The 144,179-nt window shown below is 48.0% G+C and overlaps 2 protein-coding genes across 2 annotated transcripts; one reads left to right on the top strand and one right to left on the bottom strand.

The window, feature by feature from the left end:
* Window positions 1–73,302: 73,302 nt before the first annotated feature.
* On the bottom strand, window positions 73,303–96,293 carry LOC309565298 (cocaine esterase-like). Its single transcript, XM_082270200.1, has 13 exons — window positions 96,170–96,293; window positions 91,964–92,168; window positions 91,694–91,832; window positions 90,386–90,519; window positions 87,639–87,792; window positions 86,991–87,104; window positions 84,984–85,079; window positions 82,258–82,398; window positions 79,019–79,096; window positions 78,790–78,937; window positions 75,491–75,640; window positions 75,195–75,267; window positions 73,303–73,542 (listed from the first exon to the last, which is right to left on the bottom strand). The coding sequence occupies exons 1-10, from the start codon at window positions 96,228–96,230 to the stop codon at window positions 78,869–78,871; spliced, it is 1,191 nt and encodes a 396-aa protein (XP_082126326.1). The 5' UTR covers window positions 96,231–96,293; the 3' UTR covers window positions 73,303–73,542; window positions 75,195–75,267; window positions 75,491–75,640; window positions 78,790–78,868.
* Window positions 96,294–100,860: 4,567 nt separating this feature from the next.
* On the top strand, window positions 100,861–123,065 carry UBA2 (ubiquitin like modifier activating enzyme 2). Its single transcript, XM_082270261.1, has 17 exons — window positions 100,861–101,063; window positions 104,510–104,593; window positions 105,654–105,724; window positions 106,560–106,624; window positions 109,074–109,174; window positions 109,260–109,381; window positions 109,468–109,535; window positions 109,781–109,902; window positions 112,902–113,001; window positions 113,293–113,453; window positions 114,663–114,756; window positions 114,841–114,953; window positions 115,309–115,464; window positions 116,264–116,360; window positions 119,346–119,451; window positions 121,065–121,201; window positions 122,324–123,065. Exons 1-17 carry the CDS (start codon window positions 100,920–100,922, stop codon window positions 122,512–122,514), a joined length of 1,932 nt encoding a protein of 643 aa, XP_082126387.1. The 5' UTR covers window positions 100,861–100,919; the 3' UTR covers window positions 122,515–123,065.
* Window positions 123,066–144,179: the final 21,114 nt, after the last annotated feature.

Genomic DNA, 144,179 nt, shown 5'->3' with positions numbered 1-144,179 from the left:
TTTGCTCTTAACATTTCATTACCAAATAAAGACCACATGCGCTGTTAGAAATTCATCCATTTGAGAAACAAAATCTCCATCCCGCTCCTTCGAGTTTTCTTGTCACTGCAGTCCGAATTGAACGTCGATTGACCCCACGAATGATCAGAGAATTGAACGAACATTCCTAAAAATTTTGAACAAAATGTAAATAGTTAATGGCCAGTTTTAGTCTCCTGGGGATTATTAGGACAGTGGAAAATCCCGACAGTCTCCCCTCCCCGAAATATCAACTATCTGCACATACAAAACTAATCACGATGGAGTCCGGTCAGTTGTAAGATTTGATATACTGTTGGTATATCCCCCGAGCCAATGGGCCACAAAAAAAAAAAAAAAACCTGGACTATATAATAAAGAAATAACTGTGGTATGAAACTGCTATAGTGGAAGGGTGAATGTGTATAACATCTAATAAGAGGGCGATCTATAGTGCTTGCTGAATAATACTAATATATATATATATATATATATATATATATACTATTATTAATTATATAATAATAAATGATCATGTCACTAATAAATATATATCGGGGCTCAAAATTTCAAGTCATGAGCTACTAGCCAGGCCTTAAGAGTTACTTGCCACTTGTTGCCCCACCCAAACCCTACCCTGTTCCACCCCTAAACACCCCCTTTTAAAATCTCTCATAAAATTACACCCTCATTGCAGAGTGACCACAGCGTGCCCCCTTAAATGCAGAGTGACCACAGCGTGCCCTCTTTCAATGCAGAGTGCCCACAGTGTGCCCCCTTAAATGCAGAGTGCCCAGTGTGCCCCCTTAAATGCAGAGTGCCCACAGCGTGCCCCCTTTCAGTGCAGAGTGACCACAGCATGCCCCCTTTCAGTGCAGAGTGCCCACAGCGTGCCCCCTTAAATGCAGAGTGCCCACAGAGTGCCCCCTTAAATACAGAGTGCCCCCTTAAATGCAGAGTGCCCACAGCATGCCCCCTTAAATGCAGAGTGCCCACAGCGTGCCCCATTAAATGCAGAGTGACCACAGCGTGCCCCCTTAAATGCAGAGTGACCACAGCATGAAGAGAGACCAGCGTGCACTTACCTGATGCAGCGGCGGCTTCTCCTCAATCCTCCGCCTCTTCCGAGTCCTCCTCCTCCTCCTTGGCCAATGGCAATTGTTCGCCTTTCCGCCAATCAGGAAACGGGTCTCGGGCCCACTTCCTGATTGGCCAGGAGGAGGATCCGTGTGACAATAGCGAATATTCATTCGCTATTGTCACACAATGGGTGGGCTCAGGGTGTTCCCCATCATTGGTGTCAGTGGGAGAATTTGTTTCCCATCATGGGTGTCAGTGGGAGCAATAGTGCCCCATCATGGGTGTCAGTGGGAGCAATAGTGCCCCATCATGGGTGTCAGTGGGAGCAATAGTGCCCCATCATGGGTGTCAGTGGGAGCAATAGTGCCCCATCATGGGTGTCAGTGGGAGCAATAGTGCCCCATCATGGGTGTCAGTGGGAGCAATAGTGCCCCATCATGGGTGTCAGTGGGAGCAATAGTGCCCCATCATGGGTGTCAGTGGGAGCAATAGTGCCCCATCATGGGTGTCAGTGGGAGCAATAGTGCCCCATCATGGGTGTCAGTGGGAGCAATAGTGCCCCATCATGGGTGTCAGTGGGAGCAATAGTGCCCCATCATGGGTGTCAGTGGGAGCAATAGTGCCCCATCATGGGTGTCAGTGGGAGCAATAGTGCCCCATCATGGGTGTCAGTGGGAGCAATAGTGCCCCATCATGGGTGTCAGTGGGAGCAATAGTGCCCCATCATGGGTGTCAGTGGGAGCAATAGTGCCCCATCATGGGTGTCAGTGGGAGCAATAGTGCCCCATCATGGGTGTCAGTGGGAGCAATAGTGCCCCATCATGGGTGTCAGTGGGAGCAATAGTGCCCCATCATGGGTGTCAGTGGGAGCAATAGTGCCCCATCATGGGTGTCAGTGGGAGCAATAGTGCCCCATCATGGGTGTCAGTGGGAGCAATAGTGCCCCATCATGGGTGTCAGTGGGAGCAATAGTGCCCCATCATGGGTGTCAGTGGGAGCAATAGTGCCCCATCATGGGTGTCAGTGGGAGCAATAGTGCCCCATCATGGGTGTCAGTGGGAGCAATAGTGCCCCATCATGGGTGTCAGTGGGAGCAATAGTGCCCCATCATGGGTGTCAGTGGGAGCAATAGTGCCCCATCATGGGTGTCAGTGGGAGCAATAGTGCCCCATCATGGGTGTCAGTGGGAGCAATAGTGCCCCATCATGGGTGTCAGTGGGAGCAATAGTGCCCCATCATGGGTGTCAGTGGGAGCAATAGTGCCCCATCATGGGTGTCAGTGGGAGCAATAGTGCCCCATCATGGGTGTCAGTGGGAGCAATAGTGCCCCATCATGGGTGTCAGTGGGAGCAATAGTGCCCCATCATGGGTGTCAGTGGGAGCAATAGTGCCCCATCATGGGTGTCAGTGGGAGCAATAGTGCCCCATCATGGGTGTCAGTGGGAGCAATAGTGCCCCATCATGGGTGTCAGTGGGAGCAATAGTGCCCCATCATGGGTGTCAGTGGGAGCAATAGTGCCCCATCATGGGTGTCAGTGGGAGCAATAGTGCCCCATCATGGGTGTCAGTGGGAGCAATAGTGCCCCATCATGGGTGTCAGTGGGAGCAATAGTGCCCCATCATGGGTGTCAGTGGGAGCAATAGTGCCCCATCATGGGTGTCAGTGGGAGCAATAGTGCCCCATCATGGGTGTCAGTGGGAGCAATAGTGCCCCATCATGGGTGTCAGTGGGAGCAATAGTGCCCCATCATGGGTGTCAGTGGGAGCAATAGTGCCCCATCATGGGTGTCAGTGGGAGCAATAGTGCCCCATCATGGGTGTCAGTGGGAGCAATAGTGCCCCATCATGGGTGTCAGTGGGAGCAATAGTGCCCCATCATGGGTGTCAGTGGGAGCAATAGTGCCCCATCATGGGTGTCAGTGGGAGCAATAGTGCCCCATCATGGGTGTCAGTGGGAGCAATAGTACCCCATCATGGGTGTCAGTGGGAGCAATAGTACCCCATCATGGGTGTCAGTGGGAGCAATAGTACCCCATCATGGGTGTCAGTGGGAGCAATAGTACCCCATCATGGGTGTCAGTGGGAGCAATAGTACCCCATCATGGGTGTCAGTGGGAGCAATAGTACCCCATCATGGGTGTCAGTGGGAGCAATAGTACCCCATCATGGGTGTCAGTGGGAGCAATAGTACCCCATCATGGGTGTCAGTGGGAGCAATAGTACCCCATCATGGGTGTCAGTGGGAGCAATAGTACCCCATCATGGGTGTCAGTGGGAGCAATAGTACCCCATCATGGGTGTCAGTGGGAGCAATAGTACCCCATCATGGGTGTCAGTGGGAGCAATAGTACCCCATCATGGGTGTCAGTGGGAGCAATAGTACCCCATCATGGGTGTCAGTGGGAGCAATAGTACCCCATCATGGGTGTCAGTGGGAGCAATAGTACCCCATCATGGGTGTCAGTGGGAGCAATAGTACCCCATCATGGGTGTCAGTGGGAGCAATAGTACCCCATCATGGGTTTCAGTGGGAGCAATAGTACCCCATCATGGGTGTCAGTGGGAGCAATAGTACCCCATCATGGGTGTCAGTGGGAGCAATAGTGCCCCAAAATTGGTGTCAGTGGGAGGAATAGTACCCCATCATGGGTGTCAGTAGGAGGAATAGTACCTCACCATTGGTGTCAGTAGGAGGAATTGTACCTCACCATTGGTGTCAGTAGGAGGAATTGTACCCCATCATGGGTGTCAGTGGGAGGACCTGTACCCCATCAGGGGTGTCAGTGGGAGGACCTGTACCCCATCAGGGGTGTCAGTGGGAGGACCTGTACCCCATCATGGGTGTCAGTGGGAGGACCTGTACCCCATCATGGGTGTCAGTGGGAGGACCTGTACCCCATCATGGGTGTCAGTGGGAGGACCTGTACCCCATCATGGGTGTCAGTGGGAGGACCTGTACCCCATTATGGGTGTCAGTGGGAGGAATAGTGCTCCATTGTTGGTGTCAGTGGGAGGAATAGTGCCCCATCACGGGTGTCAGTGGGAGGAATAGTGCCCCATCATGGGTGTCAGTGGGAGGAATAGTACCCCATCATGGGTGTCAGTGGGAGGAATAGTACCCCATCATGGGTGTCAGTGGGAGGAATAGTACCCCATCATGGGTGTCAGTGGGAGGAATAGTACCCCATCATGGGTGTCAGTGGGAGGAATAGTACCCCATCTTGGGTGTCAGTGGGAGGAATAGTACCCCATCATGGGTGTCATTGGGAAGGAAAAGTGATCCAAGGCCTGGATAAAGGCAAGCAAAGGGCCACATCCAGCCCAGAGGCCACAGTTTGGAGACCCTGCTGTATAGGAAGCCATTGTTGGCTATCTTTTGAGGTGTCCCCTATTGGTATAATTTATCTTACTGGATTCAATCCTTTTAGAGTTTGATTTTAATTGGATTTATCTGAAAGCTGCGTCCATCTGATGTAAATTCCTATATCTTCTTTGTAGACCCCCACATTGTGATCTCTGATAGGTATTTACTGGCACGGGACTTACCTTTGTTGGAGTCTGTAACGCAGAGATGTACGCTCACCCTTGCAGATTTCCACAGTCCAAGGTGACCAGGTAAGAAAGCCACCTAGGCTGTGAATCTGTGCACGGGGGCTTGGCAGGGAAGGTGCTCCAATAGGCAGGACCGGCAGGAATACAATGGGAAGGAAAGTCCAGGAATAACTGTAGTCACTGGATGACACAAGTCCGGATAAGGATCACAGGAACAACAAGGAGCGAAGGTAAGGATGGAAGCCGGAGTGAGTCTGGAACACACGCTTAGGAAGCAGGAACACAGGAACAAAGTCTGTCAAACAGGAACAAAGATCAGCAATGAACTGACACTGCTCTAACCGAGAGGCAGTGTTTTATAGCTTGCTTAATTGAGCAATTAGCTTCAGGTGGACAATGAGAGACAGGAGTATACTCAGGTGAAGTCCAGCCCCCTAGTGCTGCAGGCAATACCAGATTAACAAGACTGGATCCATATGAGCTGAAGTGTGGCTCAGAGGCAAGATAACAGGACAGAATGTCAAAGTACACAGGTTCAATTCGCATGTCAGGTACTTAACCACTTAAGCCCCGGAAGATTTTACCCCCTTCCTGACCAGGGCCTATTTTGCGATTCGGCACTGCGTGACTTTAACGGACAATTGCGCAGTCGTGCGACGCTGTACCCAAACTAATTTGACGTCCTTTTTGCGAACCGGGACAGATCAGAGGCTAGCCATTGTGGAATGTACTAGCCCAGACTGTCCCGGGGGTATGTTCACTGAAAAAATGTTTCTGTGCCCGGAACTCCGCTTTAAGCTGCTCTCTAATTTGTTCATGTTTTTTTTTTTTTTTTTTTTTTTTTTTTTTATTAGGCTCGGTTCACATTTGTGCGATGCGGGAAGGCTGCGAATAAGCAGCGTGATCCCGCATCGCATCCGCACATCTGGTAGTTCACACTGCCATATGCGATACACAGGGGGTGTCAATTAAATGTTAACGACACCCCCAGTTTGATCGCATATCGCAGTGCGATCTGACAGTTTCGCACAGAATCGGATCGCACAAGTGTGAACCACTGTGCGATCCGATTCTGATGCGGCTCAAAAAAAGCCTCATGTGCGTGTTTGGTGCGGATACAGTGTGAATTCAGCCATACAAATTGTATGGCTGAACTCGCATCCGCACAGGAGATCGCATGTAATGAAGGAGCAGTGCGCTCCGAATTACATGCGATCTCGCAAACCGCACTAGTGTGAACCGGCACTTAAACATTGAAAAGAAACTGGTGCGCTCGGCAAAAATGAACATACCGTACATCACATGTGAATGTTAAATAAAAAATAAAATCTGAAAACACTTATTGACTAGTTACTAGTCAAAAAGGGTTTTCAGATTTTATTTTTTTATTTAACATTCACATGTGATGTAAGGTATGTTCATTTTTTCCAAGCGCACCAGTTTCTTTTCAATATTTAAGTGCCGGTTCACACTAGTGCGGTTTGCGAGATCGCATGTAATTCGGAGCGCACTGCTCCTTCATTACATGCGATCTCCTGTGCGGATGCGAGTTCAGCCATACACTTTGTATGGCTGAATTCGCACTGTATCCACACCAAACGCGCACATGAGGCATTTTTTGAGCCGCATCAGAATCGGATCGCACAGTGGTTCACACTTGTGCGATCCGATTCTGTGCGAACTGTCAGATCGCACTGCTATATGCGATCAAACTGGGGGTGTCGTTAACATTTAATTGACACCCCCTGTGTATCGCATATGGCAGTGTGAACTGCCAGAGGTGCGGATGCGATGCGGGAACAGGCAAAAGAGCAGCTCAAGCAGGGCATGTGAGACATTACAAAATACAACTTGCAAGTTATCTGACATCCGTCTCAGAATTCTCAGGGATTAGGGATGGAAATAATGGCCTACCCTACCTGGTGACTTCTTGGCGCTGGGCAACGATGCAATGCACTTACACTCTGCTCTACTCCGACTACAACCCCAAGGCGCCGCCTCCCATACAAACAGCGAGCATGGCAAGGGGCGGGGTCGGAGCGTCAGTGGAGCTCTAGGCCCCGCCTGCCTGCTTGTAACACAGTGCAGGCTGCTGATGATGCCTGGACAGCTCACTGCCTCGCTCTACCGCGGCCGGCGGCGACCCACTGAAATACGGCTCGCGACCCACAGTTTGGGAAGTCCTGACCTATAGTATAGATATTTACACTACCTAGAGGTAAAAGCAAGAGATGTACAATTATTACCGCTTTAACCTCTTGCCGACTGCCCACCGTAGGATTACTGCGGCAGGACGGCTGGACTGCGCAAAATCACGTAGTACGAGGTCTCGGCAGGGCGCGTGTCGCTGGACACAGCAGGAGGCATGCCGCGGGAGGAGCGGCGGCGACTGCCACCAGCCTCCCACGATCGTCAGAGAATCCGACAGAAGGCCAGCCTGCTTATGTAAACAAAGCAGGCCAGTCTTCTGTCACACAGGCAGGGAGAGATCAGGAGTTACAGGTAAGCTGAAACCCCGATCTCTCTGTGCCTGTCACAGAACCATCCCTCCACACAGTCAGTAATCACATTTAGGCACACATTAACCCCTTTGATCACCCCCAGTGTTAAGCCCTTCCCTGCCAGTGTCATTTATACAGTAACAGAGCATAATATTTAGCACTGATTACTGTAGTAATGTCAATGGTCCCCAAAAAAAGTGTCAAAAATGTCAGTTAGGGGTCCGATCTGTCCGCCGCAATGTCGCAGTCCTGCTAAAAAAAAACAAAAAAAACGCTGATCGCCGCCATTACTAATAAAAACAAAAAAAAAAAAATCCAAAAATCGATCCCGTAGTTTGTAAACGCTAGAACTTTTGCGCAAACCAATTAAAATACGCTTTTTGGGATTTTTTTTTTTTTACCAGAAATATGTAGCAGAATACAAATTGGCCTAAATGATAAAAAAAAAAAATGGATTTTTGTAAGAACTTACCGTAAAATCCTTTTCTCTTAAGCTCATTGACAGACGTAGTCTTCTTGATTCTCAAGAGCTGGGTTATGTTGTCTCCGCAGGAGTAGGACTAGGCAGAATGACAAAACGTTCTGGCTCCACCTTAGGGGCAGTCCCTGAGGGTATATCCTCCCTCTCTCTGCTACAGGGAATCAGTTCTGTTTAAAGCAGTACAGAGAATTTAACCCAACCCAACTCAATGATAGACTACGTCTGTCAATGAGCTTAAGAGAAAAGGATTTTACGGTAAGTTCTTACAAAAATCCATTTTTCTCTATCGCTCATTGACAGACGTAGTCTTCTTGATTCTCAAGAGCTGGGACATCCAGAAGCAGTGCCACAAATGAGGAGTGGGATTGACAAAATCAAATCCAATCTAGAAGGCCCAACCGGTGCCAAACTAGAAGTTTTAAAGGCTCATTATAAACAAAGAATGAGACTAAAGAAAAATTTTCCAACGGAAAAACCCTCGAGGTAGACCACTGGTCTCCTCAAATTGCGGCCTGCAAAACCTTGCGGCCAAACGAGGCATCAGATGATGCCCTTACATCAACTTTATAATGTTTAGTAAAGGTATGCACCGACGACCAGGTAGCCGCCTTGCACACCTGGACCACTGACGCCTGATGGCGAAAGGCCCAAGACGCACTAAGTGCCCGAGTGGAGTGCGCCTTAACAGGGAACGGGGGCTCCCGACCCTTAATAGAATAAGCCTGTACTACCGTCTGTCTGATCCATCTGGAAATGGTCGCGGCAGATGCAGGCAACCCCTTTTTGGGTCCATCTGGGATCACAAAAAGTGAATCCGTCTTGCGAAACGAGTCTGTCATTTTCAAGTATACCCTGATCGCCCGGACCACATCCAAGGAGTGTAACGCAAACTCCCGAGGATGACTGGGCTTAGGACACAGGGAAGGTAATACAATTTCTTCATTCAGATGAAATTCTGAAACCACTTTTGGTAGGAAGGATGGATTCGGACGAAGAACCACCTTATCTCTATGAACCACCAGATATGGTGAACGACAAGATAATGCGGCCAGTTCTGACACCCTGCGTGCAGAAGTGATAGCCACCAAGAAGGCCACCTTCTGGGACAACGTGGGTAGAGGAATCTCCCTAATATCTTCAAAGGGAGGTTTCTGAAGAACCGACAACACTAAATTAAGATCCCAGGGGGGTAACGGCGCGTGCACTGGCGGAGCCAGATGTCGCACCCCCTGGATGAAATTCCGCACCAAGGAATGAGTAGCCAAAGGCTTCTGAAAGAAGATGGCTAATGCTGAGACCTGACCCTTGATAGTACTCAAGGCCAGTTTCTGCTCAACCCCTTGTTGCAGAAAAGCCAATATTCGACTAATCGAATAAGACCGAGGACGGAACCCCAAAGGTTCACACCATGCAATGTAGGACTTCCAAGTGCGATGATAAATCTTTCTGGAAGTCGCTTTCCTTGCTTCAACTAGAGTAGGAATAACTGAAGCTGACAAACCTTTGTCCTTCAGCACCTGGGTCTCAATAGCCAGGCCGTTAAAGCCAGCGATCGTAAAGCAGGATGGAAGATCGGTCCCTGAGACAGTAGATCCTCCCTGAGAGGAAGTCTCCACGGGACGTCCGCCACCAGTCTGACCATGTCGGCGTACCAAGCTCGACGAGGCCAGTCCGGAGCTACCAGGATTACTGGGATTCCTTCCTCCTCTATTCTGCGAAGAAGTCTTGGCAGTAACGCGAGAGGAGGGAAGGCATATATTAGCTGGTATTGCCCCCACGGGGCGATCAGTGCGTCTGCGGTTTCTGCTAGAGGATCGCGGGAGCGAGCCACGAATCTCTGAACTTTCCTGTTGAATCGTGATGCCAACAGAAACACATCCGGGGTGCCCCACCGTAGGCACAACTGGTGGAAAACGTCTGGATGGAGGGACCATTCCCCCTGATCCAGGGTTTGACGGCTGAGATAATCTGCCTGCCAATTCTCCACCCCCGGAATGAACACCGCAGAGATTGCTGGAACAAATCGTTCCGCCCAGCGAAGAATGCAAGCCACTTCTTTGGCCGCTCGGGCACTCTTGGTGCCCCCCTGGTGATTGACATAAGCCACGGCCGTGGCATTGTCCGACTGGATCCGAACCGAGCTGCCCTGGAGCTGCTCGGTCCAGTGAATCAGACAAAGTCTGATCGCTCTCAGTTCCAATACATTTATCGGTAACCTGGATTCTTCCGGGGACCAAAGTCCCTGGACAGATAACTGACCGAGAATTCCTCCCCATCCGGATAGACTGGCATCCGTGGTCACTGTCGTCCAATATATTGGCAGAAATGACTTTCCCTGGCTGAGCATCGGAGACCGAAGCCACCATACCAGAGACTCTCTGGTCTGTTTGCTCAATCGGATCTGATTGTCCAGGGATTCCGGATTCCGATTCCATCTGAGAAGAATCTCTTGCTGAAGAATTCGGGTATGGGACTGGGCAAATGGGACTGCTTCGAACGAAGCCACCATCAACCCCAGAACCCTCATGCAAGTCCGAAGGGAAGACCAGCTGTTGGACAGTAACAACTGGACTGCAGATTGAATCTTTCGGAGTTTCCCTACCGGAAGAAAAACTCTTGTCCTGACTGTGTCTAGAATTAGACCCAGATATTCGAGCCTCTGGGTGGGAACCAGAAATGACTTTTGCTGGTTCACCAGCCACCCGAATTCCTGTAAAGAAATCATAGTAATTTCTATGTTTTGTAGCAAGGTCTGAGGAGACTCTGCATGAAGCAGAAGATCGTCTAGGTAACCTAGAATCGATATACCTCTTTGGCGCAGAAGTGCCAACATTGGGGCCAACACCTTTGTGAAGACCCGCGGAGCCGTGGCGAGACCGAAAGGTAACGCCACAAACTGATAGTGGTTCTCCTCTACGGAAAAGCGTAGAAAACGCTGATGTCCTGCGAAAATGGGAATGTGAAGATAGGCGTCCTTGATGTCTATGGACGCTAGGACATCCCCTGGATGCAGGAAGGCTGCTACCGTGCGAATGGACTCCATTCTGAATCTTCTTATGTTGACGAAAGAATTGAGTGCTCTTAAGTCCAGAATTGGACGCACTTTGCCCTCTTTCCTGGGTATTGTAAACAGGTTTGAATAAAACCCTTGAAACCGTTCTGTCCAAGGAACGTGGACTACCACTCCTTGTTGTAGTAAATCTGTGACTGCTCTCCGCAGATCTTCTAAACGATCTGCGGATAGTCGGATATTGGAAGGGAAGAATCGCGCCGGTGGGAGAGATCGAAACTCGATCTTGTACCCTGACCTTATGACTTCGCAAACCCATTTGTCCGGGATTCTGGAAAGCCATGGATCCGGGAACCGGCGAAGACGTCCCCCCACCCCAGTTATGGGTGGGGGCGCACCTTCAGGCTTTGGATGGTTTATCTTCAGGTCTGGAGGGGGCGGGCTTTTGCTTGCCCGACCAACGACCCCTGACGCCTCCTGCAGGAGCTTTGGAGGACTTAGTTTTTTCACCCGCTGGACGAAAAAACCTCTTGTGAGCAGAAAAAGAAAGCCCTCATCTTTGACGAGTTCCTCTACCTTTAAAATTTTGCGGTAAAAAGGTGCTTTTTCCACCGGTAAGATCCTTAATGATCTCATCTAAGTTGGCTCCAAATAGACGCTCTCCTGAAAAGGGGATATTAGCCAATGCTTTTTTGGAACCTTGGTCGGCTAACCAACCTTTTAGCCACAGTGTACGCCTGAGAACCACTGCTGAGACTGATGCTCGCGCCATTAATGGAGTGGCGTCTAACGCCGCATCACATACAAACTGTAACCCCTGTATCATTTGTTCCAACAAATCTGATACCGCCTGAGGGACTTCTTCTAAGTCCCGGCGTAACCACTTGGTCCATTCAGTTACAGCCTGCGAAACCAGACCAATAGCAATTATTGGTCTGAAAGCTGATCCAATCAAGGAAAACATGGTGCGAGACATAGCTTCTATCTTGCGATCCACTGGATCTTTAAAAGACGGAGCGTCTTCTAAAGGAATAACCGTGGCTTTATTCAATCTAGCAATAGGTGAATCCACCACTGGTGGTTCTGTCCATTTCTTAATAAGGGTTTCCTCAAACGGATAACGCCTGTCAATGCGTTTAGAAATATTAAAAGTGCGTTTTGGCAGACGCCATTCTTCTTCGATTGGATTGCCAAAACATTTGGGCAATGGAAAAACCTTCGCCACTTTGATGCGCTTTTTAGTCCCAAAAGGGATCTCAGTTTCAGCTATTTCTGATGGAATACCCTGTAACCTTAAAGTCTCTTGAACAGATACAATGAGTGCGTTTACCAACGCTTCCTCTCGGGCTATGGCGGATGCCGAAACATCCTCCTCACTGTCTGAAGAGACAGGACCCGAGACACCAATACCAGATGAAGTACCTGCAACTGCAGAAATAGGCTCAGAGTCTGAATCCGAGGTTTCAGATAATAAGGGGTTAGGCGGGGGTCGCTTTCTTGCGCCCTGTCCCTGACAAGCCACTTCCACCCGGGACACAAAAGTTTCCATAATAGCTGACAAAGATTCAATTGTCAATGGGGTGCTGGAGGATCCCGCAGACCCCTCGAGGGGATCCGGAGGAGATACATGAGTGGCAGGGTCCATGTTAATACAGGACACCTTTGCCAGCAAAACAAAAAAACTTTTTCTTTTTTTTTTTTGTGTGTCTCCCCCTAGCGCAATAGCGCCCCTCAGAGTACCTGCTTCTCGATCCCAGAGAGAGAGAGAGGGACCCCCAGGGCTCACCAACCGATGCAGTGCAGTTTCCAACAAACTGCAGTCAGCGTCTGTCTACACAGACTGGAAGGAGCTGTTTGCTTTTTCCCGGGCAGAAGGCGTGGCTCCGCCCCCTGTGTACGCCTTCCGGCGTTCCCAGCCCTCCACGAGGTGGCTGGGCTCACAAAACATGGCCGCCCCCATAGAAGAGACATAAGACTCCAAAAACATGGCGGCCGGCGTGACCTGAGGACATACATGCATTCGGTCTACGGCAAAATGGCGGCGGACCGCCGATATCGTCTTCCCAGCACATCCACCTGCACTCTGCTAAGAGGTGACATATGGATCTACAGAGATACACTGCACATAAGGTAGGATTATACCTCCTATGTCTGCTGTAATGTTACAGTCTGCTGGGTAGAGTGTTAGCTCTTGAACCAAGTCCACTTCCCACAAACACATGCTGTATTACAAGGGGGACTTGTAAGTATCAGATATATACTGACCATATATGGAGGGGCCCACAATACACACTGCCTCATAACGAGGAAAAAAGGGAACGTTTACTCACCATACCGAACCGACAGGCACCCTCTCTTCACAATACCCTCTCCACCGGGGTGGGGGTTTGTGGACGCCTCGACTCTCTGGTACCTGGCGTCCAAGCGAGACTTTTAACTCGCAAAGTCAGTCCCTTTACTGGGACTCCGTCGCGGCCGACCCAGCGCACTGGTCTGCACGCGCTCGTAGGCAGAAACCGGGGTGACCACTGGATCTCAACATCCAGCCCGTCGTCCGGCCCCGCATACTTACTTGAATATGTCGCGGCCGACCAAGCGCAATGCCATGGTCTGCGCGCGCTCGTAGGCCGGCTGGGGTGACCACAAGTGTCGCCCAGTCCGGCATTTTTTGCTTGAAGATCTCACAGGAAAAAAACACTGGAGAAAACTACCTAAAAAATGTCTTTTTCTTAAAGAAAAAAAGTCTTGCCAGGACCAAAAGATCCCAGCAAGGAACTTAGGTCCTTACTCCTGACTAGACAGAAAAAAACTGATTCCCTGTAGCAGAGAGAGGGAGGATATACCCTCAGGGACTGCCCCTAAGGTGGAGCCAGAACGTTTTGTCATTCTGCCTAGTCCTACTCCTGCGGAGACAACATAACCCAGCTCTTGAGAATCAAGAAGACTACGTCTGTCAATGAGCGATAGAGAAATTCGATTTTTTAAATTTTTTTTATTGGGAATGTTTTATAGCAGAAAGTAGAAAATATTGCGTTTTTTCCAAAATTGTCACTCTTTTTTTGTTTATAGCGCAAAATCTAAAAACGGCAGAGGTGATCAAATACCACCAAAAGAAAGCTCTGTTTGTGGGAAAAAATAGGACATTAATTGTATTTGGATACAGCGTCGAAACGACCGCGCAATTTTCTATTAAAGTAGTGCAGTGCCGAATCGCAAAAAATGGCCTGGTCATTAAGGGGGCAAATCCTTCCGGAGCTGAAGTGGTTAAGCTGGCCACTTAGTAGATTTAAGGACGAACGTTCATATGAAAATTCTCAGTACATTTGTTGAATTCATTCAAAAATACATCAAAATTTTGTTTGCTCTTAACATTTCATTACCAAATAAAGACCACATGCGCTGTTAGAAATTCATCCATTTGAGAAACAAAATCTCCATCCCGCTCCTTCGAATGTTCTTGTCACTGCAGTCCGAATTGAACGTCGATTGACCCCACGAATGATCAGAGAATTGAGCGAACATTCCTAAAAATTTTGAACAAAATGTAAATAGTTAATGGCAAGTTTTAGTCTCCTGGGGATTATTAGGACAGTGGAAAATCCCGACAGTCTCCCCTCCCCGAAATATCAACTATCTGCACATACAAAACTAATCACGATGGAGTCCGGTCAGTTGTAAGATTTGATATACTGTTGGTATATCCCCCGAGCCAATGGGCCACAAAAAAAAAAAACCTGGACTATATAATAAAGAAATAACTGTGGTATGAAGCTGCTATAGTGGAAGGGTGAATGTGTATAACCTCTAATAAGAGGGCGATCTATATTGCTTTCTGGATAATACTAATATATATATATATATATATATATATAATATATATATATATATATATATATATATACACTATTATTAATTATATAATAATAAATGATCATGTCACTAATAAATATATATCAGGGCTCAAAATTTCAAGTCATGAGCTACTAGCCAGGCCTTAAGAGTTACTTGTCACTTGTTGCCCCACCCAAACCCTACCCTGTTCCACCCTAAACACCCCCTTGTAAAATATCTCATAAAATTACACCCTCATTGCAGAGTGACCACAGCGTGCCCCCTTAAATGCAGAGTGACCACAGCGTGCCCTCTTTCAATGCAGAGTGCCCACAGCGTGCCCCTTTAAATGCAGAGTGCCCACAGTGTGCCCCTTTAAATGCAGAGTGCCCACAGCGTGCCCCTTTCAATGCAGAGTGCCCACAGCGTGCCCCCTTTCAATGCAGAGTGCCCACAGCATGCCCCCTTTCAATGCAGAGTGCCCACAGCGTGCCCCCTTAAATGCAGAGTGCCCACAGCATGCCCCCTTAAATGCAGAGTGCCCACAGTGTGCCCCCTTAAATGCAGAGTGCCAACAGAGTGCCCCCTTAAATGCAGAGTGCCCACAGCGTGCCCCCTTTCAATGCAGAGTGCCCACAGCGTGCTCCCTTAAATGCAGAGTGACCACAGCGTCCCCCCTTAAATGCAGAGTGACCACAGCATGAAGAGAGACCAGCGTGCACTTACCTGATGCAGCGGCGGCTTCTCCTCAATCCTCCGCCTCTCCCGAGTCCTCCTCCTCCTCCTTGGCCAATGGCAATTGTTCGCCTTTCCGCCAATCAGGAAACGGGTCTCGGGCCCACTTCCTGATTGGCCAGGAGGAGGATCCGTGTGACAATAGCGAATATTCATTCGCTATTGTCACACAATGGGTGGGCTCAGGGTGTTCCCTAGTTCCCCATCATTGGTGTCAGTGGGAGGAATAGTACCCCATCATTGGTGTCAGTAGGAGGAATAGTACCTCATCATTGGTGTCAGTAGGAGGACCTGTACCCCATCACGGGTGTCAGTGGGAGGAATAGTACCCCATCATGGGTGTCAGTGGGAGGAATAGTACCCCATCATGGGTGTCAGTGGGAGGAATAGTGCCCCATCACTGGTGTCAGTGGGAGGAATAGTGCCCCATCATGGGTGTCAGTGGGAGGAATAGTACCCCATCATGGGTGTCAGTGGGAGGAATAGTACCCCATCATGGGTGTCAGTGGGAGGAATAGTACCCCATCATGGGTGTCAGTGGGAGGAATAGTACCCCATCACTGGTGTCAGTGGGAGGAATAGTGCCCCATCACTGGTGTCAGTGGGAGGAATAGTGCCCCATCATGGGTGTCAGTGGGAGGAATAGTGCCCCATCATGGGTGTCAGTGGGAGGAATAGTGCCCCATCATGGGTGTCAGTGGGAGGAATAGTACCCCATCATGGGTGTCAGTGGGAGGAATAGTACCCCATCATGGGTGTCAGTGGGAGGAATAGTACCCCATCATGGGTGTCATTGGGAAGGAAAAGTGATCCAAGGCCTGGATAAAGGCAAGCAAAGGGCCACATCCAGCCCAGAGGCCACAGTTTGGAGACCCTGCTGTATAGGAAGCCATTGTTGGCTATCTTTTGAGGTGTCCCCTATTGGTATAATTGATCTTACTGGATTCAATCCTTTTGGAGTTTGATTTTAATTGGATTTATCTGAAAGCTGCCTCCATCTGATGTAAATTCCTATATCTTCTTTGTAGACCCCCACATTGTGATCTCTGATAGATATTTACTGTCACTGGACTTACCTTTGTTGGAGTCTGTAACGCAGAGATGTACGCTCACCCTTGCATATTTCCACAGTCCAAGGTGACCAGGTAAGAAAGCCACCTAGGCTGTGAATCTGTGCACGGGGGCTTGGCAGGGAAGGTGCTCCAATAGGCAGGACCGGCAGGAATACAATGGGAAGGGAAGTCCAGGAATAACTGTAGTCACTGGATGACACGAGTCCGGATAAGGATCACAGGAACAACAAGGAGCGAAGGTAAGGATGGAAGCCGGAGTCAGTCTGGAACACGCTTAGGAAGCAGGAACACAGGAACAAAGTCTGTCAAACAGGAACAAAGATCAGCAATGAACTGACACTGCTCTAACCGAGAGGCAGTGTTTTATAGCTTGCTTAATTGAGCAATTAGCTTCAGGTGGACAATGAGAGACAGGAGTATACTCAGGTGAAGTCCAGCCCCCTAGTGCTGCAGGCAATACCAGATTAACAAGACTGGATCCATATGAGCTGAAGTGTGGCTCAGAGGCAAGATAACAGGACAGAATGTCAAAGTACACAGGTTCAATTCGCATGTCAGGTACTTAACCACTTAAGCCCCGGAAGATTTTACCCCCTTCCTGACCAGGGCCTATTTTGCGATTCAGGACTGCGTGACTTTAACGGACAATTGCGCGGTCGTGCGACGCTGTACCCAAACTAATTTGACGTCCTTTTTGCGAACCGGGACAGATCAGAGGCTAGCCATTGTGGAATGTACTAGCCCAGACTGTCCCGGGGGTATGTTCACTGAAAAAATGTTTCTGTGCCCGGAACTCCGCTTTAAGCTGCTCTCTAATTTGTTCATGTTTTTTTTTTTTTTTTTATTAGGCTCGGTTCACATTTGTGCGATGCGGGAAGGCTGCGAATAAGCAGCGTGATCCCGCATCGCATCCGCACATCTGGTAGTTCACACTGCCATATGCGATACACAGGGGGTGTCAATTAAATGTTAACGACACCCCCAGTTTGATCGCATATCGCAGTGCGATCTGACAGTTTCGCACAGAATCGGATCGCACAAGTGTGAACCACTGTGCGATCCGATTCTGATGCGGCTCAAAAAAAGCCTCATGTGCGTGTTTGTTGCGGATACAATGTGAATTCAGCCATACAAAGTGTATGGCTGAACTCGAATCCGCACAGGAGATCGCATGTAATGAAGGAGCAGTGCGCTCCGAATTACATGCGATCTCGCAAACCGCACTAGTGTGAACCGGCACTTAAACATTGAAAAGAAACTGGTGCGCTCGGCAAAAATGAACATACCGTACATCACATGTGAATGTTGCATAAAAAATAAAATCTGAAAACACTTATTGACTAGTTACTAGTCAATAAGTGTTTTCAGATTTTATTTAACATTCACATGTGATGTACGGTATGTTCATTTTTTCCAAGCGCACCAGTTTCTTTTCAATATTTAAGTGCCGGTTCACAATAGTGCGGTTTGCGAGATCGCATGTAATTCGGAGCGCACTGCTCCTTCATTACATGCGATCTCCTGTGCGGATGCGAGTTCAGCCATACAATTTGTATGGCTGAATTTGCACTGTATCCGCACCAAACATGCACATGAGGCATTTTTTGAGCCGCATCAGAATCGGATCGCACAGTGGTTCACACTTGTGCGATCCGATTCTGTGCGAACTGTCAGATCGCACTGCGATATGCGATCAAACTGGGGGTGTCGTTAACATTTAATTGACACCCCCTGTGTATCGCATATGGCAGTGTGAACTGCCAGATGTGCGGATGCGATGCGGGATCACGCTAAAGAGCAGCTCAAGCAGGGCATGTGAGACATTACAAAATACAACTTGCAAGTTATCTGACATCCGTCTCAGAATTCTCAGGGATTAGCGATGGAAATAATGGCCTACCCTACCTGGTGACTTCCTGGCGCTGAGCAACGATGCAATGCACTTACACTCTGCTCTACTCCGACTACAACCCCGAGGCGCCGCCTCCCATACAAACAGCGCGCATGGCAAGGGGCGGGGTCGGAGCGTCAGTGGAGCTCTAGGCCCCGCCTGCCTGCCTGCTTGTAACACAGTGCAGGCTGCTGATGATGCCTGGACAGCTCACTGCCTTGCTCTACCGCGGCCGGCGGCGACCCACTGAAATACGGCTCGCGACCCACAGTTTGGGAAGTCCTGACCTATAGTATAGATATTTACACTACCTAGAGGTAAAAGCAAGAGATGTACAATTATTACCGCTTTAACCTCTTGCCGACTGCCCACCGTAGGATTACTGCGGCAGGACGGCTGGACTGCGCAAAATCACGTAGTACGAGGTCTCGGCAGGGCGCGTGTCGCTGGACACAGCAGGAGGCATGCCGCGGGAGGAGCGGCGGCGACTGCCACCAGCCTCCCACGATCGTCAGAGAAACTGACAGAAGGCCCGCCTGCTTATGTAAACAAAGCAGACCAGTCTTCTGTCAGACAGGCAGGGAGAGATCAGGAGTTACAGGTAAGCTGAAACCCCGATCTCTCTGTGCCTGTCACAGCACCATCCCCCACACAGTCAGTAATCACATTTAGGCACACATTAACCCCTTTGATCACCCCCAGTGTTAAGCCCTTCCCTGCCAGTGTCATTTATACAGTAACAGAGCATAATATTTAGCACTGATTACTGTAGTAATGTCACTGGTCCCCAAAAAAAGTGTCAAAAATGTCAGTTAGGGGTCCGATCTGTCCGCTGCAATGTCGCAGTCCTGCTAAAAAAAAAAAAAAAAACGCTGATCGCCGCCATTACTAATAAAAAAAAAAAAAAAAAAAAATCCAAAAATCGATCCCGTAGTTTGTAAACGCTAGAACTTTTGCACAAACCAATTAAAATACGCTTTTTGGGATTTTTCTTTTTTTTACCAAAAATATGTAGCAGAATACAAATTGGCCTAAATGATAAAAAAAATTTGATTTTTTAAATTTTTTTTATTGGGAATGTTTTATAGCAGAAAGTAGAAAATATGGCGTTTTTTCCAAAATTGTCACTCTTTTTGTTTATAGCGCAAAATCTAAAAACGGCAGAGGTGATCAAATACCACCAAAAGAAAACTCTGTTTGTGGGAAAAAATATGACTTCAATTGTATTTGGATACAGCGTCGAAACGACCGCGCAATTTTCTATTAAGGCAGTGCAGTGCCGAATCGCAAAAAATGGCCTGGTCATTAAGGGGGCAAATCCTTCCGGAGCTGAAGTGGTTAAGCTGGCCACTTAGTAGATTTATGGACGAACGTTCATATGAAAATTCTCAGTACATTTGTTGAATTCATTCAAAAATACATCAAAATTTTGTTTGCTCTTAACATTTCATTACCAAATAAAGACCACATGCGCTGTTAGAAATTCATCCATTTGAGAAACAAAATCTCCATCCCGCTCCTTCGAGTTTTCTTGTCACTGCAGTCCGAATTGAACGTCGATTGACCCCACGAATGATCAGAGAATTGAACGAACATTCCTAAAAATTTTGAACAAAATGTAAATAGTTAATGGCCAGTTTTAGTCTCCTGGGGATTATTAGGATAGTGGAAAATCCCGACAGTCTCCCCTCCCCGAAATATCAACTATCTGCACATACAAAACTAATCACGATGGAGTCCGGTCAGTTGTAAGATTTGATATACTGTTGGTATATCCCCCGAGCCAATGGGCTACAAAAAAAAAAAAAACCTGGACTATATAATAAAGAAATAACTGTGGTATGAAACTGCTATAGTGGAAGGGTGAATGGGTGAACGTGTATAACATCTAATAAGAGGGCGATCTATAGTGCTTGCTGAATAATACTAATATATATATATATATATATATATATATATATATACTATTATTAATTATATAATAATAAATGATCATGTCACTAATAAATATATATCGGGGCTCAAAATTTCAAGTCATGAGCTACTAGCCAGGCCTTAAGAGTTACTTGCCACTTGTTGCCCCACCCAAACCCTACCCTGTCCCTGTTCCACCCCTAAACACCCCCTTGTAAAATCTCTCATAAAATTACACCCTCATTGCAGAGTGACCACAGCGTGCCCCCTTAAATGCAGAGTGACCACAGCGTGCCCTCTTTCAATGCAGAGTGCCCACAGCGTGCCCCTTTAAATGCAGAGTGCCCACAGTGTGCCCCCTTAAATGCAGAGTGCCCACAGCGTGCCCCCTTTCAGTGCAGAGTGACCACAGCATGCCCCCTTAAATGCAGAGTGCCCACAGAGTGCCCCCTTAAATACAGAGTGCCCCCTTAAATGCAGAGTGCCCACAGCATGCCCCCTTTCAATGCAGAGTGCCCACAGCGTGCCCCCTTTCAATGCAGAGTGCCCACAGCGTGCCCCATTAAATGCAGAGTGACCACAGCGTGCCCCCTTAAATGCAGAGTGACCACAGCATGAAGAGAGACCAGCGTGCACTTACCTGATGCAGCGGCGGCTTCTCCTCAATCCTCCGCCTCTTCCTCCTCCTCCTCCTCCTCCTCCTCCTTGGCCAATGGCAATTGTTCGCCTTTCCGCCAATCAGGAAACGGGTCTCGGGCCCACTTCCTGATTGGCCAGGAGGAGGATCCGTGTGACAATAGCGAATATTCATTCGCTATTGTCACACAATGGGTGGGCTCAGGGTGTTCCCCAGTTCCCCATCATTGGTGTCAGTGGGAGAATTCGTTTCCCATCATTGGTGTCAGTAGGAGGAATTGTACCCCATCATGGGTGTCAGTAGGAGGAATAGTGCCCCATCATTGGTGTCAGTGAAAGCAATAGTACCCCATCATGGGTGTCAGTGGGAGCAATAGTACCCCATCATGGGTGTCAGTGGGAGCAATAGTACCCCATCATGGGTGTCAGTGGGAGCAATAGTACCCCATCATGGGTGTCAGTGGGAGCAATAGTACCCCATCATGGGTGTCAGTGGGAGGACCTGTACCCCATCATGGGTGTCAGTGGGAGGACCTGTACCCCATCATGGGTGTCAGTGGGAGGACCTGTACCCCATCATGGGTGTCAGTGGGAGGACCTGTACCCCATCATGGGTGTCAGTGGGAGGACCTGTACCCCATCATGGGTGTCAGTGGGAGGACCTGTACCCCATCATGGGTGTCAGTGGGAGGACCTGTACCCCATCATGGGTGTCAGTGGGAGGACCTGTACCCCATCATGGGTGTCAGTGGGAGGACCTGTACCCCATCATGGGTGTCAGTGGGAGGACCTGTACCCCATCATGGGTGTCAGTGGGAGGACCTGTACCCCATCATGGGTGTCAGTGGGAGGACCTGTACCCCATCATGGGTGTCAGTGAGAGGACCTGTACCCCATCATGGGTGTCAGTGGGAGGACCTGTACCCCATCATGGGTGTCAGTGGGAGGACCTGTACCCCATCATGGGTGTCAGTGGGAAGAATAGTTCCCCATTGTTGGTGTCAGTGGGAGGAATAGTACCCCATCACTGGTGTCAGTGGGAGGAATAGCACCCCATCACTGGTGTCAGTGGGAGGAATAGTACCCCATCACTGGTGTCAGTGGGAGGAATAGTACCCCATCACTGGTGTCAGTGGGAGGAATAGTACCCCATCACTGGTGTCAGTGGGAGGAATAGTACCCCATCATGGGTGTCAGTGGGAGGAATAGTACCCCATCATGGGTGTCATTGGGAGGGATAGTACCCCATCATGGGTGTCAGTGGGAGGAATAGTACCCCATCATGGGTGTCAGTGGGAGGAATAGTACCCCATCATGGGTGTCATTGGGAAGGAAAAGTGATCCAAGGCCTGGATAAAGGCAAGCAAAGGGCCACATCCAGCCCAGAGGCCACAGTTTGGAGACCCTGCTGTATAGGAAGCCATTGTTGGCTATCTTTTGAGGTGTCCCCTATTGGTATAATTTATCTTACTGGATACAATCCTTTTGGAGTTTGATTTTAATTGTATTTATCTGAAAGCTGCGTCCATCTGATGTAAATTCCTATATCTTCTTTGTAGACCCCCACATTGTGATCTCTGATAGGTATTTACTGTCACGGGACTTACCTTTGTTGGAGTCTGTAACGCAGAGATGTACGCTCACCCTTGCAGATTTCCACAGTCCAAGGTGACCAGGTAAGAAAGCCACCTGGGCTGTGAATCTGTGCACGGGGGCTTGGCAGGGAAGGTGCTCCAATAGGCAGGACCGGCAGGAATACAATGGGAAGGGAAGTCCAGGAATAACTGTAGTCACTGGATGACACGAGTCCGGATAAGGATCACAGGAACAACAAGGAGCGAAGGTAAGGATGGAAGCCGGAGTCAGTCTGGAACACACGCTTAGGAAGCAGGAACACAGGAACAAAGTCTGTCAAACAGGAACAAAGATCAGCAATGAACTGACACTGCTCTAACCGAGAGGCAGTGTTTTATAGCTTGCTTAATTGAGCAATTAGCTTCAGGTGGACAATGAGAGACAGGAGCATACTCAGGTGAAGTCCAGCCCCCTAGTGCTGCAGGCAATACCAGATTAACAAGACTGGATCCATATGAGCTGAAGTGTGGCTCAGAGGCAAGATAACAGGACAGAATGTCAAAAAACACAGGTTCAATTCGCATGTCAGGTACTTAACCACTTAAGCCCCGGAAGATTTTACCCCCTTCCTGACCAGGGCCTATTTTGCGATTCGGCACTGCGTGACTTTAACGGACAATTGCGCGGTCGTGCGACGCTGTACCCAAACTAATTTGACGTCCTTTTTGCGAACCGGGACAGATCAGAGGCTAGCCATTGTGGAATGTACTAGCCCAGACTGTCCCGGGGGTATGTTCACTGAAAAAATGTTTCTGTGCCCGGAACTCCGCTTTAAGCTGCTCTCTAATTTGTTCATGTTTTTTTTTTTTTTTTATTAGGCTCGGTTCACATTTGTGCGATGCGGGAAGGCTGCGAATAAGCAGCGTGATCCCGCATCGCATCCGCACATCTGGTAGTTCACACTGCCATATGCGATACACAGGGGGTGTCAATTAAATGTCAACGACACCCCCAGTTTGATCGCATATCGCAGTGCGATCTGACAGTTTCGCACAGAATCGGATCGCACAAGTGTGAACCACTGTGCGATCCGATTCTGATGCGGCTCAAAAAAAGCCTCATGTGCGTGTTTGGTGAGGATACAGTGTGAATTCAGCCATACAAATTGTATGGCTGAACTCGCATCCGCACAGGAGATCGCATGTAATGAAGGAGCAGTGCGCTCCGAATTACATGCGATCTCGCAAACCGCACTAGTGTGAACCGGCACTTAAACATTGAAAAGAAACTGGTGCGCTCGGCAAAAATGAACATACCGTACATCACATGTGAATGTTAAATAAAAAATAAAATCTGAAAACACTTATTGACTAGTTACTAGTCAAAAAGTGTTTTCAGATTTTATTTTTTTATTTAACATTCACATGTGATGTACGGTATGTTCATTTTTTCCAAGCGCACCAGTTTCTTTTCAATATTTATTAAGAAAAAACATGAACAAATTAAAGAGCAGCTCAAGCAGGGCATGTGAGACATTACAAAATATAACTTGCAAGTTATCTGACATCCGTCTCAGAATTCTCAGGGATTAGGGATGGAAATAATGGCCTACCCCACCTGGTGACTTCCTGGCGCTGGGCAACGATGCAATGCACTTACACTCTGCTCTACTCCGACTACAACCCCGAGGCGCCGCCTCCCATACAAACAGCGCGAACGGCAAGGGGCGGGGTCGGAGCGTCAGTGGAGCTCTAGGCCCCGCCTGCCTGCTTGTAACACAGTGCAGGCTGCCGATGATGCCTGGACAGCTCACTGCTCGCTAAATTGCTCTACCGCGGCCGCCGGCGACCCACTGAAATGCGGCTCGCGACCCACAGTTTGGGAAGTCCTGACCTATAGTATAGATATTTACACTACCTAGAGGTAAAAGCAAGAGATGTACAATTATTACCTCTTTAACCTCTGCCCACCGTAGGATTACTGCGGCAGGACGGCTGGACTGCGCAAAATCACGTAGTACGAGGTCTCGGCAGGGCGCGTGCCGCTGGACACAGCAGCAGGTATGCCGCGGGAGGAGCGGCGGCGACTGCCACCAGCCTCCCACGATCGTCAGAGAAACTGACAGAAGGCCCGCCTGCTTATGTAAACAAAGCAGACGAGTCTTCTGTCAGACAGGCAGGGAGAGATCAGGAGTTACAGGTAAGCTGAAACCCCGATCTCTCTGTGCCTGTCACAGAACCATCCCCCCACACAGTCAGTAATCACATTTAGGCACACATTAACCCCTTTGATCACCCCCAGTGTTAACCCCTTCCCTGCCAGTGTCATTATACAGTAACAGAGCATAATATTTAGCACTGATTACTGTAGTAATGTCACTGGTCCCCAAAAAGTGTCAAAAATGTCAGTTAGGGGTCCGATCTGTCCGCCGCAATGTCCTGCTAAAAAAAAAAAAAAAACGCAGATCGCCGCCATTACTAATAAAAACAAAAAAAAATTCCAAAAATCTATCCCGTAGTTTGTAAACGCTAGAACTTTTGCGCAAACCAATTAAAATACGCTTTTTGGGATTTTTTTTTTTACCAAAAATATGTAGCAGAATACAAATTGGCCTAAAGTGATATAAAAAAATGTGATTTTTAAAAAAATTTTTATTGGGAATGTTTTATAGCAGAAAGTAGAAAATATTGCGTTTTTTCCAAAATTGTCACTCTATTTTTTTGTTTATAGCGCAAAATCTAAAAACGGCAGAGGTGATCAAATACCACCAAAAGAAAGCTCTGTTTGTGGGAAAAAATAGGACATTAATTGTATTTGGATACAGCGTCGCACGACCGCGCAATGTTCTATTAAAGTAGTGCAGTGCCGAATGGCAAAAAATGGCCTGGTCATTAAGGGGGCAAATCCTTCCGGAGCTGAAGTGGTTAAGCTGGCCACTTAGTAGATTTATGGACGAACGTTCATATGAAAATTCTCAGTACATTTGTTGAATTCATTCAAAAATACATCAAAATTTTGTTTGCTCTTAACATTTCATTACCAAATAAAGACCACATGCGCTGTTAGAAATTCATCCATTTGAGAAAAAAACCTCCATCCCGCTCCTTCGAGTTTTCTTGTCACTGCAGTCCGAATTGAACGTCGATTAACCCCACGAATGATCAGAGAATTGAGCGAACATTCCTAAAAATTTTGAACAAAATGTAAATAGTTAATGGGCAGTTTTAGTCTCCTGGGGATTATTAGGACAGTGGAAAATCCCGACAGTCTCCCCTCCCCGAAATATCAACTATCTGCACATACAAAACTAATCACGATGGAGTCCGGTCAGTTGTAAGATTTGATATACTGTTGGTATATCCCCCGAGCCAATGGGCTACAAAAAAAAAAACCTGGACTATATAATAAAGAAATAACTGTGGTATGAAACTGCTATAGTGGAAGGGTGAATGTGTATAACCTCTAATAAGAGGGCGATCTATAGTGCTTGCTGAATAATACTAATATATATATATATATATATATATACACACTATTATTAATTATATAATAATAAATGATCATATCACTAATAAATATATATCAGGGCTCAAATTTTCAAGTCATGAGCTACTAGCCAGGCCTTAAGAGTTACTTGCCACTTGTTGTCCCACCCAAACCCTACCCTGCTCCACCCCTAAACACCCCCTTGTAAAATATCTCAGAAAATTACACCCTCATTGCAGAGTGACCACAGCGTGCCCCCTTTCAATGCAGAGTGCCCACAGCGTGCCCCCTTTCAATGCAGAGTGCCCACAGCGTGCCCCCTTAAATGCAGAGTGCCCACAGCGTGCCCCCTTAAATGCAGAGTGCCCACAGCATGCCCCTTTCAATGCAGAGTGCCCACAGCGTGCCCCCTTAAATGCAGAGTGCCCACAGCGTGCCCCCTTAAATGCAGAGTGCCCACAGCATGCCCCTTTCAATGCAGAGTGCCCACAGTGTGCCCCCTTAAATGCAGAGTGACCACAGCGTGAAGAGAGACCAGCTTGCACTTACCTGATGCAGCGGTGGCTTCTCCTCAATCCTCTGCGTCTCCCGAGTCCTCCTCCTTGGTCAATGGCAATTGTTCGCTTTTCCGCCAATCAGGAAACGGGTCTCAGGCCCACTTCCTGATTGGCCAGGAGGAGGATCCGTGTGAGAATAGCGAATATTCATTCGCTATTGTCACACAATGGGTGGGCTCAGGGCGCACTGCTCTGCCCCCCCCCCCCGGGTCCACCCTTTTCTGAAGAAGAATGACTCGCCATCCTCATCATTCCACTCGCAAAATGCAAGCAGGCGAGTGGAATTTTTGAAGGCTGATATATATAATAATTACAAGGTAAAGTGCATAGATAACGGGGTGCAAACAATGCATAAATTATACAATGCAATTGAATGTATACAATTTGTTTTATGCTACATATGTTTGGTAAAAAAAGAAAATCGCAAAAAGCGTATTTTGATTGGTTTGATTACATTAGCCGCCTGCCTTTCTCCCGCTCTACCGACGATCGTAGTGTGACCGGCGGACATCGGGTCCGCCGGTCACACGCCCGCACTCCTCCGTGAACGAGCCGAGGAGGGCGGGTGCGCGCTCGTCCGCTATTGGCTCAAAACCCGGTGACAGGCAAGCGACGTAGACCTACGTCACTCTGCCTGGCCGGGGCTGACTGCCACAGTAAATATACTGTGCGCAGTCGGCAACCGGTTAATTATATAATAATAAATGATCATGTCACTAATAAATATATATCAGGGCTCAAAATTTCAAGTCATGAGCTACTAGCCAGGCCTTAAGAGTTACTTGCCACTTGTTGTCCCACCTAAACCCTACCCTGTTCCACCCCTAAACACCCCTTTGTAAAATATCTCATAAAATTACACCCTCATTGCAGAGTGACCAGGAAACGGGTCTCAGGCCCACTTCCTGATTGGCCAGGAGGAGGATCCGTGTGACAATAGCAAATATTAATTCGCTATTGTCACACAATGGGTGGGCTCAGGGCGCACTGCTCTGCCCCCCCCCCCCCCCCGGGTCCACCCTTTTCTGAAGAAGAATGACTCGCCATCCTCATCATTCCACTCGCAAAATGCGAGCAGGCGAGTGGAATTTTTGAGGGCTGATATATATAATAATTACAAGGTAAAGTGCATAGATAACGGGGTGCAGACAATGCATAAATTATACAATGCAATTGAATGTATACAAAATAAAAAACAATATAAACAAATGTTTTAAATATTCCAGTTCAATTTATAGGTGCATGAGACGTGTCAAGTGCTGATGTCTCATTCACATTTGTGCGATCACAGAGATCGCATGTAATTCGGAGCGCACTGCTCCTAAATTACATGCGATGTCTGTGCGGTGCAAATTTCAGCCATACAGTTTGTATGGCTGAATTCGCACTGCAATCGCACTTAACACGCACAGGACCCTTTTTTTGGTCCGCAGCAGAATCGGATCGCATAGTGGTTCACACCAGTGCGATCCGATTCTGTGCCAACTTTCAGATCGCACTGCGATATGTGATCTGATCTGGGGGTGACGTTAACTTTTGACACCCCCAGCGTATCGCATATGGCAGTGTGCACTGCCAGGGGTGCGGATGCGATGCGGGAACAGGCTGCATATTCGCAGTATTCCCGCATCGCAGAAATGTGAACCGGCACTTAGTGCTCTATAGAGTTCATAAAATAAAGGTGACTTTGTGTTATTTGTTTGAACAGGTTATTCTCTTGTGCGATATGGAAAAATAAACTGCAGGTGCTCTGTGCCAGGCCGGCCAATCAGCCTCGTGGTAACACTCGTTATTCCACCGTGTGGGGTAGTAAATGGCTCACTCACCAGAAATAATGGGTCTTATATGCTTTCTTTGGCCACCAGGGCCAGGATGGATCGCACTCAGGGTGCCGTCCCTCCACTCACTATGCTGGCAGCTTGCGCTCCTCCTTTTGCCCACATCCGGCCGGGTATAATGAAGAGCTGCACATGGTGCAGTAACGTTTAAAATGTTTGATTTTCTTGCATAAATAAAAGCCAATGCACAACGATTCCACGATACAAAAGCCGTCACAGACGGAGCTCCGGAGTGTAGAGCGGTGATTTACGGTTTGCGTTCCACCCGGCTCCGGTGACATCACGCCGTGCGTTCCACCGGCAATCACCGCTCTCCACGCCGGAGCGCCGAGTGTTACCACGATGCTGATTGGCTGGCACAGAGCATCCGCACTTTATTATTCCATATCACACATGAAAACAAAGTCACCTTTATTGTATGAACTCCATAGAGCAGTAATGAGACACCGGACACCTCTCATGCCCCAGTCCTATACATTCACCTGGAATATGTAAAATACTTGTGTATATTATATTTATTTTGTATACATTCAATTGCGTTGTATAATTTATACATCATGTAATTATTATATATATTTATTATTGATGATCATTATTATCCAGCAGCCCTCTTATTAGAGGCCATACACATTCAGATATCTTAGTTGTTGACCGATTTGGTAGATCTGATGGATTCTGAATGATTCATAAACAGGACGAGAAATTAAATCAGGGAAATCGGACGTTTATTGTCTATTTTTAAAATAATGGCGATCATCGGATACAATAAAAGGGAAAAAAAATCAGGAATTGTAGAAGAAAGTTGGGATCATTGTTCCCAACCTGGCGAAGTGTGCAGAGCCCTCCTCCAATCACCGATCTGGACAGTGAAATCGGCCGATCCCTATCTTCTCCTCACACAGCCCCTCCCCCACCCCGCAAATACCGAGCACAAGTCAGGAAAGCACCGCACAGTTCATCAACTTATCATCAAACACAACTGAACTGTTTCCAGATCACCCGAGGGATGAACACACACATGCAAAACGTGAAGCGGGAATGCGAATCAGGGTCAGAGCGCACTGAGAACTAGGTGCTGCTAAAATCCCGCGCAGATCGGGCGGCCCCCGATTCCCGCGCATGCGCAGATCGGGCGGGATTTTAGCGGCACCTAGTGCGCATGCGCGGCCCGCAAATCCCGCGCATGCGCAGATCGAGCAGGCCGAAATTCCCGCGCATGCGCAGATCGGGCGGGATTTTAGCGGCACCTAGTGCGCATGCGCGGCCCGCGATTCCCGCGCATGCGCAGATCGAGCGGGCCGAAATTCCCGCGCATGCGCAGATCGGGCGGGAATTTGACGGCACCTAGTGCGCATGCGCGACCCGCGATTCCCGCGCATGCGCAGATCGAGCGGGCCGAAATTCCCGCGCATGCGCAGATCGGGCGGGAATTTGACGGCACCTAGTGCGCATGCGCGGCCCGCGATTCCCGCGCATGCGCAGATCGAGCGGGCCGAAATTCCCGCGCATGCGCAGATCGGGCGGGAATTTGACGGCACCTAGTGCGCATGCGCGACCCGCGATTCCCGCGCATGCGCAGATCGGGCGGGATTTTAGCGGCACCTAGTGCGCATGCGCGGCCCGCAAATCCCGCGCATGCGCAGATCGAGCGGGCCGAAATTCCCGCGCATGCGCAGATCGGGCGAGATTTTAGCGGCACTTAGTGCGCATGCGCGGCCCGCGATTCCCGCGCATGCGCAGATCGAGCGGGCCGAAATTCCCGCGCATGCGCAGATCGGGCGGGATTTTAGCGGCACTTAGTGCGCATGCGCGGCCCGCAAATCCCGCGCATGCGCAGATCGAGCGGGCCGAAATTCCCGCGCATGCGCAGATCAGGCGGGATTTTAGCGGCACCTAGTGCGCATGCGCGACCCGCGATTCCCGCGCATGCGCAGATCGAGCGGGCCGAAATTCCCGCGCATGCGCAGATCGGGCGGGATTTTAGCGGCACCTAGTGCGCATGCGCGGCCCGCAAATCCCGCGCATGCGCAGATCGTGCGGGCCGAAATTCCCGCGCATGCGCAGATCGGGCGGGATTTTAGCAGTACCTAGTGCGCATGCGCGACCCGCGATTCCCGCGCATGCGCAGATCGAGCGGGCCGAAATTCCCGCGCATGCGCAGATCGGGCGGGATTTTAGCGGCACCTAGTGCGCATGCGCGGCCCGCAAATCCCGCGCATGCGCAGATCGGACGGGCCGAAATTCCCGCGCATGCGCAGATCGGGCGGGATTTTAGCGGCACCTAGTGCGCATGCGCGACCCGCGATTCCCGCGCATGCGCAGATCGAGCGGACCGAAATTCTCGCGCATGCGCAGATCGGGCGGGATTTTAGCGGCACCTAGTGCGCATGCGCGACCCGCGATTCCCGCGCATGCGCAGATCGAGCGGGCCGAAATTCCCGCGCATGCGCAGATCGGGCGGGATTTTAGCAGTACCTAGTGCGCATGCGCGACCCGCGATTCCCGCGCATGCGCAGATCGAGCGGGCCGAAATTCCCGCGCATGCGCAGATCGGGCGGGATTTTAGCGGCACCTAGTGCGCATGCGCGGCCCGATAATCCCGCGCATGCGCAGATCGGACGGGCCGAAATTCCCGCGCATGCGCAGATCGGGCGGGATTTTAGCGGCACTTAGTGCGCATGCGCGGCCCGCGATTCCCGCGCATGCGCAGATCGAGCGGGCCGAAATTCCCGCGCATGCGCAGATCGGGCGGGATTTTAGCGGCACCTAGTGCGCATGCGCGGCCCGCAAATCCCGCGCATGCGCAGATCGGGCGGGCCGAAATTCCCGCGCATGCGCAGATCGGGCGGGATTTTAGCGGCACTTAGTGCGCGTGCGCGGCCCGCAAATCCCGCGCATGCGCAGATCGGACGGGCCGAAATTCCCGCGCATGCGCAGATCGGGTAGGATTTTAGCGGCACTTAGTGCGCATGCGCGGCCCGCGATTCCCGCGCATGCGCAGATCGGGCGGGCCGAAATTCCCGCGCATGCGCAGATCGGGCGGGCCGAAATTCCCGCGCATGCGCAGATCGGGCGGGATTTTAGCGGCACTTAGTGCGCATGCGCGGCCCGCAAATCCCGCGCATGCGCAGACCGAGCGGGCCGAAATTCCCGCGCATGCGCAGATTGGGCGGGATTTTGGCGGCACCTAGTGCGCGGGCCGGGAATCCGCACGTTGTTTTCATCCTGTGAGTTTTGTGAGTTTACTTCTCTATTACAGACACTTTTTTTCTCGGCTTCTCGCACAGCGCACTGTGATTTCTACGTCTGGGTGATCATTACACTTCCTATAACCCCTCCCCCAGGGGAAATGCTACAAATGAACTGCTGCTGCAATTTATAATGCATATAATATATAATATAATGCATTAATAAGATAAATGAATAATAAATATGGATACATCTGTGATAATGAAATGTCTGCTTGTCACTCATTCATCAACACAAAGTCTCATCATTTCCTTCTTCTACATTCACATTTCTCTCCTCCATCTGTTAAAATCTATTTTTTTGTTATAAAACCCCCTAAACATTGTATACATGTATGTGGAGTACACGGATGATGATAACGCCTCATGCTTTGCACATGAACATGGAATGGTGACAAAATGCAATACTTAAAAATACTTCAAAAGTTTGTATAGATTAGAGGAGGAGGCGAGGAGACTCCGGGCACTACAATTATTGCTACAATTTAAATTATTGCTCTTCTAGCTTTTGCAGCGATACCGCAATGTGTGGTGCGAACGCTGTTTACATGCATGACATATATATATATATACATCTATGCAGTCACGGGGGAATGGGGCGCTTTAATAATGTATTTTAATTTATTTTATTAACCACTTGCCGACCAGGGTCCCGCAAATGGCCGTACCTGTACGGCGGTTCGCGGGAGTGATCCCAGGGGGCGCATCGCCAGAGGAGCGCGCCCGCCCCCATTCACCACAGGGAAAGCTGATGCACGGTGGCTGGTGGCCATGATTGCTGCCGGGCACCCGCGATCACTCCCTGTGGAAACACAGCAGACCATTGTTCTCCAAATAATCAACACAAAGCTCCTATTTCTCCTATTTAGGACCACAGGGTTGATAATAGAAACCCACCCCCCTCAGTTAGAAAGCAGTCCCTAGGCTCACATTTAACCCTTTGATCGAGAGCCAATTCCTGTACCCATCGCTCTGTGTATTTTGCAGTCCTGTGCCCAACATTCTGTGTTTAATGCAGTCCTCTACCCAGCGCTCTTTGTAATATACAGTCCTGTGCCCAGCGCTATGTGTATTATGCAGTCCTGTGCCCAGCGCTATGTGTATTATGTAGTCCTGTGCCCAGCACTATGTGTATTATGCAGTCCTGTGCTCCAGCGCTTGCTGTGTTTTGCAGTCCTGTGCCCAGGGATCTTTGTGTTATGTAGTTCTGTGCCCACAGCTCTGTGCATTATGCAGTCTTGTGCCCAGCGCTCTGTGTATTATGCAGTCCTGTGCCCAGCATTCTGTGTATTAGGCAGTCCTGTGCCCAGCGTTCTGTGTATTATTTAGTCCTGTACCCAGTGATCTGTGCATTATACAGTTCTGTGCCAAGAGCTCTGTGTAATATGCAGTCCTGTGCCCAGCGTTTTTTGTATTATGCAGTCCTGTGCCCAGAGCAATGTTCATTATGTAGTCCTGTGCCCAGCGCTATGTGTATTATGCAGTCCTGTACCCAACACCCTGTGTGTTTTGTAGTCCTGTATCCAGAGCTCTGTGTGTAATGCAGTCCTTTGCTCAGCTCTCTGTGCATTATGCAGTCCTGTGCCCAGCGCTCTGTAAATTATGCAGTCCTATGCCCAGCACTCTGTGTATTATGTGGTCCTTTGCCCAGGGATCTGTGTTTTATGTAGTCCTCTACCCAGCGCTCGGGGAATTATGCAGTCCAGTGCCCAGCCCTCTTTGTATTATGCAGTCCTGTGCCCAGAGCTCTGTGCATTATGTTGTCCTGTGCCCAGCGCTATGTGTATTATCCAGTCCTGTGCCCAGCGCTCAATGTTTTATGCAGTCCTGTGCCAAATGCTCTGTATATTATATAGTCCTGTGCCCAGCGCTCTGTGTATTAAGCAGTCCTTTACCCAGAACTCTATATATTATGCAGTCCTGTGCCCAGCGCTCTATGTATTATGTAGTCATGTGCACAGCATTCTGTGTATTATACAGTCCTGTGCCCAGCGCTGTGTATTGAGCAGTCCTGTGCCCAGCGCTGTGTATTGAGCAGTCCTGTGCCCAGCGCTCTGTCTATTATGTAGTTCTGTACCCAGAGCTCTGAGCATTATGCAGTCCTGTGCCCAGCACTCTGTGTATTATGCAGTCCTGTGCCCAGTGCTCTGTGTATTATGCAGACCTGTGACCATGCATTCTGTGTATTATGTAAACCTGTGCCCAGCGCTCTGTGTATTATGCAGTCCTGTGCCCAGCGTTCTGTGTATTATGCAGTCCTATACCCAGTGCTCTGTGCCTTATGCAGTTCTGTGCCAAGCGCTCTGTTTAATATGCAGTCCTGAGCCCAGCGCTCTTTATATTATGCAGTCCTGTGTACAGAACTCTGTGCTTTATGTAGTCCTGTGCCCAGCCCTCTGTGTGTTTTGCAGTCCTGTGTCCAGGGCTATGTGTATTATGCAGTCCAGTGCCCAGAGCTCTGTGCATTATGTAGTCCTGTGCTTAGAGCTCTGAGCATTATGCAGTCCTGTGCCCAGCGCTCTGTGTATTATGTAGTCATTTGCCCCACGTTCTGTTTATTATGCAGTCCTGTGCCCAGCGCTCTGTGTATTATACAGTCCTGTGTCCAGCACTGTGTATTATGCAGTCCTGTGCCCAGTGCTCTGTGTATTATGCAGTCCTGTAACCAGCGCTCTGTCTATTATGCAGTCCAGTGCCCAGAGCTCTGTGCATTATGTAGTCCTGTGCTTAGAGCTCTGAGCATTATGCAGTCCTGTGCCCAGCGCTCTGTGTATTATGTAGTCATTTGCCCCACGTTCTGTTTATTATGCAGTCCTGTGCCCAGCGCTCTGTGTATTATACAGTCCTGTGTCCAGCGCTGTGTATTATGCAGTCCTGTGCCCAGTGCTCTGTGTATTATGCAGTCCTGTTCACAGCGCTCTGTGCATTATGCAGTTTTGTGCCCAGTGCTCTGTGTATTTTGCAGTCCTGTTCACAGCGCTCTGTGTATTATGCAGTCCTGTGCTCAGTGCTCTGAACATTATGCAGTCCTGTGCCCAGCGATCTGTGTATTATGCAGTCCTGTTCACAGCGCTCTGTGTATTATGCAGTCCTGTGCCCAGCGCTCTGTGTGATATGCAGTCCTGTGCCCAGAGCTCTATGTATTGTGCAGTCCTGTGCCCAGCGATCTGTCTATTATGTAGTCCTGTGCCCAGAGCTCTGTGTATTATGCAGTCCTGTGCCCAGCGCTATGTGTATTATGCAGCCCTGTGCCCAGCGCTATGTGTATTATGCAGTCCTGTGCCCAGTGTTCTGTGTTTTATGCAGTCCTCTGGCTAGCTCTTGATGTATTATGCAGTCCTATACCCAGCACTCTGTGTATTATGCAGTCCTGTGCCCAGCGTTCTGTGTATTATGCAGTCCAATGCCCAGAGTTCTGTGCATTATGTAGTCATGTGCCCAGCGCTATGTGTATTATGCAGTCCTGTGCCCAGCGCTATGTGTATTATGCAGTTCTGTGCCCAGCGCTCTATGTTTTATGCAGTCTTGTGCCCAGCGCTTTGTGTATTATGCAGTCCAGTGCCCAGAGCTCTGTGCATTATGCAGTCATATGCTAAATGCTCTGCGTATTATGTAGTCCTGTGCCCAGAGCTCTGTGTATTATGCAGGCCTGTGCCCAGCGCTCTGTGTATTATGCAGTCCAGCGCCCAGAGCTCTGTGTATTATGCTGTATTTTACCTAGAACTCTATATATTATGCAGTCCTGTGCCCAGCGCTCTTTGTATAATGCAGTTCTATGCCCAGTGCTCTGTGTATTATGTAGTCATTTGCCCAGCATTCTGTGTATTATGCAGTCCTGTGCCCAGCGTTTTGTGTATTTTGCAGTCCTGTACCCAGAGCTCTGTGCATTATTTAGTCCTGTGCCCAGCACTATGTGTATTACGCAGTCCTGTGCTCCAGCGCTTGGTGTGTTATGCAGTCCTGTGCCCAGCACTCTGTGTATTGTGCAGCCCTGTGCACAGCGCTCTGTCTATTATGTAGTCCTGTGCCCAGAGCTCTGTGCATTATGCAGTCTTGTGCCCAGCGCTCTGTGTATTATGGAGTCCTGTGCCCAGCGCTCTGTGTATTATGCAGTCCTGTGCCCAGCATTCTGTATATTAGGCAGTCCTGTGCCCAGCGTTCTGTGTTTTATTTAGTCCTGTACCCAGTGATCTGTGCATTATACAGTTCTGTGCCAAGCGCTCTGTGTATTTTGCAGTCCTGTTCACAGCGCTCTGTGTATTATGCAGTCCTGTGCTCAGTGCTCTGAACATTATGCAGTCCTGTGCCCAGCGATCTGTGTATTATGCAGTCCTGTTCACAGCGCTCTGTGTATTATGCAGTCCTGTGCCCAGCGCTCTGTGTGATATGCAGTCCTGTGCCCAGAGCTCTATGTATTGTGCAGTCCTGTGCCCAGCGATCTGTCTATTATGTAGTCCTGTGCCCAGAGCTCTGTGTATTATGCAGTCCTGTGCCCAGCGCTATGTGTATTATGCAGCCCTGTGCCCAGCGCTATGTGTATTATGCAGTCCTGTGCCCAGTGTTCTGTGTTTTATGCAGTCCTCTGGCTAGCTCTTGATGTATTATGCAGTCCTATACCCAGCACTCTGTGTATTATGCAGTCCTGTGCCCAGCGTTCTGTGTATTATGCAGTCCAATGCCCAGAGTTCTGTGCATTATGTAGTCATGTGCCCAGCGCTATGTGTATTATGCAGTCCTGTGCCCAGCGCTATGTGTATTATGCAGTTCTGTGCCCAGCGCTCTATGTTTTATGCAGTCTTGTGCCCAGCGCTTTGTGTATTATGCAGTCCAGTGCCCAGAGCTCTGTGCATTATGCAGTCATATGCTAAATGCTCTGCGTATTATGTAGTCCTGTGCCCAGAGCTCTGTGTATTATGCAGGCCTGTGCCCAGCGCTCTGTGTATTATGCAGTCCAGCGCCCAGAGCTCTGTGTATTATGCTGTATTTTACCTAGAACTCTATATATTATGCAGTCCTGTGCCCAGCGCTCTTTGTATAATGCAGTTCTATGCCCAGTGCTCTGTGTATTATGTAGTCATTTGCCCAGCATTCTGTGTATTATGCAGTCCTGTGCCCAGCGTTTTGTGTATTTTGCAGTCCTGTACCCAGAGCTCTGTGCATTATTTAGTCCTGTGCCCAGCACTATGTGTATTACGCAGTCCTGTGCTCCAGCGCTTGGTGTGTTATGCAGTCCTGTGCCCAGCACTCTGTGTATTGTGCAGCCCTGTGCACAGCGCTCTGTCTATTATGTAGTCCTGTGCCCAGAGCTCTGTGCATTATGCAGTCTTGTGCCCAGCGCTCTGTGTATTATGGAGTCCTGTGCCCAGCGCTCTGTGTATTATGCAGTCCTGTGCCCAGCATTCTGTATATTAGGCAGTCCTGTGCCCAGCGTTCTGTGTTTTATTTAGTCCTGTACCCAGTGATCTGTGCATTATACAGTTCTGTGCCAAGCGCTCTGTGTAATATGCAGTCCTGTGCCCAGCGCTCTTTGTATTATGCAGTCCTGTGCCCAGAGCTATGTGCATTATGTAGTCCTGTGCCCAGCGCTCTGTGTGTTTTGCAGTCCTGTGTCCAGGGCTCTGTCTGTTATGCAGTCCTGTACCCAGCGCTCTGTCTATTATGTAGTCCTGTGCTTAGAGCTCTGAACATTATGCAGTCCTGTGCCCAGCGCTTTGTGTATTATGTAGTCATTTGCCCCACGTTCTGTGTATTATGCAGTCCTGTGCCCAGTGCTCTGTGTATTATGCAGTCCTGTTCACAGCGCTCTGTGTATTATGCAGTCCTGTGCTCAGTGCTCTGTGTATTATGCAGTCCTGTGCCCAGCGCTCTGTGTGATATGCAGTCCTGTGCCCAGAGCTCTATGTATTGTGCAGTCCTGTGCCCAGCGATCTGTCTATTATGTAGTCCTGTGCCCAGAGCTCTATGTATTATGCAGTCCTGTGCCCAGCACTATGTGTATTATGCAGCCCTGTGCCCAGCGCTATGTTCATTATGCAGTCCTGTGCCCAGTGTTCTGTGTTTTATGCAGTCCTCTGGCTAGCTCTTGATGTATTATGCAGTCCTATTCCCAGCACTCTGTGTATTATGCAGTCCAGTGCCCAGAGCTCTGTGCATTATGTAGTCCTGTGCCCAGCGCTTTGTGTATTATGCAGTCCAGTGCCCAGAGCTCTGTGCATTATGCAGTCATATGCTAAATGCTCTGCGTATTATGTAGTCCTGTGCCCAGCACTATATGTATTATGTAGTCCTGTGCCCAGCATTCTGTGTATTATGCAGTCCTGTGCCCAGCGCTCTTAGCATTATGCAGTCCTGGCTAGCTCTTGATGTATTATGCAGTCCTATTCCCAGCACTCTGTGTATTATGCAGTCCAGTGCCCAGAGCTCTGTGCATTATGTAGTCCTGTGCCCAGCGCTTTGTGTATTATGCAGTCCAGTGCCCAGAGCTCTGTGCATTATGCAGTCATATGCTAAATGCTCTGCGTATTATGTAGTCCTGTGCCCAGAGCTCTGTGTATTATGCAGGCCTGTGCCCAGCGCTCTGTGTATTATGCTGTGTTTTACCTAGAACTCTATATATTAGGCAGTCCTGTGCCCAGCGCTCTTTGTATAATGTAGTCATTTGCCCAGCATTCTGTGTATTATGCAGTCCTGTGCCTAGCGTTTTGTGTATTATACAGTCCTGTTCTCCAGCGCTTGGTGTGTTATGCAGTCCTGTGCCCAGGGCTCTGTGTGTTATGCAGTCCTGTGCCCAGCACTCTGTGTATTGTGCAGCCCTGTGCACAGCACTCTGTCTATTATGTAGTCCTGTGCCCAGAGCTCTGTGCATTATGCAGTCTTGTGCCCAGCGCTCTGTGTATTATGGAGTCCTGTGCCCAGCGCTCTGTGTATTATGCAGTCCTGTGCCCAGCGCTATGTGTATTATGCAGTCCTGTGCCCAGCGCTCTGTTTTATGCAGTCCTGTGCCCAGCGCTTTGTGCATTATGCAGTCATATGCTAAATGCTCTGCGTATTATGTAGTCCTGTGCCCAGTGCTCTGTGTATTATGCAGGCCTGTGCCCAGCGCTCTGTGTATTATGCTGTATTTTACCTAGAACTCTATATATTATGCAGTTCTGTGCCCAGCGCTCTTTGTATAATGCAGTTCTATGCCCAGTGCTCTGTGTATTATGTAGTCATTTGCCCAGCATTCTGTGTATTATGCAGTCCTGTGCCCAGCGTTTTGTGTATTATACAGTCCTGTGCCCAGAGCCATGTGTATTATGTAGTCCGGTGCTCTGCAATCTGTGTATTTTGCAGTCCTGTCCCCAGAGCTCTGTGCATTATTTAGTCCTGTGCCCAGCACTATGTGTATTATGCAGTCCTGTTCTCCAGCGCTTGGTGTTTTTTGCAGTCCTGTGCCCAGGGATCTTTGTATTATGCAGTCCTGTGCCCAGCGCTCTGTGTATTGTGCAGCCCTGTGCACAACGCTCTGTCTATTATGTAGTCCTGTGCCCAGAGCTCTGTGCATTATGCAGTCTTGTGCCCAGCGCTCTGTGTATTATGGAGTCCTGTGCCCAGCATTCTGTGTATTAGGCAGTCCTGTGCCCAGCGTTCTGTGTTTTATTTAGTCCTGTACCCAGTGATCTGTGCATTATACAGTTCTGTGCCAAGCTCTCTGTGTATTATGCAGTCCTGTGCCCAGCGCTATGTGTATTATGCAGTCCTGTACCCAGCGCCCTGTGTGTTTTGTAGTCCTGTGTCCAGAGCTCTGTGTGTTATGCAGTCCTGTACCCAGCGCTCTGTGTATTGTGCTGTCCTTTGCTCAGCTCTCTGTGCATTATGCAGTCCTGTGCCCAGCGCTCTGTAAATTATGCAGTCCTATGCCCAGCACTCTGTGTATTATGTGGTCCTTTGCCAAATGCTCTGTATATTATGTAGTCCTGTGCCCAGCGCTCTGTGTATTAAGCAGTCCTTTACCCAGAACTCTATATATTATGCAGTCCTGTGCCCAGCGCTCTATGTATTATGTAGTCATGTGCACAGCATTCTGTGTATTATACAGTCCTGTGCCCTGCGCTTTGTATTGAGCAGTCCTGATCCCAGCGCTCTGTCTATTATGTAGTTCTGTACCCAGAGCTCTGAGCATTATGCAGTCCTGTGCCCAGCGCTCTGTGTATTATGCAGTCCTGTGCCCAGTGCTCTGAGTATTATGCAGACCTGTGACCATGCATTCTGTGTATTATGCAGACCTGTGCCCAGCGCTCTGTGTATTATGCAGTCCTGTGCCCAGCGTTCTGTGTATTATGCAGTCCTGTGCCCAGCGTTCTGTGTATTATGCAGTCCTATACCCTGTGCTCTGTGCCTTATGCAGTTCTGTGCCAAGCGCTCTGTTTAATATGCAGTCTTGAGCCCAGCGTTCTTTGTATTATGCAGTCCTGTGTCCAGAACTCTGTGCTTTATGTAGTACTGTGCCCAGAGCTCTGTGCATTATGTAGTCCTGTGCCCAGCGCTCTGTGTGTTTTGCAGTCCTGTGTCCAGGGCTCTGTGTGTTATGCAGTCCTGTACCCAGCGCTCTGTCTATTATGTAGTCCTGTGCTTAGAGCTCTGAGCATTATGCAGTCCTGTGCCCAGCGCTCTGTGTATTATACAGTCCTGTGTCCAGCGCTGTGTATTATGCAGTCCTGTGCCCAGTGCTCTGTGTATTATGCAGTCCTGTTCACAGCGCTCTGTGCATTATGCAGTCCTGTGCCCAGTGCTCTTTGTATTTTGCCGTCCTGTTCACAGCGCTCTGTGTATTATGCAGTCCTGTGCTCAGTGCTCTGTGTATTATGCAGTCCTGTTCACAGCGCTCTGTGTATTATGCAGTCCTGTGCCCAGTGCTCTGTGTATTTTGCAGTCCTGTACCTACAGCTCATTGCATTAGGCAGTCCTGTACCCAGTGCTCTATGTATTTTGCAGCCTGTGTCCACAACTCTGTGCATTATGTAGTCCTGTGCCCGGCACTATGTGTATTTTGCAGTCCTGTGCCCAGCGGTCTGTATTATGTAGTCCTGTGCCCAGAGCCCTGTGCATTATGCGGTCCTGTGCCCAGTGCTCTGTGTATTATTTAGTCCTGCGCCCAGAGCTCTGTGTATTATGCAGTCCTGTGCCCAGCGCTCTCTGTATTATGCAGTACTGTACCCAGCGCTCTCTGTATTATGCATTCCTGTACCCAGGGCTCTGTGTAATATTTAGTCCTGTGCCCAGAGCTCTGTGTATTATGCAGTCCTGTACCCAGCGCTCTCTGTATTATGCAGTCCTGTGCCCAGCGCTCTGTGTATTATGCAGTGCTGTGCCCAGCGCTCTCTGTATTATGCAGTACTGTACCCAGCACTCTCTGTTTTATGCATTCCTGTGCCCAGGGCTCTGTGTATTATGTAGTCCTATGCCCAGAACTCTGTTTATTACGCAGTCCTCTACCCAGTGCTCTTTGTTTAATGCAGTCATGTGCCCAGTGCTCTGTGAATTATGTAGTCCTGTGCCCAGCACTATATGTATTATGTAGTCCTGTGCCCAGCATTCTGTGTATTATGCAGTCCTGTGCCCAGCGCTCTTAGCATTATGCAGTCCTGTGCCCAGTTCTCTGTGTATTATGTAGTCCTTTCCCAGCTCTCTGTGTATTATGCAGTCCTGTGCCCAGCGCTCTGTGTATTATGCAGTGCTGTGCCCAGCGCTCTGTGTATTATGCAGTGCTGTGCCCAGCGCTCTGTGTATTATGCAGTGCTGTGCCCAGCGCTATGTTTATTATATAGTCCTCTACCTAGCGCTCTATGTATTATGCAGGCCTGTGCACAGCGCTCTTTTTATTATGCAGTCCTGTGCCAAGCACTCTGTGTATTACGTAGTCCTGTACCCAGCGCTCGGTGTATTATGCAGTCTGTGCCCAGCGTTCTGTGGAGTATGCAGTCCTGTGCCCAGCGCTCTGTGCATTATGCAGTCCTCTGTCCAGCACTCTGTGTACTATGTAGTCCTGCACCCAGAACTTAGTGTATTATGCATTCCTGTGCCCAGCACTCTGTGTTATATGTAGTCCTGTACCCAGAGCTCTTTGTATAATTCAGTTCTGTGCCCAGTGCTCTGTGTTTTATGTAGTCAGTTGCCCAGCGTTCTGTGTATTATGCAGTCCTGTGCCCCGCGCTCTGTGTATTATATAGTCCTGTGTCCAGCGCTGTTTAATATGCAGTTCTGTGCCCAACGGTCTGTGTTTCTATGCAGTCCTCTACCCCAGCTCCGTGTATTATGCAGTCCTGTGCCCAGCAGTCTGTGTATTATGCAGTCCTGTGCCCAGCGTTCTGTGTATTATGCAGTCCTATACCCAGTGCTCTGTGCCTTATGCAGTTCTGTGCCAAGCGCTCTGTTTAATATGCAGTCCTGAGCCCAGCGCTCTTTGTATTATGCAGTCCTGTGTCCAGAACCCTGTGCTTTATGTAGTACTGTGCCCAGAGCTCTGTGCATTATGTAGTCCTGTGCCCAGCGCTCTGTGTGTTTTGCAGTCCTGTGTCCAGGGCTCTGTGTGTTATGCAGTCCTGTACCCAGCGCTCTGTCTATTATGTAGTCCTGTGCTTAGAGATCTGAGCATTATGCAGTCCTGTGCCCAGCGCTCTGTGTATTATGTAGTCATTTGCCCCACGTTCTGTTTATTATGCAGTCCTGTGCCCAGCGCTCTGTGTATTATACAGTCCTGTGTCCAGCGCTGTGTATTATGCAGTCCTGTGCCCAGTGCTCTGTGTATTATGCAGTCCTGTTCACAGCGCTCTGAGCATTATGCAGTCCTGTGCCCAGTGCTCCGTTTATTTTGCAGTCCTGTTCACAGCGCTCTGTGTATTATGCAGTCCTGTGCCCAGTGCTCCGTGTATTTTGCAGTCCTGTTCACAGCGCTCTGTGTATTATGCAGTCCTGTGCCCAGTGCTCTGTGTATTTTGCAGTCCTGTGCCCAGTGCTCTGTGTATTTTGCAGTCCTGTACCTACAGCTCTGTGCATTATGCAGTCCTGTACCCAGTGCTCTATGTATTATGCAGCCTGTGTCCAGAACTCTGTGCATTATGTAGTCCTGTGCCCGGCACTATGTGTATTTTGCAGTCCTGTGCCCAGGGCTCTGTGTAATATTTAGTCCTGTGCCCAGAGCTCTGTGTATTATGCAGTACTGTACCCAGTGCTCTCTGTATTATGCAGTACTGTACCCAGCGCTCTTTGTATTATGCAGTCCTGTGTCCAGAACCCTGTGCTTTATGTAGTACTGTGCCCAGAGCTCTGTGCATTATGTAGTCCTGTGCCCAGCTCTCTGTGTGTTTTGCAGTCCTGTGTCCAGGGCTCTGTGTGTTATGCAGTCCTGTACCCAGCGCTCTGTCTATTATGTAGTCCTGTGCTTAGAGCTCTGAGCATTATGCAGTCCTGTGCCCAGCGCTCTGTGTATTATGTAGTCATTTGCCCCACGTTCTGTTTATTATGCAGTCCTGTGCCCAGCGCTCTGTGTATTATACAGTCCTGTGTCCAGCGCTGTGTATTATGCAGTCCTGTGCCCAGTGCTCTGTGTATTATGCAGTCCTGTTCACAGCGCTCTGTACATTATGCAGTCCTGTGCCCAGTGCTCTGTGTATTTTGCAGTCCTGTTCACAGCGCTCTGTGTATTATGCAGTCCTGTGCTCAGTGCTCTGTGCATTATGCAGTCCTGTGCCCAGCGCTCTGTGTATTATGCAGTCCTGTTCACAGCGCTCTGTGTATTATGCAGTCCTGTGCCCAGTGCTCTGTGTATTTTGCAGTCCTCTGCCCAGTGCTCTGTGTATTTTGCAGTCCTGTACCTACAGCTCTGTGCATTATGCAGTCCTGTACCCAGTGCTCTATGTATTATGTAGCCTGTGTCCAGAACTCTGTGCATTATGTAGTCCTGTGCCCGGCACTATGTGTATTTTGCAGTCCTGTGCCCAGCAGTCTGCGTATTATGTAGTCCTGTGCCCAGAGCCCTGTGCATTATGCGGTCCTGTGCCCAGTGCTCTGTGTATTATCTAGTCCTGCGCCCAGAGCTCTGTGTATTATGCAGTCCTGTACCCAGCGCTCTCTGTATTATGCAGTACTGTACCCAGCGCTCTCTGTATTATGCATTCCTGTGCCCAGGGCCCTGTGTAATATTTAGTCCTGTGCCCAGAGCTCTGTGTATTATGCAGTCCTGTACCCAGCGCTCTCTGTATTATGCAGTACTGTACCCAGCGCTCTCTGTATTATGCAGTCCTGTACCCAGCGCTCTCTGTATTATGCATTCCTGTGCCCAGGGCTCTGTGTATTATGTAGTCCTATGCCCAGAACTCTGTTTATTACGCCGTCCTCTACCCAGTGCTCTTTGTATAATGCAGTCCTGTGCCCAGTGCTCTGTAAATTATGTAGTCCTGTGCCCAGCACTATATGTATTATGTAGTCCTGTGCCCAGCATTCTGTGTATTATGCAGTCCTGTGCCCAGCGCTCTTAGCATTATGCAGTCCTGTGCCCAGTGCTCTGTGTATTATGTAGTCCTGTTCCCAGTGCTCTGTGTATTATGTAGTCCTTTCCCAGCTCTCTGTGTATTATGCAGTCCTGTGCCCAGCGCTCTGTGTATTATGCAGTGCTGTGCCCAGCGCTATGTTTATTATATAGTCCTTTACCTAGCGCTCTATGTATTATGCAGGCCTGTGCACAGCGCTCTGTTTATTATGCAGTCCTGTGCCAAGCACTCTGTGTATTACGTAGTCCTGTACCCAGCGCTCGGTGTATTATGCAGTCTGTGCCCAGCGTTCTGTGTTATATGCAGTCCTGTACCCAGAGCTCTTTGTATAATTCAGTTCTGTGCCCAGTGCTCTGTGTATTATATAGTCCTGTGTCCAGCGCTGTTTAATATACAGTTCTGTGCCCAACGGTCTGTGTTTCAATGCAGTCCTCTACCCCAGCGCTCGTGTATTATGCAGTCCTGTGCCCAGCACTCTGTGTTATATGCAGTCCTGTGCCCAGCACTCTATGTATTGTGCAGTCCTGTGCCCAGCGATCTGTCTATTATGCAGTCCTGTTCCCACCGCTCTTTGTATTATGCAGTCCTCTGCCCAGAGCCCAGAGCATTATGTAGTCCGGTGCCCAGTGCTATGTGTATTATGCAGTCCTGTGCCCAGCGCTCTGTGTGATATGCAGTCCTCTACCCAGCGCTCTGTGTATTATGCAGTCCAGTGCCCAGCGCTCTATGTATTGTGCAGTCCTGTACCCAGCACTCTATGTATTGTGCAGTCCTGTGCCCAGCACTCAATGTATTGTGCAGTCCTGTGCCCAGCGATCTGTCTATTATGCAGTCCTGTTCCCACCGCTCTTTGTATTATGCAGTCCTCTGCCCAGAGCCCGGAGCATTATGTAGTCCGGTGCCCAGCGCTCTGTGTGATATGCAGTCCTCTGCCCAGAGCTCTATGTATTGTGCAGTCCTGTGCCCAGCGATCTGTCTATTATGTAGTCCTGTGCCCAGAGCTCTGTGTATTATGCAGTCCTGTGCCCAGCGCTATGTTTATTATGCAGCCCTGTGCCCAGCGCTATGTGTAATATGCATTCCTGTGCCCAGCACTCTGTGTTATATGTAGGTCTGTACCCAGAGCTCTTTGTATAATTCAGTTCTGTGCCCAGTGCTCTGTGTATTATATAGTCCTGTGTCCAGCGCTGTTTAATATGCAGTTCTGTGCCCAACGGTCTGTGTTTCTATGCAGTCCTCTACCCCAGCGCTCGTGTATTATGCAGTCCTGTGCCCGGCACTCTGTGTATTATCCAGTCCTGTGCCCAGAGCTCTGTGCATTATCCAGTCCTGTGCCCAGCGTTCTTTGTATTATGCAGTCCTGTGCCCAGTATTCTGTGTATTATGCAGCCCTCTACCTAGCACCCAATGTATTATGCAGTCCAGTGCCCAGCGCTCGGTTTATTATGCAGTCTTGTGCCCAGCGCTTTGTGTATTATGCAGTCCTGTGCCCAACATTCTATGTTTAATGCAGTCATCTACCCAGCGTTCTGTGTATTATGCAGTCCAGTGCCCAGCGCTCTATGTAATATACAGTCCTGTGCCCAGCGCTTTGTGTATTATGCAGTCCTGTGCCCAGCACTCTATGTATTGTGCAGTCCTGTGCCCAGCGATCTGTCTATTATGCAGTCCTTTTCCCACCGCTCTTTGTATTAAGCAGTCCTCTGCCCAGAGCCCGGAGCATTATGTAGTCCGGTGCCCAGTGCTATGTGTATTATGCAGTCCTGTGCCCAGCGCTCTGTGTGATATGCAGTCCTGTGCCCAGAGCTCTATGTATTGTGCAGTCCTGTGCCCAGCGATCTGTCCATTATGTAGTCCTGTGCCCAGAGCTCTGTGTATTATGCAGTCCTGTGCCCAGCGCTATGTGTATTATGCAGCCCTGTGCCCAGCGCTATGTGTATTATGCAGTCCTGTGCCCAGTGTTCTGTGTTTTATGCAGTCCTCTGGCTAGCTCTTGATGTATTATGCAGTCCTATACCCAGCACTCTGTGTATTATGCAGTCCTGTGCCCAGCGTTCTGTGTATTATGCAGTCCAGTGCCCAGAGTTCTGTGCATTATGTAGTCCTGTGCCCAGCGCTATGTGTATTATGCAGTCCTGTGCCCAGCGCTATGTGTATTATGCAGTTCTGTGCCCAGCGCTCTATGTTTTATGCAGTCTTGTGCCCAGCGCTTTGTGTATTATGCAGTCCAGTGCCCAGAGCTCTGTGCATTATGCAGTCATATGCTAAATGCTCTGCGTATTATGTAGTCCTGTGCCCAGAGCTCTGTGTATTATGCAGGCCTGTGCCCAGCGCTCTGTGTATTATGCTGTATTTTACCTAGAACTCTATATATTATGCAGTCCTGTGCCCAGCGCTCTTTGTACAATGCAGTTCTATGCCCAGTGCTCTGTGTATTATGTAGTCATTTGCCCAGCGTTTTGTGTATTATACAGTCCTGTGCCCAGAGCCATGTGTATTATGTAGTCCGGTGCTCCGCAATCTGTGTATTTTGCAGTCCTGTACCCAGAGCTCTGTGCATTATTTAGTCCTGTGCCCAGCACTATGTGTATTATGCAGTCCTGTGCTCCAGCGCTTGGTGTGTTATGCAGTCCTGTGCCCAGGGCTCTGTGTGTTATGCAGTCCTGTGCCCAGCACTCTGTGTATTGTGCAGCCCTGTGCACAGCGCTCTGTCTATTATGTAGTCATGTGCCCAGAGCTCTGTGCATTATGCAGTCTTGTGCCCAGCGCTCTGTGTATTATGGAGTCCTGAGCCCAGCGCTCTGTGTATTATGCAGTCCTGTGCCCAGCATTCTGTGTATTATGCAGTCCTGTGCCCAGTGCTCTGTGTATTATGCAGACCTGTGACCATGCATTCTGTGTATTATGCAGACCTGTGCCCAGCGCTCTGTGTATTATGCAGTCCTGTGCCCAGCGTTCTGTGTATTATGCAGTCCTATACCCAGTGCTCTGTGCCTTATGCAGTTCTGTGCCAAGCGCTCTGTTTAATATGCAGTCCTGAGCCCAGCGCTCTTTGTATTATGCAGTCCTGTGTACAGAACTCTGTGCTTTATGTAGTACTGTGCCCAGAGCTCTGTGCATTATGTAGTCCTGTGCCCAGCACTCTGTGTGTTTTGCAGTCCTGTGTCCAGGGCTCTGTGTGTTATGCAGTCCTCTACCCAGTGCTCTGTCTATTATGTAGTCCTGTGCTTAGAGCTCTGAGCATTATGCAGTCCTGTGCCCAGCGCTCTGTGTATTATGTAGTCATATGCCCCACGTTCTGTTTATTATGCAGTCCTGTGCCCAGCGCTCTGTGTATTATACAGTCCTGTGTCCAGCGCTGTGTATTATGCAGTCCTGTGCCCAGTGCTCTGTGTATTATGCAGTCCTGTTCACTGCGCTCTGTGCATTATGTAGTTGTGTGCCCAGTGCTCTGTGTATTTTGCAGTCCTGTTCACAGCGCTCTGTGTATTATGCAGTCCTGTGCTCAGTGCTCTGTGCATTATGCAGTCCTGTGCCCAGCGCTCTGTGTATTATGCAGTCCTGTTCACAGCGCTCTGTGTATTATGCATACCTGTGCCCAGCGCTCTGTGTGATATGCAGTCCTGTGCCCAGAGCTCTATGTGTTGTGCAGTCCTGTGCCCAGCGATCTGTCTATTATGTAGTCCTGTGCCCAGAGCTCTGTGTATTATGCAGTCCTGTGCCCAGCGCTATGTGTATTATGCAGCCCTGTGCCCAGCGCTATGTGTATTATGCAGCCCTGTGCCCAGCGCTATGTTCATTATGCAGTCCTGTGCCCAGTGTTCTGTGTTTTATGCAGTCCTCTGGCTAGCTCTTTATGTATTATGCAGTCCTATACCCAGCACTTTGTGTATTGTGCAGTCCTGTGCCCAGCGCTCTGTGTATTATGCAGTCCAGTGCCCAGAGCTCTCTGCATTATGTAGTCATGTGCCCAGCGCTATGTGTATTATGCAGTCCTGTGCCCAGTGCTATGTGTATTATGCAGTCCTGTGCCCAGCGCTCTGTTTTATGCAGTCCTGTGCCCAGCGCTTTGTGTATTATGCAGTCCAGTGCCCAGAGCTCTGTGCATTATGCAGTCTTATGCTAAATGCTCTGCGTATTATGTAGTCCTGTGCCCAGAGCTCTGTGTATTATGTAGGCCTGTGCCCAGCGCTCTGTGTATTATGCTGTATTTTACCTAGAACTCTATATATTATGCAGTCCTGTGCCCAGCGCTCTTTGTATAATGCAGTTCTATGCCCAGTGCTCTGTGTATTATGTAGTCATTTGCCCAGCATTCTGTGTATTATGCAGTCCTGTGCCCAGCGTTTTGTGTATTATACAGTCCTGTGCCCAGAGCCATGTGTATTATGTAGTCCGGTGCTCCGCAATCTGTGTATTTTGCAGTCCTGTACCCAGAGCTCTGTGCATTATTTAGTCCTGTGCCCAGCACTATGTGTATTATGCAGTCCTGTGCTCCAGCGCTTGGTGTGTTTTGCAGTCCTGTGCCCAGGGATCTTTGTGTTATGCAGTCCTGTGCCCAGGGCTCTGTGTGTTATGCAGTCATGTGCCCAGAGCTCTGTGCATCATGCAGCCCTGTGCCCAGCGTTCTGTGTTTTATTTAGTCCTGTACCCAGTGATCTGTGCATTATACAGTTCTGTGCCTAGCGCTCTGTGTAATATGCAGTCCTGTGCCTAGCGCTCTTTGTATTATGCAGTCCTGTGCCCAGAGCTATGTGCATTATGTAGTCCTGTGCCTAGCGCTATGTGTATTATGCAGTCCTGTACCCAGCGCCCTGTGTGTTTTGTAGTCCTGTGTCCAGAGCTCTGTGTTTTATGCAGTCCTGTTCCCAGCGCTCTGTGTATTGTGCTGTCCTTTGCTCAGCTCTCTGTGCATTATGCAGTCCTGTGCCCAGCGCTCTGTAAATTATGCAGTCCTATGCCCAGCACTCTGTGTATTATGTGGTCCTTTGCCCAGGGATCTGTGTTTTATGTAGTCCTCTACCCAGCGCTCTGGGAATTATGCAGTCCAGTGCCTAGCCCTCTTTGTATTATGCAGTCTTGTGCCCAGCGCTTTGTGCATTATGCAGTCCTGTGCCCAGAGCTCTGTGTATTATGCAGTCCTGTGCCAAATGCTCTGTATATTATGTAGTCCTGTGCCCAGCGCTCTGTGTATTAAGCTGTCCTTTACCCAGAACTCTATATATTATGCAGTCCTGTGCCCAGCGCTCTATGTATTATGTAGTCATGTGCACAGCATTCTGTGTATTATACAGTCCTGTGCCCAGCGCTGTGTATTGAGCAGTCCTGATCCCAGCGCTCTGTCTATTATGTAGTTCTGTACCCAGCGCTCTGTGTAATATGCAGTCCTGTGCCCAGCGCTCTGTGTATTATGCAGACCTGTGCCCAGCGCTCTGTGTATTATGCAGTCCTAGGGATGTAACGATATCAAAATCTCACGGTACGATACAATTTCGATATTGACCTCATGGTACGATATTTATTGCGATATTGTGGAAAAGCTCATGGTATTGTTAAATAGCTCATGATAGTGTTTGTGATGATAATAGCGAAAAAATACCGACATTGAGGCTCGGGTCACACTATTGCGATGCGGGAAGGCTGCGAATTCGCAGCCTTTTCCCGCATCGCACACGCACCCCCGGCAGTTCACACTGCCATATGCGATACGCTGGGGGTGTCAATGTAATCTTAACGACACCCCCAGTTTGATCGCATATCGCAGTGCGATCGTGCAGTTCGCACAGGATGGGATCGCACAAGTGTGAACCGCTGTGCGATCCGATCCTGATGCGGCTGCAAAAATGCCTCCTGTGCGTGTTTGCACCGGGTGCGATGCGAATTTAGCCATACAAACTGTATGGCTAAACTCGCACCGCACAGCTGATCGCATGTAATGTCGGAGCAGTGCGCTCCGACATTACATGCGAACCCGGCACTCGCATCAGTGTGAACCAGGTCTCATTCTGCTTTTGCCAGTCAACAGGCAATTTATTGTTGTATTTATGGATCCATGACCACATAAAACACTGATCACATAGTGCTTTTAAAGTGCAAGTTGTAGTCAGGAACATCAATATTCTGTATAGTAATATTTGGTTGCATAACTGATTCTTCTGTGCAATGTTCAAGTTAAGAAGCAGCTAGAACAATTGTAAACTAAACAATAGGCAATTCCCTTTAACCACTTTACAACCGGAGGATTTTGCTGTCTTCCGTCCAGGCCACTTTTTGCGATTCGGCGCTGTGCGACTTCAACTGACAATTGCGCGGTCGTGCGACGCCGTACCCAAACGAAATTTACGTCCTTTTTTTCCCACAAACAGAGCTTTCTTTTGGTGGTATTTGATCACCTGTGCGATTTTTACTTTTTGCGCTATAAACAAAAAAAGAGCGTTTATTTTGAAAAAATAACAATATTTTTCACATTTTTTTATATGAAATTCCCCCCAAAAAAGATGTAAAAACCAATTTTTTTAAAAGTTTTTGGCCAATTTGTTTTATGCTACATATGTTTGGTAAAAAAAATCGCAATAAGCGTATTTTGATTGGTTTGCGCAAAAGTTATTGCGTTTACTAACAAAGGGAAAGATTTCTGTCATTTTTGGTGTTTTTTTTTTAACGCGTAATGGCGGCGATCTGCGATTTTTTTTGCGGGACTGCGACATTGCGGCGGACAGACCGGACCCCTGACTGACATTTTTGACACTTTTGGGGGTACCAGTGACATTACTGCAGTAATCAGTGCTATATATATGCACTGTTACTGTAAAAATGACACTGGCAGGGAAGGGGTTAATTTTATTGGAGAGGGAGGGGTTAATGTATGCCTGGTGCTTACTGACGTGTAGGGGGGGAGGTGACTGAGTGATTCATGGACAGATCGGATGTCCAGCTATGCTGAACAGTCCGATCTGTCACTCCCTGTCACTATGGAGATCCGCCCGCTGTGTTTACACACAGCGGGCGGATCTCCAGACTCGATCCCCGACGATCGGGTAAGAGCAGCGGCGATCGCCGCTGCTCCTCCCCTGGCCCGACTCCCGCTGTGAATGAAAACAGCGGGAGCGAGCCTCCGGCGGCGCGCAAGCGCCGCCCAGAAGGGGAGGAGTCCAGTCACGTTAATACTACGTGGCTGGACGGGAACGAGCCACTCTGCCGCAGTAGTATTACTGTGAGCGGTTGCAGAGTGGTTAAGTGCAAACAAAGATCAAGTTAAGTCAGGTTTAAATGTGCAAGGCAAATAAAGGCAGCCTTTTAAAACTGGTATTTAGGAACATAACTTAAACTTAAATAAAATAGTCAAAAAGCCTTTAAAAAAAAACACTGAGCTATCATTTAGCTTATGTTCACGTTTTTCATCAGAAAGATCAAAATATCTACATTGCAAGAAAAAAAAAACAGTAAAAAAAATCCTTAAACTCTGGTCTATGTAGTTAACAATGATTTGTTCCGCGGGACTGTGTTTATTCCTCTTGCTTTTTGACGGACACCTGTCCTTTTAATATTGTAACCCAACCACGACGATATTGAGACGACCACGACGATACGATATCGCGATGATATCAATATTGTTACATCCCTATGCAGTCCTGTGCCCAGTGTTCTGTGTATTATGCAGTCCTGTGCCCAGCGTTCTGTGTATTATGCAGTCCTATACCCAGTGCTCTGTGCCTTATGCAGTTCTGTGCCAAGCGCTCTGTTTAATATGCAGTCCTGAGCCCAGTGCTCTTTGTATTGTGCAGTCCTGTGTCCAGAACTCTGTGCTTTATGTAGTACTGTGCCCAGAGCTCTTTGCATTATGTAGTCCTGTGCCCAGCGCTCTGTGTGTTTTGCAGTCCTGTGTCCAGGGCTCTGTGTGTTATGCAGTCCTGTACCCAGCGCTCTGTCTATTATGTAGTCCTGTGCTTAGAGCTCTGAGCATTATGCAGTCCTGTGCCCAGCTCTCTGTGTATTATACAGTCCTGTGTCCAGCGCTCTGTGTATTATACAGTCCTGTGTCCAGCGCTGTGTATTATGCAGTCCTGTGCCCAGCGCTCTGTGTATTATGCAGTCCTGTGCTCAGTGCTCTGTGCATTATGCAGTCCTGTGCCCAACGCTCTGTGTATTATGCAGTCCTGTTCACAGCGCTCTGTGTATTATGCAGTCCTGTGCCCAGTGCTCTGTGTATTTTGCAGTCCTGTACCTACAGCTCTGTGCATTATGCAGTCCTGTACCCAGTGCTCTATGTATTATGCAGCCTGTGTCCAGAACTCTGTGCATTATGTAGTCCTGTGCCCAGCGGTCTGTGTATTATGTAGTCCTGTGCCCAGAGCCCTGTGCATTATGCGGTCCTGTGCCCAGTGCTCTGTGTATTATCTAGTCCTGCGCCCAGAGCTCTCTGTATTATGCATTCCTGTGCCCAAGGCTCTGTGTAATATTTAGTCCTGTGCCCAGAGCTCTGTGTATTATGCAGTCCTGTACCCAGCGCTCTCTGTATTATGAAGTACTGTACCCAGCGCTCTCTGTATTATGCAGTCCTGTACCCAGCGCTCTCTGTATTATGCAGTCCTGTACCCAGCGCTCTCTGTATTATGCATTCCTGTGCCCAGGGCTCTGTGTATTACGTAGTCCTATGCCCAGAACTCTGTTTATTACGCAGTCCTCTACCCAGTGCTCTTTGTATAATGCAGTGCTGTGCCCAGTGCTCTGTGAATTATGTAGTCCTGTGCCCAGCACTATATGTATTATGTAGTCCTGTGCCCAGCATTCTGTGTATTATGCAGTCCTGTGCCCAGCGCTCTTAGCATTATGCAGTCCTGTGCCCAGTGCTCTGTGTATTATGTAGTCCTGTTCCCAGTGCTCTGTGTATTATGTAGTCCTGTTCCCAGCTCTCTGTGTATTATGCCGCCCTGTGCCCAGCGCTCTGTGTATTATGCAGTGCTGTGCCTAGCGCTATGTGTATTATATAGTCCTGTACCTAGCGCTCTATGTATTATGCAGGCCTGTGCACAGCGCTCTGTTTATTATGCAGTCCTGTGCCAAGCACTGTGTATTACGTAGTCCTGTACCCAGCGCTCGGTGTATTATGCAGTCTGTGCCCAGCCCTCTGTGCATTATGCAGTCCTCTGTCCAGCACTCTGTGTTATATGTAGTCCTGTACCCAGAGCTCTTTGTATAATTCAGTTCTGTGTCCAGTGCTCTGTGTATTATGTAGTCAGTTTCCCAGCGTTCTGTGTATTATGCAGTCCTGTGCCCCGCGCTCTGTGTATTATATAGTCCTGTGTCCAGCGCTGTTTAATATGCAGTTCTGTGCCCAACGGTCTGTGTTTCAATGCAGTCCTCTACCCCAGCGCTCGTGCATTATGCAGTCCTGTGCCCGGCACTCTGTGTATTATGCAGTCCTGTGCCCAGAGCTCTGTGCATTATCCAGTCCTCTGCCCAGCGTTCTTTGTATTATGCAGTCCTGTGCCCAGTATTCTGTGTATTATTCAGCCCTCTACCCAGCACCCAATGTATTATGCAGTCCAGTGCCCAGCGCTCGGTTTATTATGCAGTCTTGTGCCCAGCGCTTTGTGTACTATGCAGTCCAGTGCCCAGCGCTTTGTGTATTTGGTAGTCCTGTACCCAGCGCTCTCTGTATTCCATAGTCCTGTGCCCAGAACTTTGTGTATAATGCAGTTCTGTGCCCAGTGCTCTGTGTATTATGTAGTCATTTGCCCAGCATTCGGTGTATTATGCAGTCCTGGACCCAGCGCTCTGTATTATGCAATGCTGGGCCCACTGGTCTCTGTATTATGCAATCCTGTGCCCAGAGCTCTGTGCATTATGTAGTCCTGTGCCCAGCGCTTTGTGCATTATGCAGACCTGTGCCCAGCGTTCTGTGTATTATGCAGTCCTGTGCCCAGCGGTTTGTGTATTATGCAGTCCTGTGCACAGCACTCTGTGTATTATGCAGTCCTGTGCCCAGAGCTCTGTGTATTATGCAGTCATGTGCCCAGTGCTCTGTGTATTATGCAATCCTGTGCACAGCACTCTGTGTATTATGCAGTCCTTTGCCCAGCGCTTTGTGTGTTTTGCAGTCCTGTACCCAGCGCTCTGTATATTATGCAGTCCTGTGCCAAGTGCTCTGTGTTTCTATGCAGTCCTGTACCCTGCTCTCTTTGTATTATGCAGCCTGTGCCCAGAACTCTGTGCATTATGTAGTCCAGCACTATGAGTATTGTGCAGTCCTTTGCCCAGCGCTCTGTGTATTATGTAGTCTTGTGCCCAGCGCTCGGTTTATTATTCAAACCTGTGCCTAGTGCTATGTGTATCATGCAGTCCTGTGCCCAGTGCTCTATATATTATGTAGTCCTGTACTTAACACTCTTTCTATTATGCAGTCCTGTGCCCAATGCTCTGTTTACGATGTAGTGCTGCGCCCAGAGCTCTGTGTATTATGCAGTCCTGTGCCCAGTGCTCTGTGTATTATACAGTCCTGTGCCCAGCGCTGCGTATTATGCAGTCCTGTGCGCAGCTGTCTGTGTATTATGCAGTCCTGCGCACAGCGCTCTGTATATTATGCAGTCCTGTACCCGGCACTCTATATATTATGCAGTCCTGTGCCCAGCATTCTGTGTTTTTATGCAGTCCTCTACCCAGCGCTCAGTGTATTATGCAGTCCAGTGCCCAGTACTCTGTGTATTATGCAGTCCTGTGCCCAGAACTTTGTGTACTATGCAGTCCAGTGCCCAGCGCTTTGTGTATTCTGTAGTCCTGTGCCCAGTGCTCTGTGTATTATGTATTCTCGTGCCCAGGGCTCTGGTTATTTTGCAGTCCTTTTCCCAGCGCTCTGTATTATGCAATCCTGTGCCCAGAGCTCTGTGCATTATGCAGTCCTGTGCCCAGAGCTCTATGTATTATGCAGTCCTGTGCCCAGCGCTCTGTGTATTATGCAGACCTGTGCCCAGCACTCTGTGTATTACGCAGTCCTGTACCCAGTGCTCTGTGTATTATGCAATCCAGTACCCAGCGCTCTGTGCAATATGTAGTTTTATGCCCAGCGCTCTGTGTATTATGCCGTCCCGTGCCAAGCGCTCTGTGTATTATATAGTCCCGTGCCCATCACTCTGTGTATTATGCAGTCCTGTACCCAGTGCCCTGTGTATTATGCAGTGCTGTAGCCAGTGCTCTGTGTATTATGCAATCCTGTACCCAGCGGTCTGTGCAATATGTAGTTTTATGCCCAGTGCTCTGTGTATTATGCAGTCCTGTGCCCAGCACTATGTGTATTATGCAGTCCTGTGCCCAGTGCTCTTTGTGTTATGTAGTCTGTAACGGATCAACCTGCACCCCCCGACCGGGTACCTCCGTTGACGGATGCTCCTAGTGCTTCCCGAGGGCTCCAAGCACTCCAGCAGACACCGTAACCACTTTAGACCCCACAAGCAGCTTGGTTATGTGTATCATGTAGTCATTTGCCCAGCATTCTGTGCATTATGTAGTCCTGTGCCCAGCGCTATATGCATTATGCTGTCTTGTGCCCAGCGCTCTGTGTGTTATGCAGTCCTATGCCCTGCACTATGTGTATTATGTAGTCCTGTGCCCAGAGCCCTGTGCATTATGTGGTCCTGTGCCCAGCACTCTATGTATTATGCAGTCCTGTGCCCAGCGCTATGTGTATTATGCAGTGCTGTGCCCAGCGCTATGTGTATTGGGCAGTCCTGTGCCCAGCGCTATGTGTATTATGCAGTCCTGTGCCCAGCGCTATGTGTATTGGTCAGTCCTGTGCCCAGCGCTATGTGTATTATGCAGTCCTGTGCCCAGCGCTATGTGTATTGGGCAGTCCTGTGCCCAGCGCTATGTGTATTGTGCAGTCCTGTTTCCAGTGTTCTGTGTATTATGTAGTCCTCTACCCAGCGCTCGGTGTATTACGCAGTCCAGTGCCCAGCGCTCTTTGTATTATGCAGTCTTTTGCCCACAGTTCTCTGTATTATGCAATCCTGTGCCCAGCGCTCTGTGTGTTTTGCAGTCCTGTGCCCAGGGCTCTGTGTGTTATGCAGTCCTGTGCCCAGCACTCTGTGAATTGTGTAGTCCTTTGCCCAGCGCTCTTTGTATTATGCAGTCCTGTACCCCGTGCTCTGTGTATTATGCAGTCCTGTACCCAATGCTCTGTGTTTTATGCAATCCTGTACCCAGGGCTCTGTGGAATATGTTGTTTTGTGCCAAGAGCTCTGTGTATTATGCAGTCCTGTGCCCAGCGCTATGTGTATTATGCAGGCCTGTGCCCAGTGGTTTGTGTAATATGTAGACCTGTGCCTAGCGCTCTGTGTATTATGTAGTCCTGTGCCCAGCCTTTTGTGTATTATGCAGTCCTGTGCCCAGCGTTCTGTGTTTTACACTGTCCTGTGCCACGCGTTCTATGTAATATGCAGTCCTATGCCCAGCGCTCTGTGTGTTATGCAGTCCTGTGCCCAGCACTATGTGTAATATGCGGTCGTTTGCCTAGCACTCTGTGTATTATGTAGTCCTGTACTCAGTGCCCTGTGTATTATGCAGTCCTGTGCCGAGCGGTCTGTGTATTATGCAGTCCTGTACCCAGCGCTCTGTATAATGTAGTCCTGTGCCCTGAGCTCTGTGTATTTTGTAGTCCTGTGCCCAGCTCTCTGTGCATTATTCAGTTCTGTGCCCAGCTCTCTGTGTATTATGCAGTACTGTACCCAGCGCTCTGTGTATTATGCAGTCCTGTGCCCAGCGCTATGTGTTTTATGCAGTTGTTTGCCTAGCACTCTGTATATTATGTGGTCCTGTACCCAGCGCTCTGTGTATTATGCAGCCCTGTGCCCTGCACTCTGTGTATTTTGTAGTCCTGTGCCCAGTGCTCTATGCATTATTCAGTTCTGTGCCCAGCTCTCTGTGTATTATGCAGTCCTGTGCCCAGCGCTATGTTTATTATGCAGTCCTGTGCCAAGCGTTCTTTGTAGTCTGTAACGGATCAACCTGCACCCCGACTGGGTACCTCCGTTGACGGATGCTCCTAGTGCTTCCCGAGGGCTCCAAGCACTCCAGCAGACACCGTAACAACTTCAGACCCCACGAGCTGCCGCAGCTTGGTTATGTGTATTATGTAGTCATTTGCTCAGCGTTCTGTGCATTATGTAGTCCTGTGCCCAGCGCTATGTGCATTATACAGTCCTGTGCCCAGCGCTCTGTGTGTTATGGAATCCTGTGCCCAGAGCCCTCTGCATTATGTCCTCCTGTGCCCAGTGCTCTGTGTATTATGTAGTCCGGTGCCCAGCGCTCTGTGTATTATGCAGACCTGTGCCCAGCGCTCTGTGTATTATGCAGTCCTGTACCCAGTGCTCTGTGTTTTATGCAATCCTGTACCCAGGGCTCTGTGTAATATGTTGTTTTGTGCCAAGAGCTCTGTGTATTATGCAGTACTGTGCCCAGCGCTATGTGTATTATTCAGGCCTGTGCCCAGTGGTTTGTGTAATATGTAGACCTGTGCCCAGCGCTCTGTGTATTATGTAGTCCTGTGCCCAGTCTTTTGTGTGTTATGCAGTCCTGTGCCCTGCGTTCTGTGTTTTACACTGTCCTGTGCCACGCCTTCTATGTAATATGCAGTCCTATGCCCAGCGCTCTGTGTGTTATGCAGTCCTGTGCCCAGCACTATGTGTAATATGCGGTCGTTTGCCTAGCACTCTGTGTATTATGTAGTCCTGTACTCAGTGCTCTGTGTATTATGCAGTCCTGTGCCCAGCGGTCTGTGTATTATGCAGTCCTGTACCCAGCGCTCTGTATAATGTAGTCCTGTGCCCTGAGCTCTGTGTATTTTGTAGTCCTGTGCCCAGCGCTCTGTGCATTATTCAGTTCTGTGCCCAGCTCTCTGTGTATTATGCAGTACTGTACCCAGCGCTCTGTGTATTATGCAGTCCTGTGCCCAGCGCTATGTGTTTTATGCAGTTGTTTGCCTAGCTATCTGTATATTATGTGGTCCTGTACCCAGCGCTCTGTGTATTATGCAGCCCTGTGCCCTGCACTCTGTGTATTTTGTAGTCCTGTGCCCAGCGCTCTATGCGTTATTCAGTTCTGTGCCCAGCTCTCTGTGTATTATGCAGTCCTGTGCCCAGCGCTATGTTTATTATGCAGTCCTGTGCCAAGCGCTCTTTGTAGTCTGTAACGGATCAACCTGCACCCCGACTGGGTACCTCCGTTGACGGATGCTCCTAGTGCTTCCCGAGGGCTCCATGCACTCCAGCAGACACCGTAACAACTTCAGACCCCACGAGCTGCCGCAGCTTGGTTATGTGTATGATGTAGACATTTGCTCATCGTTCTGTGCATTATGTAGTCCTGTGCCCAGCGCTATGTGCATTATACAGTCCTGTGCCCAGCGCTCTGTGTGTTATGGAATCCTGTGCCCAGAGCCCTCTGCATTATGTCCTCCTGTGCCCAGCGCTCTGTGTATTATGCAGACCTGTGCCCAGCGCTCTGTGTATTATGCAGACCTGTGCCCAGCGCTCTGTGTATTATGCAGTCCTTTACCCAGCGCTCTGTGTATTATGCAGACCTGTGCCCAGTGCTCTGTCTTTTGTGCAGGCCTGTGCCCAGTGCTCTGTGTAATATGTAGTCCTGTGCCCAGCGCTCGGTGTATTATGTAGTCCTATTCCCAGCGCTTTGTGTATTATGCAGTCCTGCACCAAGCGCTATGAGTATTATGCAGTCCTGTGCCCAGTGTTCTGTGTATTATGCAGTCCTCTACACAGCGCTCGGTGTATTATGCAGTCCAGTGCCCAGCGCTCGTTGTATTATGCAGGTTTTGCCCAGAGCGCTGTGCATTATGCAGTCCTGTTCCCAGCGCTATGTGTATTATGCAGTCCTGTGCCCAGCGCTCTATGTGTTATGCAGTCCTGTGCCCAGCACTCTGTGAATTGTGCAGTACTGTGCCCAGCGCTCTGTGTATTATGCAGTCCTGTGCCCAGCGCTCTTTGTGTTATGTAGTCTGTAACGGATCAACCTGCACCCCAAATGGGTACCTCCGTTGACGGATGCTCCTAGTGCTTCCAAGCACTCCAGCAGACACCGTAACCACTTTAGACCCCACGAACTGCCGCAGCTTGGTTATGTGTATCATGTAGTCATTTGCCCAGCGTTCTGTGCATTATGTAGTCCTGTGCCCAGCACTCTGCGTGTTATGTAGTCCTGTGCCCTGCGCTATGTGTATTATGTAGTCCTGTGTCCAGAGCCCTGTGCATTATGTGGTCCTGTGCCCAGTGCATTATGTAGTCCTGGGCCCAGCGCTCTGTGTATTATGCAGACCTGTGCCCAGCGCTCTGTGTATTATGCAGACCTGTGCCCAGCGCTCTGTGTATTATGCAGTCCTTTACCCAGCGCTCTGTGTATTATGCAGACCTGTGCCCAGTGCTCTGTCTTTTGTGCAGGCCTGTGCCCAGTGCTCTGTGTAATATGTAGTCCTGTGCCCAGCGCTCGGTGTATTATGTAGTCCTATTCCCAGCGCTTTGTGTATTATGCAGTCCTGCACCAAGCGCTATGAGTATTATGCAGTCCTGTGCCCAGTGTTCTGTGTATTATGCAGTCCTCTACACAGCGCTCGGTGTATTATGCAGTCCAGTGCCCAGCGCTCGTTGTATTATGCAGGTTTTGCCCAGAGCGCTGTGCATTATGCAGTCCTGTTCCCAGCGCTATGTGTATTATGCAGTCCTGTGCCCAGCGCTCTATGTGTTATGCAGTCCTGTGCCCAGCACTCTGTGAATTGTGCAGTACTGTGCCCAGCGCTCTGTGTATTATGCAGTCCTGTGCCCAGCGCTCTTTGTGTTATGTAGTCTGTAACGGATCAACCTGCACCCCAAATGGGTACCTCCGTTGACGGATGCTCCTAGTGCTTCCCGAGGGCTCCAAGCACTCCAGCAGACACCGTAACCACTTTAGACCCCACGAACTGCCGCAGCTTGGTTATGTGTATCATGTAGTCATTTGCCCAGCGTTCTGTGCATTATGTAGTCCTGTGCCCAGCACTCTGCGTGTTATGTAGTCCTGTGCCCTGCGCTATGTGTATTATGTAGTCCTGTGTCCAGAGCCCTGTGCATTATGTGGTCCTGTGCCCAGTGCATTATGTAGTCCTGGGCCCAGCGCTCTGTGTATTATGCAGTCCTATTCCCAGCGCTTTTTTGTATTATGCAGTCCTTTGCCAAGCACTATGAGTATTTTGTAGTCCTGTGCCCAGCCTTTTGTGTATTATGCAGTCCTGTTCCCAGCCTTCTGTGTGTTATGCAGTCCTGTGCCCAGCGTTCTGTGTTTTACGCTGTCCTGTGCCAAGCGTTCTGTGTATTATGCAGTCCTTTTCCCAGAGCTCTGTGTATTATGTAGTCCTGTGCCCTGCACTCTGTGTATTATGTAGTCCTGTGCCCAGCACTCTGTGCATTATTCAGTTCTGTTGATATCTGAATGAATCCGCGCTAAGGATATCAAAGGACAATTGAGGTGTGTGCACGAAGGAGCTGCAGCCTCCCTTGAACTATAGCCAACAGACTATATAATTAGAATGTATAAAATAAAGGGTGATGGCGCTGCTTCTTATAAGGTGCAAGTAGATATAAAATTATAAAATTATTATTAAATATGTAGTAAAGTTATGATTGAGGAATTAAAAGTCGATGACCAAGTAAAAATATATATATATATATGCCCAGTTAAAAAATATATGTTGTTGTAAGGAGTATAAAATCTTCTTATAAAATTTGAGGTATAAAATATAACCACCAGAGGGCGTAATGTAAAATACAGACTACGACCGAAATAAATTATAATAAATATATGACAATAGATAAAAAATTCAAGCAGTGCTGATTCCGCAAGTGATAATATAAATAGTGGTGGGTCAAAAGTACAAAAAATGGTAAATAAAGTGTAAATGTGCAAAAAAATATATAAATATTAAATGTGCGGGAAACTGTTATGCACAGGATGAACATGCAAAAACGCAGTTGTTATAAAGTGCAACAAGAAGTGATATGATAACTATACATATAATCAAGTTGGGTGCAAAATAAATAAATGTGCAAAAGCAATTGTTTGCGAGTGAACACAAAAGTGCGGGAAACTTATTCGTGCAAAAATGCAAAAAGTGGTATTCAATCAGTCCATATAAATAATATGTCCATAAATAAGTGAATGTGACCACGGATAAGGTGAACAGGTATCTTACGGTGACCCCCAGATGGGTGACTGGTGAGTGGTGGGGTGGCCCCTAGTAGAAAGACCTACTCACCAGACGTACCCACCCCACACAGGGGTATAGAGCGGGTACTGTAGAGGTATCTCGTTAGATCCTGGCTCTGTGTGATGGTTCCCTTCTTGGGGAGATGTAATGTGGGGTCCGGAGTTCCTTAAGACGCTGCAGAAGACGTCACATGACGAAACGCGTACAGCGCCATTGCGTCACTTCCGGTTCCGGTCTCTAGTTGGAACGCATTGCGTTCCGGGACGCCGATACCTCGCTGTTATATTACTTTGTACATGTGAGTACCCATTTTTTTTACTGCTGGATAAATAAAACGTTTAAAAACGATATCACACTATCGAGCTCTCTTTTTCCATGAATCCTTCCATCCCTATACCCTTGAGTGGCCATATTTGACCAACCCACGAAGTTCTGGATACTACACTATTTGCATAGGATCCCACTACCGGACCCCAATTTAAGGAACTCCGGACCCCACATTACATCTCCCCAAGAAGGGAACCATCACACAGAGCCAGGATCTAACGAGATACCTCTACAGTACCCGCTCTGTACCCCTGTGTGGGGTGGGTACGTCTGGTGAGTAGGTCTTTCTACTAGGGGCCACCCCACCACTCACCAGTCACCCATCTGGGGGTCACCGTAAGATACCTGTTCACCTTATCCGTGGTCACATTCACTTATTTATGGACATATTATTTATATGGACTGATTGAATACCACTTTTTGCATTTTTGCACAAATAAGTTTCCCGCACTTTTGTGTTCACTCGCAAACAATTGTTTTTGCACATTCATTTATTTTGCACCCAACTTGATTATATGTATAGTTATCATATCACTTCTTGTTGCACTTTATAACAACTGCGTTTTTGCATGTTCATCCTGTGCATAACAGTTTCCCGCACATTTAATATTTATATATTTTTTTGCACATTTACACTTTATTTACCATTTTTTGTACTTTTGACCCACCACTATTTATATTATCACTTGCGGAATCAGCACTGCTTGAATTTTTTTATCTATTGTCATATATTTATTATAATTTATTTCGGTCGTAGTCTGTATTTTACATTACGCCCTCTGGTGGTTATATTTTATACCTCAAATTTTATAAGAAGATTTTATACTCCTTACAACAACATATATTTTTTAACTGGGCATATATATATATTTTTTTTTACTTGGTCATCGACTTTTAATTCCTCAATCATAACTTTACTACATATTTAATAATAATTTTATAATTTTATATCTACTTGCACCTTATAAGAAGCAGCGCCATCACCCTTTATTTTATACATTATTCAGTTCTGTGCCCAGCGGTCTGTGTATTATGCAGTCTTGTACCCAGCGGGCTGTATAATTTAGTTCTGGGCCCTGCGCTCTGTGTATTATGTAGTCCTGTGCCCAGCGCTCTTTGCATTATTCAGTTCTGTGCCCTGCTCTCTGTGTATTATGCAGTCCTGTACCCAGCGCTCTGTGTATTATGCAGTCCTGTGCCCATCAGTCTATGTATTATGCAGTCCTGTACCCAGCGCTCTTTGCATTATGAAGTTCTGTGCCCAGCGGCCTTGGTATTATGCAGTCCTATGCCCAGAGCTCTGTGCATTATGAAGTTCTGTGCCCAGCTCTCTGTGTATTATTCAGTCCTGTACCCAGCACTCTGTGTATTATGCAGTCCTGTGCCCAGTGTTCTATGTATTATGCAGTCCTGTTCCCGGCACTCTGTATTATGCAGTCCTGTTCCCAGCGGTCTTTGTATTTTGCAGTCCTGTGCCCAGAGCTCTGTGCATTATGCAGTTCTGTGCCCAGTGCTCTGTGTATTATGCAGACCTGTGCCCAGCGCTCTGTGTATTATGCAGGCCTGTGCCCAGTGCTCTGTGAAATATGTAGTCCTGTGCCCAGCACTCTGTGTATTATGTAGTCCTTTACCCAGCACTCTGTCTATTATGCAGTCCTATTCCCAGCGCTTTTTTGTATTATGCAGTCCGGTGCCAAGCGATATGAGTATTTTGTAGTCCTGTGCCCAGCCTTCTGTGTATTATGTAGTCTGTGCCCAGCCTTCTGTGTGTTATGCAGTCCTGTGCCCAGTGTTCTATGTATTATGCAGTCCCTTTCCCAGAGCTCTGTGTATTATGTAGTCCTGTGCCCTGCACTCTGTGTATTATGTAGTCCTGTGCCCAGTGCTCTTTGCATTATTCAGTTCTGTGCCCAGCTCTCTGTGTATTGTGCAGTCCTGTGCCCATCAATCTATGTATTCTGCAGTCCTGTACCCAGCGCTCTGTATTATGCATTCCTGTGCCCAGCGCCCTTTGTATTATGCAGTCCTGTGCCCAGAACTCTGTGCATTATGATGAAGTTCTGTGCCCAGCGCTCTGTGAATTATGCAGACCTGCGCCCAGCTCTCTGTATTATGTAGTCCTGTACCCAGCACTCTGTGTATTATGCAGTGCCGTGCCCAGTGGTCTTTGTATTATGCAGTCCTGTGCCCAGAACTCTGTGCATTATGCAGTTCTGTGTCCAGTGCTCTGTGTATAATGCAGTCCTTTGCCCAGCGCTATGTGTATTGTGCAGTCCTGTGCCCAGGGTTCTTTGTTTGTTTTATGCAGTCCTGTGCCCAACGCTCTGTGTATTATGTAGTCCTGTGCCCAGCGTTCTGTGCATTATTCAGTCCTCTGCCCATCGTTCTTTGTATTATGCAGTCCTGTGCCCAGCACTTGGTGTATTATGCAGTCCTCTACCCAGCACTCGGTGTATTATGCAGTCCTGTGCCCAGTGCTCTTTGTATTATGCAGGTTTTGCCCAGAGTTCTGTGCATTATGTAGCCCTTTGTCCTTGCGCTATGTGTATTATGCAGTCCTGTGCCCAGCACTCTGTGTGTTATGCAGTCCTGTGCCCAGCGCTCTGTGTGTTATGCAGTCCTGTGCCCAGCACTCTGTGAATTGTGTAGAACTTTGCCCAGCACTCTGTGTATTATCCAGTCCTTTACCCAGCGCTCTGTGAAATATGTAGTCCTGGGCCCAGCGCTCTGTGTATTATGCAGTCCTATTCCCAAAGCTTTTTTGTATCATGCAGTCCTGTGCCGAGCGCTATGAGTATTTTGTAGTCCTGTGCCCCGCCTTCTGTGTATTATGCAGTCCTGTGCCCAGCCTTCTGTGTGTTATGCAGTCCTGTGCCCAGCGTTCTGTGTTTTACGCTGTCCTGTGCCAAGCGTTCTGTGTATTATGCAGTCCTGTTCCCAGAGCTCTGTGTATTATGTAGTCCTGTTCCCTGCACTCTGTGTATTATGTAGTCCTGTGCCCAGCACTCTGTGCATTATTCAGTTCTGTGCCCAGCGGTCTGTGTATTATGCAGTCTTGTACCCAGCGGTCTGTATGATGTAGTCCTGGGCCCTGCGCTCTGTGTATTATGTAGTCCTGTGCCCAGCGCTCTTTGCATTATTCAGTTCTGTGCCCAGCTCTCTGTGTATTATGCAGTCCTGTACCCAGCGCTCTGTGTATTATGCAGTCCTGTGCCCATCAGTCTATGTATTATGCAGTCCATTACCCAGCGCTTTTTGCATTATGAAGTTCTGTGCCCAGCGGCCTTGGTATTATGCAGTCCTTTACCCAGCACTCTGTCTATTATGCAGTCCTATTCCCAGCGCTTTTTTGTATTATGCAGTCCGGTGCCAAGCGATATGAGTATTTTGTAGTCCTGTGCCCAGCCTTCTGTGTATTATGTAGTCTGTGCCCAGCCTTCTGTGGACAATGTGTTTCCCCATGTGCTCGGCGGCCATTTTCTCAGAGCCTCCCCAATAGACTTACATTGGCAACCATTTTCTTGTGGCTCAAACATATGTTCGGCCTCTAGTGGCGTGACATAATTTCCTCTCTCCAAGCACACAGATTGAGCTGGCAGCATGGGTACTGTATAGACACACTTCTGGGGGCGTTTCTGCAATTTGTTCAGGTTTCTATCTCTGCTGGCAGTTATATCCTTAAGTGCTTAGTAGCACAGGCTAGTAACTCAATGCGGTACATTGCAGTGGGAACCGCCGCTATCGCCAATTTAAAGGGCCAGCACCTGTGTTTTATGGAGTCCCAGGATAGCAAATTCCCCCCAGCTCTGGTGGAGGGTTCCGGTACTCCTGAATCCTCTGCAATAGTTTCACTTACTGCTGCACTCGCGACTTTAGCGTCAAAAGTGGATCTGTTGATGTCTGAGCGGGCTTCTAAGAAAAGGCCCAGGCTTTCTCAATCTTCTGATTCGGAGCTAGATATGGTTGCCACGGACAGTGCACCCCCTGAGGGGTCTCAGTCGGATGGGGAGGGGGAGGATTCCCCCTCCGGGTCGGCCGGAGAACGTGCTGCTATGTCTGCGCTCATTAGCTCTGTTAGAGACACGCTACATTTAGAGGATGAGCCCAACCCGCCGGGTAAGCGGTCTTCCTTTGGGACCCGCAGAACCCAGAAGTCGGTTAAGGTGTTTCCCTGTCCCGCTGAGTTTCACGAAACCGCGAATGAACAATGGCGCAATTTAAAGCGCAATTTTGTGGTACCTAAGCGGTTTCAGTACTGTTATCCCTGTGCGTCTCTGACGGATTTGCGCTGGACTGTGGCCCCTAAGGTGGACCACACGGTATCCAGGTTAAATAAAGCCACGCTGATGCCCGCGGAGGATTCTCCGGTGTTCTGGGACCCGGCGGATAGGCGGGTTGAATCTCTTACCCGCCACTCCTATATGATGGCAGGTTCCTTGATGAAACCCTTGTTTGCCTCAGTAATGGTCTCTCAGGCTGTGGTGGAGTGGACTAAGGTGCTAAGACCCATCCTTGTGGCTGATTCCACCCCTCCGGCTACTCTGGAGATGGTGGACCAAATTATTCAGGCTGTTTTATACCTGTGGATGAGGCCCCTTTAGTCTCCCGTTTATCTGCAGTAGCAGTGACGATCCGTCGCCTCCTGTGGTTGAAAAGCTGGTCGGCCGACCAGACTTCCAAGAAGACGGTGTCTGTCATCCCTTATGCAGGGAATCGCCTTTTTGGGGACTCACTGGACGAATTGGTTAAGGGGGTCACTGGGGGTAAAAGCACACTGCTGCCCCAGGTGTCCAGGGGCAAGTCTTTCCGTGGTAAGCGGGGCACTTCGTTTAAACCTAACCAGGGGTCCTTTCGTGCCTTCAAGGCACAAGACAAGGGCAAATCCTTCAAGGCCTCTGGTGGCCAGAAGAAGCCTTGGGCGGGCAAGCCTAAAGCCGCCCACACTGGCACGGCGGCCCAGTCCACCTCGACCTGAAGGGGCACCCTCACCCGTTTCCGGGGTAGGGGGACATCTGCGCTGTTTTCCCGGACCTTGGCTGGCCAAGATTCAGGACAGATGGGTTCAGGAACTCATTCGGTCAGGGTACAAGATCGAATTTCGATCGCGCGCAGCAGACAGTTTCTTTCCCTCAAATCTTCATTTGACCCCAGATCGTTTCCGCGATCTTCAACGGGCGGTTCAGGATCTCCTCGCCCAGGGGGTGATAGTCCCGGTGCCACATCGGGACAGGTTTCGGGGTTTCTACTCGAATCTGTTCAGGGTGCCGAGAAAGGAGGGCAAGGTGCGTCCAATTCTGGACTTAAAGTTTCTGAACCGATTCGTGCGGGTTCAAAAGTTCCGCATGGAATCCCTCCGATCGGTGGTGGCCTCCCTGAGCCCGGGAGATTTCCTGGCTTACATCGACCTCAAGGATGCGTATTTACACATCCCCTTTTACGAAGGTCATCAGAGGTACCTCCGATTTGCAATCGCGGAGGAGCACTATCAGTTCGTGGCGTTGCCTTTCGGTCTCGCTTCGGCTCCAAGGGTGTTTACCAAAGTATTGGCTCCTGTCCTGGCCCTGTTGCGGGCGCAGGGGATTGCAATCCTTGGATATCTGGACGATCTCCTGTTAAGGTCGAGCTCCAGTGCCACTCTTTTGCACGATCTGTCAACCACGGTTCAGATGCTCCAGGAGTTCGGGTGGACCATCAATTTTCAGAAGTTGACATTGTCTCCTGTTCGCCTCCCTTACCTGGGGATGGTTCTGGACCCCGCCCAGGCGAAAGTCTTCCTGCCGGAGGACAAACTCCGGACTCAAGAGAACTAGGTCAGTTCCCTCAGGGACAACTAATCCTCATCGCTCAGAACCTGCATGCGGTCCCTGGGATTGATGGTGTCAGCCTTCGAGGCGGTACCATTTGCACATTTCCACACACGATCTCTGCAAGTGTAGATTCTGGCCAGATGGGACAGGCATCCTCAGTCCATGGACAGGAGGATATCTTTGAGCCACCAAGTCAGAGCGGATCTTCTGTGGTGGCTCCAGTCTCCGGCTCTGACGGAAGGGAAATCCTTCCGGCCATTGTTATGGACGGTGATCACCACGGACGCCAGCCTGTCGGGCTGGGGTGGCGTTCTCTGGGCAATCTGTCTGCCCAGGGCACTTGGTAGGAGGAGGAATCCTCTCTACCAATCAATGTCTTGGAACTGAGAGCGATCAGACTATGTTTGCTCCGTTGGTCGGATCGGCTTCGGGGGCCGCTCTGTGCGTGTGCAGACGGACAACGTAACTGTGGTGGCTTACATCAATCACCAAGGGGGCACCAGGAGTGCCCGGGCAGCCAAGGAAGTGGCCGAGATTCTGTCTTGGGCCGAGACGCAGGTGTCGGCGCTTTCGGCAGTTCACATTCCAGGTGTGGAGAACTGGCAGGCCGACTATCTGAGCCGTCAGACCCTGGACCAGGGGGAATGGTCCCTACACCCCGAGGTGTTTCAGATGCTGTGTGCGCGATGGGGATCCCCAGACGTGGATCTGTTGGCGTCTCGTGTAAACAACAAGGTGGGAAGGTTTGTGGCAAGAACACACGATCCTCTGGCAGATGCCTCAGACGCGCTGGTGGTGCCTTGGAATCGCTATCGCCTGATTTATGCCTTTCCCCCCGATTCAGTTGTTGTCCAGGTTCCTTCGCAGGGTATTCTCGGAACCGAGGTTGGTGATTCCAGTGGCCCCAGACTGGCCGTGCCAGTCTTGGTATGCGGACATCATGCACCTGGTCGTCGAGCCTCCTTGGCAGCTCCCACTACGGGGGGATCTGCTGTCTCAGGGGCCAATCTTCCATCCTGCTTTACAGTCGCTGGCTTTAACAGCGTGGCCTGGCTGTTGAAAGCCAGGTCTTGAGAGATCGGGGTCTCTCGTCGGCAGTCATTCCTACCTTACTCAAGGCAAGGAAGGCCTCGTCCGGTAAGATTTATTATCGTACCTGGAAGGCCTATTAAGCCTGGTGCGAATCGCAGGGTTTCCATCCTCGCTCCTTTTCGGTGGAGAGGGTGTTGGCCTTTCTGCAATCTGGTGTGGACCAGCGTCTTGCACTGACGACTATCAAGGGTCAGTTATCTGCGCTGGCCATTCTTTTCCAGCGCCCCTTGGCGTCATACTCCTTGATCCGCACCTTTATTCAAGGGGTGCGTCATCTGGGACTTGAACTTGGTTTTGTCCGTTTTGCAACGTCCTCCATTTGAGAACATCTGAGAGATTCCTCTGTTGCTTTTCTGGTGGCGATCTCATCTGCTCGCAGAGTGTCGGAGTTGGCGGCCCTATCTTGCCGCTCTCCCTACCTGGTTGTTCATAGGTATGAGGTGGTCTTGCGACCTCATCAATCTTTCCTTCCAAAGGTGGTGTCTGATTTCCATCTCAATGAGGACATTGTTTTGTCTTCGCTGTGTGCAAATCTTAAGCATCCTAAGGAGTTTGCCTTGCATTCCTTGGATGTGGTCCGGGCGATCAGGGTTTACCTGTCGTCTACTGAATCCTTCAGAAAGTCGGATTCTCTTTTTGTCCTTCCTGAGGGACCTCGGAAGGGTATGGCTGCGTCTGCGGCAACCATTTCTAAATGGATTAGACAGACGATTGTACAAGCTTATTCGCTTAGGAAACTGTCTCCGCCCTTCCCTGTCATGGCGCACTCTACCAGAGCAGTGAGTTCGTCTTGGGCCTTCCGCCATCAGACGTCGGCGTCCCAGGTGTGCAAAGCGGCGACCTGGCCGTCAGTGCACACATTTACAAAATTTTACAAACTTGATGTTTTGGCATCGGCAGATGCCTCCTTTGGCCGCAAAGTTCTGAGTGTGGCAGTGCCTTAGGGGAGACATGGCATTTTTTAGCCTTTCCCCTCCTGTTGGGGTTTTTTTCCCTGGTTATTTTGCTTTCCTGGGTTTGTTCGCTCCTGTTGAGCTTTCCTGTTACCCAGTTTGTTACCTTTCTGGTTCAGATAAGGTTCTTTTCTCTGATTTGGTAGCTGCGTTGCCTTTGAGACCCCTCACATCTACACTGCTTTGGGACATCCCAGTAGTGAAGACTGTATGAGTGGGCGGCGACTGTCAGAGGACGTAAGAGAAAATAGAATTTTTGTAAGAACTTACCGTAAAATTATTTTCTCTGAGTCCTCTGACAGTCGACGCCCCCCCCCGTCCCCCGTGGACCAGAGGGACAGCCCCCTATAGGTGTGTCTATGCAAAGTTTTTGTGATTGTTTCTAACAAAATCTTCTGCCTAGCTTACTCCTGTGGATAAGACCAATACCCAGTAGTGAAGACTGTATGAGTGGGCGGCGAATGTCAGAGGACTCAGAGAAAATCATTTTACGGTAAGTTCTTACAAAAATTTCTATTATTTCTATATGGAGATATTGCTGACAAATATGACTGTTCCATCTGAAGCAATTCAAACCATTAATTATCTGTTTTTAACTTCCAGTGACGGTGAATACTGTCATATAGTCCCGTGCCCAGAGCTCTGTGCATTATGCAGTTCTGTGCCAAGTGCTCTGTGTATTATGCAGTCCTGTGCCCAGCGCTCTGTGTGTTATTTAATTTGGTGCCCAGCACTCTGTGCATTATTCAGTCCTTTGCCCAGCGCTCTGTGTATTATGCAGCCCTGTGCCCAGCGCTATGTGTATTATGCAGTCCTATGCCCAGCGCTATGTGTATTATGCAATCCTGTACCCAGCGCTCTGTGTATAATGTAGTCCTGTGCCCAGCGCTATGTGTTTTATGCAGTCTTCTGGCTAGCACTTGATGTATTATGCAGTCCTGTGCCCAGCGCTCTATGTATTATGCAGTCCTGTGCCCAGCGGTCTGTGTATTAGTTAGGCCTGTGCCCAGAGCTCTGTGCATAATACAGTCCGTTGCCCAATGCTCTGTGTAATATTTTGTCCTCTGCCCAGTGCTCTGTGCATTATTCAGTCCTGTGCCTGGTGATCTGTGCATTATTCAGTCCTGTGCCCAGCGCTCTGTGTATTATGCATACCTGTGCTCAGCGCTCTGTGTATTATGCAGTCTGTAATGGATCAACTGGCACCTTGACTGGGTACCTCCGTTGACAGATGCTCCTAGTGCTTCCTGAGGGCTCCAAGCACTCCACCAGACACCATAACCACCTCAGACCCCGCAAACCGCCGCAGCTTGGTTGGGGTCTCGCCGTCCCCTACCTGCCCTGGACCTATGACAAAGCTCTAGGTTCCAGTGGGAGAGCCTCTCTTTCCCCAGAAGTGAAGCAGGGAACAAGCTCTTACAAGAGCTTAGTGCTTATCCAAGGGAGTATGAAGGGCATAGCAATCCCTTGTGGCAGATTCCCCCAATGAGAGACAAGACTCTAGGTTGAGGGTGAAATAAAACTCCAACTTTAATGGTAGAGCTGCTCTTTTATAAAGTTTTCCCCCACAAGGTGGACCTTGTGGGGAACAGGCCCAGAAATTCACAAGCCAATGAAAACAGAGTTTTACACTCAGTCACTCCCATACAGTGTACACAATCCCTCCCCTCTGCCTGATTACAGTATTATATGCAGATGAAAGTGTATACAGGAACAGGATTAACCTAAACGTATTATCCACCCATCTGGACAGAACAATGTGAGGTCATTAACATTTAACAATGGGACAGGCACAATCCACATTCCAGCTCAATACACAAACAATAGGACAAGGCTGCCAATGACAGTCTGTGTGTCTCTCTCACATTGAAGCACATGGAATACACATTATCTCAATACACAAACAATAGTTAAAGCCTGTCTTTCACTACCAGTGATGGTGTCAGGGGCGGACTGATCATTTGGGCATTGCCTGAGGGGCAGGGGGGCCCAGCAGGGCCGTCTTTCTGCATGGGCACGCTGACAAGTTGCCCAGGGGCCCCAGGCAGGGTGGAAATTTCCCTGATCTGATCCCCCAGGACGCCGTGGCAGCAGCTTTAGTGTGCACTGGACTGGTTGCTAGGATGGCCAGCCGCCTTGCGTCTAGCAACCAGTGATGTCCGTAGAACGAAAGCGAGGCTGAGGAGAGGACTCAGCATGCTGAGTGGAGGAGTATCTTCCTCGTCCTCCTCCACGCGTATATGTCTGGAATGTCCGGAATGTCACCCACCTCCTCCCTTCATCTGCAGTGTGCGGCCGAGAAACTGAAAGTAGGAGACTTGAGCAGGACCGAGCAGAGGCAAACTGCTGCTTGAGGTTATCTTTCTCTTGTAAATGTTGGTTATCTGGGTTTTTTTCTCTCCCTCTCTCTCTCCCTCTTTCTTTCTCTCTCTCTCTCCCTCTTTCTTTTCCCTCTCTCTCTCTCTCCATCTTTCTTTTTCTCTCCCTCCTTCTCGCTCTCTCTCTCTCCCTCTTTCCCTCCCTCCCTCCCTCCATCCTTCTTTCTCTCTCTCGCTTTCCATCCCTCTTTCTTTTTATCTACCTCCATTCCTTTTTTTCTCTCTCTCTCACTCTCCATCCCTCTTTTTTTCTCTCCCTCAATCCCTCTTTTTTCTTTCCCTCCATCCCACTTTCTTTCTCTCTCTCCATCCCTCTTTCTTTTGTTCTTTCTTTCATCCTTTCATTTTCCATCCCTCTTTCTCTTTTACTCTCTTTCCCTCTCCCTCCATCCCTTTTTCTTTCTATCTCTCTCCATCCCTCTTTCTTTCTCTCTCTCTCTCTCTCTCTCTCTCTCTCTCTCTCTCTCTCCATCCCTCTTTCTTTCTTTCTCCCTCCCTCCCTCTTTCTTTCTCTCTCCATCCCTCTTTCTTCTTCCCTCCCTCCCTTTCTTTCTTTCTCTCTCTCTCGCTCTCCATCCCTCTTTCTTTCGCTCTCTCTCCATCCCTCTTTCTTTTTCCCTCCCTCCCTCTTTATTTCTCTCTCTCTCTCGCTCTCCACCCATCTTTCTTTTTATCTACCTCCATCCCTCTTCCTTCATCCCTTTTTTCTCTCTCTCTCCCTCCCTCCATACCTCTTTTTTCTCTCCCTCCATCATCTTTCTTTTTCTCTCCCTCCAACCCTCTTTCTTTCTCTCTCCCTCCATCCCTCTTTCTTTTTATCTCCCTCCATCCCTCTTCCTTCATCCCTTTTTTTTCTCATTCTCTCTCTCTCTCTCTCTCTCTCTCTCCATCACTCTTTCTTTTTCTCTCCCTCCATCCCCATCCCTTTTTCTTTCTCTCTCTCTCTCTGTCCCTCTTTCTTTCTCTCTCTCGACCTCCATCTCAGACAGTAAGGACTTGAATACATTTGCAGGTGATCAAATACCACAAAGAGAAAGCTTTATTTGTGGGAAAAAAAGGACATTGATTTTATTAGGGTACAGCGTCGCACGACCACGCAATTGTCCGCTAAAGTAACTTATTGTCCGCTAAAGTAACGCACGACCGCAAAATTGTCTGCTAAAGTAACTTATTGTGCGCTAATGTAACGCAGTGCCGAATCGCAAATAATGACTTGGTCATTAATGGGGCAAATCCTTCTGCTCCAGAAGTGGTTAACAAATTCCATACAAATTACTTAGCACCAAAAGGAATAATACTTGGTGCTTTATTCTCTACTGGGAGGTGGCTAGGGGGGGGGGGGGGTGGTACCAAGGGACCTGCTCAAAGGTGGGTGGGGGACAGAGGCAAGCGGTGGCTTGGAAGGGAGGAATACCTGCACCTATCCTATGGGAAAAAAAAGCCCTGAAAATGAGTCAGGATGTTGATCAGAGGGGAAGGAGAAATTAGCTTGTGAATGGGACATTTCCTGTTTTCACATTATAATATACAAATATGAGACAAGTCAGTGATATTTTTTTTCTGATTTCATTAACACATCTCCTTTTATTTCCTGAGCTGTATACAGGATCTACAGCTCTGCTTTCCCATCTGACTGATTCCTGAGTTTTCTGGGAAGAGTCTCCGTCCAGAATTCAAACTTCTGCGCTCTGTATTTTCTTGCTGCATGTTGCTGCAAATTGATTTGGAGATAATCTTTATTCTGAGTGTACTTCGGCCAGTGGGTGAGTCCAGGGCCATTGGGGTCACTGTAGGGGGGATGAGACTGTGTTAGAAAGGAGACAGGTAGGAAGAGGAGTATGGAGAAAAGAGAGAGAGAGGTATGCTTTGCTGTCTTTCTCACACAGGCTGGACACAGCCAGGAGACTGCAGCAATCAGAGGCGTAACTCGAACCTTCAGGTGCAAAAAAACATGAGAGCCCATTCAGACTGGCGCGATCCGATTTCCAGGGGCGACCTGTGAAGTCGCGGTGCACTTGCACGGACTTCATATAATTGAAGTCAATGCAAGTCGCCTCCAGGTCGCCCCAAAGTAGTACAGGACCCTTTTTCTAAGTCGGAGTGACTTATGTCGCTCCTATTAGAACAGATCCTGTGCTAATCAATGGCGAGCGACTGACCGCGACTTGTCAGGCGACTTGGTCACCTGACAAGTCGCGCTAGTGTGAATGGACCCTGAAGGCATACTTGCCAACTGTCCCATTTTTGCCGGGACAGACCCAGCAAATAGGAGCCTGTCCCGGGTAATTTACATTGTCCCGGCAATGTACTAATTTACACTTTGCTTTTTATTTATATTTACATATTCCATTTTTTGTATGGTCACACCTGAGCACATTTGACACTTCAGAATTGCAGGGAATTGGGATGAGAACTTTAAACTTTAGGCAGAAGTAGTGCAGCTGAATGGGAGAATTATTCCAACTCTGCTACTTTGGCCTCAAGTTTGAAATTATCTTCTCAATTTCCTGTAATTTTCTCTTTTTTGAGTAGACCGTAAAGTAGGCAGAGATTAATTATGTAGAGTGGGTGGAGCTTCAGGGAAGTGGGTGTGGTAAGTAATTGATAGCTGTGCTGCAAAGTGTCCCTGGAATTTTTTTCAAATGTTGGTAACTATGTGAAGGGCCCCCTGGACCCCTGGCCGGGGCCCTTCCCTTCAAGCCTGGGGCTCTTCCCACTGATCCTGGGGCCCTTTATTACGGTGCTGCAGCGGGACCCTTTCACAAGTTCTGCAGTGGGCCCCCTTCCTGCCATCTTGGGTCCTCCCCACGGTGGTGGAATGCCAGGGCCCGGTTAGAAGTGTGACCTTTGCGATCCTGGAAGTTCACCCACTGGTGTCAGTAGTTTTTATTTTTTGGTATTTCAATTGTATTTTTTATCATTTTATTTTTTTTTTTTTACAACGTCACAGACTATGACTCTGTCCATTCAGAAAAGGAAGGAGCTGGTAAATTACATATTTACCGACCCCTTCCTGGTTCTCTATTGTGACACATCCCCTGCAGCAGCCGGCAGGAGACGGGAGGGAGCACAGTGGGGAGGGGGGGGGGCTAGGGGAGCACACAGGGGCCCAGAGACAGCAGAACACAAGTGAACTGGATAGGAGGAGTGGCGGGGGCAGCATACAGATGGACCAATCTCCTCCATTTTCCTCCTGCAGCTACAGGAGGAAAAAGGGCAGTGATTTCTCTACATGCTGCCCCCACTGCCCCTCCTATCCAGGTGTACAGGGGAGCCGCACGGGCCCGCTGGAGCATGGGGCCTGGTTGCAATTGCAACCCCTGTAACCCCTGTAGTTACACACCTGGCAGCAATCTTGTTTCCCTTGGAATAGGGATAAGAGTTCTCCCCGGATCAGACAGCCAACCAGCAGAACATAGTTTTCAATTCTTGTTCTTACCCATGACGAGCAAAATTCGCCCAATATTTCATGATGGTTTTACTGAGTGATTTCTCTTCCTCTGTTTCCGGACCTTTCAGGAAAAAAAAAAAGCAAAATCGTTCAATAAACACCAACATAGAATTCAGTTACAGATAGAGAGTTAAAGCAGAAAGCATTTTGTACCATGTAGAGTGCAGCAAAAGGAGTGAGACTCCAAAGATGGTAGCCAGGAACTATACTAGAGGGATCTCCCCTCTGCATTCCATTCACCCAAAGATCCAGCAGAAGACTTGAAGCAGATGCCAATATCTTACCTGAAAATGGGAGGCCGTCCTTCAGAAAGGGACCGCCCACCACAAAGAACACCTCATCAGCATGGTCCGCCTTCACAAAGTCCGGCTTTAACCCTTTGAAGTGTGAGGGCCGGTGCTGGAATTCATAGAAGTAGACGGGCTGTCCGGAGTCTGTGGGGTAAATGGACAGATTACAGGTCTGTGGGCGATTACAGGACTTTTGCTGCCTCCAGAATTCAGAATTTAGCAAGCTTTTCCAGGCCTGTAGATAGTGTAGTACCTCCTTCATCTTCTCTTTATAGCTCCGCCCACTTTTCCACATTTCATGCACAGCGCAGTTCACTGCAGCCTCAGGAGACAACTAGATATACTTTATATTAACAAAAGTATTGGGACACCTGCCTTTACACGCACATGAACTTTAATGGTATCCCAGTCTTAGTCTGTAGGGTTCAATATTGAGTTGGCCCACCCTTTGCAGCTATAACAGCTTCAACTCTTCTGGGAAGGCTGTCCACAAGGTTTAGGAGTGTGTCTATGGGAATGTTTGACCATTCTTCCAGAAGCGTATTTTGTGAGGTCAGGTACTGATGTTGGAGAGAAGGCCTGGCTCGCAGTCTCTGCTCTAATTCATCCCAAAGGTGTTCTATCAGGTTGAGGTCAGGACTGTGTGCAGGCCAGTCAAGTTCCTCCGCCCCAAACTCGCTCATCCATGTCTTTATGGACCTTGCTTTGTGCACTGGTGCGCAGTCATGTTGGAACAGGAAGGGGCCATCCCCAAACTGTTCCCACAAAGTTGGGAGCATGAAAATGTCCAAAATGTCTTTATGCTGATGCCTTAAGTGTCCATTCACACTGGTACGACTTGTCAGGCGACTTGGTCAGCCTGACACGTCGTGCACCGTCGCGTCCCATAGTGTAGTACAGGACCGGTTTTAATAGGAGCGACACAAGTCGCTCCGACTTAGAAAAAGGTTCCTGTACTACTTCGGGGCGACCTGGAGCGACTTGCATAGACATTCATTTTATGAAGTCCGTGCAAGTCGTGCCGAAGTCGACTTCTCAGGTCGCCCCCTAAGTCGGATCGCCGTAGTGTGAACCGGCGCTAAGAGTTTCCTTCACTGGAACTAAGGGGCCAAGCCCAAACCATGAAAAACAACCCCACACCATAATCCCCCCTCCACCAAATGATTTGGATCAGTGCACAAAGCAAGGTCCATAAAGACGGATGAGTGAGTTTGGGGTGGAGGAACTTGAGTGACCTACACAGAGTCCTGACCTCAACCTGATAGAACACCTTTGGAATGAATTAGAGTGGAGACTGTGAGCCAGGCATTCTCTCCAACATCAGTGCCTGACCTCACAAATGCATTTCTGGTGGTCAAACATTCCCATAGACACACCCCTAAACCTTGTGGACAGCCTTCCCAGAAGAGTTGAAGCTGTTATAGCTGCAAAGGGTGGGCCAACTCAATATTGAACCCTACGGACTAAGACTGGGATGCCATTAAAGTTCATGTGCATGTAAAGGCAGGCGTCCCAATACTTTTGACAATATAGTATAATAACATGGAAGTTCCCATCAGCTTGTTGGATACTTTGTTTCTCTTAGTGATATTCTTTTATAAGTGTATTCCATTTATGATTCTGTATTTGCAGTCCTCCAGAATGTAGCGTGATATGGGAGGAGCTAAATATAAAACATAATTTTATGCACCAAGAGGGCTATTTATAAATGTTTTCACCCAAGATTCACACCAGTTTATAATTGGATTCCATTGTAAATCCCAGGTGAAAATATTTATAAATAGCCCCCCCCCCCTCTAGTGGGGAGATTGACGTTTTATATTAAGCCCCTCCCACATCACGATGGCGTTCTGCAGGGCTGCGGATATGGAATTTATAAAAGGCGGATAATATTAACCGGTTGCCGACCACACGCCGCCTATTTACTGCGGCAGCGTGGCTCTCCCAGGCAAACTGACATAGGGCTACGGTGGTTGCTTGGAGGCAACCAAGGGGCGAGCGTGCACCGATGCATCGGATAGGCGGCTCCGATTGCCGCCTGACACCCGCGATCGTTCCCAGCTGTTGTAAACACAGTTGACCGTTCTCAGTGCCATCTTAAGAGCATTAAATGGCCCCGGGCAAAGCAGTGCACTGGGGCCCTGCCTACACAATCACCCAGTGAACACACACACCAACGGGAGTTGGACTTGACTGTCCTGTGTGTGCCTGTTCCCATGGAGGCAGACAGGCATTCCTGCAGTTGTGGGCTCCCCCTCCACGGCCCAAGTGGCCTGACAGCAGGGCAGGGCCGAAAGGCGCTTGCCACCTGCTAAGCTCGGCGTTGGGATGCACACGGGAATTGGGATGACTAATGCTTGGCTGGGTCGCTGGGCAGATGGGGCCCCCGGGCAAGTGGGGCCCCCGGGCAACTGCCCAGCATGCCCATTCAGTAAGATGGCCCTGACCGTTCTTCTCCCTGGAATGATCATAGAGCCCATGTGATCTTTCTACATAGGATCACATGTCTCTATGGGCATTTCAGAAGCCACGCCCCCCTACAGTTAGAATCACTCCCCTGGGCTCACATTTAACCCCTTGATCACCCACAATGTTAACCCCTTCCCTGCCAGTGTCATTATTACAGTAACAGTGCATATTTTTAGCACTAATTACTGTAGTAATGTCACTAGTACCTCCAAAAGTGTCAAAAATGTCAGTCAGGGGTCCGATCTGTCCGCCGCAATGTCGCAGTCCCACAAAAAATCTCAGCTCACCGCCATTACTAGTAAAAAGAAAAAAATGACATAAATCTTTTCCGTAGTTAGTAGACGCAATAACTTTTGCGCAAACCAATTAAAATACGCTTATTGCAATTGTTTTTTTTTTTTCACCAAAAATATGTAGCAGAAAACAAATTGGCCTAAAATGTTAAAAAAAATGTAGATTTTTAAATTTTTGTGGGAATGTCGTATAGCAAAATGTGAAAAATATTGGGTTTTTTTCATAATTGTCACTCTTTTTTTGCTTATAGCGCAAAAAATAAAAATTGCACAGGTGACCAAATGCCACGAAAAGAAAGCTCTATTTGTGGGAAAAAAAGGACGTAAATTTTGTTTGGGTACAGCGTCGCATGACAGCGCAATTGTCAGTTAAAATCATGCAGTGCCAAGTTAAGTGGCCTGGTCATTAAGGGGGCAAATCCTTCCGGTCTTAAAGTGGATAATAGAAACAAAGTATCCAATGAGTGGATGGGGGTCCTCTGTGTATTTTCTGGGTGTAATGATAAATTGTAGCCAGAGGGGGATGTGTACCGCGGTGGTGGTCGGCAGTGCGCAGGGCCGGTATGGTGAACACCAAATCACTACACAAATCCAGGAAACTGTCTCTGATTTAAAGGGGATCTTCTGTGTCGCCGAAGTACTCGTCCATAACCAGAGGGAGGACGTCTGAGCGCACTTCCTGCAAAACACAAAACTTTTTATAATCGGACAGGTAGGTAACAAATTCGCGTGAACGCACAAGACACGGAACGCCTCTTACCAGGAAGGGAATGTTCTTCATCGCCCAGCGGACGTATCTCATATCCATCCCGTCCTGTAAGCTGCTAATATTCATCACCTAACAAGGAGAACGCAGCAGAGTCAGCTGACAGAAACAGGAAGCCAGCTGTGCGCAAGCAAAATACTTCCTCCCAGAAGCAGAACTTTATTTCAGTTATCATCTATCAGTGTAGATATTAATAGAAATGTCTCATACAGGACATCAGACAGGAACATATTTCCTGGTGAATCCAAAAAGTAGCAGGGAAAGTGTCTGTTGTAGGCGGCATTACGTGTAATGGATAGATGTTGTCTGATATGTACAGAAGCAGGACATTGCCCATCATTCGGCTCATTTCCTTCTACAGTCAGAAAGCTTACAGCATAGTGAGTCTGGGGTACATGAATAACTGTTTCATATTGCCAGTTCTTGACATTTAAAATGTCACTAAACCCACAAAAAAACTATCAATAAATGGTGTATTATATGTTGTTCATACTCACTCAGTCACTATGAGATTCTGCATTCTGCAAAAAACCTGGTTGATCCTGCGACTCTCTTTCATCCCCCTTCTGTCCATGTCCCCACTGCAGTTGGGGATTTTGCAGAGCAGTGGTGACAGCTCAGTTTTTAGTGAGCTTCTATGCTGCATATTTCCTCTCTATCACATTTGAATAGCCCATGTGACTATGTGGGTGTATACACAGAGATAAATGATAGCCCACTCCCTCCTCCTCCATGCCCACTAACCAGTTAAACACAATGGGGGCTAGATATTACGTGTAGATTGATGTAGGCTTCACCTCCCTCTTATTCTAAGAAACAGGCTGGAGGTGCGTCACTATGAGATTCTGTAATCTGCAAAAAACCTGGTTGATCCTGCTGTTCTCTATCTCCCCCTTCTGTCCATGTCCCCAATGCCGTTGGGGATTTTGCAGAGCAGTGTTGGCAGCTCTGCAGATGCTCAGTTTTTAGTGAGTTTCTATGCTGAGTATTTCCTCCCTATCACATCTGAACTGTCCATGTGAATATTGAGTCACACATGTGGGTGTATACACAGAGATAAATGATAGCCCATTCCCTCCCTCCTCCTCCATGCCCACTAACCAGCTAAACACAATGGGGGCTAGATATTACATGTAGATTGATGGAGGCTTCACCTCCCTCTTATTCTAAGAAACAGGCTGGAAGGGGCGTCACTATGAGAGTTTGTATTCTGCAAATGCCTGGTTGATCCTGCTGCTCTCTTTCTCCCCCTTCTGTCCATGTCCCCACTGCCTTTGGGAATTTTGCAGAGCAGTGTTGGCAGCTCTGCAGATGCTCAGTTTTTAGTGAGTTTCTATGCTGTGCATTTCTTCCCTATCACATCTGAGCAGCCCATGTGACTATAGAGTGACACATGTGGGTGTCATTACACAGTGGTAAATGAAAGCCCACCTCCTTCCTCCTCCTCTATGACTACTAACCAGCTAAGCACAATGGGGGCAGGATATTACATGTAGATTGATGGAGGATTCACCTCCTTATTCTAAGAAACATATAAATTATATTATTTTTTTTTTTTACTCTGTATCCCAAATGCGTTTTTTGTTTTTGTAATTTAGAACACGTGACCAGGAGCAGAGGAATAGAAGCTCCTCTCTGTATCCCAAAGGCATTTTTTGTTTTTGTAATTTAGAACACCTCCTGCCACTGTTTCCCTGCAGACAGCCTGGAAGAGAGCTGGGTCATGTGACAGCTGCATATCGATAAGGAAAAAAGGTGCTGAGATTTATTTTTTGTAAATAAAATATTTTCAGTGCCATCATCCATATACAGAAATAGAAGGGATAATGTAAATTAAATAATGTGTTTAGTATCACGTTAATGGTCTGCTGCCAGCATGGGGACCTCTACTGGGTTAGTCACACTTAAGCTCCACCTGTTGCCCCTCCCATTGTTTCTGACTTTATTGTGAAGTCAAGAGTATCCTCTATGTGTGTCACACGTGCTGTCAGCAGGGCCATGACAAGAGGCAGCTGCTCCATACAGGAGTAGTGACAGCAGCAGAGAGGGGGAGAGAGCCGGGAGGAGGTGCCAGCTGTGCTTCCCCCCCCCCCCCCGCTCTGCCATCCTGTTGGAATACAGGAGTTGATACAGGGCCCCTGGTCTCCTCCCTAGACTGCTCCTCTCCTGGCAGCAGAATATGAGGGTAATAAAAACTAGGAGGGGGGTTGATTTGTGCTAAGAAGGGGGATTGAAGGGGTTATGCAAGGAGAAGGCATTTTTTGATTGTGCAGGGAGGTGTGATCTTTATTGGGGGGGGGAGGTATTTGCATTAGGATATGGGAATTCAGGGGATCTGAAGGCTAATTGGGGGGGGGGGGGCGTTTTTGTTTGGGGAGAACTATGGCTTGTAGAGGGGAATTTATGCTTAGGTGGGTAAGCATGCAGATTAGTGCTGGATTTTTTTTGGGGGGAAGGGAGGTTTTTTTACTGAGACGTGATGCTCACACATAGTGAGGGGCGCAGTTTGTCATCTTCTCCCTGGCCACTAGATGATCTTGTCCTGGTGTTCTGTCAGATTCTGCTACCGGAAGTGACGTAGGGACCAGAACAACTTACTGCGCATGCGCCATGCATTCCAACATGACCTCTATACGTTCCAATAGGTTTCCTAATGTGACAGAACACGAAGCAGAGGCAGACATCTTCTTACACCCACGCAAGTCCTGAATTTTACATTAATTTTCGCAGTAAACTCCCATTATATAGTAAATCACAGTATTACATTTGTATTATTATTGTATTCTAGTAAGTATAGCCAGAAACCTGCAGGTAGAAGGTGGCGACGGCCATCTTGCTACACCCTGCACTGCTCAGCGACAAACTAATTATATAGTGAAATAGACTATTTCAGTATATAAGGTGAGTTTACTGCTAAAATAAATTAAAAATGTGTGTGAGTGTAAGAAGATGTCCGCCTCTGCTTCGTGTTCTGTCACATTAGGAAACCTATTGGAACGCACAGCAGCCATGTTGGAACACATGGCGCATGCGCAGTAAGTTGTTCTAGTCCGTACATCACTTCCAGTTGCAGAATCTGATAGGTAACGGTTTTCTGACAGAACACCGGCACCGGCTGTCAGTATGAATATAACTAATATACCAATGGGCATTACAGACCCATTCTGTTCTCTGAATACAGTTCTTTGCTTCCAATATCTGACAGATCAGACCTGACACACATGGACTCTCACCTTGGTCAGCGACCAGCTGAATTCATGATTATTAACACCCGTCATAAAGGGGACCGGGGCGACGTCCTTCCGCAACAAAATCTCCTCCGCACACTGAGGAAGGAATTGTCCATCCACACTCCCTGGGAATATCACATGACCCTGCAGGGAGAGAAGACTCATAAAGTCCACATTCTGTATCTTCCTCCCAGTGGGCAGCATGGGCCAGACAGGACTCAGAGATGATCTCCCCACCTAAGGTAATAAAAATGGCCATTGTGTTCTGGGACCGGTAATGTCCATCCAATTCTGATAACACTGACCTCATCTGACCACACATAAGCTGAAGACCAGTTCCAGCATTACCAGTTATGAGTGGACCGTGCACAAACCTGACATAAAAGTGGTTTAGTGATTGTCCTCTGCCAGATTCCAGATAGTATCAGGTAGCCAGGTAGTATTGAGCACCAATTCCTCCCCTCTCCCCCCACTCCAAACTAATGTACCTCCTCCCCTGTCTCCCATTGAGCACCAATTACCCTCACTGAGTACTTTGGCCTCTCCTTGTCCCAACACTGAGCACCCAAAAATCTCCATAGGCAAAGTTTTAAAAGCCTTTAAAGTTCATCATTTTAGAATTAACCATGAGTTCTGGCATGAGCATTATTGCTCTCATTCTGATGTTCACGGTGATACCTCACACATGTGGTGCAAATGGGGTTTACATGCACTATATTGTCAAATGTATTGGGACCCCCCCTGCTGTCCGGGCCTTCCTGTGTGTCCCCCCCTTCCCTGCAGCATTGCTACCTTCCATCCTCTCCTCTCCCACCAGGACTTGCTGAAGGCACACAGGGGGATGTTTCAGTATGGAGAGTGGGGGTGTGTGGTAAATATGTCCTATTTACCAGCTCCTTCGTTTCCTGAATGAATACAGTGAGTTGTTGGCAGCGATCACTCACTGTGTCCTTTCATCATTGAAGCATAGTAAATTGTGTTTACTATGCTTCGGTGTGTGCATGAACAGGGAGCCTCAAAGCACTTCCCATTCATTCACTAGGGCTGCAGAGAAATTGACTGGGAAATCTCTGTCCTTAGTCCCTTTCTGTCTCAAATGTGAGACATCAGGGGTCTGTTTAGACCCCTGGTATTTCACCAAAGCCCCCCCAACAAGGCTGCTAAAAGAATGTAAAAAAAAAAAAATTAGGAGGGGTGTGACGGTGTTCGCCGTCACTGGGAATGAAAGACAGATAATTAATGGTTTGTATTGCTTCAGATGGGACAGTAATATATGCCAGCAATATCTTCATATAGAAATATGAAGATTTATTCCCACTTCACACTTTAGACTTAGACTGTTATAGACCATTGCCATTAAGTCTGACTCCTAGTTAATGAGTATTCCGTGTGCTTGTCTGTGAGAGAGACACACAGACTGTCATTGGCAGACTTCCCTATTGTTTGTGTATTGAAATGGAATGTGGATTGTGCCTGTCTCATTGTTAAATGTTAATGACCTCTCTTGTTCTGTCTGCCTTAAGATAAACTTATTATGGGATGTATATGTGTATGTGGATTAGCTGCTAAGGGGAGGGGGGATTGTCCCACAGGTTATATCTTTGTGTACACTGTATGGAAGTGTAAAACTCTGTTTTCATTGGATTGTGAATGTAAGGGTGTGTTCTCAACAAGGTCCACCTAGGCGGTAACCTTGTGGGGGAAAAACTGTATAAAAGAGCAGCTGTACCATTAAAGTTTGAGATATACTTTACCCTTATTCTAGAGTCCTGTCTCTCATTGGGGGAATATGTTACAAGGGATTGCTATGTCCTTCATACTCCCTTGGATAATGACTAAGATCTTATAAGAGCTTGTGTAAGAGCTTGTTCCTATTCCTGCTGTACTCTCTGGGGAAAGAGAGGTTCACCCACGGGAACCTGGAGCATTATCGTAGGTCCAGGGTGGGTAGGAGACAGCGAGACCCTAACCAAGCTGCGGCGGTTCGTGGGGTCTGAAGTGGTTACGGTGTCTGGTGGAGTGCTTGGAGCCCTTGGGAAGCACTAGGAGCATCCATCACCGGAGGTGCCCAGTCGGGGTGCCGGTTGATCTGTTACAAAGGAGGGCTGTCAGGTACACTGTACAGGGCCCTGTGATTTCTAACAGCATCCTTGTGAATGGAGCCAAAGTGAGAAAATCCTCATTGCTTCTGGTTTCATTCAGTGGAGAAGAAATCTAGGATCTAGGTTCCTCGGTTTCCTCCCACTCTCCTAAAGCAGAGGAATTTGGTTCAAGACTCCTGGTAAGAGCCAGAAAGCCTTGGAAAGAACCATGTAGAGGGGTACAGTGATGAGGATTTCATGCCACCTGTACAGTGAAGCTATACAGCCACCAGATCACTTTCACTATCCAGCCGTAAGCCAGCTGAGAAAAACCAGCACAAGCTGATGGCTTCAGCAGCCAACAGCTTGTGCTTCACCATTGACTCTTTGGATGTACTACATACATCCAAAGCGCTGAACTAGCTAAAGTACATTTTCCACCCACAATGGCTTTGTCGGCACACAGCAAAAAAGAAGGTGCCCCTGGAACTTTTTTACAAACGTTGCAAACTATGGACACGTAGAGAATGTTTTCACGCAGACTTGTAGAGTTACTGCCACGTCCACTAGAGGTCAGTGCGGTGTCCCGACATTAATGTTTTGTAATTAGATGTGGACAATGCAGGGTGGGAGTCTCATGTTACCAACCAGAGATGTAGTAATGGCTTTAAGTTCTTCTTCTGATTTCTTCCTCAAACATTCCACCAGCGAGGACGGATCACAGGCTGAAGCATGAGCAATCGTCTGCAAGAGAACCAAAAAAGTTTGCTTTACGAATGTCTCAAGATTTGTGTGAAAGTTACAAACAATACCTGTAATATTTGTGATATGTGTGTATTGTCAGTTTCTACTCGCCGGGCAAATGTAACATTCAATCCTAGGAGAACATAGCCATAAGAACATTGGAGAAGAGGACATGAATGGGGGAGACCTCTGTACTTTGTACAGAGTGAGTGTGCCAAGCAAATCTTCAGCTGCAGTGGAAAGTAAAACATTTAGCAGCGGTAATAATACCACAAATTATGACAGCTTCCTGTTGTCAGAACCCACCAGTGTCCTGCTGGTCAGGAACAGACTTTAAGGCTCCATTCACACCAATGCGTTTTTTTATGCTTTTTGCAGAATTGCAGGACATTATTTTTAACATGAGTTTGAGTGGGGAAAAGGGAACAGCCATTTTATTTATCAAACATTTATTTATGATTAAGCAGATATATTGGATGTATATGTTAGAAGTCATATTGTATAACAGCTGTTGTGTTCAAAAGCCATTTACACCTCCAGCTGTATAGATTGCTATCTAGGCTTTTGAAGACCTGTTCCTCCAAGGAGCCAAACTATTGGAAGTGACAAGCCTATGTGAATGGCCATCTGCATATCAAAGAATGTCACCAAAGACTCAAATGGGACTTCAAAAGATTTAAATAGATAGGTCCCACCCTTTGTAAAACATATACATTGTAATACAAGTCCTTAGCCAGATAGAGCAATTGTTTATAAACCAACAGAATGTAATGCGACTGAATTGCTCTCCAAACTTGTCTTTCTACCTACATGTTTGTAAAATAAATATAATTCTCTATCGTTCATTGATGGACGCAGTCCTCAGATGCATATCAGCAGGGTAATACCGCCCCCTACAGGAGTAGGACACTAGGTAGAAAGAATTTCTGGCTTTGCCTATGGGCAGTCTCTAGGGGTACACCCTCTCTCTTCCTGCATAGGATGTCAGTTTTAATCTGCCTAGTCAGGAGTAAGGACCTAGTTCCTTGCTGGGATCTTTGGTCCTGGCATGGGAGTACTTTTTTTAATGTAAATTTTTTTTAGCTAGTCTTTTTTTCTCCGGAACGTGTTTCCTGTGAGATCTTCAAGCAATTATGCCGGGCTGGGCGACAGACTGGACCCCCATATCCAGTGGTCACCCCAGTCTGGCCATCGAGCGTGTGCAGGCCTCAGCTCCGCGCTGGGTCCCATTTCACTGTTGTCATCTATAATCACATGGCCTGACTTTGGATTTGGGGTCAGGATGGATCCCCATCTATCTGTTTTGAGCGGACCGGATCAGAGGCTGGCGGGTGAAAGCTGACGTCCACCGCCCAATAGAGAACAATAGGTGGTCCGATTGGGTCAGCCTGAAAAATGAATAGGTGGACCTAATCGGTCCGCTAGTATGAAAGGGGCCTAATACAGAGGACACAGCCACTCACATCAGTCTGTGCGCCAAAGGAGCTTACACTCTGCCCCCCCCCCCACAGTCACACACTATTATTATTATACATTTATATAGCTCTGACATATACCCCAGTGCTGTACAGAGAATACTGAGCCAGTCATATCAGTCTCTGCACCAGAGGAGCTCACACTCTAATGCATGCCCACAGTCACAAACTATTATTATTATGCATTTATATAGCTCTGACATATACCGCAGTGCTGTACAGAGAACACTGAGCCAGTCACATTAGTCTCTTCACCAGAGGAGCTCACACTCAAATTTTGGCAGTGGTCGACATACTGTATGATATCCCTTTCATTTGAAGCATTCCTGACACCAGAGCGCTGCCATCATTTGAACAGAAGTATTATTTCGGCCTGGACTGGCTTCTGCTCTGTGATTGGTGGATTTGGGGTAGTGGGATCTACGATGAGACTCACAGTCTGGAGAACACTCAGGTCTTTAGATTTGCATGTCATAACAAATGGTACGATGGCGACTCCGCTCTCGGCAATGGCTCGGTGGAACAGACCTCTGGCGAGGGGTGACAACACCTGGTGGCATCACAGGAAATACACTTCAGTTAGTCATCAGAATCGCTCACTGGACGTCTCTGCAATGCTGACATATCAGGAGTTTATTTATGTCCACGTAACTAACAGATCCACTTTATTCACTAATCCACAGCTACTTAGTCACTAGGCTCACATGTGGCTAGCCTTGCAACCTCATGTCATTGTTTAACAGTAACCAGTAGAGAAGGAGAAGTCTGCAGTGGGCATTGATGGCCATACAGAATACAGCAGAAAACTTCTCTAGAATATATGCAGCCTGTTCATTCTGAGTTCATATCTCAAGTACAGCATCTCCACAATGTCCACCCCATGCTAAGGAGACTAATGATAAGCTTCTTATATGATTCCTAAATACCAGCTCCCATATAGGTTTATTGGCTGCAGGCAGTTTTCTTTTACTTCCAGTATCACATGATCCAAGACAGGGGGTCCCCCTGTCCCAACCCTACAGCAAGATCCAACTTGGCCCCTCACTGCCCTCTGACACCTCAGATAAGATCTGGAGGAACTTACTAGAGCAGAAACACTGATTGAGCCCGCTGATTCCCCAAATATGGTCACCAAGTTGGGGTCACCTCCAAAATCTTCAATGTTGTCCTGAACCCAGCGTAGAGCCGCCACCTGGTCCAGGAAGCCGTAATTCCCAGCGGCTTGTCTGTCCTCGGTGCTGGAGACAGAAAAATAGACGATAGAGATCGATGCGTGTTTAGCTGCTCTTTATATTGTTTCACCAGAAATTTTATGGTCATTAAAAAAAAATACAAAAATTTAAAGATGGAAAAATTGTGAATTGTTGATAAAAAATTGTGTGATCTGTTCCAACAGAAAAGTGCGGCTATGAGTAGAGGTGTCACCGATCGATAGAAACGTTACATTATATCATTGATGGAACAGACAGATCTGACAGATTGTTATAATTGTTAAGATCGTTCTGGGAACGTGTTCATGTTTTAAGGGCTTTAATTCGCTTTTAAAGCTTTTAATTATTAATTTGATGTTTTAGGGCAGTGCTCCCCAACCTTTTTATCGCCGCGGATCGGTCAACATTTGATAATTTTTCTGTGGGCCGCTGGGGGGGGGGGGACGTCAATGCAGAGTGCCCACAGCATTGCCCCCAATCAATGCAGAGTGCCCACAGCATTGCCCCCAATCAATGCAGAGTGCCCACATCATTGCTCCCAATCAATGCAGAGTGCCCACAGCATTGCCCCCAATCAATGCAGAGTGCCCACAGCATTGCCCCCAATCAATGCAGAGTGCCCACAGCATTGCCCTCAATCAATGCAGAGTGCCACAGCAATGCCCCCAATAAATGCAGAGTGCCACAGCATTGCCCCCAATAAATGCAGAGTGTCACAGCAATGCCCCCAATAAATGCAGAGTGCCACAGCATTGCCCCCAATAAATGCAGAGTGTCACAGCAATGCCCCCAATAAATGCAGAGTGCCACAGCAATGCCCCCAATAAATGCAGAGTGCCACAGCATTGCCCCCAATAAATGCAGAGTGCCACAGCAATGCCCCCAATAAATGCAGAGTGCCACAGCATTGCCCCCTATCAATGTAGAGATGCCAGCGTGCCACCTTTCAATGCAGAGCGCCAGCATTCCCCCCCCCCCCCCCCAGACCCGTCCGTGCACTTACCTCACTTCTCTTCAGTTCAGTCCCCAGCTTCCCGCGTCTCCTCAGTCCTCCCGCGGGGCGCCTCCTCCTCGGCCAATCGCGTGGGGTTTGCCTTTCGGCCAATCAGGAAGCGGGAGGACCCGTTCTCTGATTGGCCAGGAGGAGGATGAGTGTGACAATAGCGAAATTTCATTTGCTATTGTCACACAATGGGCGGGCTCGGGGGGGGGGCGCAATGCTCTGCGCCTCGGCCACCACAGTGAATCCATTTAAAGTTCCTCGGTCGGCCCGGTACCGTTTGATCCACGGACCGGTACCGATCCGCGGCCCGGGGGTTGGGGAACACTGTTTAAGGGTTTTATTTTAGAAAACATCCCAATAGGAACTGGAAAGATGTAAAGTGACAGCACATTATTTTAATTTATTTTTCTTTTATTTTTGTTTTCTCTTTCATTTTCTTTTCTGTATTTTATTGTTATTAGATGTTTTATAAATAATATTTTGTTATAATATATGTTACATATACAGTATGTTATAAAATGTAACATGTCCTACGTGTGTGAAATATACAACTGATAAAAGGAATAAAACCAAAAAAATTGTTTTATTCATTTTTTTTCCCATAGTTCTAAAGACCAACTTTAAAAAACAATTACACGAAAATAGACCGAAAAAGTGCAGCTACAAGTGGAGATGTGACCAATCAAAAGAAATATTACATTGTATCATTGATGGAACAGACAGATTGTTACAATTGTTAAGATCATTCTAGGAACTTGTTAATGATTTTCAGGGCTTTAAATAGTTTTAAGTTTTCTTTTTGTGTTGTAAACGTTTTCGTTTTTATGTATAATGTTTCTTTTGATGTTTTAACATCCCAATAGCTGGAAGGATGAAACATGACAGCACATCATTTTATTTTTTAAAATTTTTGTTTTCTCATTAATTTTTTCTGTATTTTATTGTTAGTAGATGTTTTATAACAAATAATATTTTATGTTATAATATATGTTGCATATGCTACATATACTGTGTGTTAAAAATTGTACCATGTCCTATAGGTGTGAAATATACAAAAAATAAAAGGAAAAAAACCTGAAAAATTGTTTTATTCATTTTTTGCCATCGTCTGAAGACAAACCTTAAAAAGGTTTTGCCTTTAGTTATACTTTAATAAATAGACCAATTGTTGGGTAAATAGTCGAAAGTCACATGACCTTTATTTTTAGGCAACAGGGAAAATTATAAGAGTTATTCTTGCTTATCACTCCTAGATTCCAATTTTTGCTTCTGTTTTACTAATTTCGCCTTGCAGTGCCATATAGAACTGCACCACCTATACATAACACTGCAGACTGGGACCCCTGCAGGTTGGATAGGGAACTGCACCCATATATAGTATATACTGCCAAAAAGACCACTGCAGGCTGGATAGGGAACTGCACCACCTATACACTGCACACAGGGACCCCTGCAGGCTAGATAGACTCATTTAGTAAAATCTCAGTGAACACAAGACCGCTCATTTTGCTGTGAAATCAAGTTTCATAAAATTTCCTGCAGTTATAAATAGGACATTGTTGCATCCCTCGATGTTACATTATATTATTATTGGAAAACACACAGCTCTGCCCTTACCTGAGAAAGCCCAGGAGGCCGAGTCTGTACTGTATGGACACCACGACCACGTTCTCATAGGCGGTCAGCGCAGAACCTTCGAACATGATCGTCCCCCCCATGCGTAATCCTCCACCATGGATGAACACCATGACCTGCCAACAGAGAAGGATGATATCACACCGAGCGCCACAAACCACCAGGACAAGAAATCTGCCAATCTGCTTCCTGTTAGTGGTGGGTGAAGCATTTATATGTTTTATGCAATACCCCTCCCATCCTGCAGGGGATGCTGTAGGGAATCCCCTACATGACAGGCAGCCGACAGTTGCACACACATACCTCCCAACTTTATGAGATGGGAACGAGGGAGACCTATTAGCAAAAGTATTTAGGCAGAATTAAAAATAAGAAAAGTTCAGTTAAACCCATAAGGGTTTTTTTTTTTTCTTACCACTACTATTCCTTTATATTGGCTTTTGAGATTTACAAATGTAGCAATTTTGAATTTTGATTAAAAGTTTAGCACAGGGAAACACTCTTTGAAAGATAAAAAGTGCATTTTATATACAACTATATAGATCAGACCAAAATGAGGGGCAAATGAGGAGGAAAGAGGGACAGAGGGACAATGTTCCAAATCAGGGACAGTTGGGAGCTATGCACACATACAATCTGTCCTGAATATTAGAGGTGGTCCCTTGAGTGATTGTTTTGTCCCTAAGAACATATGAGGTAAATATATAAGTATTAAAATTTAAATTTCCATTTTAGGGACAGCACCCTGCCGACCCCTCCTACCACGTCCAATACACTATACACAGGAACTCCTGCAGGTTGAATAGGGAACTGCACCACCTATACATTACCCACTTGGAAGCCTGCAGGTTGGGTTCGGGAACTGCACCCATATAAACTGCACACAGAGACTCCTGTAGGCTGGATAGGGAACTGTACCATCTATTTACTGCACAAGGGGACCCCTGCAAGCTGGATAGAGAGCTGCATTCCCTATACAATGCACACAGGGACACCTGCAGGCTTGATAGGGAGCTGCAGCACCTTTAAACTGCATACAGAGACCCCTGCACACCAGATAGAGAATTGTACCATCTATATACTGCAAATAGGGGCCCCTGCACACTGGATAGAGAATTGTACCATCTATACACTGCAAACAGGGGCCCCTGCAGGGTAGATAAGGAACTGCACCACCTATACACTGCACATGGGGATCCCTGAAGGCTGGATAATGAACTGCACCCCCCTATGCACTTCATACAACATGTTTCCTCATCATGAATTACAACATCTGTCTAATCTTCTCACCGGTAACTTATAGTTCTTCTCCCTGTTTGCTGGGGTGAATACATTCAGGTAGAGGCAATCCTCTGACAAAGGCAGTGTCATTGAAGTGCCACCAAAGGACTTCAGCATGTCATGCAGTCTGCGGGGATTCTGGACGCACCTGGAAAGATGAACAATGATCACACAGGCAGTAATTGCCCATCTGTGTCCTGTCTGCTCAGGACATGAAAAGGTTAACAAACTCATTTACCCAGTATAGAACCCATATACACCCATCACATGACTACTCACATAGGGGGGTATTCTGCTGCCGTTCTCACTGCTGTCCAGGGTTCGGGTGGTTGTGGCGCTGCAAATCTCAGAGGCCCAACTGGTGGTTTGGCGAAGGGGATGCCATAGAATGCGTACACAAGTCTGTCCGTTTCTTTCACTGTGACAGTTATCCCACGCAGCTTCCCATACTGTGTGTTTACTAAGGGGGTCCCGGCATCCTCTCCTGAAACCAGCAGAAGAAAAGATCATTCCAGACCTCATACCATGCAATCTTTCCAACTGTTCTCATACCATCAGACCCAACATGGGATCTTTCCAACTGTTCCTCACTATTAGACCCAACATGCGATCTTTCCAACTGCCCCTGTAACATCAGACCCAACATGCAAGCTTTACAACAATCCCCGTACCATCAGACCCAACATGCAATCTTTCCAACTGTTCCCATACCATCAGACCCAACATGCAATCTTTTCAACTGTTTCCATACCATCAGACCCAACATGCGATCCTTCCAACTGTTCGCGTACCATCAGACCCAACGTGCGATCTTTCCAACTATCCCATACCATCAGACCCAACATGCGAGCTTTCCAACTATCTCCGTACCATCAGACCCAACATGCGATCTTTCCAACTATCCCCATACCATCAGACCCAACATGCGATGTTTCCAACTGTCCCTGTACCATGAAACCTAGCATGCGAGCTTTCCAACTATCCCTGTACCATCAGACCCAACATGCGATCTTTACAACTGTTCCCATACCATCAGACCCAACGAACAATCTTTCCAACTGTTTCCATACCATCAGACCCAACATGCAATCTTTCCAGCTGTTTCCATACCATCGGACCCAATGTGTGATCTTTCCAACTATCCCTGTACCATCAGACCCAACATGCGATGTTTCCAACTGTCCCACACCATTAGATCCAACATGCGATCTTTCCAACTGCCCCACACCATTAGATCCAACATGCGATCTTTCCAACTGCCCCACACCATCAGACCCAACATGGGATCTTTCCAACTGTCCCCATATCATCAGACCCAATATGCAATCTTTCCAACTGTCCCTATAGTTACCATCAGACCCAGAGGAAAATCTCCCCAGTGGGGCACAGAGAACAAAAGAAAAAAAAAAAAAACAGACAAAGGTTCTAACCTTTCCCACTCCATCAAAAAATAGGAAAAAGTTTTGACTTTTGATTCATTTTATAGGCGTGTGATCACTTATCTGCGGTGAATGGTTTCACATAGGGATGGTCTCTGTGTTCAAATTGAACAGAAGTTTGACTTGAACATCAGCTGTTAATGTGTTCGCTGAACACATGAACAAATGGGGCGCTCGTCGGGAAGTTCGCCCGCCGACGAGTGCCCCACAATGCACTGCGCTCTTGCAGTGCATTGATTGCTGATGATTGGTCAAAGCATGCACCTGACCTGTATGCATTGGCCAATCACAGCACAATGTACTGTGAGAGCCATGACTGGCCAAAGGCAGAGTGTCTTTAGCCAATCATGGCTCAGGGGCAAAGTCCACGCCCCATGCTATATAAGGCTGCTGCTTACACAGCAGCCGTGTATAGTGTGTGACAGTGGACATTAGGCAGGTAGTTAGTGGATAATTTGTTCAGACAGTTTAGTGCGGTCAGTGTAGTGTACAGGCATACCTTACTTTTAAAATGTATGGATATGTTGTAGTCCTGGGTCCCCTCTCGGTGCTCCACAAGTTTGGAGTCCCTGTCACTTATGGTTCGTGAGCAGTGCCATACCAAGCTGTCCAAGATTTCCCATAGACACCAATGAGCACTGAAAGCTGGTCAGGGCAGGAAGGGGGTGAAAGTGACCTGTATTTAAGTTTTAAGTGGTTAAGGGGAACCCTATGACAGAATTAAAAAAAAAAAATTTGTGGGGTCCCCCTCAAAATCTATACCAGGCCCTTTGGGTCGGGTATAGATTTTGAGGGGAAACCCCATGCCAAAATAAAAAATAAAAAAACGGCGTACCATACCATACCAGACCCTTATGCGAGCATGCAGCCTGGCAGGCCAGGAAAGGGGGGGAGGAACGAGTAAGTGGCCCACCCCCTGAACTATACCAGGCCTCTTGCCCTCAACATGGAAAGGTGGTTTGGCCCGAAGCACCTTGTCCTTATGTTGATGGGGACAAGGGCCTCTTCCCGACAACCCTGGTCTGTGGTTGTGGTGGTTGTGGGGGTCTGCAGGTGGGGGGCTTATTGGAATATGGAAGACCCCTTTACCATCGAGGGACACTATTTTTTTTCTTTTTAATAAAGGACTTGTCAAAAACTGTTTCCTGTGGTTTTTACTTTTTTGGTGAAAGGGCACGGGCGGGTATGATGTGATATATCGATGTACCCAATACCCATTCACATAAGGGGGAGAGGGATCTGGAGGCCCCCTTGTTAAAGGGGGCTTCCAGATTCCGATAAGCCCCGCACCCGCAGAACCTGACAATCACACAGCCCAGGGCTGTCAGGAAGAGGCCCTTGTCCCTATCAACACAGGGACAAGGTGCTTTGGGGTTGGGCTGGGCAGAGCCCCCCTGCTACAAAGCATCCACCCCCCCATGTTGAGAGCATGTAGCCTGGTATGGTTCAGGAGGGGCTGGCCGCTCGCTCGTCCCCCCCCCCCCCCCTTTCCTGACCTGCAGGCTGCATGCTTAAATAAGGGTTTGGTATGTTTTTGGGGGGACCCCACAAGGTTTTTTGTTTTTTTAAATTATGGCGTGGGGTCCCCAAAGGACCTGGTATGGACTGGGGGGGACCCTACGTAGTTTTTTTACATTTTTTTATCTGTATTGACAGGAGCCAACAATACATTACAGCCGTGAGCAAGTTTACATTACATTTTTTTCCTTTAGAAATGTCAGTATTGCTGCAGCAGGCTCCACACATCATACAGATGCGCCACTTTACAGGCACATTAAGGGGACCCCCCAGGCACGATAGTTAAAGGAATTTTTCATTTTTATTGTTTCACTTTAAGCATTATTAAAATCACTTCTCCTTTAAAAACAATATTTTAAAAAACATTTTTGCATTGATACATGTACCCCAGGGCAGTACCCGGGTCCCCATACACTTTTTATGGCAATAACTTGCATATAAGCCTTTAAAATGAGGACTTTCGATTTTTTTATGTTAGTATCCCAAAGACTTTATAGAGTTTGCATGTTCGCTAGAACTTTTCCCCTGTTCAAGATGTTCTGGTGCGAACCGAACAGGGGGGTGTTTTGCCCATCCCAAGTTTCACGTTGAGAAATATTCTGTGTTCTATTTGTAGTGATGTGAATGGCTATTAAGATTTGCTGGCAGCCCTCTCCTCAGCCGCGTAATAAATGCAAATATAAAAAAGACAGCACAAAAGGCGAAATGATTTCTGTAAACCGCTTATGGTGGGAATGGACTTTTATTACAGTTCATGGCTCAGATCAGCTGGGTGAGTGACACGGTGGATCATAAATGTCTATTATTAACTTTACAGTTGTCATGGAAAAAGATCATGAATGGCAGCAATAGATACAAAGTGGGACACACTACAGGGATTTGCAGTCCTTCTGCACCTGGGTGACCTTCGTCTGCCTGTCTGTGATTCTGTTCAGGAATATGGAGTTAATCAGATAAAGAATTGAAAAGAGAGAGCAGAAACTCCAACACTGAACTCTGCCTCTGCACATGGCGGTGCTAATGGGGGAAAAAGGGCTCACCTCCGACCAGAGAAAGTCACCAACAGCCCAATAGAGTCTTCCCCCTACCAGACCAGATCCATTTCCATACAGATCAGTGGGCAGTGACCACCCTCCTTCTTCTAACATAAAAAAAAATCTCAACACCCCAAACTTTTCTGACCAACCAGGACAGCCAATTGGAAACCCACACCTGTAAACAGCCTTGAAGACACCTCCAGTACCTGCTGGTAACTTACAGCATTTTTCCAGGTGGGTGATTTATGACGAGCTGATCTATAGTCCCGTTATGTGAAAAGAAACTTAGAAACTTACAATTAATTTGGAAAATCCTTGATAGAAGAAAATGGTGTGAGATATAATTTATAAGAACCCCACAGGAAGCTGAGGACCCATTGGGTGATTGGAAATGTGCATAATAAAGACACGTCGGAACCCCAAGGGAAGTCCATGGAAATTGGGACAGTTGGCAGCTACTCTGAGGCGAGTATTATAAAGGTGTACTCTACCTGCCACCAGGGGCCCCAGGATGAGGGGACACAAGAGGATAATCCAGGCAATGGAGCCCATGAGATTCAGTAAAGAAGATTGTTTTGACTGATGCAGGAGAGATTGCCTGGGACTGGGTAAAAGGGCAGAACTGGCACTTTGTACCCTCCAAGGAGGAGGGGAGAGTGAGTCCCAGAACTGTACCGCCCATCCAGAGCCAGTCAAAGCAATCTGTCCCTGGAAATGTCCAGCATGCATTCCAATCCACTCTATATTCAGTTTGTATTTTCTCATATTTCTAATTGTATATTCCTTTGAGGGGAATTGAGAGGTAGCATAGACTCCAAAGCTGGAATTGAAGTTATTACAGATCATAACCTGGAGGGATCTCCACTGGATCATTGCTATTTAAAGTGTATCTATAACACAAACCCCTTTTAGGTTTTGGATGGAGTGAAAAGGGGTGAGACCTTCTGTCAATTGTTTATACCTAATTGTTTTCCCGCTAGGCAGATTCATCCTCTCTATCTGTCCTGGTGTCATAGAAATGATGGAAAATCCAAAACGTTACAGTTGTCACCAGAACAGGAAGTAAGATGAAATCTTCCAATGGAGACACCTGTTCCAGTGACAGTTGTCTAGGTGGGGATTTCCCTCACTTCCTGTTTTATTTCAGGACAGGAAGTAAAGGCGAATCTCCCTAAGGGGACACAGAGAGTAAAGAATTACTGGACATGTTTTCTCTATTTCATTCAAAAACAAGAAAATTTTTGGGTTTGTCATACACATTTCAATGTTGTATTTATGGAATTCTTTCTCTCTGAGATGTTGCTTCCACCTTATGCAGAATAAATCAACTTTCATATAAACACAATTATCTGCACAATATTAGACGATTGGATCTTCTTCTAGCTGACAAACACACCATGAGATTATTTCCATTGGCAGATTGTCAGAGCCGCTCTCTCCACAGGCGTGGAATCTCCAGAGGCAGGGGGTCCTCCAGAGGAGTTATCTGAGAAATGGGGTTCTCCAGAGATGGAGTCTCCAGAGATTGTTCTCAAGAGAGAAGGTTCTCTAGAGAAGGGGTGGGGGTTATCTGGAGATAGAATACTCCAGACGTCCAGAGATGGGTTCTATAAAGGCAAAGTCCTTCAGAGAGGTGGTTTTCCAGAAAGGGAATTTTCCAAAGAGTTCTTCAGAGAGACAGGGTCCTCTAGAGAAGGAGTTCACCAGAGAGCGGGTTATGTAGAGAGGGGGTCCTCCAGAGAATGGGTTCTCCAGAGGGGGTTATTTAGAGAGGGGGTCCTCCAGAGAACAGGTTCTCCGGAGAGAGGATCCTTTAGAGAAGGGCTCTCCAGAGAGGGAGTCTTTTAAAGAGGGGGTTCTCCCAAAAGGGGGTCCTTTAAAGAGGTAGTCCTCCAGAGAAGAGTCCCCTGGAGAGGGGGTCCTTTAGAGAAGGGGTTCTCCAGAGGGAAAGTTCTCCAGAGATGGGGTCCTCTAGAGAGAAAGGTTCTCCAGAGAGGGGGTCCTCTAGAGAGGGGTTCCTCCAGAGAAGGGGTATTCCAGATGAGAGGGTCCTTCAGAGAGGGGGTTCTCCAAAGAGGGGGTCCTTTAGAGAGGGGGTTCTCCAGAGATGGGGTCCTCTAGAGAGGCAGTTCTCCAGAGAGTGAGTCCTTTAAAGAGGAAATCCTCCAGAGAAGGGTTTTCCAGAGGGGGTTCTCCAGAGAAGGGGTTCTCCAGAGAGGAAGTTCTCCCGAGATGGGGTCCTCTAGAGAGGAGGTTCTCCAGAGAGGAATTTCCCCAGAGAGGGGGTCCATTAGAGAAGGAGATCTCCAGAGATTTGCTCCTCCAGAGAGGGGGGTCCTTTGGAGAGGGGGTTCTCCAGTGACAGGGATCTCCAGAGAGGAAGTTCTCCAGAGATGGGGTCCTCTAGAGAGGAGGTTCTTCAGCGAGGAAGTTCTCCAGAGAGGGTGTCCTTTAGAGAGGGAGTCCTCTAGAGAAGGTTCTCCAGATTGGGGGTTCTCCATAGAAGGGGTTCTCCAGATAGGAAGTTCTCCAGAGAGGACTTTCCCCAGAGAGGGGGTCCATTAGGGAAGGTGTTCTCCAGAGATGGGGTCCTTTAGAAAGGGGGATCTCCAGAGATGGGGTTCTCCAGAGAGGAGGTTCTCCAGAGAGAGGGTCCTTTAAAGAGGGAGTCCTCCAAAGAAGGGTTCTCCAGAAAGGTGGTCCTTTAGAAAGGGGGTTCTCCAGAGAGGAAGTTTTTCCAGAGAAGGGTTCTGCAGAGATGGGGTCCTCTAGAGAGGGGGTTCTCCAGAGAGGAATTTCCCCAGAGAGGGGGGTCCATTAGAGAAGGAGATCTCCAGAGATTTGGTCCTCCAGAGAGGGGGTCCTTTAGAGAGGGGGTTCTCCAGTGACGGGGATCTCCAGAGAGGAAGTTCTCCAGAGATGGGGTCCTTCAGAGAGGGAAACCTCTAGAGAAGGTTCTCCAGAGAGGGGGTTCTCCAGATAGGAAGTTCTCCAGAGAGGAATTTCCCCAGAGAGGGGGTCCATTAGGGAAGGTGTTCTCCAGTGATGGGGTCCTCTAGAAAGGAGGATCTCCAGAGATGGGGTTCTCCAGAGAGGAGGTTCTCCATAGAGAGAGTCCTTTAAAGAGGGAGTCCTCCAGAGAAGGGTTCTCTAGAAAGGTGGTCCTTTAGAAAGGGGGTTCTCCAGAGAAGGGGTATTCCAGATGAGAGGGTCCTTCGGAGAGGGGGTTCTCCAAAGAGGGGGTCCTTTAGAGAGGGGGTTCTCCAGAGATGGGGTCCTCTAGAGAGGCAGTTCTCCAGAGAGTGAGTCCTTTAAAAAGGAAATCCTCCAGAGAAGGGTTTTCCAGAGGGGGTTCTCCAGAGAAGGGGTTCTCCAGAGAGGAAGTTCTCCCGAGATGGGGTCCTCTAGAGAGGAGGTTCTCCAGAGAGGAATTTCCCTAGAGATGGGGTCCATTAGAGAAGGAAAACTCCAGAGATTTGGTCCTCCAGAGAGGGGGTCCTTTAGAGAGGGGGTTCTCCAGTGACGGGGATCTCCAGAGAGGAAGTTCTCCAGAGATGGGGTACTATAGAGAGGAGGTTCTCCAGCGAGGAAGTTCTCCAGAGATGGGGTACTATAGAGAGGAGGTTCTCCATCGAGGAAGTTCTCCAGAGAGGGTGTCCTTTAGAGAGGGAGTCCTTTAGAGAAAGTTCTCCAGAGAGGGGGTCCTTCAGAGAGGGGGTTCTCCAGAGAAGGGGTTCTCCAGATAGGAAATTCTCCAGAGAGGAATTTCCCCAGAGAGGGGGTCCATTAGGGAAGGTGTTCTCCAGAGATGGGGTCCTCTAGAAAGGGGGTTCTCCAGAGAGGAAGTTCTCCAGAGAGAGGGTCCTTTAAAGAGGGAGTCCTCCAGAGAAGGGTTCTCCAGAAAGGTGGTCCTTTAGAAAGGGGGTTCTCCAGAGAGGAAGTTTTTCCAGAGAAGGGGTTCTCCAGAGATGGGGTCCTCTAGAGAGGGGGTTCTCCAGAGAGAAAGTTTTCCAGATAAGGGTTCTCCAGAGATGGGGCCCTCTGGAGAGGGAGTCCTTTAGAGAGGGAGTCCTCCAGAGAAGGGTTCTCTTGAAAAGTGGCCCTTTAGAGAGGGGGTTCTCCAGAGAAGGGTTCTCCAGATGAGGGGGGAGGGTTCAAGAACAGGGTATTTTTTTGGAGAGGGGGTCCTCCAGAGATAGGGATCTTCAGTAATGAGGTTCTCTAGAGGGGGGGGGGTCCTCCAGCAACAGGGTATTTCAGAGAGGGGGTCCTCCAGAGATAGGGATCTTCAGTAATGGGGTTCTCTATAGGCGGTGTCCTCTAGATTTTGGGGGTCCCCACAGCTCGGGGTTCAGTTACTCCACCTATAGCACAGCGGCTCCCAACCTTTTTGTTTTCATATATTTGGACCTTGTGCTTTTGTGTTATTTAGATGATTTTTCCTGGATAAATATATATTTTTCTATTGGTTATACTAGATGGAGTTGTTACCATTTTTTAAGCTGACTGTGTAACTCTGGTCTAGAAACAATGAAAGTACAAATAAAATATCATGTACAGCACACAGTGTGTGATGAGAGTAGTAGTTGTAACTTCACTTCTGGTCGGTAGGTGTCGCTGTGAGAAGATAAATCCGCTAAGAACACCTGCAGGTGCCCCTGTGTACGGTATATAATAGCTACAATTCCACGTCTGGCCAACTAACTGCATTTTCCTCTAAGGCCGGTAGGTGTCGCTGTGCGCAGTGTACATTAGCTGTAATTCCACCTCTTCTCAGTAGGTGTCACTGTGCAGTGTATTAGCTGTACTACCGTATGCTCCACCAGACTGTAAGCTAAGTATACATTAGATGTAGTTCCTCTCTCGTGCGTAAGATGTCGCTGTGCAAAGTATGCATTTGCTGTAGTTGCACTCTTGGCCGGCAGGTGTCACTCTGCTTTTAGTTCCACATCAACCCGGTAGGTGCCGCTGTACAGAGTGTATATTAGCTATAGTTATTCCTCCAGTGTCGCTGTTGCATACAGTTGTTGGATGTAGACATCCCTCCCGGTCGGTAGGCGTCGCTGTGCAGTGTGTACAATAATATGTAGTTCCTCCTCTAACCGGTAGGTGTCGCTATACAGCGTGCACATTCATTAGCTGTAGTCCCTCCTCCGGCCAGCAAGTGTCGTTGTGTCCCGCTCTCGGCGCGCTTTCCGCCCGGTGTCTCTCTGGTGTCTCCCGCGCGGTGTGAGGCAGTGTATGAAGATGGCTGTGTCGGGCGCTCTGCGGGTGGATTTGGCTCGGGCGGTGGAGGGGAGTCAGGTGTTGGTGGTCGGGGCGGGAGGTATCGGCTGCGAACTGCTGAAGAACCTCGTGCTGACCGGATTCACCCAACTGCATGTGGTGAGCGGAGGAATCCCAGATTGCTATCACTCCCCCATAACACAATGGAACATCTCGTGCCCCTATATATCACTGCGGAGGGTGGACTGACCCAAGTGTTAGGAGGGGGACCCGAAAGTGTCATAACCTCAATATCAAAAAGGAACATCCCACCCCCCTTATCACTGTGGGGGTGGACTGACCCTACTACAGGGAAGGGGGTCCCTGAACTTTTTACCCCATAACACAATGTAACATCCCATTACTCGATATATCACTGTAAGGGGTGGACTGACCCAATTGTAAAGAGAGGGGACCCCAATAATACCATTACCTCCCAAGTTAGTATTGAAAATCTCATCCCTTAATATATCACTGAAGGGGGTGGACTGACCCAGGTGTAATGATGGGGGACCCAGTAGTATTATGCCCCAATATCTCTTTGGACCATCTGATCCCCCCCCCTTCATATATATTGCTATTGGGGTGGACTGTACTAAGTGTAAGGCGTGGGGAATCACAAGTTATCACACCCCCCCCCCCCCCAAAAAAAAAAAAAACGTATATATTACTATTAGGGGTGGGCTGTCCTAACTGTAAGGAGTGGGGAATCACAAGTCATCACCAACCCTCTCCCCCCATATATATATATATATATATATTGGGGGTGTACTGTCCTAAGTGTAAGGAGTGGGGAATCACACCCCCCCAATATATCACTACTGGGGGGTGGACTGTCCTAAGTGTAAGGAGTGGGGAATCACCCCCCCCCCCCCAATATATCACTACTGGGGGTGGACTGTCCTAAGTGTAAGGAGTGGGGAATCACCCCCCCCCCCCCCAATATATCTCTACTGAGGGTGGACTGTCCTAAGTGTAAGGAGTTGAATATTACAAATTATCACCCCCCCCCCATCTCTATAGATCCACCCATATATTCCTGTTGTGGGTGGACTGACCCAAGTGTAAAGAAGGGGGCACTTCTTTACACTTGGGTCTCCCCAATAACTAAATGGAACCTTCTTTGCCCCTATTTCCAATAAAGTTGGGACGCTGTGTGAAATCTACATAAAAACAGATTGCAATGATCTGCAAATTCATAAATCCAAATTTTATTCACAATAGAAAACCCATCCAATGTGTAAAGTAATTGTAATCTCCGCTTGGTCACGTGTACAGACTTATCTGTAGGTACAATGAATGTCTCCTGAACCCGCACCGTATGGGGGATATTTATATGCTTGCACACACACAGATCTCTCCAGATTCTCGGAATCCTTTGATATTATTATGTACTGTAGATGATGATATATTGAAAGTCTGCAATTTTACATATAGGAACATTATTCTGAAATTCTTTGACAATTTTTAGATGCAGCTTTTCACTGATCTGTGGACCTCTGCCCATGTTTACTTCTGAGGCACTCTGACTCGCTAAGATGCTCTTTTATTACCCAATCATATTACTGACCTGTTGCCATTTTACCTAATTACTTGTTCTTCCAGCTTTTCCTTGTTCCACTTGCCAGCTTTTTGTTTGCCCTGTTCTAACTTTTTTGAGATGTGTTGCTGCCATCAATTTTAAAATGACCTTTTTTTTTTTTTTTTTTCTTAACCATTTCAGTACTGGAGACTTCTTTGACTATTGCGCATTCATGCAACACTGTATCCAAACAAAGTTTTTTGTTTTTTTTTTTTTTTTAGATCTTTATTTTGGTGAAATTTAATCACCACTGGTTTTTTTTATTTTTTTTTTAAATACACAAAGACTGACATTTTTGGGGGAAAAAAATATTTTTTTCTTAGTCTTGGTTATACAATTTTGCAAATAAGTTATATTTTTCTTGCGCTGACGGCTCTGTTGGGCTGGGGCTAAACTGATAACCAGGCCAGTGATTATCGGTGTAAATGTCCCATCATGCTTACCGGCTCTCTCATTGTGGTGTGACAGCCTGTGAGGAAAGAAAATGCCGATAACCGACATGTTTGTTTACATGCGATCAGCTGTCATTGGACATAGCTGATCATATGGTAAAGGCCTGCTGTGATTGGCCTTTTACGGTGATCTGTTGTCAGCTGTGTCCGAAGGACACACCCAGGGGGTGTGAATCTGGAAGGGGCGTCCATGGGCAAGAGAGCTGCGCTAGAGCTGTCTTTCAGCTACAGCACGGGTCTGAAGTGGTTATAATTGTACATTTTCTAAGTTTAAACATTTGATATGTTTTCTGTTGTAACCTAAATCTGGGTTTGAGATCTGCAAATCATTCCGTTCTGAATGATCATACCGACTGACTGGTGTGTAGGGGGCACCCCCAATATTAGAAGTTGTATTATTATCATCAACATCATCCCCCATCATTGCTGTTTGCTGGTATCCCCGTCCTTCATTCACCCCCACCATCCTCCACAGGCTGTGAACTGACTGCTTTTAAGCTGTTCTTCAGATTCTCCCCCCCCCCCCGTGTAGTCCTGCCTCCAACCCCCCTACAAATGTCTGTGAAGCCCCGCCTCTAACCCTCCCTTCCCATATGTTTGTGAAGCCCCGCCTCCCCCAGGGTAGTTTCCTGTTTTCGCTCTTTAATCATAGTTACATAGTGGGGTTGAAAAAAGATAAGTCCATCCAGCTCAACCAATAAAAAACAGAGAACCCAACCATTCTATCCCATATACACAATCCTATACCCACAGTTGATCCAGAGGAAGGCAAAAAACCCCAGCAAAGCATGATCCAATTTACTACAGCAGGGGAAAAAAAGTTCCCCGAGAAGCAATTGGATATTCCCTGGATCAACTTTACCTATAAATCTTAGTACCCATTTATATTATGTACACCCAGGAAAGAATCCAGGCCTTTTTTAAAGCAATCTAGTGAGCTGGCCAGAACAACCTCTGGAGGGAGTCTATTCCACATTTTCACAGCTCTTACGGTGAAAAAACCTTTCCGTATTTGGAGACAAAAATCTGTTTTCCTCTAGATGTAAAGAGTGCCCCCCCTGGTCCTCTTTGAATCACTCAACACCAAGTTCACTATGTGGACCCTTTATGTATTTATACATGTTGATCTTATCCCCCCTTATTATCCTCTTAAGGCCCCGTTCACATAGGGGCGACGCTACTTCACACCGCGACCTCCGAGGTCGCGGTGCGAGCAGCGCGCCGCGACCTCGGAGCGGCCGCCACGGACTTCATAACATTGAAGTCTATGGCGGTCGCCTCCTGGTCGCCCCAAAGAAGCTCCGGACCCTTTTTCTAAGTCGGAGCGACTTGTGTCGCTCCTATTAGAACGGGTCCGCAGCTTCCCTATGGGAGGCGACCTGTGAGGCGACCAGGACGCCTTAGTGTGAATGGGGACTAAGAAAGAATAAATTCAGTTCCTCTAATCTTTTCTCATAGCTGAGCTCCTCCATGCCTCTTATCAGTTTGGTTGCTCTTCTCTGCACCTTCACCCTTCATATTCTCTTCCGCAGATCGATCTGGACACCATTGATGTCAGCAACCTGAACAGACAATTCCTCTTCCAAAAGAAGCATGTCGGCCGCTCTAAGGCTCAGGTGAGACCCCTTCCCCCCTCTCCACAATGCATCGCATCTCGTCTGGTACACTTTCAGCATCTGGTAGAGAGGGAATTATTATGGAATGGAGAAATATCTAAAGCAATACTCCGGGTGGATAGAAGGCAAAAATAAACAAAGCTCTGTAATCATTAAATGTGAATGCAAGCAGTGCAGTGAATGTGACCTGGTATCAGTCCCTGTATAGCAGAGGCTCGGGGGAGGGAGAAGCAGCACAGTAAGCCAGTCAGGTGTACATTTTCAAGAAGTATGCTGATAGGAGGAGAGAGCAGAGTAACAGGTGAGCTGATCACTGTGCTGCTCCTCCTTTCACTGTCTGGTCACAGGTTGGGGGAGGGGCCAGATGTGTAAGTGTCACCTGACTGAATCGGAAGAAAGCTGGGTCTTCTCCCCTGCCAGTTGGCCTAGATTTCAGCTGTAAGATCTGAGTCAGAACTGACTATGGGGAGAGGATGAGATGTCAGTGGGGGATGGGAATGTTTGTTCTGCCCCTCTGTCCTATAAAGAGGCCCTGTCTAAGTGATCAGCACCCCGTCCTCTTTCCTTGGTGTGCAGTACTCACATGTGACCTCCGGGTGGCGTTGTGGTTCACCAGGGTACCTGTGATTTCAGTGGAGATTTTCTTTTCTATCTCAGCAGCTTTTGTGGGGGGTCTGCACTGTAACAGTATGGGGGGAGGGGTGTATGTACATGTGCCATGGGGTTATTGATTCCCCTGCCATTTTACAGTATTTGGGCAATGGCGATTGGCCACTCAGAGCAATGCACCCTGGTAGGAAAGGGAGGTGGCTACATGCTGCCTAGAACTATGGGGGGGGGGGGGGTCCAAGAGATCTGACAAACTGGGAAGGTGGGGGAAGGGAAAAGCTCATCACTTTAATAAAATTAACATTTTGCCAGATTTAATTTCTAAGACAAGGAGAGTGATGCATTAAGGTTACAACACACAGCTCAGTGATTGGCTGGACTCGCACCCCTCTCTTCCTGTGTCCCGTCTTCATCTCCCATTCTGGTGGTAATTTTTCCTGTCTGTCTGCAGGTGGCGAAGGAGAGCGTCCTCCAGTTCTGTCCGAGCGCCAACATCACTGCGTACCACGACAGCATCATGAAGTGAGCGCCGCTGGGTCCTGGGGGGAGGGGATGCATCTGTGATGTCAACAAAGGGGAGTGGCAGTCAGTGCACTGGCTGATTTTGGGGGGTTTATGAATCAGGATTGTATAGTTGGGTGTGTGGATTGTATATTGGCGAGGGAACTGGGGGGGGGGGGGGGGGTTGATTTGTATATTGGACTGTATAGATTATATATTCGGTGTATAGTCTATTGGGGGTGATGGGGGTAAGGGTTGTGCAATAGGGGATGGATTGTGTAGTGGGGTGTGTGCATCAAGTGGGCTCTATAGATTGTATCTTTAGGGGTAAGGAGTTTAAATCATATATTAGGGTTAGTGGGGGAGGATTGTATAATTGTGGAGGGGGGGGGTTGTAAATGGGCTTTATAGATTGTATATTGGGGGTGGTCAGGGAGTGTGATTCATATTTTGTGGGGGGGGGGGGGGGGTTGTGTATTGGAGTAGGAAGTGTGGTTTGTATAATGGGGCTGTATATATGGTATATTGGTGACCTGAGGATCGGATACCGGGGGGAATGACCTATAGATCGCCAGACAGTGCCTGTCCCCTCCCCACTGATATTGGGGGCTGGGAGGCAGGAAATGGTGTTCATGGCCTCTGATTTCCTCTCTGTGCTCTGCCCTCAGTTACCACTCTAGGCAATGATGGAGGCTCTGCCCTTAATGACCCTCAGAATCATAGTCACCACTGGTACATATTCAGCCATTCCTATTGATAATTAAAGCTCTTCTCCCCTTTATATGTGTGACATCGCCTTCTGGACTGACTTGCTCCTGAACTCCAATAATATACATGCTGATTTTTGCCTTTTTAGCACAGAGTACGACGTGGAATTCTTCCGGAAATTCACTCTGGTGATGAACGCCTTGGACAACAGAGGTACCGAACTTCACTGAGGGTGACACCTTTGCAAAACTAGGGGGGGGGGGGGTGATGCTTTTCAGGGCATCAATTGGGTCACTTTGATGGGAGGTCAGGTGATCACCAGCAGGGGCTCATCCTATGCCCCATAGACTAAAATAAAAGACTGGTTGCATTCTAAAAAAAAATATTCAAATGCTGGTAACTTTATTCACCTCGACAACATGAACAGTTCCCGCATGGGTTGTCATTCTGATGTTTCACCGACATAGCTGGGCTGAATAGAGTTGAACGTGTCAGAGAGGGAGTGGTGGTCCCATCCGGGGACTTCATGTTCATATTGTCCGGATGAATTAAATTACCAGCATTTTAATTTTCTTTGGATTGGGGTGACATCTTACACAGAGCATGAATGGATTATGGATGTTGGAGTGTAGTGTATACACACAGGGGCATTTTGTTGTGGGGTTTAGAGTGAGCAACCTGGTGCAGTGCAAATTTTTTTAATTTTTACCTGGTTTTTAATGCGATTTTGTAGTGCAGCTACAGCGTGAGTTGATGTGAGATGGATATGTTTTTAATGCAAGTTTTTACAACTGCGACTGATCCCTTCTGTCAGCAGCAGGGTGCCGGCTTCCTAACAACAATGAGCCATCCCTGCTGTCAGTGAGAGATTCTCCGCTGACAGACTGTAAACCAATGAGCCGGCATAAAGTAAAAAAACAGCGTGGTGTCCCCCCAAAATCTATACCAGACATCTGACCGTGCAGACCAGTAATAAAGAGGGGGCATTTCCCCTATGTAAATGAATATGGGGAATTTGGTACCCGTACTCCTTCACCCAAAAAAATGTAAAATAAATATAAACACAGCTTTTGACAAGTCCTTTATTTAAAAAAAAAAAAAAGTGCCATGGAGTTTCTTAGTGTCAAAGGACATAGGAGCTCTTAGGCTCGGTTTCCACTAGTGCGACTTGCGGTGCGACTTGACACATGTCAAGTCGCACAGCAAGTCAAAATCCATTGTTTTCAATGGGGCCCGTTTCCACTGCCGCGGCTTCAGTTGCCGCGACCTCAAAAGTAAATCGTGTACTACTTTTGAGGGCGACTTCCCTCTATATATGAGGGGACAAGTCTAACTGAAGCCGCGGTTTACTTTTGCTACGAAGTCGTGCTAGAAGTAGCACGACTTCGTAGCCGCACTAGTGGAAACCGAGGCTTAAAGTAATCAAAAAGAGGATTGGAACTTACATCAGGGCTAAGAGAGAGAAGAACCCAGCAATATCTTGCTCCTATGAGAGAGGCTGCAGTCAAGAAAAATTAATCTGTAAAGCAAAATCAGTACCACTTACCGCACAATCACGTGTGTATGTATATGTATAATATATATATGTGTATATATGTATGTATATGTGTTCAAGTAGTTATACCAGGGCCATGGCTGCAGCTGTAAGATGACCTTACACTGGGCCCCCCTCCCCATACTCCTGGTCCAACTGTACCAGTGTCACCCCCGCTGTCAGGCACCAAGACACTACTTCACCAGTCCTGGGAGTTTATTTCCTCCTGGCTTTCTCTCCTTTTCCTCGTAGCGCTGACAGCGCTTGTAATAACAGACGAGCAGCCGGAGGGGATGTCACCACTCCGCACGGGTCTCCCGTCCCACCAAGAGGCCCAATGTGACCAGCCAACTCATCCGCTGACAGGCCGAAGACTCCAACAAGGCTGGCATGACATCACTTTGGGTTACTGAAACCTTAAAGGCGTCAGATTTGAAAAAAATGCCAGTATTCAAAACAGCCCAACTTGGTGTTTTGAATGCTTTAAGTGCAGAGGAGAGGTTTGGGGTCCTATAGACCCCAGATCCCTCCATAAAGGGTACCTCTGTCACTGCCTATTACTGTCACAAGGGATGTTTACATTCTTTGTGACAGCAATAGAAGTGATGGAAAAAGACAGTGTAAAAATAAAAACGTTAAATGTACAGAATTATTGGCACCTAATATCGGTTATCAACCTGAAGGGCGACCGGAAAATCAATATCGGTCGATCCCTAGTGAACTTGCACTTTAGCAACTGATGACTCTCATCCCTTCTGCTGACGGGTGCCAGCTCCTAACAACCAGCACAAATCGCACTGCAAAACGGGTCAAAAAAGAACGCAGATGTTATTTTGATGCGTGTCCATTGAATTCTGTGGACCTCAAAGTTGCACTGCATTGCACCAACTTGGCACAGGACCCTTTTCAAAGTCGGATCACAGTCACAATACATGTATGTGAATGGGCTCCATAGAAACTGATGTTATTTCAGTTGTCATGCGATTCAATTTAAATGTGAAGCAGGGCTGAGTCTGATGGAAGAAAGTCGTTTATCATAACATCACCAGATGCATGAAAAAGTGTAAATGAAACTGATTTATGAAGAAAAAACTGGTGACCAGATCGGTCTGTCCTTCCCGCCCACAGCTGCCCGGAACCATGTGAACCGGATGTGCCTGGCAGCGGACATTCCCCTGATCGAGAGCGGCACTGCTGGGTACCTCGGACAGGTCACCGTCATCAAGAAGGTTGGTACCTCTGTCCTGGGTGAGACCGCCGCTTTTTCTATTGTCCACCATAATGGCTCATGCTGGGCTTTTTCCCCATGTACAGGGGGTCACAGAGTGCTATGAGTGCCGACCCAAACCCACTCAGAAGACCTTCCCCGGATGCACCATCCGCAACACTCCCTCCGAGCCCATCCACTGCATCGTCTGGGCCAAATACCTCTTCAAGTAAAATCCAACATTCTGCCTGTTTGGATATTATCACCAAAACAGCCATTTTCTGTGCCGCTGATTTTGTGTTTCTGTGTCTGCAGTCAGCTGTTCGGGGAGGAGGATGCCGACCAGGAGGTGTCACCGGACACTGCAGACCCAGAGGCCGCCTGTGAGTACTAAACTGGTTTTATCTTGTAAAGTGTGTCCCTGATTTACCCCAGAAATGTCCCTGACATGTCCACTCATTCCCCAATATTTCATCCAGCTTCCTCAATATACCTTCCATACCCCCTAATAGAATCCACAAACCCTACCAACTAATATTTGAGCCTCAATCCCCAATATAGAATGCAACAACACCCCTATATACAGTCTATACACTCAGCATCCCTGACCTGTCCACCTTTCTTACAGGGGATCCCACAGAGGCTGCAGAGCGTGCTAAAGCCTCTAATGAAGACGGAGACATCAAGAGGGTGTCAACCAAGGTGTGGGCCCGGGACATCAGTTATGACTCTGTGAAGCTCTTCAATAAGGTAAATTCAGCAAAGTTTTTTACCATTTGTGGTTCTTTGATTAGTGATACATTTTAAAGCTGAATTCCAGCTGTGGGTGCCATCTTTAAGGCTGGTGTCAATCGGTGTCCTGGTGCTTCTGAGCATTATATGCAAGAATACCTCCCCAGCATCCCTGTAGATATGCATCCCTGCTGCAGATTTTAGCTGTGCAATCTGCTGATCACTTGCTTGATTACATTCTGTTCAGATCTGATCAGCAAATTGCATGGCTAAAGTCTACAACCAGTGGTCAGCAGGGTGGAACATGTATGTCCAAAGGGATGCCGAGGATGTTCCCCAGCATCCCAAACTGTGTAAGAGGGGAAAAAAGCGTCCTGATCACAGCAAGTAACTTTAAACCAGTACCAGTGTCATCCACCCCCCTTTCACTCTCCCTACAGTAGGTCAGTTCCATTCTGTAAGGACCTGTACATTAACCCCTCACCCCCCTATCCTGCAAGTCTGTACATTACCTGTTCATCTCTATCCTCCCATTGTGTGTAAACCTGTGTTTCACCCCTTCACCTCCTCACCACTGTGTGCGCTTTATATGGTGCACTGTTACCAACTTTGTTTGAACTCCCTCAATACCAGCATGTTCCTTCATTTCCAAAAAGTGTGGCAAAATTATTACCTAAGGCGTTTAATTCCTAAAGAGATTTTGAGAGTTTTCATACTGTCCTGACATTTGTTTGCTCACTTTTATTTCACAAAAAGAACCCCCCCCCCCCCCCCCAATTCTTTGGTCTTTTTATTTTATATATATATATATATATATGTAGCAGGTTTTCCAGGCCTGTTGCCTGATGTGAGTCTGCCATTGTTACCGGTTACCTCTCCAGCCCATGTGAGCTGCGACCCTCGTTGTGAGCACTGAGACATTGACCACTCTGGCCTCTTGGTTTTGTGGTTTTATTGTAGAAAAGGGGATGGGAGAAGGGAATGAGTGGGATACTCCTTTTGGCTTTATCCAGAAAATGTCTGTTAGCGCTGCCTTGATGCCAGCCGACGCCAGCCAGCGATCACTGACGCTTAGAACACACTGTAACTTGAAAGAAGTGCTGAATCCTCAACTATAGGTCCAGAAGACTCAGGACTGTGGCGCTTAGAACTGCTGACACTGCTGCACTGAAAAGTCACTGACTACTCTCTCCAGCCTGGCTTGAGGTAGCTTGCTGTGAATTACTGTATGACTGCAACTCTCAACTGGTACTCTGCACAATTCGGGGCCCAAACCGCAGATGCCCTCTTTACTCTTTTAGCTCTTCAGGGTCCACTGACTAGGTACCCCCTCTGTTACTTCAGGGTCCTCAAACTAGGTACACCCTTTACAGCTAGCTGACACTGGATCCCAGAACCTCCTCCGGAGCGGTCTCCTCTAACACTTCAGGCAGACCCACAGGTGCAATCCTCAGTACTCACCACCTCTGTAGGCTTTCCTGGGACTGGACCCCTCTCGCTCTCCGCAGGTTCTCGGCACACCGGATCCCCTCAGCTCAACTTAGCACTCTCTGGATTCTCAGGCGACACCCCGAGACATCCACCTTCCTCAGACAGGAGGAGAGACAGCTGTTCTCTCACTCCTTGGACTCTGTTTCTGCCAAAGACAATGAGTCATGCGACCCCTTCAGACTTATACTCTCCCCCAGAATCCTCTGTGGCAGAATCTGCCTTCTCGGGTTGATACAAGTCCAAATGTATCTCTGATTGGGTTTCCTCCACTGCCCTATCAGAAGCCTCCTTTAGATCAGTGGGGAGACTCCCCTCCTCAGAAGACACACTTGGGAGTCATGACAACCTACCTGACAAAAAGAAACATGGCCCTGGTGTTAGCCAGACAAGGCCCACTATGCTTTTACCTAGCACCTACCTGTAGGGTGCTATATATTAGTTATATAGTATATATGTGTGTGTGTATATGTGTATATGTGTGTGTGTGTGTATATATATATATATATATTATATATTTTTATACATTTCTCACACTATATTACCAAAAGTATTGGGCCTGCCTTTTTTTACACGCACATGAACTTTAATGGCATCACAGTCTTAGTCTGTAGAGTTCAATATTGGGTTGGCCCTCCCTTTGCAGCTATACCAGCTTCAACTCATCTGGGAAGGCCGTCCACAAGGTTTAGGAGTGCGTCTATGGGAATGTTTAACCGTTCTTCCAGAAGCGCATTTGTGAGGTCAGGCACTGACATGGATGAGAAGGCCTGGCTCGCAGTCTCTGCTCTTAATTCATCCCAACGGTGTTCTTGAGGTCAGGACTATAGGCCAGTAAAGTTCCTTCACCCCATACTCACTCATCGTTGTCAAACTGTCTAATTCATCCTATTGGGTTGAGGTCAGGATTCTGTTTAGGCCAGTCAAGTTCCTCCACCCCTAAACTCACTTATCCATGTCTTTATGGACCTTGCCTTGTACACTGGTCCAAATCATTTGGTGGAGGGGTGATTGTGGTGTGGGGTTGTTTTTCAGGGGTCGGGCTTGGCCCCTTAGTTCCAGTAACGGGAACTCTTAAGACAACGTCAGCATACCAAGACATTTTGGATAATTTCATGCTCCTAACTTTGTGGGAACAGTTTGGCGATGCCTCCTTCCTGTTCCAACATGACTGCGCACCAGTGCACAAAGACAGGTCCATTAAGACATGGATAAGTGAGTTTGCAGGGCAGCCTTTGCTTTGCCCTGGATGGAAAATTTCAGTATCCTCCTTTTTTTTTTTTTTTTGCGGAACTAAGGTATAAAAACAAAAAACTGTCATCCATCGAGGGACACAATAATTCATATAGGTTATACTGCTGCTTAACAGGATTAGTGGACATCAGCAAACAGGAAAATCTTAGGCCAGTCTCCATATAATCCCCCCTCTACCCAGCATGCCTCAGGTTTTTGGTTATTACATTTCTGTTGCACTCAGTCCCTATCCTTCGGGTTTCTGGTGGTGAATGTGTCTGTCTCTTCACACTCAGCTATTCAAAGACGATATCCGTTACCTACTGACTATGGACAAGCTGTGGCGGAAGAGGACAGCCCCCGTGCCATTGGATTGGGCAAGCCTGCAGGACGGTGGTAATCACCTGGTGTGAGTGGAAAAAAGATGGAAGTGGATTGTTGTGAGTGATTGCCACATGTACACACTTCTGATTGGTCTGAGAGATCTCTCTGTGTATGTATGTTACGTGCTAGTTATACATCTGTTTGATCAGTGTACAAGCTTCTGATTGTTCTGAGATCAATATATGCTTGCGTTCATTACATAGTGATAAAGCTTTTGATTGGTCTGAAAGGTTGCTGTATGCCTAGATATATTAGGTGGAGGTGAACACTTTTCTGATTGGTCTAGGTCGCTGTGTCTTTCAGATAAAGACTCCGAACAGAAGAACGATTCCTCTGCCATTGGGTTGAAGGATCAGCAGGTCCTGGATGTTGCCGGGTACGCAGAACTCTTCTCCCATAGCGTGAAGACCTTATGGGGGCAGCTGAAGGAGAAGGGAGAGAACTCCTCGCTTGTCTGGGACAAGGTGAGTCGGTGAGGGAAACTGGTGCTGGCCTCTAAAAGGATTCTGGTATTTGTTGTGAAGGGATCTATCTATTGGATGGCCACCGCGTTGAGACACAACATCTCTTGGGGAAGATGTGGCTATAAATGTGGGTTTATTTAGCAGCACCCCTTTACTCTTTAAATCTGACCTCCAGCTTTCTGTTCAGCCTTGCAAAGTTGAACATGCGCCTCTTCTGTACTGAAATTTCATACTCTGGTTTTACTGCACATTGTGAGCTTCTCAAAATGTCCATTAGAAGCTGCAGCAAGTAAGATAGAGCCCACTTTATTTCCTAGCTGGAGGACATCCTGCATCCTTTTTGCTTTTTTTTCTCTCCAGCCTGACTGTATCTGACCCACCCCTTTCATTCTTTGGATTTCAGTTCTTCCGATCATGAAAGCTCGGCATCACCTGTTGATGTTACCGAGGGTGGTCTTTATTCAAATACAGCCTGCCTAAGAACGCCTACTCTGAGACTGATGCCCACCTATCAAGACATTGTGAAATCTGCATAACTTCTCCCGATAGCCTGGCCACAGCTTGCAACAGGACTAAATGCTATTGAGAGGAGTTTTCTTTTATCAGTCCCCATCCCTTGCTGGTGCCCGTCTTTGGCCGTCTTCATCGGCTGCTGTGGGATGACATCCCTCTGGCGCATGCGGAGCAGTCAGTCATCCAGGCACACTGGAAATATGCTGCTGATGTAAGCTGAGCTGATCATGTGCAGCTCCGTTTACATGCCACCGAACACTGGGTGTATGCAGGTAGGTGTATGTTATTGCAGAATAGACATGCAAGTCTCTTCAGCAATAAATAGCCTGCCTGCTCACAGTTTTCAATAGCAGAACTTTAAAGCGTTTGTAAAGATTCCAAATTAGTTTTTTTAACATAAACATGTCATTCTTACCTGCTCTGAGCAATGGTTTTGCACATAGCAGCCCCGATTCTCCTCAGGTCCCCTGCCAGCGCTCCTGGAATCTCCCCCTGCTTATTGCCCCCATATCCAGCTTCTTAATCTGGGGGACACTCAGCTTTTAGAACCACATTAAGTCTGCTTTGAAAATGCTGCTAGCATGCTGAATTAGGGTGTACCAAAGGAGACAAAACATTAGAAGGTTAAACTTTAGCTAGAATTGATTGCATCGATCCCTTGTTTTTGCGGTGCTCACTGTCTGTGGTCTTTTACAGGACGATCCACCAGCGATGGACTTTGTTACATCAGCTTCAAATCTTCGGATGCACATCTTCAGCATGAACATGAAAAGCCGATTCGATATAAAGTGTAAGCATCTTCTCTCCCCACCCCCTCTCCTTGCAGGATGAAGATTTGGCTTAGTAAATAATAGAGTATTTGTCTCTCCCACAGCCATGGCGGGGAACATCATCCCAGCAATCGCTACCACCAATGCCATCATATCCGGGCTGATTGTACTGGAGGGTCTGAAGGTCTTATCGGGAAGTCTGGAGCAATGCAGAACGGTAAATCAACCCTCCTCTCTCAATATAATATTTGTGGCTACGTGCTTTCTAATAGCAAAATGGTCTTAAAAAATAAAGTTGTTGAGCAGGTCTGGATCGGGGAAATAAAACTTTCCCATGATGCAGTTGCAACTTTTCTGCTCCGCATGAGTTTTGCTCTCAAATATGTATGCGGTAGTACCCTATGAAGAGCGCAGAGTTCTTGGGGTACTGTGCTTTTGTATTGGCTCATCTCCCATTACAAGCAGCGATAACTTGTCATTTGTCATATCAGCAGTTAATTATTAAACAACGTTCTGATTTCCACTTGGAGTCCCCCTTTAAATTTCAAGTTCATTTTCTGGTCTCTCTGTAGGTGTATCTGAGTAAACAGCCCAATCCGCGCAAGAAGCTGCTGGTCCCCTGTGTGCTGGATCGCCCCAACCCCGACTGTTATGTGTGCGCCAGCCGGCCGGAGGTGACAGTGAAGCTGAATGTTCACAAGTTGACGGTGCAATCACTACAGGACAAGGTGTGTATGCTGAGGTGATAGGCCTCTGTGTGCGTATGATTGGGGGGATGTGATGGGCTTGTGTGTGTGTGTGTGTGCGCGCGTGCGCGTGCGCGCGCGCGCGATGGGCCTGTGTGTTTGCGTATGATAGAGGGTGATGGGCCTATGTGTGTGCGTATGTGGGGGAGTGATGGGCCTGTGTGTGTATGTTGGATGTGTTGGGCCTCTATGGGTTTGCATACTGCCTTCAGAGCACCAGTGCCCCCCTCTACACCACGTTACCCCCCCCCCCCCCCCCCAATCACCAATTTGGGGTACTAGAGACAGCATTGAGGCTGAGCTGTGGCTGCATCTCTGGTGTCCGGAACAGAGAAAGGAGAGTGTGTTCAATAGTGGGTTTGTCAGAGGACAGCTATGTATAGCTGAGAAGGGGACACCCCAAGGACCCAAATGAAAGGCTGTGCAAAGGTAGTTCTGTCAGGGGACCGAGTGTATAGTGAAGGGGGGGGGGCACACCAGGGGGCCCCCAAGTGAAAGGCTGCACAATGATGGCTCTATCAGAACAGCTGTGTAGTGGCGCAGGGTTCCCCCGGTGCAAGAGGTTGCAGTTTTGTGTTCTCCATGACATGTTCACTAGTCACTCTATGTAGGAGATCTTGGGTGTTCCTCATATGGCCATATTCTGTCCCTTTCCTAACAGAGGTCACAGCAGAGTCTGCAAGTGGTGCGCCCTTGTTCTACCATTATGGCTTCCTATGCGCAGCCCCGTCTTTCTTCCATGTTCATCCCAGTAAAAATTAGTCTGGGTTTCATTTTTCAGATAATCAAGGAGAAGTTTGGGATGGTTGCTCCCGATGTCCAGATAGAAGATGGCAAAGGCACAATCCTTATCTCTTCTGAGGCTGGGGAGACGGAGGGTGAGTGACAACGCTACTGAGCAACATGATAATGTTACATGTCTGTGGTGGAAGCAGGGCTTGTAAATTAAAGTACAATTAGAAGCAAAACGTTTTTTTTTTTTTTCCTTTATGATTATTTAAAGGAGTTGTAAAGTCTCCTCAAGGATTTTCAACTTAAAGCATTCTATGAATTAAGGTGAAAACCTTGGTTACAGCTGCCCCCTAGACCCATGTTATTACCTGAACGTTCCAGCGACGAGCACGAGCCCAGCAGCTCCAGCCGCTGTCTCTGGTCCTCATTGGATAGATTGATATAAGCAGTAGCCATTGGCTCCCGCTGCTGTCAATCCAGTAACACGAGAGCGGGGCCGAGTCCTGCTGTCTGCGTCAATAGACGCAGCAGTGGGACTTGTGAGCGTGCCCGCACAGGTGCCCACCTGGAAAGCGGCTCTGTGGGGGCTCCCGATGAAGGGGAGGAGCAGCCACAAACGACTCCAGGGGCACCCCAGAAGAGGATCATTGGGGCTGCTCTGTGCAAAAACCCTAGCACAGAGCAGGTAAGTAGAACATGTTTGTTATTAAAAAAAAAAAACAAACCCTAACCTTTACGATCACTTAAAGCGGAGGTCTGGGCACAAAAACTAACTTTTTTTTTTTTTTCTTTTTTCTTTTTTTTTTTTTTTTTTTGTGCCCATCCGCTTGGTCTCCTTCACCTGAAAAGGAATTGGATAGTTAGGCATTTTTTTTTTCACTCACCTTGTAATTGGAGATTGAAAATACTATCTGTACTGGGTGGGAGGGCTTACTGAGGGGTCTGCACTGGAAGGGGGGCTTACTAAGTGGTCTGTACAGTACAGACCACTTAGTAAGCCCCCCTCCCAGTACAGACCCCCCCAGTAAGCCCTCCCACCCAGTACAGACCCCCCAGTAAGCCCTCCCACCCAGTACAGACCCCTTAGTAAGCCCCCCTCCCAGTGCAGACCCCTCAGTAAGCCCTCCCACCTAGTACAGTCTTTACTAGGTGGGAGGGCTTACTGAGGGGTCTGCACTGGGAGGGGGGCTTACTAAGGGGTCTACTAGGTTGGAGGGCTTACTGAGGGGTCTGTACTAGTGTACTGGGAGGGGGGCTTACTAAGTGGTCTGTACAGTACAGACCACTTAGTAAGCCCCCCTTCCAGTGCAGACCCCTCAGTAAGCCCTCCCACCCAGTACAGACCACTTAGTAAGCCCCCCCCCCTCCCAGTGCAGACCCCTCAGTAAGCCCCCCCTCCCAGTGCAGACCCCTCAGTAAGGGGTGTCTGTACTGGGAGGGGGGGCTTACTAAGTGGTCTGTACAGTACAGACCACTTAGTAAGCCCCCTTCCAGTACAGACCCCTCAGTAAGCCCTCCCACCTAGTACAGACCCCTTAGTAAGCCCCCCCCCCTCCCAGTGCAGACCCCTCAGTAAGCCCTCCCACCCAGTACATACTGTACTGGGTGGGAGGGCTTACTGAGGGGTCTGCACTGGGAGGGGGGCTTACTAAGTGGTCTGTACTGGGTGGGAGGGCTTACTGAGGGGTCTGTACTGGGGGGGGGGCTTAGTAAGTGGTATGTACTAGGTGGGAGGGCTTACTGAGGGGTCTGTACTGGGAGGGGGGGCTTAGGAAGTGGTCTGTACTAGATGGGAGGGCTTACTGAGGGGTCTGTACTGGGAGGGGGGCTTAGTAAGTGGTCTGTACTGGGTGGGAGGGCTTACTGTGGGGGTCTGTACTGGGAGGGGGGCTTACTGAGGGGTCTGTAGTGGGAGGGGGGCTTACTAAGGGGTCTGTATTAATTATAGGATTAATTAGCTAATCAAAAAAACACTAAATTAAGCAAAAAAACTAAAAATTTAAATCGTTAGATTAGTCGACTAATCGTAAAAATAATCGATAGATTAGTCGACAGACAAATTAATCGTTAGTTGCAGCCCTAATCCCTAGTATAGTACTGCTACGTGGAAGTGCTAACCACTTAGCCACTGTGCTGCCCATAGATTTTAGTGTTTGTCTGCACATAAACCTTCAGGTGATTTGTACTCCCCATCTTAGCTGCTTTTTTCTACAGTTCCCTCACATCCCCTTCCACATTGGCTGAGTGCTGTGTTCACTTTGGGGAAAAGTTAGTCCATAGCCACCAGCAGGAAGTACAGTGGAGATCAATTCATAAAATACAAGGCAATTAATACTGGAAATGCATAGCAAGTTGTTGGTGCCATATAAATCCTGCATAATAATACAGCACTGACCGCAGCCACAGCAAATATTAAATCAATTTCCCCAAATGAACTGCTTAAAGTAAAAACAAAAACTGGTTACTGTCCACACCTGTAACTGGTCTCTGCAGCAAAGAGCATTGGAAGGGCGATGCATATAACAAGACAAAAAGATTTCCAAGCAAATGTTTGCAACTAAACCCCTGTTTTTAACGATTACTGTTGGACAGGTCAATTCGGTTGGTCGCAGATTGGTCGGTAAGGAGGGCTTGGAAATATTTTTGTCTTGTTAAAGTAAAAACAGGCTTAAATATTACAGTATTTTCCTATTGAACATAGTTGCATTCTTATGCTGCACTTCATCTGTACGTGTTGGAGACTCTTTGAGATTTCCATGTTTTTTTTTTTTTTGTCAGTTGTTGCTTGATTTGTAGATTGTCATTTCTTGGGTGCTCATTGATGCTGTGCAAACCTTATTGCATTGCCACTGATTTTGCATGTCTTGTCTATTCATGTGACCTTGTTGTTCACTATTTTTGCACATGTTCGTAAATCTTCCTGTTAAAGGAATTACATAATTTTATTTATATATATATATATATATATATATATATATATATATATATATATATATATATATATATATATATATATATATATATATATATATATATATATATATATATATATATATAATATATATATATATATAATCAGTGTTCAGTATTTTTTTAATTTTATATTTAAATCTTGTTTGTATTTTTTAAAGCAAACAATGACAGAAAGTTGTCAGATTTTGGCATTCGGAACAACACGCGGCTTCAGGCAGACGACTTTCTGCAGGATTACACTCTTCTAATCAACGTACTGCACAGGTCAGTGGTAGATGTGTATTGTCATTGTCTTTGCTTAGCTTAGCTATCCTGGGAATATTAGTTATATCACCAAAAAGCTATCCGAGTCTGAGTCTTTTATATGGCAATGTGTCATCTCCAGGTTTTCACTAAAGGCTGCATTCACATGTCAGCTTATAATCGCGGGCAGAACCGCCGCGGTTCCGCCCGCGATTCGGAGATTTATTGCAAATCGCGGGACGCCTAGCGTTGCCCGTTGATTTGCAATAGCCCCCCCAAACGCCGAGCGATGTTGCCGCGATTTATGCCCGCCGAATCGCGGCAACATCACGCAAACAAAATCGCGGGACGCAATACGCTCCAAAAAAGTACAAGAGCTTCTTTGGAGCGTATTGCGTCCCGCGATTTTGTTTGCGCGATGTTGCCGCGATTCGGCGGGCGTAAATCGCGGCAACATCGCTCGGCGTTTGGGGGGCTATTGCAAATCAACGGGCAACGCTAGGCGTCCCGCGATTTGCAATAAATCTCCGAATCGCGGGCGGAACCGCGGCGGTTCTGCCCGCGATTATAAGCTGACATGTGAATGCAGCCAAAGTGGTTGTAAACGTTTAAAAAAAAAACAAACAAACATGCCTGTATGTACTTGCTTTGTGCAATTGTTTTGCATAGAGCAGCCCTGATCCTCTTCTTCTGGGGTCCCCCCGCTGGTGCTACAGGCCCCTCCTCTTCATCGGGCCCCCATGGAAAGCTGCTTTCCCGCATCTGGCTGCTATGTCCGCTGACACAGAGAGCAGGACTGGGCCCCGTCCCCTGCTCCCATGTCACGGCTTTTGTTTGACAGCAGCTGGAGCCAATGGCTCCTGCTGCTATCAGTCTGTCCAATGAGGAAGTAGACAGCGGCTGGAGCCGCTGTGCTCGTACACATCCCTGGATCAGATCGGGTTTTGGTGAGAAAAAAGGGGGTCTGGGGGGGAAGCTGCAGCACAGGTTTTTTACCTTAATGCATTCTTTGCATTAAGATGAAAAATCCCTAAGCTTTACAACCACTTTAACCCACAGTGCAGATAATTTCATAATATGATAGCAGTTAGAGGCCCAAATCATTCCTCAATATATCTAAAACTTAGAGGTTTACCAACCTTATGACCAGGCCACTTTTTGCTATTCAGCAGTCCTCAGGTACAGCTTCCTCTCCGCAAAGAGAACAATGAGCAGCACAGTAGTGACGTCACAGTATTTCCTGAGACTAGCAATCAGAGGCATCAATGCCTTTTAGAGCTCACACTCCAGATATCAAGCTATAAGTCTACAGAACAGGCGTGCTTATGCATGGGAAGTGCCCCGCTATTTTTCAAAAGGAATTGAAGACCAAAGCTACATTATTCAGGGTACTTCTAAGGTACAGGTAACATTTCCTCTTTCACCCAGGGGGGGAGATTTACTGAAACTAGAGCACACCTAATCTGGTGCAGCTCTGCATAGAAGCCAATCAGTTTCCAGGTTTTATTGCCAAAGCTTCATTGAACAAGCTGGATATAGAAGCTGATTGCTTACTAAGCACAGCTGCACCAGTTTTAGTAAATCTCGAGAGTGTCTCCTTTCTGTGGTTGATTATTTTTCTTGTGTATTTCCAGCGAGGATTTGGAGAAAGATGTGGAGTTTGAAGTTGTGGGAGATGCACCTGAAAAGGCTCCACAGCAACCACCAGAAGAGGCCAGTACCAGTATTACCAATGGCAGCGATGATGGAGCACAACCCTCAACATCCACAGGTGAGGAGAGGGGAACCGGCCCCATTTACTAGTGTTTAAGGGAAGAACTTCTCGTCCCAACCCCCCTTTGTTATACATTTAGTTAGCTCTGACATATACCGCAGTGCTGTACAGAGAACACAGCCATTCACATCAGTCTCTGCACTAGAGGAGCTTACACTGTGATAACCCCGCCACAGTCACACTTTTTATGACAGTGTAAAAATCATCTATATATAATTAACGTGAGTCCATCTTTTCTTTTTAAATATATGTACAGTCAATCAATAAATGATTCAGTGTCTATGGAAAAGGTTGCAGTCCCATACACCAGAGGCAGTTACTGAAGAGGTTCTGGTGTATGGGAATGCAACCTTTTTTTCATGGACATCAAATTTATTGATGGCGTGTATGTATGTATGTATGTATGTGTGTGTGTGTGTGTGTGTGTGTGTGTGTGTGTGTGTGTGTATATATATATATGTGTGTGTATATATATATATATGTATATATATATATATATATATATATATATATATATATATATACACACACACACACACACACACACACACACACACACACACACACACACACACACACACACACACACACACACACACACAAAGATGGACTAGGGTTTATTGTATATAGATGATTTTGACACGGTTTTCAGATATTTTATTTATGCACTATAATTTGAATGCACTTCTTCGAAGGAGAGCACTGCACTTGTTTGTGACTATATATGTATATGTCGCGTATATATATATATATATATATATATATATATATATATATATATATATATATATATAGTGGTGCTAGCTGCTTCCTATAGTAAGTAGAGTTGAGTAGTAGGTGGTTCATACACAGGGATAGCATAGAAAGTTGTTTTTTTTTTTTTTCACATTTTATATGCTTTTTGTGATGCCTTTTTTTGCTTTGACACATTCTGCAGCTCTGTACATAAGGCTGAACCAATTAAATGGTATCTGTACCAGAGGAGCTTACATTCTAAGATACAGTTGGGGTAGTTGTAGCAGAGCTGGGTTGCCATAGTGATTGTGTCTACAAGGGCTCTGCATTGTGCTGTTGTACCAGTCCTGATTTTAGAATGTCGTTCGTTTTCTCTCTATTTAGCGCCAGAACAAGATGATGTGCTGATTGTGGATTCAGACGAGGAGGTTCCGTCATCTTCCAGCAACACTGACGTCAACATGGAGAGCGCCACTCTAAAAAGAAAGCTGTCAGAGGATGAAGTCGTGACCAGTAAAAAGAAGCGTATAGATCCAGCAGAGGAGCAGGATGATGACATCATTGCGCTGGACTGAGCACTGCCTGCACACCGCTACAAATTTATTTTCATATTTTGTCATGTGACTTCTGTTAGGGTGTGTTAAACGTCTGTAGCTAAAACTCCCCGCCCCCTCGTCACACCACCAAGTCCAGCGGCCCTCCTCTTTTTTGCATTTCTCTGACATTGGGAAGCCATAAATATTTATGTGCTTGTGGCCGTTGTGTACGCCGGGGCCCCTTCTTCGGTTACACGTTTAGCACGCCATACTGTGGTATCCGGATACGTTTTGTATTTATGTTTGTTACGCATTTTTTATACCTAGGTTAGACCAGGGACTTTCTAGAGCAGAATGTTTCTCACACCCTACAAAGCACTACGTCATGCACCCTTGGCTCCCTGCAGGGGTCAGAGCTCTCCTTCTGCAGTGGCAGGTGCTCAGTACGTTACTGTAAGCCGGACGCTGTCCATGATCGGCAAGAACTGTGTGCATTGTTTCAGGTTATTTATATTCCTTGTTTTGTAAAACTCAGTACTGCTCCTTACTGTATCCTCTGAAAGGACCAAATAAAAACACGTCTTGTATAACTGCGAGTGATGACTCTTCCTGGGCAGGCTGGAGCTCACTGTGAGGGAGGCCCCTACCTGGGTGGGCTGGGATTGCTGCAAGGGAAGCTCCTTCCTTCCTGGGTGAGCGCTGCGATGGAGGCCCCTTGCTGGGCAGGCGCTCTGATCTCTGAAGGTGAATACCTTTCTTCATCCTTTCTTCATCCTATCTTAACTTTCAGCTTGTGCATTTCAAAACTAGTGTGAATGATATAACTCCTAGACCTTGTGCACACAGCTTTATCTGTAAGAGTGGCGTCTACAGATTTTATAGCAACTTCATCTGATACTATCTGTGACTCTACTTGGTCAAACCATGCCTGACTGGTCCTTTTACATTTGTGGAGCATATGCGCAACAAGTGTTTGATCCACATTGTGAACCAGGTCTCTTCAGGCTGATCAACAATGCTACTGGTGTTAAGAGTACCCATCCTCAGTAGGTGAAGCCTAATGGACACATTGCAAAGACTTCGTCCTCTCTATCATGAAATATCCTTTTCATTTCTCTACACCTTGACCCCTTTAAGGCCCTAAATGCGGGGGATGTCTGCTGAGCTTTACAGGTGTTTAAAAAACTTTAATCTCGGATGCCTGGGGGGGTCTTCTTAGTCTGCCTGTAAAGTAGCGCATCTGTGCCATGTATAGAACCTGCTGCAGCAAAACTGACGTTTATAATGGGGGGAAGAAAAAAAATGACATTCAAATTGACTTGCGGTTGCAAGCCGTTGCCAGCAATATAAGAAAAAAAAAATTACACCCCCCCCCCCTCATACCAGGCCCCTTGGATGGGCCCCCTCCCTTACCTATTTAACAACAGCGGGTGTCGTATTTGGCGATGGGTCTAGATCAGGGGCCATTGGGTGTTTTTTTTCAAAAAAGGAATTGTCAAAAACTAATTTTTTACTTTTTTTTTTTTTTTTTTTTGCCGGCTGGCAGCTGATGACTCATTCGTTGTTAAGGACGCAGCAGATCTCTTCCGGCCCTGTTCCTTACCATATTGACTGTGTGCTCTGCGAGAGAACATCCCGCCAACAGCACAGAAAATGTGGGTGTTTGCCAAACAGGCGATGTTTGGACCGAACATTTGCTTGGCTCAAACTGTTCAATGTTTCACAGAAACATTTTTTAAAGTAGACAATTGTAAAACCTAGAATAAGGTCTTTGATTGTATAAGATCTTGTGAAATCATTTATTCTATAGATTAATTGTGAAAAAATGCTCCAGTTCACTTATTTTTCCTGCTGTGCTGTTTGGGCTTAAAGCAATTTCCTGATTTGTGTTTAGAATTTCCTATTTAGTGAATAAGTTCATACTATAATCATAAGCTGCAAATGGGGTTGCACAAAAAATTACTCAGCAATCATAAGTGTGTATATATGTACTGTATGTATATACATACACACATGCGTGTGTGGTTGAGCTTTGGGATGCATGCACATAAAAGCAATAGGCTGCTCACACCTATGCATCTAGGCATAAAAAAAAAAAAAAAATTCAGTTATTCATGGTGATAAAGGGGAAAAAAAATACACTTTATGAAAAATGTATATAAAAATTGTTCAATAATTATGGGAAAAAGATAATAAACAGAAAACCAAATCATGCAATATAGTGACCTATTCTCAACTGATAATTAATAAATACCGGCGCTATGCATAACTATATTAGAGCACATAATAAACATTCTAAAACGCATTCTAAAAATTAAAGGAACACTTTGAAAACACATCAGATCACAATGGGGGGTATCTATACTGATATGGACTAGTTCATGTGTTAGGAATGAAAGAATGCCACATTAATGGAAATAAAAATGATCAGCCTACAGAGGGCAGAATTCAAAGACACCCCGAAAATCAAATTGAAAAAATGATGTAGCAGGCTAGTCCATTTTGGTAAAATTTCATTTCAGCAACTCAAAATGGTACTCAGTAGTTTGTATGGCCCCCACGTGCGTGTCAGTGACCCCTGACCCTAGCCAAATGCAAACCTAGTGAAAAACAGAAAAGATGAGTAGGTAAAAAAGTCAATGGCCTCCACCTGTAAAACCATTCCTGTTTTGGAGGTTCTTATTGTTGCCTGTCGAATGTACCTGTTGTTAGTTTCATTAACACCAAAGCAGCTGAAACTGATTAACAACCCCCTCTGCTACTTAACGGACCAGTTCAATATTACAGGAGTTTAATTGACTTAATGCTATACTCTGATTAAAAAGTGATCTTTCATTTTTTTGAGCAGTGTATATTGTAATACAGAACAGTAGAGACAATAGTAGCATAATTATATAGCAATCTGAGTAATTATGACTAAATATTTTCACAGTTCTGATCTGCCGAGTGGCTCCCACTGAGTGCAGGATGGGGACAAGGGAAATGCAGGGGGTGCAGTTCAGATGCTGACACCTCCACTGGATGATGTCCCCTCAAGTGAAAGAGGCGGAGCCAATTACAGTCTTTGGAGAGGTACTAGAGCCGACTGGGTGCTTCAGCTTAAATATAGCAAAAAAAGTAAGACCTGGTGGGGAGAAGATAGGGTCAGTGGGGGGGGGGGGGGGGGGCTGAAGAGAGGTGAATGTTAGATGTGGATGGGAAATGCAGAGGTAAACAGCTGTGGAAGAAGGCTGACATCTGCACTCTGTGTAGCGCACCCCTGAACTCAGCACTCTTGATTTTGATTGCATTGCACCCCTGAACTCTGCACTATTTACTACATAGTGCACCCCTGAGCTCTGCACTCTTGTGTGTAAACACCCCCCCAAACCCTGCACTGTGTGCTTAATGCCCTCCTTGTATTTAATGCCCCTTTATGACCCTCCTGCTGTTAGTGAAATTTGACCACACCCACTATTTGATGGGGTTTTGGGTGGTCGTGGTTGGGTTCCTGTACCTCCTTTTCTGAGGGAAAAAAGCTCTTTCTCTCTCTCCCTCTAATATATATATATATAATCTCTGCGGGGGTCTCGAGGCACGCTGTCTCATTGAGGGGCGCTGTAGCGCTGGGTGACCTTTCTAAAAAAAAAAAAAAAAGTTATATTTTTTTTCAATTTTGTCATACTTTGCTGACGGGTTCCCCTGGTGTTACCATGGACCCTGCTGCACATGTGTGACCACCTGATCCCCTCGAGGTGGCCGCAGGGCCCTCTGATTCTCCGCTCACCATTGATGTGCTTCGGCGGTCCTGGAGTCATTTGTGTCCCGGGTGGAGGTGGCCTGTCAGGGACGGGGGGCTAAAAAACGACCCCTGCCTTGTCTGATGCCTCAGATTCTGATCCTGAGCCAGTCGCCGCTGCTGCTGCGGGTTCCTCCTCTGGGGCTGCTGTCTCGCGCCCCGTCTCCTCTGATAGTGAGGATGACCTCTCTGCCTCCGCCATAGCGCAAGACAAGGCACTAGTGGACGCACTGATTGTGTCTGTCCGGGAGACCCTAAAACTGGAGGTTGCACCTGCGGATGCAGCTCGTACGGAAGTTGCCTTTGGCACTCGCAAGCCCTCCAGGGTGGCGAAGGTGTTTCCCTTTCCCAAATGCTTTGACGATATTAAGAAGGAGTGGGTCCGTCCAAAACGACCCCCAGGGATGCCCAAACGGATTGCTAGGCGCTACCCGTTTGAAGAGTCCCTCCTTAAAAAATGGACGGTGCCACCTTCGGTGGATCCGCTGGTTTCCGACCATTGCTCTGGTTTCACAGACGTTGACGGAATGGGCCAAGCTGTTACGCCATGATCTGGAGGGGAGAAGTTTCCCCCCTGCCGTGGCGGAGTTGCTGGAGCAAATGGTGCAGGGGCTACAGTTTGTTTGTGACGCCGCACTGGACGCTGCTCCATTGCTGGGGCGTGTGTCAATCTCGACGGTGGTCCTCCGGCGCATGCTCTGGTTGAAGTGCTGGTCGGCGGATCAGGCTTCCAAAAAAGCCTTGACTGATCTCCCTTTTCAGGGGTATCGCCTGTTTGGTGCTACCTTGGATGAGATTATCAAGGATCTCACTGGGGGCAAGAGCACCTTTCTACCACAGGCTAATAAGGGTAAGGAACCTCGTCGCAGACAGGGACCTTCCTTTTCAGCTCACAAGAAGTTTTTCCGCTCTTCCGGGGCGGGCTACAAGGCGAAGCCCTCCAAAGTCCCCCCGGGGGGTTTCAAGAGACCCTGGTCTGGTCCTTCCAGACCTGAGGATAAGACCGCTTCAGCCTGAAGGTGCGCCCCCACCCAAATCAGGGGTGGGGGGGTGTCTTTGCCGGTTCCCGGACCCGTGGCTCTCCAGGATTCAAGACAAATGGGTTCACAAGGTCATGCGGTCGGGATACAAGATCGAGTTTCGATCACTTCCACCGGTGCGGTTCTTCCCTTACAATATGCGACTGTCCCCGAATCGCCTAACTGCTCTGTTGGGGGCAGTGCAGGACTTGATGCAACAAGGAGTGGAGTCCATTCGCACAGTGGTGGCCTCCCCTGCATCAGGGGGATTTTCTGGCGTCCATAGACATCAAGGATGCTTATCTTCATGTTCCCATTTACGCAGGACACCAGCGGTTTCTGCGCTTTGCTGTGGGAGAGGACCATTATCAGTTTGTGGCGTTACCTTTGGTCTCGCGTCTGCTCCCCGGGTTTTCACAAAGGTTTTGGCCCCAGTTCTAGTGCTGTTGCAGCTGCAGGGCATATCGGTCCTGGGCTACCTGGACGACCTCCTCCTTGGTACGGAGTCTCCGCAGGCTCAGTTTCGTACGCGGACTCTCCAAAAGGAGATTCTTCTCAAATGGAACCGGAATCCCGATTCCCTGGACAATCGGATCCGGCTGAGCGAGCGGACCAGGGAGTCTCTGGCTGCTCAGGGGCTCTGGTCCCTGGAAGAATCCGGGTGGCCGATAAATGTGTTGGAACTGAGACCGATCAGGTTTTGCCTGGTTCACTGGATCGAGCATCTTTGGGGCTACCCGGTTCGGATTCAGTCGGACAATGCCACGGCCGTGGCTTATGTCCATCACCAGGGGGGCACCAAGAGTGTTCTGGCGGCCGTAGAAGTGGCCGGCATTCTTCATTGGGCGGAACGGTTTGTTCCGGCTCTTTCCGCAGTTCACATTCCGGGCATGGAAAATTGGCAGGCGGACTTTCTCAGCCGTCAGACCTTGGATCAAGGGGAATGGTCTCTTCATCCAGAGGTGTTTCACCAGTTGTGCCTTCATTGGGGCACCCCGGACGTGGATCTGTTGGCATCTCGGCTCAACAGGAAGGTGCAGAGGTTTGCAGCCCGCTCCTGCGATCCTCTGGCAGGTTGCTCCGTGGGGGGCAGTATCAGCTGCTGTATGCCTTTCCTCCTCTCAAGTTGCTGCCGAAACTTCTTCGCAGGATAGAGGCGGAGGGAATTCCAGTCATCCTTGTGGCTCCGGACTGGCCTCGTCGGGCCTGGTACGCCGACTTGGTCAGGCTGGTCGCGGACGCTCCTTGGCGACTTCCTCTCAGGGAGGATCTGCTGTCTCAGGGACCGATCTTCCATCCTGCTTTACGATCGCTGGCTTTGACGGCTTGGCTGTTGAGGGCCTGGTGCTGAAGGACAGGGGTTCGTCTGTTTCAGTTATTCCTACTCTGATTAAAGCGAGGAAAGCGACTTCCAGAAAGATCTATCATCGCACATAGAAGTCTTATATCGCGTGGTGCGAGTCCCTCGGGGTTCCTCCACGTTCTTACTCGGTGGCTCGGATATTGGCCTTCCTGCAACGGGGGGGTTGAGCAGAAGCTGGCCTTGAGCACTATCAAGGGTCAGGTTTCACCATTGGCGATCTTCTTCCAGAGGCCACTGGCTACTCATTCTTTGGTGCGGAACTTCATCCAGGGGGTGCGGCACCTGGTTCCTCCGGTGCGTGTGCCCTTGCCACACTGGGATCTTAATTTGGTGTTGTCGGTTCTCCAGAAACCTCCCTTTGAAAATATTAGGGAGATTCCCTTGCTTACCTTATCCCAGAAGGTGGCCTTTTTGGTGGCTATCACCTCTGCACGCAGGGTGTCGGAACTGGCCGCGTTGTCCTGTCGTTCCCCCTATCTGGTGGTTCATAGAGATAAGGTGGTTCTTCGTCCGAATCCATCCTTCCTAAGGTGGTTTCCAACTTTCACTTGAATGAGGATATTGTGTTACCTTCCCTGTGTCCTAAGCCCAGTCATCCTCGGTAGTTTGCGTTACACTCCTTGGATGTGGTTCGGGCAATCAGGGTGTACTTGGCTACTACTGATTCTTTTCGTAAGGCTGATTCACTTTTTGTGATCACGGATGGCCCTAGAAAGGGGTTGCCTGCGTCTGCCGCGACTATATCCAGATGGATCAGAAAGACAGTGGTGCAGGCTTATTCTATTAAGGGTCCTCCGTTCCCTGTTAAGGCGCACTCTACTCGGGCTCTTAGTGCTTCCTGGGCCTTCCGCCATCAGGCGTCGGTGCTTCAGGTTTGCAAGGCGGCTACCTGGTCGTCGGTTCATACCTTTACAAAAGGTTGATGTGCTGGTATCGGTGGATGCCTCTTTTGGCCGCAAGGTTTTGCAGGCCGCTGTTTGAGGGGACCTTTGGTCTACCTCGGGGGTTTTGTTTTTTTTCAGGTGGGTCTCATCTGCTTGGTTCAATGAGTCCTCTGTTCTTCTGGTTGGCTCTGTTTTGGCCTTCTGGATTGGATTTTATTTCTATCATCCCACCCCTCATTTATGGCACTGCTTTGGGATGTCCCTACGGATATGAAGATATCAGTCCTGCGTCTGTCAATGAGCGACAGAGAAAACTGGATTTTTGACTTACTGTAAAATCCTTTTCTCTTAAGCTCATTGACAGACGCAGTACCCGCCCCTCTATTTTGAGTTGGGTTGGTAGGAGTCTCTCACACTGCTTTGTTACATAACTGACATCCTATGCAGGGAGAGAGAGGATATACCCCCCTGGGACTGCCCATAGGTGTGGCCAGAACTTTTTTCCTGCCTAGTGTCCTACTCCTGTAGGGGGCAGTATAACCCTACGGATATCTGTCCTGCGTCTGTCAATGAGGTTAAGAGAAAAGGATTTTACGGTAAGTCAAAAATCCAGTTATTACATCGCCGCTTGGCCCTTAAAACACACACACTGGACATTATATAAAACACTAATATAGTGGATTCTAGGATTTTAATGACACTAAACTAGGTTCACATGGGATTCCTGGCAGGCAGGGAGGGAAGGGAAGACTGCACATTACAGCTAAAAGACCTACCCCACATGTTCAGCACCAAATTTGTGTCAAAAATTGTCTTTGTTTTTCAAAACTTTAAATATACAAAATATCGTCCGATACCATAGTTACATAGTAGGTGAGGTTGAATAAAGACAATAGTCCATCCAGTTCAACCTGTGTCAGTGTGTGTATGGCTGTAATCATGTCGCATACCCTTGAATGTTCTGATTCTTGAGATGTACGTCAAGATACCGATATGCAATGGCCAAAATATTGGTAATGAAAAACTGATATTGGTTGATCCCTAGGTTTTGCCCCCATTTTTCATGAGCTGAACTCAAAGATCTAAGACTTTTTTTCTATGTACACGTAAGGCTTATTTCTCTCATATTCTATGTACAGCGAAGACGTCCCGTCCCCCCCACCCCAGATATGGATGAGGGCCACCCCTTCATGCAGAGGCAGCCTTGCCCGCATGTCCTGACCACTACTGACAAAGTCTGCGCCCAGACATAACCCGTATGGGGGTTGAGCCTGCGCACGGACTTCACATCTTGGCTATCTAAGTGAAGGAATGTTATTTTGAAGCTTGGTCAGCCCACACTGCTGAAGTGCCTTGTTTGTAAGTCTGCAATTTTAGATTTTGTTGTTGAATAAATCGAATATACAGAGAGCACTAGAGGGTGTGTTATTTGTGTTCCCAGACATGTTGTGGAGCTCTGTGGAGATATCTGGAGGGAGAGTAAGGAGGAGAGGAGTGAGCGGCATCCTGATTTATAGCTACACCTAGAGGGGAACAGCTCTGTTTGACTCACTGGTAACACAGGGGTCAGAATGTAAGGTGAGCAGCCTGTGTGCACAGGTGGAAGCGAGCACCAAACCTTTATATGTAGAGTTTCTGCACCAGCACCTTATATTGCTTTATTTGCACTGCACGATGGAGCTTCACTGATGGAATGAATTCACCCTGCATGCAGCCGGTGACATCCGTGGCTTACAACTGATTTATGGTTAAGCCATGTCTAAATCCGTGACATATGCCTTTGCATATCCTCTGACCAGTGCAGTCATTTGATCATCTTTGAAATTTCTTCCACCCGTCTGTATTCCCTCCAGAGCAATGTCTGAGCCCAGGGCCACCATGTTCCCCTATTCATATTCAGGTACATTGGGTTATGCTGCTGTCTTCAGCAGACTGGACACTAGCAAAGCTGTAAGGAGTGCCGGGTATGAATGGAAGTCTTGTGCCATCCGGGAGAAAAAAACATTTTACTGATTTTTTTTTTAAACTAAGATTTATTTATTTTTCATCTAACCATCTTTTCAGTGGCTGCAGAGCCGAAATGGGATAATTTTGCATCTTTCCTGATCAACTGATCCTTGGCATTGCCACAGAAGTCTTACCGGATCCTGCTGGGAAGATGAATCAGAGCCAGGCTTTAATATTTTTTTTGACTCTGCTGAAGGTGTTTGCTGAGTGAAGAAAATATATTGAAGAAAATATATTAAGTGCAATATCTGTTAAATTAATTGTTAATGAATTATTAATAATTAAATATTATTTTAAATGGTGGATGATTCTTAATAATAATTATTTATATAGTATTTTAAATAGTGGATATTAAGTGAATAAAAACTAAAATCTCATGTGCAGCTTATGAAAAAAGTGCTAGTGCAAGTATGTGCTAACATGAAGTGCCTGTGTTCCAATAAGTTAATATATATCTATAAATGATAAATAATAAATATTAAATATTCATAAAACCCCCAACAAATATGTGCCAGTGAACAATTGATGTGATGCTGTAAAGCAAATAAATCAAAATCAATATATATCCAAAAAATTCAAAATATTTTTTGTGCATACAAAGTGCAGGTGCAAAAAAAAAAAGACAAAAAGTCTTATTAAAGTACAATGCATAAAAAGAAACAATTCACCAGGTTAAATAATGCAATCTCAATTACAAAATGAAAGTTAATTAAACATAGTCCATGTTGTAATCCTCCCGTGACAAAAGTGCCAATGTGCTGATTAAGACAATTCCAAGGTGCTCACAGTGTATCAGTGAAGATCCTTTCACCACAATAATCAATGCGCCTGGGTAAACTCACCAGATATTTTGCTGGTAAAACCAGCAGCCAAGCCTTATTTACATTAAATTACACTCTGGACTCCTCTCTCCTTGATCTCCACAGCTCAATCAAATGTAGAATCACATGGAGGAATAAAGAGGAATGCCACACATAATGTTACACTGTATGACTATAGGTATTTTATTTAAAATATAAGTTCAAATCACTTGTATATTATGTCCACTGCTCTAACCGTCTGTTAGCAGGAATACATTGTAGCAGTGCTTACTTCCAATCAGACGGTGCTGTCTCAGCTTCCTATCGCTTCCTATTGATTACTGTTTGCTGAGTACCTATGTGCAATGTGTACAGGAGCGGACTGATTATTCTCTGAAAAGGTAAGTACAGAGATTTTTGCTTTAAAGGGTAAGATAACGGAATTTTTGTAAAATCTTACCTGTAAAATTCCTTTCTCTGAGTCCTCCGACAGTCGCCGCCATCTTCATATTCGTCACAATGGGGTATTAGACTTTTCTCCGTAGGAGTAGCTAGGCAACAGAATATGTCAATATTAAAGCTTTTAACATATCCCCACCCCAGGGGGTGGTCCCCTCAGTCTATACCCTCCTGCTTCCTGCTTCAGTTTCAGTGGAATAGCAGTAGAGTACCTAAACCCCAAAAGAGGGGCGGGGGCGGCGACTGTCGGAGGACTCAGAGAAAGGAATTTTACAGGTAAGATTTTACAAAAATTCCGTTTTCTCTTACGTCCTCCGACAGTCGCCGCCATCTTCATATTCGTCACAATGGGGACGTCCCAAAGCAGTGCAAACATGAGGGGTGGGAAACGCAGCCGCGCCTAAAGGCAACGCAGTCTCCACATCAAGAAAGTAACCTTACCAAAGGAAGGAAACCAGCTGGGCAACACGAGAAAAAATTTGCTCAACGGGAGCAATAACCCAGGAAAAAAACAAATAACCCAGGGATACAAAGAAATCCCAAACAGCCCAAAGGACCAAAACCAGGGACCCTAAGGGACCGCCGCACTAAGAACCTTGCGGCCAAAGGAAGCATCTGCCGATGCTTGAACATCCACTCTGTGGAACAGAGTGAAGGTGTGCATGGTCGACCAAGTCGCCGCCCTACACACCTGGGCCACAGAAGCCCCATGACGACAGGCCCAAGACGTACTCAGAGATCTGGTAGAGCGCGCCCTCACAGGCATAAGGGAAACTTTTCCCCGCAAAGCATAGGCCTGTTCAACGGCCTGTCTGAACCAATTGGCGACGGCCGAAGCCGACGCCGCCACGCCCTTCCGAGGACCCCGGAAGGACAAACAAAGAATCCGACTTGTGAAAAGATTCAGACGATTTTAGGCAAACCCTAATCGCCATGAACAGCATCCAAGGAGTGCAACACCACCTCCTCCGAATGTTTAGACTTCGCGCAAGGCGAAGGCAAGACAATGTCCTCATTGAGGTGAAATTCCGAAACCCTCTTCGGAAAAAAAGAAGGGTTAGGTCGCAAGACCACCTTAACCAAGTGATTGACCAGATACGGACAATGGCAGGACAGGCTGCCATCTCTGACACTCTGCGAGCCGAATTGATCGCCACCAAAAAAGGTGACCTTCTAGGACAACATAGACAACGAGATCTACCCGATCCGTTCAAAAAAGAACCATGTTGTAACACGGACAGAACAAGATTCCAGTCCCAAGGAGGCAGAGGCACCCTCCTAGGAGGGACCAGATGCCCCCGAACAAAAGTGCCAATCAAGGAGATAGATGCCATAGGACGTGGAAAAAAGAACGGCCATCGCAGCCACCTGACCCTTGATCATAGCCAGCGCCAAACGCTGTCAACACCCTTTCGAAGGAAGGACAACACCCCAGACACCGACCACGGACGAGGTGAAGACCCCCTGAACTCACACCAGGCAAAATAGGCCTCCGAAATACGGTAAAAGACCTACCCCGAGGAAAAAATTCCTCGCGTCGATCAAAGTGTGAATGACCTCAGGGGAGAGACCCCTATCCCTCAGGGCCTCGGTTTCAACAGCCAGGCCGGCAAAGCCAGCGACTGCAAGGCAGGATGAAATATCAGCCCTTGAGACCGGAGATCTTCCCGAAGAGGCAGACGCCACGGGGCGTCGACCGCCAAATGCACGAGGTCTGCGTACCAGGACCGGCGAGGCCAGTCCGGTGTCACAAGAATCACCGTGTTTTGGTTCCGAGACCAACCTGCGAAGGAACCTGGGCAGCAATTGAAACGGTGAAAACGCATACATCAGTCAGTACTGATGCCACAGAGCTACCAACGCGTCTGCCCGAGGATCGCGTGGCCTTGCCACGAACCTGTACACCTTGCTGTACAGACGAGACGCGAACAGGTCCACCTCCAGGAAGACCCCACGTCACGCACAACATCTGGAGAACACCCGGACGGAGGGGCCATTCCCCCTGGTCCAGGGACTGGCGGCATCAGATAATCCGCCCGCCAGTTCTCCAACCCCTGGAATGTGAACCGCCGATATCGCCGGGACATGCGTCTCGGCCCAAGACAGAATGTCGGCCACTTCCCGAGCCACCCGGGCCCTCTTGGTGTCCCCTTGGCGAATGGCGTAAGCCACCGCCGTGGCAATGTCCGTCTGCACCCGAACCGGACAGCCCTGCACCCTGTCCGGCCAATGTTGAAGGCAGAGAATCATCGCACGCAATTCCAGAATGCTGACCGGAAGGGAGGATTCCCCCTCCGACCAAGTTCTCTGGGCGGACAGAACGCCCAGAACACCACCCCAGCCCGACAGGCTGGCATCCGTGGTGACCACCGTCCATGAGAGAGGACGAAAAGACTTGCCCCCTGACACCGGCGGGGACAGGAGCCACCACAGAAGAACCCTTCTGGTGCGATGGCCCAACGAAATCCGGATCCAGAGATCGCGGTCGCCCGTCCCACCTGGACAGGATCTCCGCTTGGAGACCCCGCGTGTGAAACTGGGCGAAGGGAATCGCCTCGAAAGCCGAGACCATCAATCCCAGACATCTCATGCACGTCCGAGTGGACGAGGACGGAGCGTCCCTGAGGGACCTGACTTCCTTCCTGAAGAGTCCTGAGTTTGTCGTCCGGTAGGAAGACCTTCGCCTGGACAGAGTCCAGAACCATTCCCAGGTAAGGGAGACGAACCGATGGGCACAGTGCTGACTTTGGAAAAGTTATCGTCCAACCAAACTCCTGCAGAGACTGCATCGTAACGGACAGAGCCTTCTCCAGACCCTGGCTGGTCGCAGACCGAACCAGAATATCGTCCAGATACCCTAGGACAGAGACGCCCTGGGCTCTCAACAAAGCCAAAACCGGTGCCCGCACCTTGGTGAACACCCGTGGAGCCGAGGCGAGACCAAAGGACAACGCCACAAATTGGTAGTGATCCTCCGCTATGGCAAATCGAAGGTACCTCTGGTGACCCTCGAAATTCGGGATGTGAAGATACGCACCCTTCAAGTCGATGGAAGCCATGAACTCCCCCGGAACCAGGGCAGCCACCACCGACCACAGAGATTCCATGCGGAACTTGCGCACCCGCACAAAGCGGTTCAGCGCCTTTAAGTCCAGAATCGGACGTACCTTGCCCTCCTTCCCGGGCACGGTGAACAGATTGGAATAGAACCCCCGAAACCTGTCCCGATGAGGCACCGGGACCACCACTCCCTGAGCCCTCAGGTCCTGCACCGCTAGATGCAGATCCTGCAAACTCTCCGGGGACAGTAGAAGATTTGAGGGAAAAAATCTGCGCTCCGGCCTATAGAGAAACTCGATCTCGTAGCCAGATCGAACAATTTCCTGAACCCACCTGTCCCGAACCCGGGACAGCCATGTCTGAAGGAAACCGAGCAAGCGTCCCCCCACCCCAGAGTCGGGTGAGGGCGCCCCTTCAGGCCGCACTGTTGTGGGCCGCTGAACCGGACTGGCCGGACTTTTGCTTACCAGTCCACGGCTTCTTACCAGGAGCCGTCTTAGCCTTGTGGGATTAGGGTAAGAGCGTGCTCTTACCACCCGTGATCCCCCTAATTAACGTATCTAGGGACTCACCAAAAAAGGCGAGAACCATCATAGGGCAGATTAGCCAAGGTCTTACGCGAAGATTGGTCCACCGACCAACACTTCAACCAAACCAAAACGGCGAGACAATACTGCCACACCATGTACACGTGCAGCCAACGGAACCATATCCAGGTCCGCATCACACAAATACATGACACCCTGGTGGATTTGATCCACCATATCCAAAGTCGCCTGGAGGGCAGAATCAGCCACCAGGACGCGATTAAGCACCTGCGTCCAGCTCGCGACAGCCTGGGCCGCCATAAGTGAAGCAAATAAAGCTTTCAGCATAGAACCCATAATAGAATAGGCATGACGGGCAAGGGACTCCGTCCGTTTGTCCGTGGCATCCCGGAACACCGGGATATCCTCAGCAGGAATCGCAGTGGGCTTATTCAGAACCGCTATCGCGTGATCCACCGGAGGTGGGACACACCAACGCCCATCAGTAGCGGGCGTAAAAGGATAGCGCAGCTTAAACCTACTTGGTATAGCAAAAGGCTTGCTACGCCAATGTTCCTTTACAGCGCATTGAAAATCATCAGTGCAGGGAAATACCTGCGATGTTTTGCGTCTTTTCTGCGTCCCATAAGCCGCCAAGGCAGCAGGAGGACAAGGTTCATCCTGTAAACGCAGTGTTTGCTTGATAGAAGAAACCAATTCATCCATGAGTGCAAGCTCTTCAGACGAGCCAGGGGAAGAAATATCAACCCCCTCAACCTCAATTTCTGACCCTACAAGGTCCAGGGAGGAACGGGACCCCGACAAGGAGACCCCAGCAACAGCAGCCCCATCACCAACACCCTCTGAATCAGAGGAAATTGAAAACTCTGGGCCTTTTTGAGGATTGAGCAGCCATCAGCAATTGCACCTGAGTCGCAAGACTAGCCACAATCGCAGCCAAATCCCCCCCGAGGGGGAAAACCGCAGTCCCCTGGCTTCCCACCAATGTGACAGGAAATTTGCTTTCCTGAGAATCCATGCCCCAAAATGAGTAAAATAAAATGGGTGACCGCCCCTTTAAATAAGGCGCTGCGAACATAGCCCACCGCCACACAAGCACACCCACACCAGGGACCCCCACAGGGAGAAGTTATACTCAGGCAAGGATACAGAGAATAGAGGGAAAAAACCTGGAGAGACCGCTGCTGCTGCTGGCCAGATCGGTGCTCCTGTAGAAAAGGAATTGCTGATATTCAGGGCGCTCCATTAAAGCCTATGGGAGGCTACAAGAAAATCGCCGCCATGCATGTGTTCCATGCGGCCGGAGCGAGTACAGCCAAAATGGCGCCGTTTGGCGCCGAAACTGCCGCTCCCCCACCTCATGAAGGTGGAATAAAAATACACCACATAGTTATAAATAACATGGTGGACCGCCGCAGCGGCGCTGTAATGTGCCCCAAACATGATAGCATCAAGTTCCACAGCACACAGCCGTTCACACACTCAGACTGACACAGAAGTGCAGCACAGCCCCCCCTCCTTGCAGCCCACAGCATGCAGTGTGAGAGATAGGGAAACATCAATAGTGTGAACACAGGGCAAGGTAACACAGTCCCAGACTGACACCCCCCAGACAGACAGGTCCCCACATGAATACACTTACCTCTTACATGGCGTGGGGGACCCGCACAGGCGAACAAGCCGCTGTACATGAGACAGGGAGAGTCGCATCCAGGACGCAGCAGAAGGTGGGTTGAGAAACCGCACAGCGTCCAGTGAGGTAGCCACCTCACCCTAGTATCCCTGCACGGAACAGGGATGGGTCGTTCAGAAAACTCAGGAGCGGTACCTGACTGAACGCTCGATGGCGGGCTGAGAAGCCACTGACCCACAACCTGCGACCAGGGGAGTCAGCCCGAGACGCAGCCCGCATTATCCTCTTCATCCGAAGATCTAACTATTGCTGGTAAAAATAACAGCTAAATAAAGAAAGAGAGAAAAAACTCAAATAAAATCAAAAAAGAGAGAAGGCTGAGACAAAATGCCCCAGCATAGAGACAGCCAGCTAACTCCTGAAAGCTAGACATTGAAACTGAAGCAGGAAACAGGAAGCAGGAGGGTATAGACTGAGGGGACCACCCCCTGGGGTGGGGATATGTTAAAAGCTTTAATATTGACATATTCTGTTGCCTAGCTACTCCTACGGAGCAAAGTCTAATACCCCATTGTGACGAATATGAAGATGGCGGCGACTGTCGGAGGACGTAAGAGAAAGAATAGTCTTAGAATGTGGCAAAGAGCAGGTTTAGTGCAAATTAGTTTTTGAGTGGACTTATCCTTTGAAGGAGAAGTCCAGCCTAAAACTAAAATCCCTGCATCCATAGATCTCCACGATCTAACACTTGTCTATCTAGCCCTTTAAAGAAGGAATCAATATACTTACCTTTTTTTTTAGCCGATCCGACCCGATCTCACGCTGAGCTGTCTGACACCGCTTCGCTGTGGAGGCGGGTGCAGAGGACACTGCCAACAACGGAAGCCCCATAATAACTCTACAGGTGATGTCACATCCCATTCATTTCACAGCCGTTGTCGGCCGTGTCCTCTGCAGAGCTTCCGCCGCTGGAGATCGGGTCAGATCGGCTTCAAAAAAGGTATGTATACTGATTTCTTCTTTACAGGGCTAGTGTTAGAACGTGGAGATCTATAGATGCAGGGAATTTAGTTTTAGGGTGGACTTATCCTTTAACGGTGGGCTATGGTGCTAGAATTATTACTTTTCTGAGTGATTTGTTGGGATACCTCACATGTGTGGTGCAATTGCGGTTTACATACATGTGCACACCCTGTGCTGCATTTGTGGGTGTGTGCAGGTCAATAGAAGTTATTTTGAAAAATGTTTTTTTTTTTATTATTATTACTATTTTTTATTTTATTTAATATTTTTTTCTTTTTTTTTTTTTAATACTTTATTTTAAGACAACACACAAAGTACAGAAACCACAGCTCCAGTATTTCTGAAGTGAAACATTGACCTAGATAATTCAACATAGCAAAAACCATTGCGTACAAAGAGGCAGAAAAGTGTTGGGAAGGGAGAATGGTAGGGGAAGCAGGTGTTGGGGGGCCACTCCAGGTAGCAGAACCACTTCTATATCGCACCCGTAATAAGCAATACATTTGAGGTAACAGGTGCATAACTAACAACTACAACGCAGATTATGGGTTCAATTCCTGCCTTCAGTGAACAACATGAAACAGTATAGCAACTATGCCTTGCTATTTATACCCCTCAGACCCTCACCCACCCACCGCCGTGAGGGGCATATAGGTATACAAACGTCTTGCCACCTCAGAGGAGAGAGGCAAAATAAATAAATAAATGAAAATCTAGCTGTGGCTCGGTGAGGTCCCAGCTCCAACAGGAAGATACCGTATAGTTCCACAGAGTGCTCACGAGGTCCAGCTTTCATTGTGTGACCCTTGTGTTGATTGCTGAATGAGACCTTCATCTGTAGTGGTCTGAATAGGCAGGGGGACCATAAAGGGGCAAAGTACCCTATAGGGGTACATCCAGCAGGCATCTGTGCAGATGGTCACAAAAGAAAGGTGTTGATCATGTTGAAGTCAATCAGCAAGCTGTAATAACAGGACTGACCTTCCCCCAGCCCAAGAAATGAAGTACTCCCGGCAACTTAGTCCTCATAATTCCGGAGCGATTTCCGGAGCAGGGATCCAGGCCTCTCTTGTCCTCCTTTGTGTGTGGCGTGGCAAACCAGCTTGGAAAACCTGGGTAGTAGAGTGAGGATCACATCCAGGAAGCAGACACAGCCAGTCCTGCAGCGGAATTGCCTCTGTCTCCAGGAACTTGAATAGGTCAGGCAGGTCAGTATGGCATCTCAGCAGGAAAGAAGAGCCCCCTTTGCGTATGGTCAGCTGTAAGGGAAATCCTCAGCGGTACGTGAGGTCCATATGGTACAATTTTTCTAGCACGGGTTCCAGGTCCTCAATGTGGAGCTGTGCCTCCGCTAACTGGTTCTGGTGAGCTGAGTGCCCCTGTTCTAGCTGGGCAACCCTAAGCTCTAGAGCACTCACTGCAGAGTCCCCCTTGGACAAGCGGTCATCTAGGAGGCAAACATCCAAGCTGATCTGCTGGTAGTCTCGACGATGCTGCTCCTCAAGCCGGAGCACCATCTCTTCAAGATCCGTCTTCGTGGGGAATGCTCGGAGAAGAGCTCTGATGTCTGAGTCCTCATGTAGGGGTTACATGGAGGACCATGGGCTGAAAGAAGATTGACACGAGGGGTCCAGGATGGGTGGCAGACTCGCTAGCGATTCAGACAAACTAGGCTGCAAGGCGGCCATGGTTGGAAAGGATGGCTGACCTGTAGGCCACAGTGAACCTAGTGGCTTAGACAGAGGCGTCGTCGGGGAAGATCTGGAGTTATCTGGGAAAAATCTGCTGATTGTGGCCGAAGATGAGGCCTTGGAGGATCCTCTGGTCTTCCGACGTTTAGAGTAGCTCATGGCAGATGATATGCTGTCATAAAAGAGGTGTTCAGACGGTCGAGAGTTGGGCGCTCCAGCAGAAAGCTTCCTCACTCTGCCATGTCCAAGCCACACACCCCCTATTTAATATTTTTATTGCTATCACAAAGGGTTAACACATAATAGCATTGGGCAATGACAGGTACTCTTTTTGGAGGCATTAAGAGTCTATAAGACCTCAAAGTCTCCCCTGCCCTCTAAAGCAACCAACAAAGCACAGATTGTGCTTGGTTAGCTGCTTTCCTGGGAACCACACTGTCCGCAACATAAGGATAGATTTAAATGGGTGTATATAAATTTCCCTTTACTCTGAAGCCTGATCTACATTTGGATCATACTTCAGGGGCTATTGGCAGGCGGTAAGGAAGCAATGTGATGCCTCCTTACCGCCTGCTTTAACCCTACCTTTGCTGATAAATGTGCCGCAACTGCATGCATTGCATGCTGTTGTGAGGAATTTGCGGAGTTTCCCCAATTGCTAGAGTATGTAGCATTCGGCAGGCTTGCCAATCGCCAGATCGCTACATGTTGGGTAAATCTTGCTGCAGGAGCAAAGTGAAGCATAGCGATGGCGACATGTAAACACCCTCATGTGTGGTTGGTGGGTGGCAGAAACCTGGCTCAACCGCACATTTTTTGCCCACCCTCTCCAGCCCTCAAAGTGATCAGGTGGTGTATAGCTGGCTCCCTTTTTCTTTACCGCTGAGAGTCATCTGAAGAAACAGAGCTCAAGCTTATGGCCACCATTGCAGCCATGAGCTTGTGCTTAACCATTCCCTCTCTGGACATACTTTATACATCCAGGGAGCTGAACTAGTTAACCACTTCAATATTGGCACTTTCACCCCCTTCCTGCCAAGGCCAATTTTCTGCTTTCAGTGCTGTCACAATTTGTCATTTTTTTGAGACAGAGCTTTCTTTTGGTGGTATTTATTCACCACTGGGGGATGGGCGCTGAGGAGGCTGCACTGATGGGCGGCGCTGAGGAGGCTGCACTGATGAGCGGCGCTGAGGAGGCTGCACTGATGGGCGGCGCTGAGGAGGCTGCGCTCATGGGCGGCGCTGAGGAGGCTGCGCTCATGGGCGGCGCTGAGGAGGCTGCGCTCATGGGCGGCGCTGAGGAGGCTGCGCTCATGGGCGGCGCTGAGGGGGCTGCACTCATGGGCGGCGCTGAGGAGGCTGCACTCTTGGGCGGCGCTGAGGAGGCTGCACTCATGGGCGGCGCTGACGAGGCTGCACTCATGGGAGGCGCTGGGGGGGCTGCACTGTTGGGCAGAGCACTGATAATCAGTACCCTGATTATCAGTGTAAATGTCCCCTGTAACAGGAAAGCCAGTTATTGACTTTCCTTTCCTTAGACACTGACAGCGCTGGGGAAAGGAAATGGGGATAACCAGCATTTTTCATGTGATCAGCTGTGATTGGACACAGCTGATCACATGATAAAGAGCCTATGTCATCGGCTCTTTACCCTGATCGGTGATTTGCTGTGTCCAAGGGACAAAGCTCACCACCAATTGCTGCACTATGCACCCCCTGGGGCGCAAATGAGCAGTGCAATGCAAAGGACATAATATGACATCCAGTCAGGATAGTAAAGCCACCGCCCAGCAGTCATTCTGCTATAGGCTGGGTGGGTGGGAAGGTGTTAAGGAAGTCTTCAAAGGGGAGAATTTTGGCACATCACAGAAGAAAACACAAAATTTCCATCTGGGGAAACCCTTACCCCTGAGGCTGAATAAAGTTCCTTTAGTTCCTCGCAGGCCTCCAGCTCCAAGGCACAGCCTTGAACTCAGTTCCAGCATACGTCCTGAGCCCCAATCAACCTCACAACTGGATTGTCTGTATTTGCCTCCACCCTGCTTCATTTTGTAGGCAGGTGCCTTTGAAGGGGTAATATGTTTTTCTTTGTGTTCCTGCTTCTCCTGCCTGTGCTCATGTCCTCAACTAAGCCAGCTAGGTGCAATTTGTTACGATGTAGATGTGTGGTGGATCTGAGGAATTGATTTGGCTAGATTTTCACACCAACTTTCTAGATATCCACATAAAAATGACCCATTGAAATGCCCTGAGAGCTCTGCCGGTAAAAGAAAACCAAGATGCAGGCTGTTATTTTCCTGGACTGTGGCCCTGGGGGGGGGGGCAGGCAGTTGGGGTTCCTTGAGGGGCTTTATGAACTTGTGGATCATTGTCAATCATGAACTCTAAAGACACCTGCTATCTCTGTAGAGTATTTGCCTTTAAAGAACTGGGAACTCGCTGCTACTCGGGTATGACTACCCATTGGGCACTAGAGAAGCTCTGTACAGGATTTTTAGGTAAGAAGTTGCTGTGCAAAGACTGTTCTATTTTTGCATTTCTTCAGTAAAAACTGCTTGTGTTCATTTAAATGCCTGGTCTGAAGTTTTTTTTTTAAGTGGTGTATTGCATGGTATATATAAGAACAGAGCTTGTAACAAGGAGACTGTAGGTTAGAGTATATACGATATGTTTTAGTCCAGCATGTAGTTTGCTGTCTAGTGTAGGCTATAGTGCTGTTGCCAGGGACAAGTGTTCATGTATCATAGCTTAATTAGCCAACCAGCCAGGAAATGGGTGACTTGGCGTAAGGTGACTGTTACTTTGGTAGTGAAGAGAATTAAAGCGGTTGTAAACCTCCCAAATAACAACAAAAACCTGTAAGACAAAGGCATAATGAGCTAGTATTCATCGCATACTAACTCATTATGAAATTATTATTATTATTTCAGGTACTTATATATAGTGCTGTCAATTTATGCAGTGCTTTACATATACATTGCACATTCACATCAGTCCCTGCCCTTAAGGAGCTTACAATCTAAGGTCCCTAACTCCCATTCATACATACACATAATAAGGCCAATTTTATACAGGATCTAATTAACCTACCAGCATATGTCTTTGGAGTGTGTAAGGAAACCGGAGTACACAGAGGAAACCCACGCAGGCACAGGGAGAACATGCAAACTCCAGGCAGGTAGTGTCGTGGTTGGGTCTAACCAGTGACCCTTATGCTGCTAGGTGAAGGTGCTAACCACTACACCACTGTGCCACCCAATTATTGTATTATGAAATACTTACCTTAGAGCAAAGCCCTTCCAGCTGCGCCCACTCACCGCTGAAATGGCCGACATGTTCACCCGTCTTCCTTCTGGGTTCTGTTTCTCCGGCCTTCTGATTGGCCGGAGTCCCGATGACGTCACCCCTGCGCATGCGGTGGCCGTTCCTTCAGAGCGCA

Source organism: Pelophylax lessonae, assembly GCF_965119305.1.
Source record: "Pelophylax lessonae genome assembly, chromosome: 10".
NCBI lineage: Eukaryota > Metazoa > Chordata > Amphibia > Anura > Ranidae > Pelophylax > Pelophylax lessonae.
The sequence above is the reverse complement of the archived record's forward strand: the minus strand, read 5'-3'. Positions and strand labels throughout refer to the sequence as shown.

Bases quoted from the DNA above. Each gene is read 5' to 3' on its own strand.
- LOC309565298 (XM_082270200.1), bottom strand. From the start codon at position 96,230: ATGGGCTCCATTGCCTGGATTATCCTCTTGTGTCCCCTCATCCTGGGG. The intron at 87,793-90,385 runs GTAAGGGCAGAG...TTCTGTCTCCAG, and splicing joins GGCCTCCTGGGCTTTCTCAG to CACCGAGGACAGACAAGCCG. The intron at 78,938-79,018 runs GTAAGAGGCGTT...TGTGTTTTGCAG, and splicing joins TGAAGAACATTCCCTTCCTG to GAAGTGCGCTCAGACGTCCT.
- UBA2 (XM_082270261.1), top strand. From the start codon at position 100,920: ATGAAGATGGCTGTGTCGGGCGCTCTGCGGGTGGATTTGGCTCGGGCG. The intron at 109,382-109,467 runs GTAAAATCCAAC...CTGTGTCTGCAG, and splicing joins TGGGCCAAATACCTCTTCAA to TCAGCTGTTCGGGGAGGAGG. The intron at 113,002-113,292 runs GTAATCACCTGG...TGTGTCTTTCAG, and splicing joins GGCAAGCCTGCAGGACGGTG to ATAAAGACTCCGAACAGAAG.